Source organism: Melospiza georgiana, chromosome 8 (genome assembly GCF_028018845.1).
Source record: "Melospiza georgiana isolate bMelGeo1 chromosome 8, bMelGeo1.pri, whole genome shotgun sequence".
Lineage (NCBI taxonomy): Eukaryota > Metazoa > Chordata > Aves > Passeriformes > Passerellidae > Melospiza > Melospiza georgiana.
Genome location: NC_080437.1, coordinates 33,052,588 through 33,155,295, shown reverse-complemented (window position 1 = coordinate 33,155,295; position 102,708 = coordinate 33,052,588). Strand labels below are relative to the sequence as shown.

The window sequence follows — 102,708 nt, the reverse complement described above, 5'->3', positions numbered from 1 at the left end:
TCAAGATCATTGAGTCCAACCCAGCCCCAACCCCTCAACTCAACCCTGGCCCCCAGTGCCACATCCAGGCTCTGTTAAACACACCCAGGGATGGGGACTGCACCACCTCCCCGGGCAGCCATTCCAGAACTTTATCACCTTTCTGTGAGCAAAAGAGCCAGCAGCAAAATGGTGCTCTGCTACTGACCTGGTTTTTGCACCAAATGACTTTTCTTCCCACCAGCTGGGATGGCTGGTGGAGTGGGGGATTTTCTTGACTCTTGGCTCATTTAACCAGAGCTGGAACTTGATGGGAATGTGTGGAAATATGAGTTTCAGTTTGGATCCATGTTTTCTTTAAAAGTCAACTATGCAATGAGATGCTTGTCCTTTGGATAGGAGAAAGGATGCAAATTGCTCGCACTTTTAAAATAATTGTTATAAGCAGTCAGCTCCCACTAACTCCTTCAAATTCAATTGTTACCATAACTTCTATTCTAGCATCAGTGTTGCTTCTCCCCTACAAGGGGGCATGGCAAGGGCCAGAAAGCAGGTACCAACCACTCATCCCAAGCTGAAACAACCTCCCTGGCACACAGTTCCCTGCTCCCTGTCCACTCTCCCCATCTGTTCACTTTCCTTGCACCTCTGTGCAAAGCTTTGTTTGCACAAGTGACACCAAAGCAAATTGTGAGGCAGGAATGGTTTCATTGCATCAGGAAATCAAGATTTATGATTGAGCTATGTTTGCTTGGGATGGGGAAGATGAAATGATTTAATCTGGCACTGGACACAGCCTTGCTGCCCGGCCGTGGGAACACCATTCCCTTCCTGATAGGCCTCCTGCCATCCCTCATGATACTCAGGATCTATTGTTGGGAAGGACAAAAGTTGGACAAGAAAGTCTCACAGATATGTGTGCTTAGCAGAAAGATTTCTAAATGTGGAATCTGATGGAGGAATAGAGATGGAAGCAAGTTTTGATATAGAAGAAAAGAATTGTGGAGCCAGTCCTGCTGGATAACCAAGGAGGCAAAGGGTGTGTTAGTGAGAAGGGGTTTTTATGGCTTAGAGCAAAGGATAAACCCACCCCAAACAAGAAGATGTTTTTACCAAGCAGAAAGATTTCACAGGCAAACAAGTCAGCAAAGTTGCAAGTAGAAAAAAAGGTCTCAGAATTTTCCACTGCAAGAAAACTGAATAACAACTTCTAGCTTAAACTGTAATGTATTGACTTTTAGTGACTGGAGAATAGTAACATGAATATGGTAATTATAGCAGTTATGGTAGGCTATAGATAAAAGCTGAGGTATAGATTGGTTCTACTGTGTTAAGATGCTCAGCAAAGAAAAGTATCTAATGCATTGTAACCAAAACCAAAGGGTGTCCAGGCCTGCCTGCAGCTGGAGCTGACAGCTGTGGGCACAGCTCTGTCACCCATGACCCTGGACTGCTGTAACCTCTTGGATGGAATAAACTGCATTTTGGAGAGCCGCCTAGAGTCCCACATCCCTCAATTCAGCTCTTACAATCTGTGACATTCCAGAGCAGTAACCATGCTCCAGCCAGGAGTAGAGTTGAAAAATAGGGAGAAAAAAGCACAAATTCAGGCTGAATTCAGCAAAGAATTGCATTTGACCAAAATACTAAAGTGTCTAAAATTTCTGTTCTGGAGCTGTCATAAAAAGATGTTTCAAGTAAAGTCATAGAAAATTGAACCAATCTATTATTTAAAGCTTGAAGAGCCTCAGACACAGTTCCTTTGAGCCAGTGAAATATTGCAGCTGAAACATTTATTAGGCAACCAGCTCTGCTATTTTTGAGTTGCTCTTCCATGTTCGGAAGAGATGTTGAAGAAATTTGGATTATTTGGGAAAAGCACTAGGCAGATGAAAGGACACTTGTGCCTTGTCTCATGTTGTGCTGCTGTTGGTTGCACCTCATCTTCTTCCAACACTCCTCCCTCTCCCAGACCTCCAGTGGCTCTAACCCACCCCAATTAATAAGCACCAACTTCTTGGAATGCAACAAAATTTGTTTACCAAATATGAGATAAGGGAAATCTTTGACCTTACAGTGAAGGGACATGGTGCAGAACAGGAACCCTTTGATCCCTGTTTGCCTTCTGGTAGCAGATACCCCAATATTTTACACACCATATCAGAACACAACGTATTCCTCTGTATGAACATAAAGTCACCACTCCTTAAACCAACACACTCAGGTCTGCAGCTGTTAAAATCAATAAAGGGTCAACAGCAATGGAAAAATAAATGAAAACTATAATTTTTGAGAATTTCCTTGTCATTAGGATGTCTTAATACCCAAGATCTACATAAACAGCTACTGCAACAGAGACAATAATGAGACCTAGAGCAGGGACTAGGACTGAAGTTTCCACACTTCCAAACTACCTTTAAAATTGCAAAAAGCTGCTCCTTACCCTGCAATTCTCCATGCCTGGCACTACAGAGGTAGAAGCAGAGACCTCTCCCACCCTGGCCATCTGGCAATCAAGTGTTTAGGTTGCTTTTCTGGGATGAGAGTGATGGATTTGACCTGGGGCATTTCTTTGCTGAACAGAATAACTCTTAAGCCATTTTAAGATGGGAACCACCTCTGCTCAGAGAGAAAATATCTTCTGCTTTCCTCTCTGAAGTAGCCTCATCTGGCACTCGCTGGTATCCACCACCATTTCTGACCTTTTTGACAGTTGCTAAATGTCCCAGTCTCAATAATTAAATTTAAATACCTCCAAGGTTTGTGGCAACTGATGACAGCAAGAGATAAGGGAAGGGCAGTTCAGCTCCCATCCATCCCAGATCTCCCCTGGATCTTGCTTTATGTTTGTTGAACAAATTTGATCTTTTACCTAACAAACCGCAGAAACTGAAAAATGCACTGCTGCAATTTCCAGGAGGAGGGTGGGTCTGAAAGATTTTATTGTTTGCTGAACCAAGAAAGGAAAATAATTGGAGGAATGATCCATTAAACCACAATCCCATGAAATTTCACTGAAGAGTAAAAATGTTGCCATAAACTTAAGGATAACCAGAAGCACTTGACAACTATCACAGCTCAAAAATTCACATTTATTTGTAACTAAGAGCTCCAGACCCAAAGCTGGTGTTCATGCTCACAACCTGCCATGAGTTCCTTTACCCCCCAAATGCTAAAACATTTTGTTTTGTCATTAAATAAAGCTTAATGCTGCTATCAAACAAATATTGACAATCTTCCCACGTAGTCACCCCCTGCATAAAGAAACAGTGCTATGTGTTATTAACACATACTTTTGCCTATACATCTTGGCCAGCTTCCTAAACAATCTGTCCCACCTGGTTTGGAGTTTAGGACAATGGTTTCATTAATTCAGCTGGGCTGGTTGCTGCTGGTTACAAACCTTGCAGAGCTGCCTCCTATTCCCAATATGGCCTGAAATTGCTTCAAACACTTCTGCCACCTTGATAAAATAAATAAGACCACAGCCAGACTAAAAAATGTCAAAGCCAAGGGCATATGTATTAAAAAGGAGACTGTATCTGTAAAGTCATTTAAAAGACAAAAAGGAAAGGACAAAAATGCCCTTCATGAAGGGAACAGCTGTACCAGCACAGACATGAGACTGAGTTCTGCAGTTGTATTTGGAGGTAAAACTGACTTCCAACACCAAATGTCAGAAATTCAGACATTTAAGGCAGATTCCTGGGAGCCTCCCACTCAGAGATCCAAGCAAGCCCCTTGGATAGCTGCAGCCTGGCACTGATGCTCCAGTGGAGACAGCCCAGCTCTCCCTGCCCTTCCACAGAGCTTTGGGATCACATCAAGGCTCTTTTCTCCCTTAGGTTTCTGTGCCATTTCCCATTCCTTGTTCTTCAGAGACACTGCCCAGTGTCTGGAAGTCATTTTCTGTGGCCATTGTTGAAAATAAAACAATTCTATTTATTTGCTGAAGCAGATTCTCCTGGAAGCACAATTTCCCTGCTGTGGCTGAGGTTTGGCAAGGATCTGATCCAGAAACAGAAAATGCCCTAAAGCAGATCCCAAACAGATTGCAAGACTGCAAGAATTACAACCTCCACCTTATAAAATACATACAGGCAGCTCATCACAATAATGAAGTGCCAGGCAAAACTTGGAGGCAAAATCCTCTCAGAAAACCACATTTCTTATCCACAGCCAGCCCTGCCACCTTCCCCAGTGCACCAGCCATCTGGTCAGCATCCTGCTGAAATACTTCACTTTCAATGACACCTGAAACAACAGGGCACCTTTTCCACATTCCCATTCAGGATCTGCCACAGAATGGCTCAAACAACAGAAAAAGGAAAAATTCCTTTAATAATAAACACAAGGCTGTCTCACTCCTGCGAGCTCAGTGCTGACTGTCCATCTTGTTGGCTTTCTGAGCAGCACCCACTTCCATAGCAGACCCTAAATCCTCTTCTCTTGGACATGGGCTCACCTCAGAAATCTTCTATTCACCCTTCTGAGTCCCTGTGGCCCAGGAGAAATGCAGGCAAAGAGAACAGATTTAAGGAAATTAATTGTCATAGATCAGATTTTAATGTGGCCATCCCAAAATCCAGAAGCTTACCTCATCTGAAAGACTGCATTTTTGTTCCAAATATTAATAATTTTGTTAAGTGCAAATGTTTGGTAGGTTGCTGTAATTTTTCTCCTCTAATGAGTGCAAGTTTCAGGTTTAAGTAATAACAACATTATTAATGTAATGTAATTTGTGTATGTCATTTTGGATTCAAGGGGTTTGCACAGGCAATTATTATATTTGAATGTAATAAATAATGGTTGATTCTAAATAGCAGGATCTGCAATTACATAACAGGTGGTTAATAGCATGTTATAATCACTTGAAAGTTATATTAGATAGATGTAAAGATTTGCTTGTGGTAGGTAACACCTGGATAGATGACATCTGGATTTGGGTAGATGAAATAATCAACCCTTTCTATTTTAGAAACAAATCTCCTACCACTTCTGTTTAAACAAGTCTGAAGCACTTCAGTGATGAAGATGAGAAAGTAAATTATGTCTTAGTCAATCTTCAGGCTGCAATTTCAAACTCTCCCAGCCTGAAACCAGAGCTATAAAATGAATCTAATTCTATATAACATCACTCCATGCTAGTTACAGATAAATGAAGTGCTGAATCTCCTGAGTCTCCTCCATCTGCTGCAAGTGATGCTGTGGCCAGGCTGGGCACCTCAAAAAGTACCTGGACCAACTGAAAAGATGTGCCCAGTAATGAGGACAAGGATAGAAAATACAACCTGAAAGAGAATAAAACAATCCCTGAGGACAATTGTCCTCTCTGTCTTCAGGACAATTGTGCCAAGAGTGGAGCTGCAGCATCCAGGATTTGGGTAACAAAGCAAATGTGAACAAACATTAAAACCCTTTAGCCGAGGATAAATAAAAGCAAAATTATTAGATTGCAAAACAAACCCGAGATGTGTGTCATAGCTTCAGTCTATCATTATCTTTTCATTATTATTAGCTGTTCATGCAAATGTGACGTTTTCATGGCTGTAAACCCTTACACGAGTAAAATATTGATCTCCCACTAACCACACAGGTGAAATGAAACATTCTTTTGCCAACTCCTCTTCTAAAGGAAGGTTTCCTTTCAGGATCCTGACCTCCAAGTCAAATGCTGATTGAGATGTGAGGAAATGTAATTTATTCCTGTTAACTACAGCTGGGTTTTATTACAGGTTTGTTTTGCACCGGAGAGTGGCAGCTAGAGCTCCTTTTCTGTTATATTTCCCTGTTTCTGGTTGATTTGCAGGTTGGTGGGTTAATTTCTTTTTCTTACAAGTGCAAAGAACTTTCAAGCAGTCACAGCAGGCAGAAACATTCTGGTTTTCCAAATCAGACAGTCGACTCTCCTTCCTTGCCAGACACATGAACTTACCAGAGATGAGATGCAGACAAAATCTACTTTTCCTTGCCAAAACTACCCAGTTCCTTGGAAATTGGGATAAATTTTTATGAGAACAGCTTTCAGCACTTCTTTCTGACCAGACAGCAAGTTCAGGCTTCCATGGACATCTTCCTTTCCCCCTGCATCCCCCTCCTCCTGCAGGAGGTCACTCAAATCACAGGGACAGGTCCAGACTCAGCTCCCACAGAGGCTGGGATGAGTTTTTAGCTTCAATTCGCCCTCTTGTGGACTTACCTGCCCGCAGGTTCCTATGAACAGGTTCTCCTCAGAAGCTGTGGCTGCCCCTGGATCCCTGGCAGTGCCCAAGGCCAGGCTGGATGGGGCTTGGAGCACCTGGGATATGGAAGGTGTCCCTGCCCATGGGATTAGATGGTCTTTAAGGTCCCTTTTAACCCAAGTCATTCTCTAATTCTATGAAAAATACTTTTTTTTTTCCCCTGGAGGGCAGCAGCTGTGGGTCAGGCCTGAGGGCTGCTGATTCTCTCCCAGCTTTCAGGAGCTTTGGGAAAGGGGTTGTCCAGGCAGACACAGCAAATCCTACAGTCCCTGCATGGACACAGCCTGAATTACCATCAATAACACCCCACAAATGTATTTTCCTCTGTGGAGGGGTGGTCTGCACCACTAGCTCCATTTCAGAGGGGAAAGGCAGATTCCACTGCACTGCTGTTACCACAGTTCATCTGCCTCAAATATCCACATGGCAAACTTTCTGAAAATCACTGTGGTCTCTGCATAAACACTGAACAGAAAAGGAATGAGCAGAAAAAATATTTAATCTTTTTCTCCAGCATGCTATGCAGTATTTTCAAGCTCCTAAATTGAATTCTTTACCACATTAAGTAAATTTGACTCGTATGCTTTAGCTCTGACTCATTTTTCTTCTAATCAGTTGTTAATTATTACCCACTTCCTCAGAAAGTTTTTGGGGACAGATGCTGCAGTACCATGACTACTAAACAAAACCCTGAAAATTGGAGGAAAACTTCCCAGCAGATGTAGATAGCTTAAATTGATGTTTCTTTCTTTGCTTTCTCTGCCCTGTTAGTGAATTTACATATGCACTGGTTTTAGCAGCAGTTTTATGCAACAAATAATCCTTAACTGATCTAGTTATTGCATATTTACAGAGGAATGGCACAAAGAGGATGAACTGGCTTAAATCCTGGGGCCAGAGTGTCCAGCTCTGGCTTCCCTGCCAGCATCTTGCACAAGAGATGGGGTTTGGGGATTGAGGGGACCTAAAAGGACTCACACAGTGACCCACCATCACCCAGACCTGAATTCCCACTGCTCTCATCATTCCCTGCTCTGGGTTGGTCACTTCTGCCTTCATCACTTCTGTTTCTCCTGGGTGTTTGCAGCTGCAGCTTTAATCAGTTTAATAGATAATCAGTACAGTCAGTTCTGCAGAGCTTTTCTGACATACAGTAAGAACCTCTTCATAATCTAATCATGCCTTACTAACGTCCCTCTCACCTCTTTGGAAAAATGTGGTTTTAAAAACATCCTCAGCTACCTTAGCATGAATACAAAATAGTTCTAGGTAAGGAGGGGAAAAATAAAAGAAGTTCTCTGGCAATGAAATGACAGAATTTTACTTCTTGGCATCTAAGGCACAGAAACCAGACAATTGTTAGTCATGACCATTTTTTATAGCTCAAGACCTTTCCCTTATGGAATAAGTGAACTTGCATTTCAAAACCACCTCCAAGTGTAGCACACGTAGCCATCTACTCAGCATCACACACAGCAACTCCAGTTTCCATTTCAGAGGCTCCAAAATACTGAAAATCAAGCCAGAATGTTCAATTTCCCTGATATAGCATCCAACACTTCATAAAACTTCCAGGAAACCGATATTTAAACAAACTGTGCCAAAGCTATTCTGTACAAAGTATTTTCAAGTGCATTTTGGAAAGAACTGTCTGCTGAAGCAACAAAGAATAGGAAACATTCCAGATCTATAACCCTACAATACATCAAAAATAAATGATAATCAATTGTATCTAAAGAAAAACTGTGCTTCCACATCTCTGCTAATCAGTAATCATAGTTCAAATATTTAATAATCATTTGGAGAATACTTTATAAGAAACCATCTGGGTAGCTGCATGGTTGGATACAAGGAAAGCAAATTCCAAATATTTTCCATATGATATTCATGTGGTTACCAATATCCACTGCACAGAAATTAATTACAAATTAAGAGAAGGTAAAATAGAAAACCACTTTCAAAGTGAATGGCTGCAATGTGAGACCATCTCACATCCCACTGGATGGAGCTCAGGGCTAGAATTCTGGTCAAATATTTCACTAATCCCAGTGACCCAGGAAAACCATTTGCAGAATTTCATTTGCTTCTTTCCTAATGCCCACACAAAGAAAATTAATGAGTTTGCATATTAAGAGACCACAACAACAAGCAATAGCAACAAAGAGAATCAATCAGCTCTGCAAATTGTGCAAGCGCTTGTTTTGAAATAAAAAGGCAGATGAAAAATAACTTTGGTTTTACAAACAATTTCCTGGCTTTGGGGCTTTAGTTTAATTTTTGCTAGTTGGGTTAGGTGGAGTAGTAGAGAAGGCAGGTGATTTTTAAACTCCTTTTTGCTGAGAGCTGTGTGTCACAGGGCACAAACAGACTGCAAAACACACTGGCACTTCAACTGTGAGCTGAAACAAAAATCAACATCAGCAACATGAACAAAGATGCTACAGAACACTTCTGCAAGGTCATTCTTTGCATTTTTGGGGCTAGAAAGGATTGCAGACTGGCACTGCTTGGGCAGATTTTCGCATGTGTAATTTTCCACAGCCATGGCACAAGGTGGCAATGAGATGTTCCATCCTGTCAGGAGACAATACTGCACTGAAAGGCACACTGCAATTAATTAATGCCACACACTGTGCAAAATTACAGTGATCCAGGTGAGTAAGGGCAGGCACTGGCAGCTGGGGATGGGAAGGCTCCTTAAATTGGGATAAACTGAACCAGAACTGAAATACAGCTGGGAGGAGAAGGAGCCCTGTCAGGAATCCAGCTCTCGAGGATTTATTGCTGCATTTGGGTGGAATACAGCCCTTTCTTTAAAAACCATGAACTGCCAGCTACCCAGCTGGAGAGGTTTACTAAAACATTCTTTTTCTAAAAGAAGAGCCTGTTGAGGAATGACAGTCACCAAAACTTGTCTACAGCCCTTGGATTTATTCTCTGAAATGCATGTTACAACAGAGGAAAGAAAAGGCTGCTTAGCCTATTATTTACCCAATGAGTAATTACCTTGTAATTATGTGTAGCTGATTGTTCTCCTTCACAGCAAGACAAACCCACTCACCACCTCCAAGCTTCAAGGGCATCAATAAACATATGTATGAAGATTAATGCCTGTCAGAGGAATGCCCTATATCCCAGAGTCAAAACCAGGTCCACACACACACCAGCACTCCAGATTTGGATAAACCAGGCCTGTTTTAAAGAGCTTAATGCCAGGTCCAAATGGTTACAGACATCCTGATATCTGAACCAGAATGGTATGAAATCTGTGACCCACCATGTGGCAATTTCTACAGTGGGCAAACAGATTCCAGGCATTGGTGGGGTTGTAATTGAAACAGTAAGGAAAATGCATTAACATCTGGAAGACAAAGGCAATACAATATGACAAATTCAACCCAGCCTTGCTGAGGAGAACAGATTGCACAAAAGCACTAACACAAGGCACATTCTGAAAAATAAATTGTGATTAAATGATGATTAAAGGGAGACCACCAGGCAGATGTGCCATGCAAAGAAAACCACTCCATAAGGGGAAGCAAAATGAGTCACTCACAAGAGGTACTGTTGAATTCTTTTAATAACACTAGGAAAATATCATAGTATTAAAGTCCTGCACGGGGTCCTCGGGAGGTTATTTGGGTTGGGATTCCTTTTGTGTTTATAAACCAAACTTTATTTCCCAATTGTGTTTCCTTTTAGGCTGACTACTCCTTTACAATGGCATTTCCAGTTAAAACACAGCTAACCTATAAATACCTGAATGCCACAACACACACTGTGTGCGTGGGTTGTGTTTTGTTTAAGTCTTAGAGGAAATGACAGGAAATCTACTCAACACAGGGAAGCAAATGTTGTTCCGTTAAGCAGGGGGATGTAAAAGCCAGTAAAGAATACATTGCATACATAATACAGAAGGAAAAAAAAAATTATCATCAGGAGTATGTGAAATTACGCTGATTTTGCACCTTAAACCTAGTAGAAGTTACTCTGTTGGCCAATACTAATCCACTGAACAAGCAGAATGTTGGTCAGAAGTCTAACGTTTTCCTGTACCAGCACAGAGAGAGTACAAGCAGTCCATTGCTGTTAAAAGAAAACATGAAATCCAGCTCATGTTTCTGGTTAGGGGTCGATTTCCTCGGGAACTACTGTGAGCATCACATCTTCGTTGCCCCTGCGCACCACCATGTGCAAGGTACTGTCCTTTTTAATGATGTCACTGACATCACTGGCTGAGCTTATGGACTGCCCATTGATGCTTATAATCACATCGTTGTCCTTCAGGCCACCACTGAAAACACAAAGCAGCAATGTGTTAGAATTGCAGTTTTATTTTTAGGGGAAAAAAAAAAAATTCTGGATTATTATTATTATTATTTCCCACCCAACAGCAGACATGGCAGCCATGAGGAAAGCAATCAGAATTTATGAAGCAGTGAAGGTTACAATGAAGTGCAGAAACCTCAGGATCTGATGGATGTACTAGTTTGATGAATCCCATGTTTCACTGCCTTCAAAGGCATTCACTGTTGCAAATAGCAGTTAACCCTGAAATAAAGATCTTAGGTGTTCATACCTAAAAATAATTCTAAAAATTTCTAAAAATAATTCTAAAATATTGCAACAAAGCAGATTGATTTTAGAGGGGAGATTGCCCAAGCTTTTGTTCCTGAACACACAGAGAAGCAACCCGAGTGGCACTGTGTGCTACTGAGGGATTTCAGCCCCTGGCAGCCACTTCACCCACCCTTCATGGTTTAAACCTGAGCAGGGTAACACATGTAGCTAGCTATCTAGTTTGGTCAAAAAACTAAAAAATCAGATGTCACTTAAAATCAGATGTCTCCTTCCTCTGCTGCCCATAGCAGCCAAAATCCCTTTTTCTGACCTCCAAATCTGAACCTTCCTGACTCAAAGCAAGCCAGGGCAGAAGCAGGGCTGTGTCTCTCCCCAGGCTTGGCTGGAGCTGCTGCCAGCACCAAGAAATGGCTGGTGAGGGATGCCACAGACCACAACATCTTGCCCAGTCTTGCACAACGATCTGGCTGCAAGGGATGGAAAAATCAACCAAGACAGATCAGACATGATTCAACCCTTCAGAAGCATAATCCTTCACAAAACCACAGACCACTCATCGGCCTCTTCCACCCACAGAAGGCGCCTGACACGAGTGTCTCCTGCAAGCAGGGTGCCCTTGGCCAATGGTTACAACAAATCTGGTTGCCTACAGGAGGAATGGCTGAAAACATGTCCCTAAAGGAGGCCATTGCATGGTTTTTCATGCAGCCTCTCCATGTGACTCACAGCCAGGACGGGTCACTGCAGCTCTGCTCCTGTGGCCCACCAGGACATCTGTGACACCGTGATATTTTCTGAAAAATCCCTTCACCAGGATTTCTTCTCCTGGGAAGATGAGAAGCCTCAGCTTCTCCATGATTTGCTCCTCTGGAATGTGGTCTGGAGGTTGTTTATCCAAACACATGAATTGTTTTTAATTAATGACCAATCACCATCAGCTGTATCGGACTCTGCCAGTCACGAGCCTTCATTATCATTCTTGTTAAGCCTTCTGATGTAACCTTTCCCTTTCTTCAGTATAGTAATATAATATAATATAATATAATATAATATAATATAATATAATATAATAATAATTAACCCTTCTGAAAACATGGAGTCAAATTCTCATCCCTCATCTCGTCCTGGGGACCTCACAACACCACACATCTACTCAATACGTGCTGGACAGATCAGCATAAGAAAGAAAACCTCTGGGAATGGGGGGACAGAGCCAACATGGGCTGCATTTTAACTGCCAGGCCATTCTTTGGATGGAGCACCTTGATTTGGGTCTCCCTTCACATTAGGTTACATTGCCTCACATTTCTTCTTCCTCTCCAAAGTCCCTCTCCCACTCTCTGCTATTATCCCCACTCCCAAAATTACTTTTCTGCACCTTCAGGCTGAACCTGAACACCAAGGCAGCAACTCCAGCCCCACACTGGAGCAGCCAAATCATTCCTACACATTCCTTCACACTGCAGACACTAACAAGGATCATCTACAAACACAGCAGAAGTTCAGAGAGCACACTGGACAGCTAGCTCTGTTATCTTACACCCAAACTGTCCCAAAAAACACCACCCAGCCATCCTTGCAGTCCTCCCAAAAGGCAATGTATGCCTGCCCCAAGCAGCTTTCTGCCTCCATGCCTTTGGTGCCACATAAGGCTCTTTTGCTGCCACAAAGATTTACTCCTCTCTCAAATGATCCCAGGTTTCAGAAAATGAATAAGGTTTCCCATTTCCTGCCCTGGATTACTGAGCAGTTTCCTATCAGGCAAACCCTGAGAGAAAAGTGTCTCCAGCAGAAGTCAGCCAGAGCAGTGCCAGTGACCACAGCCCAGTTGCCAGGCAGGGGCACCAACCAGCAGGGCCAGCTTCTGAGCAAATCCTGACCAACAGGAACAGAAAAAGTCACTTCTCCAAACCCAAAAGCTCTTCCAGTAATGTGGCTGCTGACAAAGCTCTCGCATGGAAGAGTGCCTGCTGCCAAGGGAGGATTTCAGCCCCAAGGTGTGCCAGGGGAGATGGTGGGTTTGGCCTGCACTGAGGTGGACATTTCTTTCCAAGTGGGCCCAAAACCTCCTCATTTGCTGTCCTGCAGTGACCAGCAGGGCCATGGAGAGTGTGCAGGAACAAAAGTATCTATTCAGCACTGGCACTGGTACAGCAGATGCCTTGGAAGCAACTGCTGAGAAAAAGGAAAAAGGAGTTTTCACACCCCCTGAATGCCTTCCCTTGGGCCTGGAAGGCTGACAGGGCTTCCCTGCAATGCCCTGAGATACAGTTACAGGATTGCCCATCAGGGACCAGAATGAAACCACAAACCCATTTCCAGCAGACAAGCTAACAGCAATCAGATGGGCACAGCCCTGTTAATTGAGCATAATGAAGAAAGCCAGTGAAGCAGGGAACAGCCTCCATCGTTACCCGCTCGAGCCAGTGGTAGTGGTTTGGAGAAAAAAGCACTTCAACCTACGCTTCAGCTGGTGTTTCTGGAATGACTTCAATGACATAGGCCCCAGAGACAACATCAGGGAAGTCTTTATGGCGATCCTTCAGCTCTCTAGCTTTGCTGAAAAATGAAGAAATAGCAAAAAAAAATATTTTGTCAAGACAGGAAAAAACCCCCCCACGCATTTTGCTGAAGTCACTTAACACAAGTTGAGCTGTTTTACACACATTGGTCTGCCACTTCAGCATTCATTTTAACCCTTAGATGCATATTTCAGGAATTATTACATATTTTTTTTGCAAGCATGCAGCTTTTTAATGTCTATTTCTGGTAAAGGCAACCATTTCAATAGATACAGACAATCAGAGTTCAAACATTTCAAAGCTTTAGAAACTGCAGATTGTAGATTCACAAACTGGTTTGGGCTGGAAGGGACCGCAAATCCCATCCAGTCCTCACCCCTGCCATGGGCAGGGATAACTTATACTAACCCAGGCTGCTCCAAGCCCTGTCCAACCTGGCCTTGGGCACATCCAGGGATGCAGGGGCAGCCACAGCTGCTCTGGGCACTCTGTGCCAGGGCCTCCCACCCTCACAGGGAAGATTATTTTCCTAATATCCCATCTAAACCCACTCTCTGTCAGTTTGAAGCCATTCCCCCTCATCTTGTCACTCCAGGCCTTTTGTAAATAGTCCCTCTCCATCTTCCTGTCAGGCTCCCTTCAGGTCACAAAGCTCTTCTACTCCAGGCTGAACAATCCCAATTCTCTCAGCCTTTCCTCATGGCAGAGCTGCTCCACCCCTCTGATCATCTGTGGGACCTCCTCTGGACTGGCTCCAGCAGGTCCAGGACCTTCCTGGGTGAGCGCCCAGAGCTGGATGCACAGCCCCAGCTGGGGTCTCCTCAGAGCACATTAGAGGGACAGAATCACCCCCTGCAACCCTGAACACCTAAAACAGCCCCAACCCCACGTGTTTCAATGCTTTGTTCTACCTGTGGATCCTGCACAAGGGAAAACCTCTGGTTATCTTTACAGGACACGGCACTACCTGCTCATGAGTGTCTTATAGCCAGAGCATGAATAAGCAAGTCCACACAGAAGCTTCATTTGACATTAAGTGAAGAGTTTAATGAAAATAACTTTATAGAAATGTAGGAGCGCACGTGGCTGACGTAGGCCATGAAAACGTACAACAACATGGATGCAACCCCAGGACAGAGCCACAGTCACCAGCTACTCTCTTCTGAAGCATTAAGGAGAAGAAAAAGCCAGGAGTTGTTTAAGAGCTAGCTCACAGGAGAGTCTAGAGGAGAGTCCCACCAGGTGGCAGCCGCAGAGGAGGAGGTGGCCAGGGCTGGCTGGGTTTGTCACCAGCACACATCCAAATCCACGTCCCCAGCTGGATCCAAATGCATGCAGAGACCACGCTGGGAAAGGTGAGGAGCCACCCTGGGTACTTACCTGGGGGTTAGGGACATCATTCGTATGCCAATGTATTTCTTTTTGGTTACAGCTTTTCCTGCAAAAAGGAAAAGGGGTCGTGATCAGTTGCCCTGACCCAAAGAGCCTCTGGCTTTCAAAGCTTTATCTTCCACTTTTTCAGACTGTCACTATATGAAACAACATGAGCTCACACACTGCTGCTCTCAAGGTGAAAAAAGGGAATTTTTTTTCTGACTCCAACATTTATAGATTTCCAAGAGCGACTGTGGATTGGAGGGTGACAGTGCCACCTCTCCCATGGCACTGGACAATCCAACAGTCCATCAAATTTCTCTTCTTCCATAAAAGAATGGAAAACAATAAGTTATTTACAGAAAGTGTGTGAGAAAGTTTGTTACAAGAATGTAAACATCAGAAGGCTTAGAGAATCTTAAAAAAATCAAAGTGACAGTTCAGAGTTTTGATATTTATATTTTTTTTCTATTTTTTATACGCTTGGCTTGCTTGATGGTAGCATATGTTTTATAGTTATGGATAACTTGAGAAATACTGTTTATGGTTAAATTTACTTTTTGGTTTTGTGTTTACTTATAGCTGGCATTTTTATTTTGATGGTCTGAGGTATTATGAGTTTATTGAGTTAGGAATAATTTTTTGTGTGTATGTTTTTAATTTAGGTCTATTTTTGACACTTTTGCAGTTTGGTTAAATTGCTTATTGTTTTGGTGCTTTTTATTAGCTTTACTTTTGGGGATATGAGCACTTATATGGCAGACTTTTACAAGTAGTTTTTTTTTATTTTGTTAGCGATATTTTTTTACTCTTCAGCAGCCTAAATTGTTTGTTTTTTTACACTGCTAGTTAGCTTTTCTTTACTTTTTTAGCCATCCTTACAGAGTGTTGGCTACTATTTATGAATTACTGTAGAAATAGAGTTTTGGCTACTTTTTTTTTTTAAATCTTAATGCCAGCCAGGCTGCTGGCTTTCTGGTTTATCACTGTTTTCACAGAATGGTTTGGGTTGGAAGGGACCTTTAAGGTCATTTATTTCCAACCCCCTGCCATGGGCAGTGATGCCACCCTCTAGAGCAGGTTATTTTCTGGTTTTCCTGTTCCCAAGTATCGTACCTTTAGCTTGTCTGTCATGGGATTCAGTTAGGAACTTCTTTATTTTATCAGATGGGATAGCAAATGAGATTCCTGCTGTAACTTTTAATGTGTTAATGCCAATGACTTCACCATCCTGGAGGGAAAAAAAAAAAAAAAAAAGCTATTATTGGCAAATATGGAACATCTCAAAGAGAAATGAGAGAAATGGATTGTCTCATCCGAGCAGTCACAAAGACAAATTCCCATTTTGTAGCTGGTCTTCAATTTTCTTTAAGTTTCAAGTGTAATTTTTTGAGTCTATTGATAAAACACTACTTAGGAATTTTGGAAAATCAGTGTGATTATTCATCTTGCTGCAGAAGAGATAAAACTAGGCAATTCTTATGCTTGCAGCAGATGAGCAACACATTCTGCAGCTATTCTGTGTATATTTCAGCAAGCATCATATAATGCCTGGCACCGACTGCTCCTGAGACACTTACATAATAACTTAAAGAAAAATACACTTTGCCAAAATCAAACTGTATTTTCCTGGCAATAAAACTCCAAGAGCTTTGGATGAAACATCTCTGATGTCATCTCTTTTGAAACCTCAGCAGTTTCATTCTCTGGTTCATCCCAGACAAAAACTCTCTAACTACAGGTGGTTTTAAGTGAATGTGTGCTGTGAATTGGGTGGGAAAAAACATTGCCAAATCTCCTCCAAGGCAGAAACTCTGAGTAGTTCTGAGTTTCAGTCTGTGCCATGCCTCCTGAGGACTCAACCCCATGCACCCTCAGGAGACATGAGAGCTCTCACTCAGTTTTGCAACTGCTTCAGTTCATTCTACAGTATTGGCAAATAAACCCTAGTATCCTGAAAATATATGGATTTTTTGGGGAATCCAAAATGAAAGGGTAGACACATTTTGGAAATATTTAGCTGAGTTTCTGTGTGAAAAGAAAATAATTGCCAGCTGCAGGGTAAACAGCAAGGGCAAACACCTCACTGTAAAATGTGTTTTTTTCCTTTTTGCAGGGCTTGAGCAAAAACAACATTACACTTGTTTGAAACTATGCAAACCATAAACATCCTAAATATTGAAATCCAAATGTAGCTTTTTGCCAACATAAACACAGACAACTGATTAGTAAGAACCATGTGAATTTTGTGTAGTCAGCCAGATATCGAAAGCTGCAAATCCCACATCTGGTGGGGGGAGTTTGCTTTTTTTTTTGTTGTTGGTTTGGGTGGGGTATATTGTTTGGTTTTATTTTTTAAATTAAACAGAAATAAGCTTGACACTAAGCAAACTTAGAGAAACTCTTACCAGATTTACTAGGGGTCCTCCAGAATTCCCATACTGAAAATAAACATAAGTTAAGAACACATTTTAGTATTTAGCTCCTAATTTGTTGCAAGCAAAATACAAAATAAATTTTTGCAATATTTCTGTAGTACTGCTTCCATTGTCTATTAAATTCATGCAATAGAAGAGTTTTAAATAAACCATAAACCACAGTTTAACATCACTCTTTTAGCTGAGCTTTGCAAATACTTTTGTTTTCCTTCTCCTGCCAGAGTAAGTTAAGAAATCCAAGGTTTTCCTTTTGTTGTTTTAGTGCCACACTAGAAACTGAGAGGATTTTAGGACAGCTCTGGGAGCTGTTAGTGAAGATTTCTTACAAGGCCAAGATCTGAAGTACAAAAACTATTGTTTTGCCTTAATGCAGAAACAAACTTGAACCCTTAAACGAAGCTTGGCTTCTTCTTCAGAAAACAAGATGGATTTCCAAAAGATAGTTATTTGCCAGAGAACATTGCCTCCTCCCTTGCAATCTGCAAGGATTTTGAAGTGAAGGCAGATACTGTGCCTGGTGTGGCTCCTTGGGGGGATTTCTCCGTAACACCAAGCGCTGCTGTGGTGCAGATGTCCAGGTTTACAGGGAGAGAAGAAACGCTCCCTGCTCCTCAGAAGGGCATCCCAGGAGGGATTTCTGCTGGGGAAAGGCCAGGGCTGAGGGCAGCAGCCTGGAGGGGACGTACATTGATGATGGCATCTGTCTGGATGTAGTCCATGTCGGAGTTGCGCAGCCCCAGCTCCTTGCCGCCGCGCTGCGTGGTGCTGACGATGCCCGTGGTCACCGTGTTCTGCAGGGAAAAGGGGCTGCCAATGGCCACCACAAACTCCCCTGGCCTCAGGTCTGCAGACTGGCCCAGCAGAAGGACTGGCAATTTACCCTGAAAAATAAAAAAGAAGGAAAAAAAAGAAAATTCGAATGTTAAGGCATTGCTCCGCTGGCAGAACAAACGTTACGGAAGGGTGAATGCATTCACAGGGTAGAGGAAAAGAGGGAGAGAGGCTTTCATCCCTCAGGGATTTTGTTCTGTTTTCTTTGAGTATTTTGTGTGTGGGTTGGTACAGAAACATCCAGTGTGGGCTCTTTACACTGCAGAACTTTTTCCACAACAGGTACCCATTAAATGAAGAACAATTCAAAGACCAAAGGAATATTTATGCTCTGCTGTACAAAGCAAACATGTGATGATACTAGAAAGGAGCCACATCCAACACTTCTTGAAATAATTAGCAAACAGCTGCTGAAATAGAAATGATATTGTTTGAGAGTGAACACTAAAGAATCATGAAAGCAACAGCCCAAGAGTCTTAAACATGCATGTGTACAGTTAAAAGCATTTTATGTTCTGACAAGACACCAGCTAATGATTCATCTAAATTTCTTTTAATAAAGTATCTCTTCTAAATAATTATATTCCCTCCTACATACAGTGATGTCCTCCTCTGAAGATGTTAGGATTGAAGGACCTGATGTGATTTTTCTGTTATGACAGTGGAGGATACCATTATACTTTCCTTTCAAGATCTTATCACTAAACACAATAAATATTACATAGTTGAAGACATTCCCACTAAAACGTTATTAAAATCCAGCAAACACTGCATTGTACAGCAATTAAAAATAAAAAAGGGGAGGGGAGGTTGGATCCACACACTTGTTAATGAATCAAGGGTGTTCTGAAACAGATCATAGTTCAAATAAATACTTTTTTATTCATCACTTGCCTGTACAATACACATTGAGTGCCATTTCTCCCTTTCTTCACACTTTTAAAAGCCTATCTCTACACTTACAGTGAGGTGACATGTTTTTAAATATTTTTATCTGTTGTCTAAATTATCCTGGTCCTCTCCAGGTAATTTAACCATATATTTAACCCATGGTCTTTAACCATGTCACTAGACTATTTCTATTAGCAGCAATGAACACGTATAAGTGCTGGTTTAGACTTAAGGATTTGAAGGATTAGGTTACTGAACCCAAAAATCAAAACAGAATTCTGGAGGCATTTATCTTTTGCTTGGCAAAGCTAACTTGAACCTAGCTTTCCTCTAAGCTTGACCTACTTCAAGTTTTGGCAAAAAGGGAAAATATTGAATGTTTAATTTGGAAACTCATTGCTGGCTCAGGTTTTGTTACCAGCAGTTTGAAAGCCTGACTCAATAATTCATTCATAGGGACAAAAATTCAGTGTTATAAACTAACCCAAATTCCCATCACTTTGTGTTTTTCACCTACAGTTTATTTCAAATATCCTAAGAGACAGACAATGCCTCCAAATTAGAAAACAAAAAATAATGGCATCGGTTATCACTATATGCTGCTGCAAATACAGGAGTCATGGTTTTAATGTTTAACAAGACTGGTCTTGTGTATCCTTTATCCAGCTTTGTTACAATCCCACCAGGAAAGTTTTACCCAGATGAGCAGATTGTTTCAATAAAATTCATTGCCAGCTCCCAGACAGGGTAAGATGCTTTATGCAAATTTATCTTTCGGTCTCCAGACAGCAAGAAAATAATTAAACCAACAGAGTGAGCTGGGAGAGCAACAGAATAGGCAGCAGAGAAAGCAGAAAGCATTTCCATGTCTGTTTGCATTCAGAGGAAAGTTATCACAACCAGCAATGCCCTACTAATAAATAATAATAATGATAAAACACAGCCCTTATCAGTGCCACAGCCACAGATAAACCCAGCTGTGGCTTAGCTCTGGGAAGGATCCAGCAGCTCTGCCCTGTTTCCCCATCACTACTGCAGAGGCAGCAGCATCCCAGGGCAGCCCCTGATCCCAGGCACAGCTCCAGGATGATTCCAGGGCAGGGGAATCAGGCAGTTGTGCTCAGCTCACACAAACAGCCCCATCTGGGTCATGTTTGGACACAGGGAGCACCCTGGCCCTTCCTCCTCCCACCAGATGCTATTGAGCTTACGCAGCATGTGTTTGCAAGATGTCATTGGTCAAAGCCAGCATCTTCTTTTGGCACTGCTCTTCCTTCTTAAAAAAAACCAACAAGCCTCCCCCCCCCCCAAAAAAAAACCAAAAACACCCAAAAAACCAAACAAAAAAAAACCACACAAAAGACAAAAAGTGGCTTTTGTTTGTGTCTCAGTGCACTGAACACAGATACTTCGCAGAAAAAGGGGACATTTATCAGCAAATGAAACAGAGACAAGCAAAAGAAAACAGAATAGTTTTTCTGTTTCATTACCAGGAAAAAAAAAATTAAAGGCTGGTCGTGTACAAAGTTAAAATATTTATACAAAGTTCCTGAGTTGTAACAACAGTCACAAAGCCAAAATTGCATCTGGCAGCAGAGAGAAAGTACAGGAACGGCCTGTGACTAATACAATTGTGATTGTGCTGAGTTTTCAGGGCTGTGCCTATACTAGCCAGGCTTCAGTTCAAGCTCTGATGCTGTATGGATTGGCTGCAGGTCACCCCTGTGATTCAACATGCCTTCTGGAAAGTCTGGCTAACCTTTCCCTTGCTAGAAACAAAAATCCGTTGCAAAAACTCCTGGTCCTGCAGACATTATGAAACACAGCTCTGGAAAACGTGTCCTGTATTCCCTGTGATTTCCTGGTGTAGGGCAGGACTGGCACACCAAAGGCACTGCATGTAAATGTATTGATGCCCCTACAAAACAATGCCATGAAGAATTGGTTATGGTAAATATATGTGCTGTCATGGCTTTAAATTTGAGGAATTCTCTCTAAAATAGCTTAAAACATTGCCACACTCATGATTAAATTTTGAGTTATAAAAAAACAAAAACAAACTCAAGTATTTATTTACATTCTTCACGTGGTTTTGAAATGAAACCAGTATAAAACCTATGAAAATCCCATGATGGGGTGGGACAAACATCCTTTAGCAGCCCAGGAGGAGCCCTGGCAGTGCCAGGCAGGCAGTGCTGTACCAGGATCGTGTCAGAACATCCCCTCTGTGCCCTCACACCCTGCCCCTGGCAGGCTCATCCCAGGGAAGTTCAGGAATCCTGGTGAAATGAGTGTGAGTTCAGGGCTCTTAATAACTATACTTAATAAATGTGCATTCTTCAATCTTTACATAATGTCTGATGGCCCTCAGGATGACATAAGCACCGCTCCAACTCGTGATTCTCCTGCTTTGACTGCAGATTTGCCAGTGCAGTTAATTAAAAGTGCCAGGCAAAGGACCATGCCTTGCAGCACAGGCAGCAGGGAGCCAGGAACACCCAAACCCTGCTCTCCCAGTGACTCACTGCATGGCTTTGGGCAACATATAATACCTTTTCTACCCCTGTCTTTTCTAACTCTTGCTTTGATGAAGCCTTGGGGCTCTGCTGGATCCCTGTTTACTCAATAAAACAAATCTGCAGGCAGGCATTCTGCAAGCACACAGAAATAGGACCAAACATGCAAACCCCTAAGTGGCACATGACTCACTGTTTACACCCAGGCAGAGAAGGAGCCATTAATTAGGGTTAATATTTTAAGACATTCGCATCCCAAAGGGCCTCAGACGTTTTTATATATGGATTTGACTCCAACCCTGGATAAACACAACTCCCACGACATGGAGAGCTGCACACCACCACAAGAAATGGCTCCAGCCAACAATAGGACACAGCTATTGTGGCATGAGAGGAGAGGTAGAGATCAGCATCATCAGCCAGAGGGACTCGGAGAAACATGGAATCGTTTAGGTTGGAAAATGTCACAGACATCTTTTATGGAAAATCCTTAGGATTTCTCCTCCTGAGAAGCTGAGAGGCCTCAGGAACAAAATGTAGACATTGGTTATCTGCTTCTGTGGAATGCAACAGGTACATCTGTGATTGGTCTCATGTGGTTGTTTCTAATTAATGGCCAATCACAATCAGCTGTTATCATTCATATCAATCACAAACCTTTGTTATCATTCTTTCTTTGTCTATTCTTAGCCAGCCTTCTGATGAAATCCTTTCTTCTATTCTTTTAGTATAGTTTTAATATAATATATATCATAAAATAATAAATCAAGCCTTCTGAAACATGGGAGTCAGATCCTCATCTCTTCCCTCATCCTAAGACCCGTGTGAACACCGTCACAGGAAAGGCCTCTGAGATTATGGAGCCCAACCCCTAACCCAGCACTGCCAAGGCCACCACTAACCCAGTGTCCCCAGGTGCTGCATCCACATGGCTTTTAGATCCCTCCAGGAATGGGGATTCCAACACTACCCTTCTATGAGGAAATGTATCCCAAAATCCACCCTGGGCCTGCCCTGGCCCAGCCTGAGGCCGTTCCCTCGGCTGTCCCTGTTCCCTGGCAGGAGCTGTGCAGAGCCACAAGGGCCCCTTGATCCCCCTTTTCTCCAGACTGAGCCCCTGCCCAGCTCCTCAGGGATTCTCCAGCCCCTTCCCAGCTCCCTCAGCCCCTCCTGGGGCTCCAGAACTCTGTTCCCTTCCCTGGACACCCTCCGGCCCCTCCATGTCCTCCTTGCAGTGAAGGGCCCAAAACCACCCCAAGATTCAAGGTACAGCCCCAGCAGGGCCAGCACAGACGTTCCCCTGGTGTCCTTTAACAGCACAACTTGAGTCAGATAAAATAAGTGAAATCTGGACAAAACAGCTCCAAAACTAAGAGAGGAGGAGGCAGAAAACCACCACCAGGCACTGCCACGGAGAAATGGAAACCAGGAGACAGCCAGCCATAAGCAGGAGGTGTTTTGGTTTGAGCTTTTTCATCCATGAAATAAGTGAATGTGTCTCCATGCTGGCACAGAAAGCAAGTAAATCCCTCCTCTGTTCTGTAATCCCCTTCATTTGTGGATGGAAAGTCAAGAATTTGCAGGAAGCACTTTGCAGTTCAATAAAGGGATGAAGAGGAGACAAAAGCTCTGAGTTCAATTTGTGTTAACCAGCGACAGATCTCCTTCATGCTTCTTATTTTTAGGTGGGAAAGGCACAGATGAACACTAATTCAGCAGTGAGTGTAACTCTGGCAAAACATGTAACTGTCCTGGGAATTGCATTTCTGTTCTGACTAATTCAGCTTTCAGAATACGTTATGGCAAAACAAAACCACCAGTCATGAGCACATAAAAATATAGAATATCATCTACAATCTAGAAACTGCTTGACAGAGAGTCAAAGAAAACAAAAAACCCAGGCTGAACACATTACAAGCCTTCAAAAGTATTTCATCTATAGTTAGAAAAGCAAAACTGAGTCTCCTTATCTAAATATGGAGCATGGGAAGCTTGTAGGAAAAAAAAGAAGAAAAGGATGAAGTCTTGTTTTGATATGTCACCAGCTTTTCAATTGCCTGGCAAGAGATTGCTGTTCTCCCTTAAAAATAAAATACAAATGAAATTACAATTAAATAAAATAAAAATAGCAATTAAAAATATGCTGGTGCTGGCAGACCCACCCTGGAGATGTGAATATTTTGCTGCATGGGAAGTTGGACCAGCACATTGTCCCCACAGTGAGGGCTACTAGAAGCTGAAGATGGCAGGAAACCACTGCTGCCTAAACTGATGAATAAACTGGAGTTAAGATCCAAGCTTTTTACAAGATGTTTCATTCTTATGGGTCCTGAACACTTCTGGAAGCAATATGTGGGCTTCCTCAGCCTCTCAAGAGGAAGCGGCATATTACCCAGCCACAGATTTCAAAGTGAAATAGCATTTCAGAAAAGCCACTTACATCTGGCGTCCAAGTAGTTTGTTTCTTCAAAATGTGGGCTGTTAAAATATTGATGCACAAACAGGGAAGTTTGCTTTCCTGCCTCCTCCAGTTTGTACACACAGGGGAAAATCAAATCCCCTCTGACCACAAAGATACAGACATTCATTGCCTCAGGAAACCACCAGGGCAACGAGGGCAGGAGGTCTTGTTGATTTAAAAGTGTCAAACAGAGTGTTTATTAGTAAGATGCAGGAGAAACCTTAAGCTGAAGGTTTCAGCTGAAGGGCTGAAATGTCACCACAAATTAGAGATGGGTCACAGCCCCACAGCTGCTGCACCATGCAAATGCCAAATCCTGTCTGGGGTGAAGAACCAGGAGCTGGCCACACTGAGAAGTAAAAATCTTCAGGGCCTGCCTTGTGTTCCCTGTGTGATTTCAGGGTCAGTATCTCATGGCTGGGTTTTGAGCATGTAGAAAGAAGAAACATCTCAAAATAAAGCCATTCACCCTGCTCCCCCCTTCATTTTTGTGGACAGAGCTCTATTTCTAGGGCTGAAAAGGGTCTCCAGAAAAAGCCACCTCCACCTTCCACTACTTTGGGCTTCCAGTTTCCATTTGGGTTGGGTTCTTTTATAATTCTGCCTCCCATTAACCCTGATACTGACCATTAAACCACCCTGAAATTTCCTCCCATCCTGCTGGTGTTTATTTGCCAGCAGCTGTATCACACATTCTGATTTAACAAGGTAGTTATTTGCCTCGAGATGGATCCCACAATGCAGCTCTGCCAGCAAAAAAAGCATCTGCTCCCTTTGGGGTGTTGTGCAACAGTTCTGATGGGTTTCACACTTGCTGCAGTATCACACGTGCCACGCAAAACACATTATTTATTTCACCAGTCCCTGCCTATGCTGCCAAAATCCAGCTTTTTCTAAGGAAATCTTATGAATTTAGCATGTTCATATCCAAATTGTCTGCAACTGCACTGCTCCTTTCTAGTGATGTGCTCTCCTCGTTGCATTTGGAAGGATATTTAGATTGGATTCATGGCTACCACATTGATTCCAATCTTACTTCCTGCTTTCAACACTCCAGCAAACTGCTCTGTGTCACCACAGACACGAGAAACACTGGTGCTCTCTTTTATAGACTGTAAAAACAAGCACATTTTAGGACTGGAACAACTGCTCCAAGGTTTCTGTTCCTCATTGACTGCAAGATGTTTTTCCACGGAGAAGAATTTAATCAGGGAAACGGTTCATCCTCAGTGCTGCCCAGATTTTACCACCCTTTTCATTTCCTACTGCACTCAGCCAAGCCAAATTAGTTCTGGTAATGTCTCTGACCAGATGTTCACACCTTAGAGGGAAACAGCATCCAGGCTGCTGCAAAATCTGAGCAGCTGTAGGAATACCAGCTGAGAGCCTGATCCCAGCTCTGTTCCTAATCACAGAGCATTCTTCACCCTTCAGATCCTGCCTTAACATGCCACACATAAAAAAGAAGAAAAAACCCTTCTGGATCTTTGATGTCACCTTCAAATATTTTATTCCAATTTAAGAACTTCGCCTCTTACTTCAGAAAAATTCTTAAGGATGGTTTCCATGCCATTTCCAGATTTTTAAGGGGTCATTTGTACCACCCTACTGACTTCTTTAGCCAGCAAATACATTTCAAATTCAACAAATTATTACCCTTGGGATTTTAAAAAGTCTTTCATGCATCTGAATGACTGCAAGGCATTCCAGCACAAAAATGAAAGCTCAAACACTGAACTTGAAAGGGTGTTTAAAAATGCCCCATAAAAGTTCAATCTGAGAATAGATTTCTCAGCTGACCACGTTTCCATTTTAACTTTTATTTTTTTTGTGAACACATAAAACATTGGTTTTAATTCTCAAATGCAAAGCAACACCTGTCCTGTGAACAGAGGTGCCTCAGTCCTCACCTTGGACTGGGATTGCCCAGTGCCATGTTACCAGAGCTGGCTGGAAATCTGGGTCTCCCATCCCTTTAAATTTCCTCCCCAATAATTTTGATAATTCTCAAAATCATCCTGAGCTGCAATGGGGGAGGCCAGGAGGAGAGCACCACCCACGGTACTGCCTTGTACAGCTGATAAGGTGCTTCCAAGGGCAGCTCAGACCAACTCCAGCCCTGTTGAGCTGAACCTTCCACACACTCACAAACCTGTGAGCTTTCCACCACAAGCCCATCTGGATGAATTATCTTTTCCCCAAGCTGCTTCTAGGTTCTCCCTTCTCACAAGCAGCTTCCCAGGACAACTAGGAGCCATTTCCTCAAGGCATCAACATTCAAGCACATGCCTGCTCTTTTCCTGAGTCCTCAAACTGCCCATCACACCAGTTCAGTGTCTCCTCTCTGTCCCCTCTCTCCTCTGGAGTTCAGGTTCCTGCTGCTCCAAGTCCTCTCCTTCTCACCACGTCTGCTCTCCCCTCCACCTTGTACTTCCAATTTTCAAGCATTTTTCTGGTTGCCCTTCGCTCCCTGCCCCATCCTGCTCACCCCAATGCTGCCAGTGCTCGTGCTGGGGGATCTTTCCCTTTGTTTCTTACTGCTTTTTCTTATTTTAAGATAAAAAATGAGAAAACAAGCGACGTCATGAAAACAGAGAAAAAAAGCAACACGGCAGAAATATTATTGGTTCTGTTTGGTTTTTCTGCCTGGTTGCTGTTCAGAAGCTTTTAAAAAAGAAGGAGATTTGAAGTTGTAAAGGTGGCAAGGGAGCAGCAGGAGCACTCCATCCCTGGGGTCATCCAAGAGCTCTGCGTTAGGCGCTGGCTTAGTCATGAACTCTGGCACAAACACTTCTGACCTCGCTGGGGAATAGCCCTGAACTAAAACAACGCTGCAAGATCTACACATTTCTGAGTCATGTGTTTCCAATGAAGCATTCCTGCCCCTTAAACTTGGAGGTCATCAACTGACAGAGCAAACGAGGGGAGCCAACGTGAGCAGCACCCCAAAGAGCCACGTCCAGCTGCTGGCAGCTCCATTACACAGCATTTCCACACAATATCCTTCTTGCTACGTGTGCAGAACCTCCTGACAGCTTTTCTGCTGTGGCAGGAGGCACAGCAATGCTGACAGAGGAGCATTTGATATGGAGGGGGATCATAGATGGGAAGCTGCTCAGAAAACCTCTTGCAGTGTAAGAACATCTTTCCAAGCTGGCTTTAATTTCCATGCTCAAGATGCTCCCCAAGGTATTTTCCACTTTAGAATCTGCATCAGCAAGGGAAAAATGTGTCCTCTAAAAGCCATTTGTGACTTCAATATAGGCACTCAAGACAGAGTAGCACAAGCAAAACACCTCCATTTCTCCTCTGAGACAGAGCTATATAAGATAAAAGGTGTGTGCAAACTAGCCAGCAAACTGGGGTGTTGTTTTTTTATTGCGAGGATGCATAAAAAGTGCTATGTAATACTTTCACTACACTGAGAGGTGACAAAATTACCACTGCCACCCACAAACTTGGCTTTTAAAAAGGTGTATCCACCTAGTTCATACATTCTCAACAACCCAGCCCAGTAAACAACTTGTTTTTCCTTCCGACCTGAAAATCAGCAACACTTTTTGGAAAGGAGGGCGTTAAATTAGAGGAACAAAATGTGTCTTGCTTCAACGACTCACCTGAGAATCTATTTTAATTAGTGCAATGTCTGATTTTTCATCAACATCTTTAATTTTGGCTTCGTAAGTCTCCCCGTTCTTGAGCTCCACCTTCACCCTGTTCTTGTTGGTGACCACGTGGGCGTTGGTGACAATCAGCCCATCCTCAGACACAATGAACCCCGAGCCACTGGCTACAGGAACCTCCCTCTTGGAAAATGGAAGTCTAAAAGACAAGGGAAATAAAACATTTATTGCTGCAAAAAAAGATGAAAGGTCACAAATAATTCCAAATAACACACAGCCAAAAGGAGTTTGGTGAGTTCCTAATGTTTTAAGATATCTGCTGTTGCTCTCATTAAGAAGATAAAGCACATCCATTACTTTAGCTAATTATTTTTCCATGACTCTTAAATTATCTTTAATTCTTAAGCATGACAAATATTTATTATCGCAAAACCTCTTTGCTATTTCATGCCATCCATCAACATTTCTGTCCCACTGGCAGCTGTTTTCAAGAATTAAATAAAAAAGAAAAAAAAAGAAATAAAACCAAGACTGGGCATCTTGTTTACTTGCGAAATAATTCAATGTGAACCACAGCAGGGGCGATCTTCTCCACCACATCTGCAATAAAGTTGTATTTGTGCCTCAGGCTGTTGGGATGTTCTTGGCCTGAAATAGAAACACAGGACGTGTCATGAGTTCCTCAAGTGACTGCAGGAGGGCCATTGCAAAACACCTGAATTAAAAAAAGCTCTGAGTGGGTATCTTTCCCTTCCTTAAAAGCTGTCTGCAGCATGACCCTCGGCCCTAGATTCCCTCCCTGCTTCTCTGCACAGAGGTGGAGAGCTTTGTCCTTCGGGGAAATGAGCCATGAACCTCCTGGTGTGGGGTGCACCCCACTGGGCCATGGGCCTCATCCCTCTGTGGGGCACAGGAGGAGCACAGGGCTCATTCCCTGTCTGTGAAAGGGATTTTTGTACTCAAGACGCCTCCCTTGCTGCCCTCTTTTTCTGGATGGTCTACTTAGCCTGGATGGTCTTCCCAGATTAAACAAGCCAGCTCTGTTCCTCTGCCAAAATACGCCTTCCTGGAGGGTTCTGCAGTCTCAGGCTGCTGCTTTTGTAAAATGCCGAGGACACAGAGGTCCTGACCCCGGTGTGAGCCCTCAGCAGCTGCTGAGAAAGTTTAACTTGGGTACAGGATTGGGCTTCCTTTCCCACCCGTGTCCCCACACGGCCTGACCCAGCAGCCCCTGCCTGGCACCTACGTGCGGAAGAACCTTCCACACACTCACAAAACCCCACTCGGGGCATCCTACCCACCCTGAGCTCCACCAGCTCCACGGATCCCACTCTGAGCTCCATCAGCTCCATGGATCCCACCCTGAGTGAGCTCCACCAGCTCCATGGATCCCACTCTGAGTGAGCTCCATCAGCTCCATGGATCCCACCCTGAGTGAGCTCCATGGATCCCACCCTGAGCTCCACCAGCTCCACGGATCCCACTCTGAGCTCCATCAGCTCCACGGATCCCACCCTGAGTGAGCTCCACCAGCTCCATGGATCCCACCCTGAGCTCCACCAGCTCCACGGATCCCACCCTGAGTGAGCTCCACCAGCTCCACGGATCCCACTCTGAGCTCCATCAGCTCCATGGATCCCACCCTGAGTGAGCTCCACCAGCTCCACGGATCCCACTCTGAGCTCCATCAGCTCCATGGATCCCACCCTTAGTGAGCTCCATGGATCACACCCTGAGCTCCACCAGCTCCATGGATCCCACCCTGAGTGAGCTCCACCAGCTCCATGGATCCCACCCTGAGCTCCATCAGCTACACGGATCCCACCCTGAGCTCCACCAGCTCCATGGATCTCACCCTGAGTGAGCTCCATGGATCCCACTCTGAGCTCCATCAGCTCCATGGATCCCACCCTGAGTGAGCTCCATGGATCCCACCCTGAGCTCCATCAGCTCCATGGATCCCACCCTGAGCTCCATCAGCTCCATGGATCCCACCCTGCTCTGGAGCCACCCCCAGGGCTGTGAAATAGATAGGACAACACAATGGTTCCACAAAGCTCTGCATTCCTGGGCAGTGCTGCAACAAAAGCTCGTGGTCACTGGGCATTCAGCAGGGGCCAGTGGGGTTTTCAAATGCCTCTGGATACCCAGCTCACATTGCGGCAAACAGAAAACCTGTCTGCACCAAGAGAAGTTTAAAAATCTCTGGGGAAAACTCACAGTTCTGACACAGCTCCTCCTTCTCAAGCGGTTCAGGGGCAAAACATTGCTTTTTAAACTTGGGAGCAGCTATGCAAATTGGGAACACCCCAAAGAGTTATTTTGTGTTCCTTCAGAGGCGAGAAACACCCTTTGTTTTCATTTCAGCTTTATCTGGTGCATCCATCTCCTGTTATACATGCACAAGCCAAGCCTGTTACAGGCTTTCAGAGGAGTATTAATGGGCTGTGCTGCTCCCATCCATCTTTGCCATTTGGCTCCTAAATCCATGCAGAGATTAAAGCAATAAGCAGCTTGTGGATGCTGTAAGTGCCTTTGACTGTGTAAGAGGACAATTTATTTGCAGAATCATAGAAGGACTATCCCATAAACCTATCCCAATACCAAAAAACCCCGAATGCCCTTTGCTGTTGGAAACACCAGAGAGGAAAGCCATGCAAATTTTCAAGAACACACTGGAGGCAATAATGATTTGGGAACAAAGTGCCCCTGCTTTTAACACTAACCAGACACTGGTTTGGTTCAGGGGTGAGCATGTTCCAGGTGAGTTCCCAATGCCTACAGCACACACTGTCCCTCAGGAGAGGGGTGCATGCTCCTCTCAAACACCATCTGTCACTCAGGGACAGGTTTTTTCCTTATTTATACCCTGTGAAACATCTCAAGGGCTTTTAAATGCAGCCAGTCACAAGCAGCAGCCACATAACCCACTGTGCTCTTTCAGAAATGTTTATCTGCCTTATGAAGCAGCAACATCGATCAGGAAACTTTTGTCCTCACCTCACTGTTTTCCTCAAGAGAATTCAGTGCTGTCTGATTTACACATGAGCTGCTGCCCTTGGGCTTTTGTCCCAGAGGACATTTCTCTGACTGAGAAATATCAATTTACCAAACGATTTATATTCCCCACTTGAAATATTCAATATCAAACAAGTCATGCCCTTGCTGTAAAGCTGACGATTATCACAGGGGCAGTTCTGGGAAGCTGCTACAATAAGAAATGCAGCCTGGAATTATCTACTTGCATTAAATAGGTGCTTGGACAGATTATCAGGTGAGATTAAACGTGGTGCTGGGCTAAAACTCCACAGGGCACTGCTGCAGCCATGGATCTGCTTTTTGATCACTGCTTACAAAATGATTTCATCTCAGCTGCAATGCTGTAGACATCCAAAGGTCACATCCTGCCCTTGGGAAAGAAAAAGCTCCACGGATGAGGGAGCTACACAGGCAAAACAAAGCTTTTTTTTTTCCATGCCTTCAATCTTTTTTACTTTTAGCCATTGAAGAAGAAAAAGGATGCCCAGGCTGTACATGGTGAGACTGCTAATACCTCATCTCAGAGCTGCCTTCCCTTGGAACTGGGGCCTACAAAAGCCAGGATTTCAGAGGCAACAGTATTTTGTCCATGATCCACCCCCTCATGCAAAACTAAACTGCAGAGTGAAAAAAAAAAAAAGTTCAGAATTTGCTACTTTTGAAAAAGTTAGATAATAAATACTAATTCATGGCATACTGACCCAAAAAGCTCCCAGCAGCTGGCCACGCCTGCCTGTTGCTTATGCATTAGGAATTCCTGCATTGTGTAACACGGTTTTGCAACTGCTCTTGAACCACTGCCCATTTAAATGGAAAACATACCTTTTTAAAGCAAAAAAACAACAGTCAGAGCTCTGATCTTGATGGATTCATGGATGAATGTTAACAAAAAAATTCCTGTAAACTGGTCTTTACCATCAACATAAAATCTGAATGCTGCAGTAAAAGTATTGATACATTGAAAATTCTTTTATCACTGAGATAAAGAATAATGGAGGGCAAAAAAAAAGCTGATTTCTCTTTGGGATTACTGAGCTGCACATGGGGAGCTGAGAGCTGCGCTGATCTTTCCTACAAGAAACCACCTTTGTGTGTGCAATTTACCTAACATTTGAACCTAGGCAAAAAGGACCACGTGGAAGCTTAAATGGCCATAAAAACACCAACACTACAAATTTAATATGGGCAGATGCTCCTTTCTCAACCACCACAGGGCAGTTTCCAGCAGTGAAACTGAGAACATCACCAGGTATACTTCCCTCTTCTCTCTTACACATCTATTTTCCAGCTGCACCAAGAGCTCAGGGCCTTTTGGTAACAAATATGTTTTTGGTTTTGGTTTGGGGGGATTTTTTTTGTGGGGGTGGTGTTGTTTTGGTTTGCTTCTAAATCATTGAGAACTGGGCTTGAATAAAGCTCAAGTTCCTAAATACCTTCAGGCTCTGATGTTCAAATCTTCCCAGACTGCTCCTCTGTCTATTTATATGCTGTGATTATTGCGTTTTGTAATGTTTTTATTGAACTATTGCACAATGCCCTAAAATGCCCACAAGCACGGCTAAGAAACCTTTATTAATTACATTATAAAGATGATTGTTGTGAATTCAGTTAATGACAAAAAAAAAAAAAAAACCAAGCCAAAATATAAATAGGTTATAGCATGAAAAATTCCCAAGGCAACTAAATTCTTCAAGGACTTCAAAGGTGTGCTGGCTGCCAGCCCTGAAATGAGAAGGCAAATCTCTGCCAACTGGCATTAACAGGGCTAATAATCAGTAAACAGACTGCTAGGAGAGCAAGACAGAGTACCAAGCCATGAAAAAAAGCACACCCAGCTGTAAACAACTGAAGTAATTTGGTTTCATGAAGAGGAGCCAAAAAGCAAATTAAGATCTGGGTTCTGGTTAGGTCATTACTCAAAGTGGCATCGATGCAATGATGCTCACAGCTCACACATGCTGCTTTTGGTGGTTATTTTGAGCTGAACTGAGGAGAGGCTTTGGAGATGGAAATCTCACCACAGTAACCTCTCCCCTTCTGCTGGGAGAGCTGTCTGCTGCTCTGGAAGGGCTGATCTTGGCATAGAGAAGAGAGCAGGTCTTCAAACAAAGCTTTGGGCACATCTCAGTCAGGCATGGGGCTTTTCCCCACTCAGTTCTCATTCATTTTCCCTTTTTAAAAAAGGGGGTTCAGCTCTCCCCACTGACTGAGGTGAGGAACAAATTAATTACCCCATTTAACAGGATTTTTTGTCTTAGACATGGTGAAAGGGAAAAAAAAAGGCACATCCCAGAAATTCTGTCCCACCCTCGCCGAAGGGCTGCAGTTCCTGGGATAACTAAAGATATCAAACTGCCCAGGCTGCTGAAAATAGGTGAGCTGATTTCCTCCTGCACTCACCACTTGTTCAGACACACACACAGGGGTTTGAAAGCATGGCTTGGGATTCTCTGCAGAACGAAACCAAAAGAGCTGCAAGAGCTGCAGCACTCACGAAAGCTCCGGGCTGCCAGAACCGGTGACTACTGACACAAACCACAAACCAAGTTTTGCTTGGAGAACTTCCACCCTTCCCAAATAAAACTCCGGCCACTGGTGTTTGTACAAACTTCCATTCATGCCACAAAAACCTCCAAACCTCCGACAATGGAGACAAAAAACTCCAGCAAAGGTGCTCAGCTCGCCGAAAACAGGGGGATCAGCAAGCCCTGCTGGAGAGAGACAAGGGAAAAAATGTGGGAACCTGCTGCCACACTTTCTTTTTTTTTAAATTACAGAAAGCTGCAAGCCTAAATATTCCACTTCCTATTCAAGGATAAGTTGTGTAATTCCCCCAAAAAAGGGTATTACGCAATGACAACACTAAGAAAATAAGGAACAACACTCGACGTGTCACAGGCAATTTGCTCAAGAGCAGCTCTTAGGTCATTGGAGAGAATTTTGAGGTCTAAACCACAGCACCTTGTTAACACAGATGCTATTGCATCAGTTATTTTTCCCCTGTATAATCCATGCAGAAACTCAAGACACCTCACAGATTTCTGGGAGGAAAGTCTGCATTACCGTGATGTCCCTAAAAGCAAAAATACTTTCATAGCCTTAAATAATGGTAGAATAAAGTGCTTGAAACCTCTCCAAACAGTAAACTGCCCAAATCTGGTCTTCATTTAAAATATTTCCTGCAGCAAGAACCACTGCAAGATTAAAGTGAGGGCTTTAAGTGAAATTGCTATTTGGCAGGAATGCACACGTGCAAAGGGAAACTAAAGTCCATTTTCATCACCATAATATTTAGATGATCAATTCCTTCTTGGCAGTGTTCAGCAAGGACTTTGTATTTTCCTTGCTAATCCAAAAGCAGAAACTCATTCATTTTAATCACTGATTTTAAACAAACCCAAAAGAACTGCCAAGCTAAACAAAACAGGGAATCTACACAAAGTTCATAGAACAGAGCAGCTCCCAAATTAATGGTAACACAGGACAGATTTCAGAGCAATGTGGGGTCACTCATAGAACAAAAGAAGGCTTGAGTAACAAAATAAAGGTGAAAATTTTCATTTTTTAATTGATATTCTACTCATTCACTACTGGCCATAAATTAATGCTTGCCCTGAGAAGAGCTTGGAAGGGAAACGTATTGAAGGAATAGCAAAGTTGTAGGAATAATTTGTAGGAATAAGTAAAAGCAGATGTTGGCAACACAAGAATGTTACCAATATCTGATGTCCCATCCCTGAACGTGTCCAAGAACAGGTTGAACAGGGCTTGGAGCATCCTGGGATAGTGGGAGGTGTCCCTGCCTATGGGGGGAATGGAATGAGATCAACTTTAAGGTCCCTTCCAAGCCAGACCACTCTGTGATAGTAAGAATTATCAAGTCACATGGAGAGAATGACAAAAAGAGTTCTTGTGTATTCATAAAGTAACAACAAAAAATATTTGAAGGTAACGAAATTGCAAAGCAGAGCCTTCAGAGAAGTTTGGTCCAACCTCTTTAGTCCAGCTTATTTCTTCATGGGAATCTGACCTCTTTGGCATCCAGTACCAATCCTGCTGTTCAGGATGATCTGGCCACTGAAAATGGTCAATGGGCAAATTTCTTATGTAATATGCCCACAGCTTTCCTCTAGGAAGTTCCTACATAATTTCAGATTTACACTTTCATTTTTAGCCAAACAGGGACTTTTCCTACCACCTATCTACAAGGCAGAGTAAGTGGGAAGTTAATCAGACACAGAACATCTTTGTTACAGCTCAGCTGCTGAATTACCATGGATCACAGGACTGGAAGGCTCTGCAGAGAAGGAATGCCCTGGATGGGTGCATCCTGCTCCAAGCTGTGTTACTCAGTCTCCATGCAACTTGTAAAAAGCAATTTATGCTTTAGTGCCTTAGATTTAGCTCTAAAATGGGCATAACCCTATTTTATCTGATTGGAACAATCTCAGCCCTTAGCAACCCTTGCAGAACCTCACAGGGAGAAAATATGTATATAAAAACTCTCAGGAATGCCAGAAATTCCTTTATAAACCAAGTGCACTGGCTTGAGTGCAAAACAGACTCAGAATTATAGCAGCAAGGAACAAAAACCACCAGACTTTTGAGCTGATGAGGCTCAAAGGCAACTGGGTGTCAGTCAGGAATCCAGGGAGGAGAGACAGCTCCATCTAAAACAACAGGAAACTGCAATTCCTTCTGTAAACAGCAGCGGTGAGGTGGGAGGAAACCCAGCCTGGGCATAAACAGGGAAGGGAAGGGAAAACAAAAAAGGAAAGGAAAAGGAAAAAGGGGAAATGAAAAATAAAAGGGGGAAAGGGAAAAAAAGGTGGGGAAAAGAAAAAGAAAAAGGGAAGGGGAGGAAAGGAAAGGGGAGGAAAGGAAAGGAAAGGGAAGGGAAGGGAAGGGAAGGGAAGGGAAGGGAAGGGAAGGGAAGGGAAGGGAAGGCAAGGCAAGGCAAGGCAAGGCAAGGCAAGGCAAGGCAAGGCAAGGCAAGGCAAGGCAAGGCAAGGCAAGGCAAGGCAAGGCAAGGCAAGGCAAGGCAAGGCAAGGCAAGGCAAGGCAAGGCAAGGCAAGGCAAGGCAAGGCAAGGCAAGGCAAGGCAAGGCAAGGCAAGGCAAGGCAAGGCAAGGCAAGGCAAGGCAAGGCAAGGCAAGGCAAGGCAAGGCAAGGCAAGGCAAGGCAAGGCAAGGCAAGGCAAGGCAAGGCAAGGCAAGGCAAGGCAAGGCAAGGCAAGGCAAGGCAAGGCAAGGCAAGGCAAGGCAAGGCAAGGCAAGGCAAGGCAAGGCAAGGCAAGGCAAGGCAAGGCAAGGCAAGGCAAGGCAAGGCAAGGCAAGGCAAGGCAAGGCAAGGCAAGGCAAGGCAAGGCAAGGCAAGGCAAGGCAAGGCAAGGCAAGGCAAGGCAAGGCAAGGCAAGGCAAGGCAAGGCAAGGCAAGGCAAGGCAAGGCAAGGCAAGGCAAGGCAAGGCAAGGCAAGGCAAGGCAAGGCAAGGCAAGGCAAGGCAAGGCAAGGCAAGGCAAGGCAAGGCAAGGCAAGGCAAGGCAAGGCAAGGCAAGGCAAGGCAAGGCAAGGCAAGGCAAGGCAAGGCAAGGCAAGGCAAGGCAAGGCAAGGCAAGGCAAGGCAAGGCAAGGCAAGGCAAGGCAAGGCAAGGCAAGGCAAGGCAAGGCAAGGCAAGGCAAGGCAAGGCAAGGCAAGGCAAGGCAAGGCAAGGCAAGGCAAGGCAAGGCAAGGCAAGGCAAGGCAAGGCAAGGCAAGGCAAGGCAAGGCAAGGCAAGGCAAGGCAAGGCAAGGCAAGGCAAGGCAAGGCAAGGCAAGGCAAGGCAAGGCAAGGCAAGGCAAGGCAAGGCAAGGCAAGGCAAGGCAAGGCAAGGCAAGGCAAGGCAAGGAAAGGAAAGGAAAGGAAAGGAAAGGAAAGGAAAGGAAAGGAAAGGAAAGGAAAGGAAAGGAAAGGAAAGGAAAGGAAAGGAAAGGAAAGGAAAGGAAAGGAAAGGAAAGGAAAGGAAAGGAAAGGAAGCCCTAGTTGCAGGAGCTGCCGTTCCTGCAGCAGCATTGCCATATTCACACAATGCTGAGCGGGGCTCAACCAGGATGACCGATTAATTAATTAATTAATGCCAATTAATTGGGAGCCAGAAGCCCTCTGACAATGGCACAGAGCTCTGGTGGCCATGCCAGCAGTACCCTGCACAGGCAGCAGGAGCAGCATGAGCAGGGAGATGCTCAGACACACGGGATGAAGGTGAAGAACAATTCAGGGCAAGGGCAAAGAGTGCTGAGCTGGAAAATGTCATTAAAAAAATGTAATTCCAGCAGCCCTGTCTGAGCTGGAGGCACTAAGAAATGTAAGTCAGGTAGTTATGGAAAGGAGTCTGCCTCATTTCCTGCAGACAGAGGAACAGAGTATTTCAGCCAACAGGTTAAAGCAGACAATTCTCTTCTCTGCAGAAGGCTGAAAATACAACAGATGAGTCAGGAATAATTTCTCCTCTCCTTTTTTTTCAGCCCTGCTCAGTTTGTGTCCCTTCCAAGTTGGGTCATCACCCTGTTTTACCTCCCAGCTCCAACTGGCTACAGGCAGAGAACCAGCAAAATAACCTCAAAACTCCCATTAAGCACCAACAACGTGGTAATTCCTATATCCCACATGTAACCAGCAGCTGCCTGATCGTGAGAGCTCCTCCTGAAATTATAAACCCATTAAGATCTCATTTTAAGTATGTGAGAAACTTTCACACTGCATCTTCAGAAGAAATCCCTGCTTAAGAGATTCTTAGCTTCAACTTCCAGGAACCCTGGTATGAAGACACCAGGGAATAAAAACAAGTTCTTGTTTTCATGCTTCTTGAACTTCTCTCTGGCCTAAAAACAACCCTCTTAAGGGGAAAGCCTATAAAAAGCTTCCTAAGATGCTGCTTTTCTGCAGCTGGAGGAGGCATTGATTTCACCACTTTGCTGTGGCAGGACTTAGGAGAGACATGGAGTTGATACAAATGAGGGTCAAATCTATAGGAAAAAAATAGATAGAAACCCCTCAGAACAGTAATAAAAACAGACAGCACTCCTACTCTGGGATGTTGTAATTGTACAGTACTTGATCACAGCATAATTGCATTGCAAAAGCCTCAATACCCTGAAAAATCTGTCAGCCTTTGGCAGTGTTTTGTACATCTGTGTCAAGAATCACTCCAAGACCACCCGGATTTGCTGTAATGTGGGCATGAGAAATCAGTGAGTGGCTGGGAAGCGAAGCTGGAGTGATGAGGATGTTCCTTCTGCATCCCTACCTGGGATGGGGAGCTGCAGTGAGGGGGTGGCACTGCCACGGTGGGGCTGCCACTGTCACACAGCCCTGCTGCTCCTGCTGCTCCCCACGGAAGCTTTAAGGGACAGCAGGGCTCCATTGCACTCTCAAATACGCATTTCTCAAAGATATTTACAGTCCTAATTATTATATTCCCTGCTCCTCTATCAACATCAGCTATTAAATATTGATATTCTTATCCCCACACCTAAAGGTTCAAAGGACAGCAGGGCTCAATTTCACTCTCAAATATTCCTTTTTTAAGGATATTTAGAGTCCTGATTATTATATTCACTGCTCCCCTATCAACAGCAGCTATTTAAATATTGCTATTCTTATCCCCACACCTGTCCTGCTTTATTTTATGGACCATGTGAGTATCTTCCATATTTATCATATCTCTATATAATTATATTTATATATTTTTATATTATTTATATATTCATATATTTACATACAAATATAATATTTATATATTATTTATAAATAATGAATAAAATATTGGTAAAATTATAGTTCATAAATAAAAATTTCATATTTTCATATTTACAAGTGCCTTCTGCTTGCCCACTTTCAGTGTCTGAATACAAAAGGAAACAAGGGTTAGCCAAGTTTACCTTCACAGATTGAGGTCTACACAGAGATAGAGAAAGGGCAGACACTCCAAACAGCGCCTGTGCTGTCCTGGAAAAAGGAGTGAATCATCCCTGCCCCACCACAAATGTTGAAGCATGAGATTCCTGGGGGTTGTGTTTATTTTGGGGGGTTGTGTTTATTTGGTGGAGGGCAGAGACTTGTTTGGGTTCCTCTTCCTTCCTGGCGCTTGGTGCACCCACTCCTTCCCTCCTCCAGGAGAACCTTCTGCAGAGCAGATCGACAGATCATCGATGCTGTTGGCAGGGCAAAGCCAAAGCTGCGGCCCGAGAGTTTGAGAAATAGAGCAATGGAAAAGAAAAGTAATGGAAAATGGAGCAGCAACGCTGGCAAGGTGCAGAAAACTGAACAGGGACTCGTGAAAGCTCAGTTTGCTCTCAGCTCTGCTGCTGGCTGACCTTGAGCAAAGCTCTTTACCTTTCCCTGCCCCAGATTCACTGTCTGTGAAATGGGGCAATGACAGTGGCCTCTGGAAAAATATTGAGAGCTCTCCTAAAGCTACCCTCTGCTACAGAAAATATTTCAAATTTTAGACCAGTAACTTCTGTGCATGGCTGCCAGATTTACTAAGCATTATTTTATCCATCAGTTGTCTGGCAACAAAAATCCCAGTGCTACCAGAAGCATCTCAAACACCATAGCTCAGCCTCACTGGGGTTTCCAACAGCAATTCTGCAAAAGGGGATGTAGGAATCATTCACTGCACATCCCTCTCCATGTCTCACCAAAAAAAGGCTTTGCAACAGCGAGGAGATGGAAAGACTGAGAAACCTTGATGGGGAAAAAGTGACAGAGACAATAATGAGGTTTGGTTGACCAACACCACACAGAGTTTTAGTGGCACTGCCCTCATTGACAGGGCCAGTACCAGCCTGCAGGAAAGGCAGAGGAAAATGCATCTGCTCACACATGGAACATGTATTTGCTTTGTTTTCCCAATTTTTTCCTCCAGAAACAGAAACTTGTAACAAATTGCACAGGCCAGCTGACCTCCAGCCTTGTGCTTCCCCTATCAGTGCACCAGGGCATCTGATATTCTGATATTAACCCAGAAATTCAAGAGCTGCTCTGCCTGTCTGCATAATTCACCTCCAGTTGCTAAAATGTGGTAGCAATGACCTTCTCAGTTCATTAAACTTTAAAATAACTACTCACCTGTGTCCTGTCTCACAAGCTTAAGCTATTAAACTCCCCTGTTACCTACAGATATAAGGTCAACATCCATTAGTAAAAGATCAATTATTTAAAATATTATTTTATCAATTATATCCCTTTGATATAAGGGAGTGGAGGCTTATTTTTTAGTTATATTCTTCTCTTTGAAGCAGGTTAAATAATTTGGGAATTACAATGACATGCACACAGAAGGCGGAATAAAGTTTTTTATTCTACCTCCTGAACACAGGCTCCAAAATAATGTCAGGTATTCACTTGGGCCCAGTTACAAGGGCAGTGGGACCCAGTGCCAAGTCCAGCCAGGGATCCTGAGGCCCCAGCAGCTCCTGGGAGTGAGGAATGGCTGCATTTACAGCACAAGTTCCACAGAGCCCCAGCTTCTATTTCTGACGTTGCTTCCTTTCACTCCAAGCACACGTAAACTCACATTTGAAAAATATTTTCCAGCTTCTCCTATTTCTTGGACGGCAGAGCTGCTCAGGATCTGCTGCCTCCCTCACATCCTAACACCACTCCTGCTGCTTACTCATGGCCTCAAGCATTCCTGCCCAGTCCACAGGTACCTTTAAATATCAAAGCCCAGAAGATGAAAGGATTGAATCTTTCCTTGTTCCCAATCTGTGTTTACTGACTTGACTGTTTGAAGTCTGGAGACTGCCAAATTACTGCCTGCTCCCCAGGAAGGAAATCTGGATGTGGAGAGCAGAAAAGGTGAGCTGCTTCTTACAAACCACTTCTTACAGTTGCCTCCTCTCCCAGCTGAATACTTGGCTTTGGAAAAGCTTTTTAATCCCACACTTGGGAATTGGTGCTCTTCTGGAAAGATGTTGCTATTTATTTCCATTGCCTTCAGCTGCCTCTTCATTCCCTCCCTCCCTGCCTTCTCCTGCTGCTGCAAAATAGACTGAGGAGAAGTTGGAAAAGAATGATGTTCAGACCACCCAAACAGCAGCCGAGGGAGGAGATGACATTTAGCAGCACTGGAATGGCCATTTGTGCGCTCAGACCCCAAAATCCTGCTCCTCCTGGGTCATTCTTAATAGACTTGGCACGTGCCAAGTAACCTGCCAAAGTCTCCCAACACTTCTTCAGCACACAAATAACAATAATAAAACCACCACCGTGTGCCTGTTATTATCTTCAGGGAAGCAGCTGAGAGCCTTGTTCATAACAACAGTATCAGCTTCCCTCTTGATAAATATCTGGCAGGGCTCCCAACTGTCGCAGACACATTTTCTGAAAAATCCTTTCCTTAAGATTTTTTCTCCTGAGAAGCTGAGAGGCCTCAGGAACAAAATGCAAACAATGGTTATCTGCTGCTGTGGAATGCAACAGGTGCATCTGGGATTGGTCTCATGTGGTTGTTTCTCATTAATGGCCAATCACAGTCAGCTGGCTCAGACTCTCTGTCTGAGCCACAAGCCTTTGTTATCATTCTTTCTTTTTCTGTTCTTAACCAACCTTCTGATGAAATCCTTTCTTCTATTCTTTTAGTGTAGTTCTAATATAATATATATCACAAAATAATAAATCAGCCTTCTGAAACGTGGAGTCAGATCCTCATCACTTCCCTCAACCTCAGACCCCTGTGAACACTGTCACACCCAACATTCACAGGTTTCCCAGCTGAGTTTCTCTCCCTGCCCTGGTCCATCCCTTCCTGCCAGACCTGCAGCACTGTCAGGCACAGGGATGCAGGCAGGTCCCTCTCCTGCCCATCCCCTGCACCCTCAGCTCACTCTTCGACTGCTCTAGAAGGACTCAGTTAATGACAAATGAGTTATTGACCACAGAGGTCCCTTTCTCCTGCCAGATAATGACACTGAGACACTTGGATGCCTGGTGCATTTCAAAACACAAAGTCAGGCACTTTTGCAAGAAACTGAGTGACTTTTTTTTTGCTTCCCCCTTGCTGTCTGTAGAATGTGAAATCAGGTGATGGAGCAGCAAAGCCTGTATCTCAGTGGTACACAGCTTTCTAGACTGAGCTACCCCTCACCTCTGCCTCCTCCCAGTCAGTCCAGCTGTGATGTCCTGCTTAATCCAAGCCATGAGAGCTGACAGCAAACCCCAGATGTGACATCATGGTGAGAGCACGCCTGGGACAGATGTCAGAGCCACCTGTGACAGATGCCAGCGAGCTGAGGGCTGCTGAGCTCACTGAGATACCACATTAGACATGGTAAACCAAATAAAAACATGAAAACATATAAACCAGCTCAAAACCAGGCAGAAAGTAGTTAGAAATGGAGAGCAACCAAAGAATGCTCTTCATCCCCAGGTTAATGAGGAAAGGACAAATCCAGGTCAGTTTATGTTTTACAGTGTGCAGAGGAGGGCACACTGTCCCGAAACGCCTGCCAGCACTTGTGGGAAAAACGAGGAAGGGAATAAAGCCTGGTTGAAGTTGTGTGCTGGGCCCTCTTCCCTTGGTCAGCAGGAGGGATTTAAGGCCACCAAAAACATATTTGCAGAAGAAAAAGAAAACATCCTCCCAGCACGCTGAACCTCACCACTGAACATGGAGGTCTCGTGGCAGTGACCTCGCTCCTGGGCGTGGGATGCTCTGACACAGCCACAGATCCTGCCCAGGGCACACTCACCTCTCTCTGTGCCTCTGGGTTTGGTACCAGCACACAGAGGGCTGCAGCAGCACGGGCTCTGCAGGCCTGAGCACCCTCTGATGGAAAGGGAATTTTGTATTTTGTATTTGGTACCAGCACACGCAGAGCTGCAGCAGCACGGGCTCTGCAGGTCCTTTCTGATGGAAAGGGAAGATTTCTGCAGGGGCAGCTGCAGCTCAGGGCTGGGGCACAGCACAGCTGGACACTGCTGGAGTCTTTTAAGGCTCATTTTGCAAAGGGAATCATCCCCCTTTTCACACAGACCCACAGCAACCTGCTCCTGCCTCTGCTGCTTCCCTTTAAACACTGCTGGTATTTGAAGAGATTCCCTGGGAATCACTGATCAGTACTAGGAGTGAACTGAAGATGAAAACTGAAAATGACAGAAAGTTTTACTTTACTTTACACAGCATTGTGTATATACAATATACACAATGTATACACACTTGACCAGCTACTGAAATAGTGTGAAGTTCAAAAACATCAACAAAAAGCGCTTTCCAAACACTTTCTCTGTTCCCATTCCTTTGTTTCCCAAGGCTGTTGCATTGTATTGACTGAATTATTTACATGGGTGTTTTACTATGAAAAAAATGGCTGGAGATAACTCAATCTTTAGGTAGAAAAAGCACTCCTGATGATGAACTCAAAATAAAATTAAAAATTAACTGCATTAAGGAGCCAAATATTATGCAATGCTTTTTCAAAACATCGATTCAAGCACTTTACAGCCTACCCTCCATCCCTTTTTAGTTCAGGTTCTCTACATATGAAAAAAAAGCTTTGCTGGTAGCAATGTTTGCTCTTATCCAGAGATAAACATGTGGTGCTGGTTGGCTTCTCCAGCACTTTCTTTTTGTTCCAGAGGTGCAACAGGGCAAAATGATTGTGTGGAATTACTCCTGATGGATCCACAACGGCAGCAGAGCTTTCCCAGGCCGGGACTCTGCGCAGCCCATGCATTTTCTGTCCCCCCCACCAGAGGCACGCATTGCTCCCAGCTCAAACACAGCCCCGATTCTGCAAACGTCCGGCAGAAAAGGCTGAGAAAACAACACTGGTTTCACTGGAATCGAGAATAAAAATCACAAGGCATTGTCTTACACTGGGCATCAGGAAACTGCGGGGTGAAAAGTTTGATTGTCTCCAGTGGCAGCAAATGCCAGCAACGTGCCACGGAGCACAACGCAGCTCTGACACCGAGGGGTACAAAAAATTGATTGTGTTGACACCAGAGCTGTGAGCTTGATCTGTAGGCTGAACACACAGCCACTACACATCAGAATGTTTTTCTGCTGGAGAGATGATGGCCAAGCGTAGAAAAATATGTGTTTAAAAAAAAAAAAAGTCCAGAAATTATACAATTTATACCAAAATAATTAATCCTCACTAAAACAATACTGACTTACTAAAAAGTGACTACTACTCTAGAAATAAAGGCTTAATTCATGCTAATAATTTTTGTTACCCCCTAATGGTGCTGAACGGCTCGGAAGGGATGGAGAGCCTCGGTTTACGGGGTTTAATCCAGCCCGCATTAGGGGCCGCATTTTGTGACGATCATCCCCTGCTTATCCCAGCTCGGCTTTGCCCTCTCGGTGTCACATCCTGCACCCACCGCTCCGAACGCTTCTCCGGGCTGCTCAGCCACGTTTCGTAACCCAGCAATGCCTCTTCACACCCTTTTCAAATAATTTACATCCGTCCCGTACTGAGTACCCACATTACATTGGGTCTGACCACGCTGACAACTAAAGAATGCCGAAGGAGAAACGCCACGCGTTGTTACTTATCGGCGCCCACCTCCATCCTCAAAAAAACCCCAAGAAAAACAAACACAAAACTCTAGGCTGAGCTTAACACGCTGTTAACAGGCTTCTCCCCTTCCAGCTCTGATTTTATTAATCAGAGCGCATTTGCTAAGCCGGGCCAAGGCAGGCAGCAGCCTGCTCTGCCCACCCCTTTGCTCCATCACATCCGAGCGGCTCCTGCATTCCTGGCTTTATTCCCCGGGGCATTTCCCTGTCACAAAGCGCCGGGACGGGAGCGCGCTGGAGTTATTCCTCCAAACTTTGCTGGGCTCCGCAGCCGCACACGCTGCTCAGGCTTTGCACCAGTTCCCCCCAGTTTCGAACCGCGCATCACCCCTGGGCTGGGTGGGAGATAAGGGTAAATCGGCTACAGGGATTTTCACCCCCCTGCACTTGGCAGCTGCGTTCAAACCGGTTCCTGGCTGAGCCGGAGCGGCCGGGCTGAGCCGCGGCCAAGCCCCGCGTCCGGCTCCTCCCGGGGAACCGCATCCCGAGCGGGCACGGGGATGCAGGGGCCGAACCTCCGCGCATCCCCCGCGCCCCGGGCATCCCCCCGCGCATCCTCACCCTGCCCGCAGGCTCCGCGCTGGATGGCGATGATGGGCGGCTGCCGGAGGAGCTCTGCGCGGCGGCTGGCGGCCCGCAGCTGGCAGTGGCTGGCGTAGGTGACCGCATCGCTGCCGCACACGGGCTCGCTGCTGGTGCACTGGCAGCGCCCCGCGGCCGCCCGCTTGCGCACGGTGGCCGAGGCGGGCACGGCTCCGGGCGGCAGCACGCACTGCAGCCCCTCTCCGCAGGGCGGCCCCGCGCCCCCGCACGCCTCGCCCTCCTCGGCCCCGCACACCCGGCAGCAGCCGCAGGCGTCGGGCACGGGCCCGCCGGGACACGCCGCGGGCAGCGCCGGGCAGCGGGAGCGATCGCAGCGCTCGGGGCAGGCGGGCGGCGGCGCGGCCAGCAGCGACGGCAGCGCCGAGGGCAGCAGGGCCGCCAGCAGCAGCGTCCAGCCCCGCAGCAGCGGCATCGCGGCGGCTCCGGGGCGGCGAGAGAGAGCGGGGACAGCGCGGTGAGAGCGCCGGGGGCCGGGCGGCCGCTTTAAGGGAGACGCGGCGGGGCGGGACCGGAGCGCGGGCACGGCCCCCACCCCGGGATGGGGCTGGGACGCCCCCACACCGCCCCCCCGGGACAGCGACATCGCCCGGGACAAGAGACATCCCCCTCGGGACAGAGACAGCCCCCTCGGGACAGAGACAGCCCCCCCGGGACAAGAGACAGCCCCCTCGGGACAGAGACATCGCCCTCGGGACAGAGATATCCCCCTCGGGACAGAGACAGCCCCCTCGGGACAGAGACAGCCCCCCCGGGACAGAGACAGCCCCCTCGGGACAGAGACAGCCCCCTCGGGACAGAGACAGCCCCCTCGGGACAGAGACAGCCCCCTCGGGACAGAGACAGCCCCCTCGGGACAGCGACATCGCCCGGGACAAGAGACAGTCCCCTCGGGACAGAGACAGCCCCCTCGGGACAGCGGTACCTCTCGCGGGACAGAGCTATCCCCCGGCACAGAGACATCCTCCCGGCACGGAGACAGCCCTCCGGGATAGCGACACCTCCCCCGGGACCGAGATATCCCTCCGGGACAGACAGAGCCCCCCGGGACAGGGACACTCCGAGGGGAAAAACCACCCATAGTGGGAAAGCTCCATGGTCTGTCATCCTCTGTCCATGGAAGGTTGTGTCTCTTTGTAACTCCACCTTAGATAGTGGTTGTTCTAGAGTGAAAAGGCGTCAGACAGCGACATCCCCCCGGGACAGCGACATCCCCCCGGGACAATGACTCCCTCCCCGGGACAAATTCCCCCCGGGACAGCCGGAGGTCCGGCGCTGCGGGGACACTCGGCGCTGAAAGCCCCGAAATCGCGGCCGGCAATGATTAAGATCGGGGGAAAGGCCGATAAGGCGCTCGTGCGAACCAGGGCAGGGGGATGTGAACGCTTCCCCACCTCGGGAATTACGGGGAAACAATCCAAAGTGAGAGCCGATAAAGCTTCCGGCTGATAAGGGGATGGGGTGGAAGGAGTGAAGGATACATCCATTCTATGGAAATGTACGCAAATATCAGGTAGTTGATATCAATATTAACTCCCCGCCGGGAATGGCCGGCATTCCCGTGAGATTCCCGGCTCGGGAGGCGCTGCCCGGTACCCCAGGGATGGGAGGAAGGAATGGGAGGAAGGGATGGGAGGAAGGGATGGGAGCAAGGATGCTCCCGAGCCTCCTACTCGGCTTCTCCCGACACGCTCAGAGCCGCAGGGCGAGGTGGATACCAGCAATTAGCAGAAGATTAATCAACCGGAATAATAATAGGGAAAGAAAAAAAAAAAAAAAAAAAAAAAGAAAGAAAAAAGGAGTTTTCCACCATCTCAGGCAGGCTGATCCCATTTATCCGGCAGCTGGGCACCGGCCAGAACCTATGGACAGCGGCCTCTCTGCCATCTGCTCTTCGGGCACTTACAAGGAGGTTTAATTACAACCAAGCGCCCTCCGAGGGGCAGGGCATCCCTGCCAAAGCTGAGAGGGAGCGGTTTAACAGAGCTGGAAACTCAGCAAAGCCAATTTTTTTTAAATTACAAGCCGATTAAACTTTTGAACTGACTCCCAATCTATAATTATTTCAGTGTACCTTTATCAGGCGCCGATAACCTAATCAAGCAGCTAATGAACTTTACAACCCATTAGGCGAGAGGAAATGCTGTTAACTGTTCGATGAGCTGCGACCAAGGAGTTGAACTTGTCAGCAACTACATCGACACAAAATAATTCAAAATATTTTCCCCTAAGAAAAGTTTAACAACGAGCCATTTGAGCTTCCCAAGCACCAGAATTCCAATTGTCCCAGGGAACACCATAAAAACTTATCAAACTGAGTGCAAAACTTACTAAACTGTTGGTTAGTACCTGAAGCTTGGAAACAAAGTATATTCCAGTGTTCCCAGTTAAAGTTCCATTGTGAACTCCTTAAATCTGTAGTCTTCCAGTAACTTCTGTATTCTGCAAGAAAACAGATTTCAGGAGAATCCTCTGATTTCAAAAGTGACCCAAGAAGTAAAATCGAACAATTCACAGAATTGTCTTAATATTAAAATAATTTGTGTTAACAAGTCCAAGAGAAAGCTCAAAACTATTTACAAGTTAAAAAATTTTTAAATGTATGTACATATGTATACATTTGTATACCCCCTTATATATATATATGGGGGATATATACATGTATGTATAATGTATAGATATCACGGCAAAATGTTTCCAAGTAATTAATTATCCATTGCTTATCGACGGCTTTGTGGGCTTTTTGTTTGGTTTGGGTTTTGCCCCTTTTAAAGACAAGTCTTTACCAAAAGCTGATGAGCTTTAGCAAGAAAGAAAGAAACAAGCAACAACCCCCACCAAACAAAAAAACCCAAACCCAAACCATTTAAATAAAAACAAATACAAACAAACAACAACAACGAAACAGCAAAAAAATTCAAACCAAAGAAAAAAAAAACAACCCCAAAAACCAAAAAAACCCCAATGGGTTCAGGAAAGATCTCATCAAGTCCTATTTGGAAGCAGGAACAAAATATTCAAAGATAAGTGAATTATTGTGGGGTTTCATCCTCCCCAGCCCAGACGGGCTCTCTGCTCTCCTCTCACATTGCTGTGGTCAGATAATTTACTGCCCAAAGCCACTGCAGCCTTATCTCCAGAGGCAGGAAAAAATTACCCACAGTGGGAAAGCTCCAGGTTCTGCCATCCGCTGTCCATGGATGGTTGTGTCTCTTTTTATCCTCACCTTTGATAGGGGGTTGTTCTAAAGAGGAAAAAATGTATTTTTAACACATCAGCCAGCGCGCTATCAGCTTCAAACTCTTCTTGGAAAGAATGTAAATCTTCTACTGAGTATTAAAAATATAATAATTCACGATATTAATTTTATAGTTGTAGGTGCACAAAATCTGATTATAAACGTCTTGCTTTCCAGAATAACCGAGCTAAGTCTTTGGGGAGGTTAATAAATTAGCTCACTGAAAAATAATTTGTTAATTGCCTATCTGATCTGTGCAGAAGTGCCTTAGACCTGAGAGGCGCTGCACCAACAGCAATTATTATTTCTCCTCCACCAGACGCAGAACAGCAGACATTAAACACCAGAAAGGCCAGAAACGTGGTCTGAAAAACATACCCGGAGTCTCAGAGGTAAAATATCTCCTACTTTTCACAGGGAAGTGGGTGTTAGGAGGCTCCACCTAGAGATCACACAGCAGAAATTCCCCTGGAGGGATGGAAGCGCGGGCACTGCTGCCGGGGCTCCAGGGATGCTGTGCCAGCCTGCCCTGCGAGCCTGGGAGCGCCTGGGCACACACGGAAAGGGGGAGCAAGAAAAGGATGAAAAAGGGCACATTTGGGCAGAGAAAAATGGATAAATTTGAGTCGAGAAGGGTTCTGGCCAGAAAAGAGGATGAAGGAGCTTTGGGAAGGCTGGAATGCTGATAGCTGAGTAAACCCCAACTTTGCAGAAAGCTTTTCCAGCTTTATTCTGTTCGATTCGTTATTATCATTATTTTGCTGCATGCCTTAATGGCTTCCTTTCAGATATTCGAGGGAAAAAGTGTAACAACCCTACTCCCACCTCCCAAAAACCCAGGATTTCTCCACTTTAACATAACAAGAGAAATCTTATAAAAACTGAAAGGAAAAAACCGAACCTTTATAAAAACTACATTCATTGCTACATAAAATGTAAAAAACCGAACCTTTATAAAAACTACATTCATTGCTACATAAAATGTAAAAAACCGAACCTTTATAAAAACTACATTCATTGCTACATAAAAAGAAAAAAAAATGCCACTGCTTTGAAAGAGAATGGCTTCAACCCAGGGAATTTAAAACTCCACGTTCTTCCCCTGATATAATCTAACCCTGGCGCTCGACAGGCATTACTGCTGGCACAATTTACAAACGAAACGAGCCATCGGGGTGTCTTTTGTACAGCCTGACACGGAGCCAAGCGACCTGCCCCAAGGAACAATTGCTGAGCGTGTCTCGGTGGCCAGGTGGCATTTCCTCCCTGCAGGAGCGCACGTAGGACACTGCAGGCTGTGAAACAACCCGAAACTTGGTCATTTATAGCAAAATAAACCACTGCCCCACGAACTGCCACCGCTCTGAAGGGGCACAGGGCAATCTGGGTCACTGGGGCCAGGCTAGGTTTCAGAGAACCTTTCTGATCCATCCCTGCAAAGACAGAAAAATCCATGCCACATTTTCTTCCCCTGGGATTTTTTTTATCAGTATCCCTTGAGAGCAGAGGTGACTCAAGTGTCCCGAATGCAGAGTGGTTTAAATTCTTGCAGGATGCGTTCACTGTGCATCCCGATAGGCAAAATTCCCCTCGTTTGAAATGCAAATCTCTAATTACAGTGTCAAAAGTGACACTTTGAAGGGCAGCGTTCAACAGCTGCTGGGTCATTAGTAGTGCCTTCACAAATGAGCACCAGCTTCTTTTCCTCAGAGGTGGCACCGAAAATCCCAAGTGGAAAATCCAGGCAGACACAGCTCCCAGGGCAGGATTCAGGTTTCAGTTCTCCAGAGAGCTGCATTCAGTATTTCACTATTTCACTTCACCTCAGAAGGGCTTTAGCAGCTCACTGGCTTGAAGCATCAAATAATTTTAGGCTGTTCTGCAAAGTTCAGAAGATTATTAAGACATTAAATGAAACTGTTAAAAGGTAAAGCTATACATGGCTTCACTGCTTTAACTTCAAGTTTTAGACTTAAATAATTCCCTATCCAATATTTCCCCTTCTTTAATTTCTTACCTCTCTCACCATTATTTAAAATGGAATTGTTAAAAAGACAGTAATATGTATTCCACACCTTCAGAGTGTCCAAATTAGGTACACTCTGTAATTTCTCCATCCACTATAATACTTACTATTAAACCTAAAAAAAAAAATTAGCAAAAATAAAAATAACAAAAAAATCCCCCCAAAAACCAAAACAAAACAAAACAATAAAAAACAAAACCAAAAAACCCAACCTGGAACAGCCCAGTGACTTAAAAACTGGAGTCTCCAGATCAATATTTCAGTATGAAATACACTTAAAAAGCAGATTAGTACTAGACTTGACTGATTTTTAAAGCTGGAGTGTGACCCCTAGGTGGTGCTGACATCCTGATATTCCTCAAGGTTAAGGAATATTCCACTTTATTAAACTGTATCGTAACACATCACCCCTCAGCAGCTGCCCCCAGAAATGTGCACTGCAGTCAGCAGTTCCATTTTCTGTAAGTATTTTATTTGAACACAGTGAGTTTAAAATCTGTGGCCATAAAAATAATTTGATTTACTCTTCAGTGCAGGGGCAGAGTGCACAGCCAGGTGGGGGCAGTGGAATCTGGGTAACTGGGGCCAGTCTGGATTTCAGGGAAGCATCTCTGAGAAAGAACCCTTCTGATCCATCCGTGTAAAGACAGAAAAATTCATGTTACAATGGTTTTTTAATCAATATCCCCTGCATAACATGTAAAACTTCCACAGAAGAAACTGAGATTAGCACAAGAAAATCAGCTCAGTCTGTTCAATTTCATTCTTAGGCTACACAACCTGATTAGATTTGAAAGATTAGAGATGCTATGGCTGGATAAAGGAGAATCTGATCTCTTACATGCTGAAAAAGAATGTATTGCTCTGATCAAATACTTGTCATGGTGCAAAGAAACTCAACCAGATGTTATTTTAAGTTACCCAAACTGATTTATTGACAATTTAAATGTGACATATTTACAGCACTGTTTCTAAAATAATTTAACAATTTTCATAGATTTATAAAAGTACTGATAAATAGGAGACCCTGACAGTGACCAACCACAAATATTTCCCTATGCTACTGAACTACAACAGTAGTTCATTTCTTTTTTCATTTTTCTCTTTTCCCCCTCTTTTTGTAAGTCCCATAATGGAGCTGCCTTACCTCCACCCAATGTGTAAAATTGCCAATACCAAAATACAATAAAATGACCATGCAGTGTGAAAGCTGTACCAGAGCAAGTGATTTCAGATGTTAGACTACAGTAAAAATATTACAATGCAAAGTGTCTTCCACACAGAATGTACTTGTGAAAAAATAAGCTTTTAAAGAGCTAATGGTTTCTTTTAATAGAAATTAAAACCTACAATACTAGTACAGACATTTACAGTAATTTCCAATTCTGTTCTAGTTTTCACATATATCTAAAGTCAAACAAAACCAGTAATTTACAGACACCACTGCCTTGAGACAGTGGTTAGTTAGCTTATGGATTAAAAAAAAAAATAAACCAAAACCAAAAGAAGGTGCTGATATAATTTAAGGTTTTGAATTTCATTATATTCCATTCTTATGTGACACCAATTATTCTGTCCTGGGATCAACAAATTGCTGTGGTAAAGCCATCCATATCTCTCAAGGAGGAAGTCAGTTTGGAAGTTGGAGAGAAGATGGACTTGCCTGATATGTATCTTAGGTTCCAGCAGACAAAGAAAGTCTCACAGAGCTGGACAACTGGGATCACAGTAAGCAGCAGCATGAGATATTTGTGGGGTTGGGATTAAAGCAAATGGGTTTTTTTTCCCAAGAATGATGAAAAGTACACACCACCTAATCCAATACTTGAAATGTAAAGGTTCTCCTCGCTGGCATCACTGATGCCCCATAACACAATGCACACAAACAACAAATACTCACTTTTTTTAAGAACACATATTGCACAGCAGTGGGTGCAACACCAGAACACTGGTACCCCTGGCTTAAATCTTGTTTTAAAGAGCTGTTTCAAGCTATGCTATCCAGAGCAACTCCAAGCCAACGCTCAAACCCAGTAAGAATGGTCTGTGTACATCACTACCCCAAAGTGTTTCAACAATGTGAGAGAAAACACAGGCACTTCAGATTCTTAGTGCACCAAAAGTTATAGGCCACGATTGCAGGACTAGGAACAGTTCAGTACCAATAACAACACAACTAAAGGAGCTCTTCCACTGATCAATACAGAAACAAGAACTGCTCACAAAGCACTGGGAAGGAAATCATTCTCAAAACAGTAACCAAACAATACATTTAAACATTTAAGAAAGCATAATTGCTGCAAAGCCTAATGTAACACAACATAAACCCTACTTAGTTAAAAAGATCTAAAGTGTCCAAATTCCAAAGTCCAAATTCTCTTCTCCCCCCCTCCAAAACACCAATACATGCAGTCCGTGGAAATCCAAATGTGCAAAAAGTTATAACCCACCTTCAGGAGTGCATCAAAAATAGGCTGACTATTCAAAATATTATTTTAGTGGAAATTTTACAGCACCATAACTAGAATTCCAAGGGAGTTCAGAATTCTTGTTCTGATAACAAATCAGTTGACACTGTTGGTCTTAAAGAACAGAAGAAACATTTTGTGCATTTCCTGGTATCTGGAAGTCACGGAGAGAAAAAATTCTCAGATTTACCTAAAATCTTACTGTAGTTTAAGATGAAATTAAATAATCACATTTGTTGGCATCAAGTTCTCCAAAACAGAGCATTAGTTGCAAATTTAGTAAACCTGCCAGATTAGGAATTAGCAGTTGCTGGTACCTTGCTTACTTGCACAAGTACTTTTTTTTTGTTTGTTTAATGCATTTTGGGTTGGTTTTTTTTCCTAAACTGTGCAGTTTGGCCCCTCCCTAGTAAGTGATTTACTATCAGGCTTTGAGATAATGCCTAAGGTCCATCTCTGACCCTCAGCTGAAAGGCAACACACACACACATTATATATACCCATGTGTGCACAGAACACACACACACATATATATAACAGCAGTGCTCCGGTTTCTATTTTTTTTTTTTTTTTTTTTTTTTTTTGTTCTCATTTCCTGGAATTTTCTTTGGTTCAAAGTCCGAGCAAGGAAATTAAAGGACCGAACAAATGGATCATTCTCCAAACACTTCCATCCCTACACATCACTAACTGGAAGGCTTGCATCATCCAGATCCACAAGGCCAGGATCCTGTTCCTGAGTGCCATTTTTGCTCCGGGGTTCCCAGGGACCCCGGTCAGTCACTTTGGAAGTTGATTCTCTTGGAGCGACAGCCTGGATCTTGTAGCTCCTTGGCCTGGCCTTGGTAAAAGACTCGTGAAATCCTCGTTTCTCCAAGGCAGGGGGTTTGGGGTGAGGGGCTGGGGCCACAGGGCTGCAGTGAGGGGCTGTGGAATGTGAGCTGGCTGCACGGACAGCATGGCCGGGCTCGGCAGAAGACTCGGGATGCTCCTGGAAAAAGAAGGGGATGTGTCAGGTGAAGCGGCTGATGGCACGTTGGAAAGATGCACGTTCAGATTTCACACTCATGAAAACAAAATAAATACAAATATGGAGACAGAAAATACACAAAGCGAAGCATCAGCCACGGCAGCAGGAGGCAGGTGCTTTGTGAGGCTCTGCTTTACTGAGTGTGAGCTCACAGCAACATCAGCTGCTGCATTCAATGAGATGAAATTCTTAAATCAAGCACAGCAGCTCTGTAGACTTTAGTCCAGCAATTTAGGCTCCTCATTTTACTAAGATGTTAAATAACCGCTTGAAAATGCATACTTTAAAGGCCATTGAAAGGCCATCTTACCAAAAGAAAAATGGATTCAGATCTATTCATATAAATCAAACACTCATATCCTGGATCCTGAAGTAGTGCACATTTTACTGTTCCCTGTTCTTGGAGCACCAAATCTTCCCAATTTCTCCCAAGAACCAAACAAAAACTTTAAGCTATCATGAGTATATAAAAATTTCCAAAGTTAATGACCTAGAAAAGAAACTGATACTTAAGCTACTCCTTCCATGCAAGTTATTGTTTTGTGTTTATTATCATTATTCTGCTGACCTTTACATAGCTATTAAAATATCTTCCACCATTTACTTACTGACATAAACAAGTCCCCAGACTACCCAGGAATGATTTAGTTGTCTGAAGAGCAGGCATGGAATGCCATTTGGATGTCCTGGGATAGCCTGACCTCCTGAACAGGAACAAGAAGTTCCTTGGGCTCTGCACTGCATCCATCAGTTCTGTCAGGATTTCTCAAATCCCTGAGCAGTGCTGGGTTTGAAATGCTCTGATGCAAATACTGTGTAATGTTGCAGTGAACTGTGTGTGCATTAGGAGCTGCAGCTGCTGCCAGTTCTGCCATCACCAGTGTTAGTCCAGGAACTAAAGGAATCTGCCAGCCCATGTGCACACACAAATCAAGGCATTTCTCAAGCACATTTGTTAGCAAAAAAAAATAAACCCCAAACCCATCACAGATGTGTGTCCAAGATGCAATTATAAATTCTAAATTACTTATTTTTTTCCACTGTAGTTTTTCAAGTTTCTTTTAGAATGTTATGACATTCTCATGACATATGAATTAATAAATTTAATGAAAATGGATTTTGCCAAGTACTACCATATTTCTTTTTATAAATGTTATTGGATGAACCTGTGCAACTTTTTTTGGACTTGAGTTTGGTGTTCAATTTCACTAAAGTATTTCACATCATTTACATTGCCTTACTTCATACCTGCCTTGATATTCCACTTAAGGAAAAAAAGTTTGCTTTAAGAGAACTTATGAGTCACTGGTTTACCTATTGTTCTTCTTATTATTAATAATTTTACTTCGCCAAATAGGACAAAAGGGATATTAGGACAAGACCCCTGAATTTTTCCTAAGCTGCCCTGAGAGATATCCAGATTTTACTACCACACTGGCTGTAATTTCACAGTTAAGAGACTGTGCTGCTGCACTACTCCTAAGGTGCCCTGCTTTGAACAGGGTACTGATTATACATTATTATATAATGCTTCTATGTTTGAACTAATCATTTCATGCAGAGATCTCATAAGCCATGCAGATCAGGCTACTTTAGAGCCTTCCAAATCCTAGAGTTACAACGTGCATGTTCTGTGTGCACTCATCTGTATTAGTTTGTGGGCAGCTTCCATTTAATCTCACTTTGGCGCAGTTTCAAAACAAATGTAAAGTAAAATGGAAATATGAACTCTCATGCAAATTAGCTTTAGTGCTTTCCTATTAAAGTGACATCACTTATAGTTAACTATTTACTGTGCTTTGATGTATAAGCAGCGGTTTTGGTGTTTTTCATTTCCAATCATTTTAAAAGCAAGAAAAAACAGTGCAAACCTGCGAGTGAACGATATTATTGATGAGTTAGTTTTCAGTAATGGTAATGACAACAGGTAGCATTATTTTTTAGTTTGTTTTATAGTGCAAATTAGTGTCTAGTCCTAGCCCTCTGTTAAGAAGGCAAGTTTCCATGAGAGCCCACATACGTGCTGCATTCACCAGTTCTTGATGTATACCTCTGTATACAAGGATTCGACAGCCTTCTGGCCTGCCGCATCTGGAACACAGTGCAAAGCTAAGATTAGAGTCACCTGGACTTGGGAGAGAGGACAACACAGGGAACAAGAAGTGATGCAGACAGTCGTAGCTACATTGCTCAGTTAGCCCCACACAAAAAGAAAACCACAGGAAAAAAAGCACACGGAAAGAAAAGTTACCTGCGTGACTTCATTGCCCCCACAAAGAGAAAATTTGTATCAGGAAGTTTTAAATAAAAGCATGAAGCAGCTACCAAAAATTGGTTGGGAGCTTAGGCTGAAGGGAGCTTAGCTTACCAGAAATATGGTAGCAATGCAAATTTGTAGTCAAAAGACAGGTTTGAATTACTAGATTTCAGATTATGGGGGTAATGATGTATCCAGTTTATTACAAAACATCCCAGAGACAGAAAATGAAAAACACAGCATGCAATACCTGAGCTGTGAAGTATTCCTGGTGCTACATCTGGGCATACTTGGAGACACTGTGACACCAGAGTAACTCCCACTACTTTCCACAAGTTAATGACCTTTGTGCTAAACAACTAATAAAGTTGAAATGCTAGTTGATATGAAATGCTGGCATCCATGTGGCTTCAGAAATATTAACACTTGCCACAGTGCCCCAGTTCAGAACTACAAGATGCTGTTCTCACTGCATTTCCAACAGCAAGAACTAATTTGTGTGAGCACAGATCTCTTAGCTTAAATTTATATACAATAAACTATCAGCAATAGAGAATGACAATTTAGCAGTGAGAGTTGTTACAAAGAAATTAGGATATTGTCATTGGATTGCGAAACACAGCAATTAGCAGAAACACCTCACAGGAATTAGAAAGTTTTAATTTAACTCCCAAAGTAGTAATAGTGACAGATCATACTGGACTTCTCCAGGTTAGCACTACATTATCTACATGTTCAAGACAAACAATGCACAGAAAGTCACAGGTAGGACTAAAAAAAGCGCTCCATTAAAACCACAAAGTATTTGATGTTTGAAAGTTCATGCAAAGAGGCCACGTTACTACAGGACAGGAGAGAGGGAAGGCAGAAGGAAGAGGCAGGAGTGAGTGGCACAAGTGAGCAGGAGCTCGTGGCAGCCCCTCTGAGGTGCAGGGTGACGTACGGAAGCCGCCGATCTGCCCGGTCCCCGCTGCGCCACGATGGCCCCCGAAATGGCCTTGATCCAGCTGTGCATGTCCTCGGGGCTGTCTGCCTGCAGCCAACAGCAACACCAGGGTCAACAGCAGCCCCAGCATGCCCACTGCCCCACCACCTGCAGCACAAGCTAACCCTGCTGCTCAGTGTGCCACTGAAACACAGGGGGACCTCATTTCTTACAGGCAGACTGTCACAGACATCTTATATGGAAAATCCTTTCCTTAGGATTTTTCCTCCTGAGAAGCTGGGAGGCCTCAGGAACAAAATGTAAATATTGATTATCTGCTGCTGTGGAATGCAACAGGTGGGTCTTTGGCTGGCCCACGTTGATTGTTTCTAATTAAAGGCCAATCACAGTCATCTGGCTTGGAGTCTCTGTCCGAGCCACAAGTCTTTGTTATCATTCTTTCTTTTTCTATTCTTAGCTATCCTTCTGATGAAATCTTTTCTTCTATTCTTTTAGTACATTTTTGATATAATATGTATCATAAAATAATAAATCAGGCTTTTGAAACATGGAGTCAGATCCTCATCTGTTCCCTCGTCCTCGGACCCCTGCGAACGTGATCATAGCAGACTTTATTTCTTAACCCAGACATTTCTTAACTCTGAACTTATAAAATGCATACCACTATATAAAGCAGTAAAAATATCCTGAAGATCACACTCCCCCTGAAAATCATGCCATGGTCAAAGTGAAGAAGTGCTGCTATTTCACTTTTAAAGTGTATTTAACTCTGGCAGTCTCTTGGGTTTGCCCAAAGTTTAAAAAAAGAAATTACCTGCACATAAAAGGTTCGAGAAGTTGTTACAATTTCAAAGAGATTGTCTCTCATCATTATATCACTGCAAATGAAATACAAAAATAGTTCAAAAGCAAGTACAACTTTCCCACTGTATTTTAACAAGACTGTAGAACTGGCAGAGAATCAGAGCATTTGCTGTCTGACTTTTGCATTTCTTTATCACTCTATTTTTTTTACTAATTTTAGCCCCCAGACTTTAGTTTACCAGTGGCACATGTGCTACTATATGTATTTTTAATTGGAACATTTAAAATCATATAACATTAAGTCAAATATATTTATCATACATTTTTAATCAGAACATTCTAAATCATATGTTAAAAAATATCATTCTAGTCAAATTTATGTAAGTAGTCTGCTAAAGAAGAAACAGAAAAATCAGTATCTCTCAAGTGCTACAAAGGCAATTATTCTTTAGTATATTGCCATTTGGTAGGAGGGAAACAGCAGGGTGAAGAGTGCTTTCAGCCAGATTCATCCACCCAACATGAGTTAATGTCCTCTAAAGTTTTAGAGATTATGGAAGCAGAGTACAGACTCCTGAAATTGCTGCCTCAGACCACACAGCACCCACACATCTCTAACTCTTGGTTCCATGACAGTACCTTGTTCTGCCCTTGTGCCAAGTTTGCAAATTTGAAACACATTAATACAGAACCCTCAAAAAACCCATTTAATGCACAAAACAATGTGCTGTCCCATAAAGAAAGAACACCCCACATGCACACATCAAGTGAAGTTATTGAACAGTTCTCCAAGGAGCAGCCTGGCCATGACCAAGCAGGGAATTCCATCCCTTGTAATGATATCAGTGCTTCCCTCCTCACCTCTGTTTGCATTCCTGAACTTTATGGACCTCCTTAAGTGGTATAACCCTGAGAGGTTCCTTTTCCTGAAAAAAGAAATGTGTTTTAGTACAGTGTATCTAAGAACTAGAACAGAGAGCCAGAGGCCAGGACAGCAGCAGTCTTACAAAGACTTTCAAGGCAGTCACTATGAAAAAAATGGTGTCAACCAAAATTTCATTTGCTTTTGTAAGTATTAAACCAACCACAGCACTTGCAATGAAGAGGAGGACAAATCAAGAAGCAAAACCTCCCAAAACATTAATTCCATTCTATAAGGAAAACAACCCTGCTGTCCTCTCCCCCTAAGCAGATCAGATAACTGACCCTGGCCTCAAGCAGCTCATTTCATTAAAATTTTGATTGCATTAATCTGCTATGAAATGCTACCACAGAAGAGGCTATGTTAATTGGACTAAGTAAGATTAACTGTACCCTATACTTAATCCAATTAAAAGTACTATAAGGAAACCAGTCCTTAACACCTGTAAAAGAACAAGTACTCTCAAAGCATTCAGAAATTCTGTTACCATAAAAAAATAAGTGTTAAAGTTTCACACAACAGGAAAAAAGAACTTTCAAAGAGAAACACTTTCACTTCTCCCATGACAACATAATATCACACACACTATTATTTTCTAGCGGCTGTTGCAGTAAACTACAAACAAACAACAACTTATTTTACCTCCTACTGTGATTTCTTTAAACCAATTTACAATGGATTGCTTCACTTGCCTACCACTTCCACATAAAACAAAAGCTTTCAGCCCTGGAATGACTTCCCCTACAATTCCTGTAATAGACACTTAGGAGATTTATGCTGAGCAAGCAGCAAACGTCACCCAAATGTAACCATGCCCCAAGAGCAGTTCCCATTAGATCATTTTGTTCTTTAGCAGATCACATGTAGGAAGTTTTAAGCCCAATGTTTTCAGTTATTGTGCTCCTTGTATCTCTTCTCTGCTGTTCTTAAATTCAATCATCCATTAAAATGCATTTTCAAATACATCAACTGTGAAGACCATCTCTTGGACAGAAAAGCCCAGATCAGAAATGATAATTTTCTGAGTCTCATATTGCCTGTATTCCACTCTGCTCCTGTGGACTGGCACAGGCTCAAGGAACACAATTAAACACTGAAAGTGAGAGTATTTCTACCATCCTTCTATTCCACTCTCCCACAGCACAATTCTTCACTGGGTTAGAGCTTGTTTGTGAGCAATCTGAGCTCACATTTGTTTTTTAAATAAAAATAGAGGGTTTCTTACAGGCAGTGAGTCAGAATTGTTCTGCTGACAGCTTAACAAAGATAATGATGCAAGATCAAACCCCTGCTACTGCTGCAGACGCCCTCATTAGAAATGAAATCAAATTTAACTTCAGCAACAGCTGAATTTGGGTTCTTGACATTTTACTTCTTATGTTTGGCCTGTAAACTCAATTCTCCTTAATTTACAATACTCTACAACTCAGGTTGCATTCCTTAGGTACAGATTTTCTTACATTTAGACTGTTTTCCCTAAAAAGGAATCCCACACTTTACTGTCTTCAGAACCAGCCATTTAATCTTTAAATGAAGCCTGAAGGCACTTAACATCTGGTCAAAATCAGCCAAAAACTTAGTGACAGGGGAAGAAAGGTCATGAAGCTAAAAGAAACTCTGCAAATGTTGCTGTTGAACAGAAAATCAAGAGGTTTTTGTCGATCTTGGCTGCCCTGCTGAAACAAATGTGGGGGAAGATCCCATTATCTGGATGATAAAGCATAATTCTAACTTTATTTAAAGAACTGCAAGATTAGTTTTGTCTTTCTTACAGTGATCAGCTATTTCAACAACACAATTTTATAAGAGTGTAAAATGACAAAACTAATACAAGAATCAGGGTGACTGCAGAGTAGATTTTATTATTGTTCTTCAGTGCCCTACAGGAAGGTTCCCAAACAGATTGAACAGTTGCCCCATTAATTTCTTTTGGTTCTTCCCAGTCATTAAAAGGTTTTACAGTACAGACTCAAGAGCTGCAGGAGCAGCAGAGCACATTTCTCAAACACAAGCAACTCTCACTGGAAAATAACACAGAATTGGAAACTTACCAGTTCAGACTTGAAATATCCTATTGTGTTTTCATCTAATTGAAAGTATCTTCTCTTCCAGTTCTTCATCTGTTAAGGGAAAACAATAAATATTTATTTATTTTACATATGAAATAAAATAGACTTACAGGTTATGTATTATGAATATATTAAATTATATTTACCATTCTAGTTGTTATTTATAGTACATGATATTTTGTAATTCCTATTTATTCATAACTATTAATTTTGAATAATGTTTTCATTATAGTTTATTATAATAACAACTTCTGCATCTTTAGTGTCCCCAAGATAATTATGGATGACTTTGCCCAATTAGTAATTTTTTTTGAAAAAATTTAGAAAATAGTAGCTTTAAGAATTTTAAGATTTATTCAAACTGTAGAAACTCAGCAGCAGAACTATTCTATAGGAAAAATTGGAAGACAATACCTCACAGGTTTCCAGTTTATTTTTAACTAAAAAAGGGATGTCACAAAAGGAAGCTTCATAATCCAAGATAAAAAGAGTCTGAGAACTCAAAGATGTGTATCTTGCTTAATCTGAACTATCTGTTCCTTCTTCTAGCAAGACATCACATGAACAGCTCCACTTGTGTTAATCAGTCTGATAAGATGCACAATTCTTCCTCTGAACTGAAAAATCAGCTTTTTTTGACTGATTTAAAAAGCAGGCACTGAACTTCTGTCCCAATTTAGATGTTTTTAGTAAGCAAAATAAGGATCTCTACAGAATGTAGAACAGAATTCCCAGCTGCATGCACCAACCATTATATGGAAGTCTGGGCACACACTTTGTCTCTCTAAAATATCCTCAACAACATAACACTAAAGAAAGTCATGAAAAGAAGAAACACAGATAAAAATTAAGTGCTACTAGAGGATAAATTTTATCTTTAATTAACCCTTATTACTCTCAGTAGTAATAAAATCAGTGTCAATTTTATTTTGTTTTAATAATACTTACCACTGCTCCTTGTTTGACACAGTAACCAGCTTTGATAATGGCATTATCTGGGGGATGCTTAGCAGCAAAATAAGGAAGGTGACTTTGTGACCTCTTCAAATAATTCCTGTCAGCCCCTTCACTGCCCTCACTGACTTCTTCTTTCTACAAAAAACACAGGAAAGTTCAGAACACTCTCAAGTTTTTTTATTTTTCTAAAGGTGAAGGAATAGCTATAGTAGTTACAATAGGAAATAACTTTATCATCCCAGGCTCACAAATCTCATTTCCAATCTGAAAGAACAAAATATTTTAACTGATTTCCAGAGATAACTGAGATTCCCCAAGGGCTGAGTCCTTGTAAGCTGCTCTTAGAAACTAAACCAAGAATGTGCTCAGTACTTTGAAATGATATTGACAAACACCCAGTAAAAAAAATGGTACAGATTTAAACTCATGCATGAATTTAGTGCAAACTTGTGAATGGGCAAAACACTACAGGTGGTTACAGCAAACAAAAAGTTATTTCTAGGACTACAAGACATCAGAATTCACCAAATTTTTAAGGCATTTTGGGAGCATATATATAATATACGTGATATTCATCTAATCTGTAACTATTTTCATCTCAGAAAACTTTCAGCAACAGATTCAGTTCTATCTTTAGCACTGCACAGATTCTACTTCCATAAGCTTGTTCAGCCTCTCAACCTTTTTTCCCCACTTTTCCTTACAACTTTTTTCCCCTTTTTTCTGTTAAAGGGGCAGAACTTCATCACTGTTAACACCAACTATTAATTTTATGCAGACAAAAATATTATTATTATACTAACAGGTATGTGTGAGCAAAAAAAAAAAAAAACAGTACTCAAGCAAATCTTTAAAATCTTTATATAAAGGGAATAAAATCCTGAGAACCTCCACTCAGTATGAATAAAGGTGTATATAAAAGTACAGCTTTTGTGTAAAATAATAACCCACTTGTTTGGAGGGTATTACCTGGGTGGGTGTAATGATGGGAACACCACCAACAATTTCTGTCCTGTAAGAGACTTGTTTCTTTCCACCTGGGCTTTCAGCTTGACGATTTGCATTTTCCATTTGGCAGAGAGGATCAGACTGCTTTGGTACCTGCAGTTGGAATGTGAGAATTGACATGAGTTTCATGAAAAAAAAAAAAAAAAAAAAGCCCTGAGCATTACTCAAGAATTTTGAGGCATTTTCAGCAGGATTTAACAAATGGTCACTAACTGTAAAAGGCTAAAAATGTCTTACACAAAAATTTGTTGTAATGACTGTGCTTTAGTGCTCCAGAGGAAAGTGGTGCCAACAAAGACATTTCAGGGGATGAAATCAGTTGCAAGCTTTGCCATAAAGTGCATCACTTAATCTTCACGAAGCACTGAGAACTGGTTCTTTATTTTTCAGCTGCTTTCAGTTTTAGTGAGAAAGTGGAGACGCCCCAGTGCCTGCAGAGGCAGCACAGCAAGGCCATAAACACTGGGACTTTGGTCACACAGGGTGTCTGACCAGTGTGACATTTGTCCTCACATGTACTTGGCATGGAGATTGTGTTACTGCCCCCATTAACCATAGATATATTGCTAAATTCTGGCCAAAGTGACCCTGCCTACCTAACTATCAGTAACTATTAGATAATTCTCTCAAATGTGGAACTAAGCCATCAAAACTCCACAGGAATCTGATTTCCCTGTAAGTGTTTCTTAGTAAACTTGTTTAACCTAAGAAATGCATGGACTACAAGGCCTTTTTCATTTCTAATGAAAAAGAAATCTTCTCCTTCAATTCTTTCCCTTCTCCTTCAATCTCTCCTTCACCTCTAATGTTAATATAGCACATCTGAAGTGACTTCAACAAGAGGAGATCAAGTCTCACACCCAAATACCCCACCCAGCAACCTACTGGGTATTTACAGAGGACATCCAAACTCCTTCAGAAAGGACACACAAATTGTCCATCCAAGACTGTGACACATTCAAAACTTGGAACTGAACTGATCTAGACAAAAAAGCAAAGCCACTTTTATAGTCTGTGATTCAAGTTCCTGTGCCCAGGAGTGCTCATTTTACAAAATGCAGCCTGCAGGGAAGTACAGACAGTGCTGAGAGCAGATGTCAGCCCAGGACAGTGTCCTGCTGGCCACCCCTCTGCCAGGGACTCCATCCCCAGCCAAGCCCAGCACTGAAGGATAGCTCACTCATGAGCCTTTGAAAAGCAGGGTTTGTAGCCACAGCTTTGTGGGGAAGTGCTTCAGCTGTCACAAACTCCTACTGAAAATGCTGCAGCCCAAGCCCACAGCCACCTCCTCACACAAAGGCACTTTCAAACAGCACTCAAAACTGGGTACACAGTGTGCTAGGCTGCAGAGGTTCACAGCCATTCTGATATTATCAGCACTCAAGAGGACTAAAACATGCAATGAATCTTGGAGGATTGCAATCTGCGGCAAGTAATGCTCGTATTAAAATAATTGAGTGATCTTAATTATTTGATTCAATAATTGGATGTACTTAATACTGTACTCGGGCTGTTCAAAGGCTTGTTCCTTCAAAGACAAAATACTGATGATTTCACCAGCCATTTCAAATGCAAGATAAACAGATGATAAACAGCATTCACTCTAAATTGATGCAATCATTTATTTATTTATTCATTTAATTTCTTCAACTGGGAACAGCTCAGGCCTGGTTGTGGTGCATCCTCTTTATGAAAAGCCCAGGTGAGAAGGCTTTGTGTTTCTGGTTTTTTTTTTTTAATTTATTATTAGTAGTATCATTTTTATAACTCCAAAGAATGGACTGCATTAAAACAGTGCAAAGAACTCATGTAAACATCCCTAGATAACCCAAAAATGAGAAAGTCACTGACAACCGACACAAAAGTGTGCACCCATGCTCAGAACCCCTTCTTTGTCAGTGTGCTCTCAGAAGCATTCACTATCATCACTTCCCCAAAACTGGAGAATATAAAACCATAACTTCTGCCTCCTGAAAAGACTGAGATAACACGTGGGGGTTTCTATCACGAGATAAAAACTTGTTCTGGTACAACCCAGAGAAGTAATTTAACATTTACCAGAAGAACCAGCAAGGTTTCTTTGCATGGATGTTACTCAAATCAGGAGAGAGCCTTTGGAGCTTGAGCAAATATTTTAGTGATACTTTAAGAAATAACAACTTTTGACAGCAGGTAAAAGTATGTGTGTCTTTTTATTGCTTGCTAGTATCTTCTGGATATTTCAAATAATATTAATGCACAGTTAATTTTAAATTATTAGAAAAAATACTAAGTTATAATTAAAAAGATTATCTTTTGTCCAATTTCCAAAAAGAAAGTTTAGGGGGAGTTTTGTACAGTTTCTCTAAGTACTCCAAGTCAGGCCAAGACTTGTTTGTGGTGACAGAAACTGGAGGCAAAGGTTACATTTGAGCACCTTGAGACAATCATCATTTGAAAGCACTGCTAAAGATCAACTCAACCACTTACTGTGATTTTGGTAGCTTTGTTCAGAACATTTACCCATTCAACTAGGTCCTGCTGATCATTGGCTTGTAGAAAGTATTTTCTCATCCCTGCATTCATAACTGTTAAAAACCATCAGAAAAAGTTAACAACACTGAAACTGAAGAGCAAACTTAATATCATTATGAAAAGATTTGATTTCAGATGAAATTCCATTTAAAGCATTTAAGTGCTCTGCGGTGTTTCATTTTAGAAAGTCATTTTAAGGCACACAAATCCACTTGATTGCTTTATTCTAAAAAATAGTAATTTAAACTCTCCACTTAAATGACATGATACAAACTTTGAAAATTGATTTTTCTGTCTTGAATTTTATCAAAATATTCCACAGTTCCATTTCCTCTTTCTCAATTTCCCCATGCAACAAGTCTTATACCTGGGGACTTCTACAATTCCTCCTTTTAATCCTCTGCCCAGAATCTGTTATCCTTTGTGACATTATGAACATGACTATGGTCACTGATTTACTTCTTTTAAAAAAATGTTAATTGCTGGGAAAATCAGTATTAATTACTGAGCATATGATGCACAAGACCAAACAACTTTAAGACAGCTACAACACAAATATTATTTTACTTTAGTGACTTGGCAGAGAAACATATTTTAATGAGTTTATATCTCTACCTCACAACCCCTGGCATCCTTCATCAAAAAAGGACAAACACATTTCAGTGTAACAGAAAAAAAAAAAATCATGGCTAATTCTTGAAATAGGTTTTACGGTGATTAAAACCATCTGAATATAAAGGCAGTAAATTTGTATTTTTCCTCTACAAAGTATGAAAACTCTTTAATAAATTAGAGATATTTAAGCCAGCATCTTGGATCTTTAAGGTGTTTTAGAGCTGGCCCACTGACAGGAGAAACTTTCCAAGTGCTGAGGACAAAGCCCTCCACAGATGTGCAGAGGAATCTGCAATCTGTAGATGGCACTGAACTGACACACCAGGTACTTGCCTAAAACCAGGAGGAGCTTTAGCATTATCTAAAGCTTTAGTAAATTTTAAACAAATTTAAATGTAGAAGGCACCCCAAGAATTATTTTTTTGTGCAGCACCAGAAGCTGAAATTTGACTTAAGAGCATTGGCTGAGAGTATTTTTAGATCAATGAAATCAAGTCTTTCATCAGGAAACCGAGTTCAGTAGTTAAATTTCTTGTCTTCCCAGCTGACAGGCAGGCCACGTTTCTCAAAACAACTGTCATTACTTATTAATGCCTCAAAAATTTCAGACATCTGAAAAAGCAGCTCTCACCTACTCCTCATTAAGCTGCAATATGAAAAAACACAAAAACACCTTACGAGGAAGCCAACATTTCCATCATACTAAAGAAGAAAGTGAATACAAGCTATTTTTTAACCACTCCCAGCTGTAGCTGGTAGCAGAACTGCAGAACATTCTCCTTGTTCCAAATGTCTGAAGAAGACACTTGATGCACACAGCACAAGCCAAACTCACCAAAACAGAACTCTGCCTTTGGCCTCAGCTTAGTTGCATCGCTAACCTAGAAGGGAAATTCAGATTATAAATGTCACAAAATACACATCAGACATCACAAGTTTCATTCTCTTTCAAGGGGGTAAATTCAAAGATTAGAAGCACGGCAAGGTGGTTAGGCATAATGATAAAGAGAACTAAAACCAAACAAAAATGAAAGACAAACAAGGAAGGTGGGAAGATATTGACAACAAACAATTGAAAGGAAGAACAAGAAATGAGCAGAAAGACAAGAAAAGGTCAAGTATTTTTCTCCATTTATTTGTTAATGCACTATCTGCTACAAATTTAACCACAGAAACATTCTTAGTTCACAGTTCCCTTTCAGACATATTTAGAACCAACTGTATACACAGTATAAAGGACTAAGTATTTTTTAGAAATTTTTCTGTCCTGTCTATTAAAAGTCACTATTACTTGCAAGGTATCACACCCAAAGTCATCTTCCCATTCATAAATGACCTGTCTTTTCTCCAAGACTAATGGGAATTCAAATACTCATAAAGACCTGAAATTTCAATTTTATGAGCACAAAGAGCTGCTGTTTGAAATCACTAAAAAAACTTAGACAACACAATTTATCTGTTCTTATTTTAACCTGAACCTATTGAAGTGTTTTAACACTTCTCTAATTCAGGAGTATCACAGAAGCAAAAGGAGTAAGTGCCATTTAAATTTGTCTGAAGTTGAGGCCCTTGGTAGTTACCATCAAGTATTTAATGTGTCTCACATATTAATTATCTTACCTTTGAAATATAGGTAAGTTTAATGGCCCCAACAGGTGGAGATCCAGAGGGAAGATTCTGAAACAAATCACATATGTTACATAGTGAAACCAGTTTATTCTCATGCCACAATCAGTGTTTATGCATAAAAAGCAACTAATTCCACAAACAAAAAGAAAATCCTACATATTTTTATAGACAATGCACAATGTATGCTTGAAACAGGATCTAAACTACTTGTTTATTATACACACATCTGTTAACTAAAAACAGAAAGACTGCTAGAAACAATACAAATAGTAATTGTTTCAGAAGTTTATGTATTTTACTAGAGGAAAAAGGATTCTTGTGGCTCTGCATCCAGGAAATCCGGAAAGAATTTCTGTTTTCCTTAGCAGATGTTGGAGTCTCTTGTACTTTGACCAGGGCAGGAGGAAGGGACAAGAAGTGACATACATCTATTATGTCAGATACTTCAAAGGCCATCTCACATATTTTCCAATCACTTCAGGGATTTAGGAAGGCCTTCACATATTTACCAGAACTCTGCAGTTCTTCAAAATTACAGCAGTGGGAGAAAATCAAGAAGTTTCAATTCTTCTCTTGCAAGAAATCCTTTCATTTGTGCATGTAAAATAAAAGGCCCAACCTAGGCCTGGGTGTGCACTGCAAATATCATTAAGTCTTAAAACTTCTGAGGAACTGCAATTTCTACAGCACTTCAAGATTTTGTCCACATGCCCTGGATTGCTTCCTTTCACTCAGATCAAATGTTTGAAGTCTGTGTTACTTGCAGAAATTCTTTTTCTCCTCAGTGAAACTGCTAAATGCCTCAGTCACAAGTCACATCCATGGAGCTGCACCTCATTTACATTTTGTTTTTGCTGGTTCCTTTGAACAGCAGACTGATGCTTTTTAACTCTGCTGCTCCTGGCAGAAGGGTACATGGATATTCCTCTGGCAGGAGCTGTCAGCTGACCTGGATCCTGTGCTCTCACTGTCTCTGTGCCCAAACCTTCAGCAATTATCTGCTCTTCCCTCTGCTAGGAAGCACAGGGATGCAGGCACATTGAAAAAGCAGCTTTTATCTAAAGGCTGCTCTCCATGCCAACAGATACAAGCTGTCCTCATGCATACACCATCCATGCTGGACTGCTATTGCAGGGTCCATTAAAAAATCACTTTTCAATGACTGATTCTGCTGAGGGAAAGCAATATGTAATGCAAGGAAAACCCACACATAAGGTTAAAGGTGAATTAAACACTAGGGTGTGTGATTTGGCTCATCTGGTTATTTTAACCTGATTTACAATTATTTCATTTACTCAATGATTTTTTTTTCCCCTAGCTTCCAGGTCCATAATACCAAACCCCACTTTTCTTTTGCGAATTCATTAGAAAACCCAAAATTGAGCCAAACCAGGAAACCCCTGGCAGGGGCAGCTCACCTGTGGGTTATCCATGTACCACACCAGGTTGTCCTCCTGCGTGTCCAGGATGAAGTACCGCCGCAGGAATTTCCCACTATTCTCATTTTCCTCAATGTCTAAGAAACCACAGATGCGATTCTGGCGATCCACATAAGGCATTTCTGACCCTGGACATCACACTGCACAACAAAAAAAAAAAAAGCACAGGAGGTAAGCAAAGTTCCTTGCTGCTAATTTTAAGACAGCTCAGTGACATTTTGAGCGGTTTCAATCAGTAGCTTCAAGAAGTTTCTACGGAAGGGTAAGTGAAGCGTAGCTGCTCCCCACACCACCACCACTGCATTTTCAGACAGGACTTTCAGACTTTGCTGCGTGTATTTAGCAGACCCAAGAGCCTAAGTGTAAAGTTACAAGTGGGAAGCAGCAGATGAGCATCAAGACTTTGACAAAATCACTGAAAAATCCTTCACAGCGTGCACAAAATTGAGACAGCAGTGGGGTTACACTTCCTCCTTTGACGTTGCTTCTCACGGCCAAGAAAGAATCTTCAGGAGCTCCACTGCCCACTGCAATTTTTCATATCTAGCTTATGCAAATGCAATAAAACAGCTTTTAGAAACATTGTTCTCGTTTTTCTTCTCTCCTACACAAAGCACTTCACGTCTAGCTGTGTCTAAGAAGACATCTTTTCATTCTTATACATTAAATAGGAAAAATGAAGCTGTATGTGCACCAACAGAGATGGGAACACTCTCTGCTCATGGTACTGAGGTCTGAGTGCACCAGGCTTTTATTTTGGCTTTTGGGGTCTTCTTTTTTTTTTAAATTTGTGCTGCATTAAAAAATTAAATAACATCTGCTTTGTGCCCACCTATTACCCTCTTACCATTCACCTTTTATGGATCTGCCTTTTGCATCACGGGTTTTGCTTCCTTTTATTTATGGGACAGTCATTTTACTTTAAGAGCCAGCCTTGTAAGAGCAAAGATAAATTTGCATACTCATCTAAAAATGATAAAAATCAGGTTGATGCCAATCTTTCCCAGGGCAGGGAAAAAATGATTCAGTCTTCACATTTTGTTACAAAATTCAGAAATAGTACAGATCCAAAAATACTAATGTAAGACACAGAAGGTTGAAGCACATCACATGTTTCATAATTTTCCAGCTTTAATTGTAATATGGAAGCTTCATTTTAGTATTTCTTTAAACTCCTTACCTTTAATATTTGAGGTAACTTGATTTAAATACACTTACATACACATACAATGAGACAGACACCTGATAATTATTTGTAGTTAGCTACTGATACCCACACCAAAACATGAGACAGTTTTTCAAGTGTTGTTTTGGGGAAAGAATCAGTGTTTATTTTAGGGACTCAGATATTTACATTTTTGGGGTGGGGGGTTATCAATATACAAACATGTACATTTATAATTGTATTTACAGCTGTTATTTTATGACTAATTAGAACACAAGCAAATTTTTGACTCAATCACCTTGAGAAACATTTTTTAAAAAGTCTATCAGCAGCAACAATGGTTTAAATATGCAAAGGTTTGTTCAATAAAGTAAGAAAATTTACGAAGGTAATCTACATTTTCTTGGTGTGCTCCTCGCAATTTAGATATCACAGATCTAAGTCAAGCTCTGTAACCAAGTTATAAATATAAGGACCACAAAAATAAACACTTGAGCACTCAGGACAATATCATTATTTTCACAAACATTCATCAGTAATTCAATTGAGGCTCTTGGGATCACTTCACACTGAAGCAACATCTCCTATAAACACAGGGCAAGCTCAAGGGTAGCTGTTCTCTAAATTACACATCTAATCTGGCAGAACTTGGCATCACACCTTGTTTGCATTTAAATGAATATAAAAATTGCCATTTATCAGTATTGCCTAATTTGTACCAGGTGGTTCTTCAACAAGATCATCCAGCATTTCCAGGACACTTTTAGGCTTCATATCAACAGTTTATGAAGCCCAGAAAAGGCCTATGCCTGAAAAAAAGCAAATATTGGTGGCTGGTTTCCTGTCTGAGCAGACTTAAAGCTGTGTTCTCTGCAGATGTGAAGAAAATGAAACAAGGAAAACTTGTTTTTCAAACAAGATCGGATTGATTAAAAATCCTTGAATAAAACCAACTGAATTTTCAAAGCACTTTCCCCCCATAAGAGAATCTATGTTTCAGAAAACCTTTCAAGGAAAATGAAAGGAGGATGCTCATAATGCTCCATTATGAACACACAATCAGCTAAAGCTGAACTACTCCAATACTTGAAATTTTTTTTCCAGGGCAAAAAACAAAACCCAGAAGCTTTTTCTTATTTGTCAGTAAACTAATTCTCACAGAAGAAGAAAAAATATCCAAACATAAATTAATAAAGATTCTCTAATTCAAAGTACTACCAGCTAATTTTTAGCCTACAATATGATACTATTTGCACCTACTCTATGCTCTAATGAAAATACAGCATAAAGTAACACTAATGTTAAAATGTAAATTGTATAACTGCTGTTTTCTTCAAATTAGTTTAAAATTCCTCATGGGATTACAGCCCTCTACAAGACTGATGGTCTTAAAGAAGAGACAAAAAAGCCCCCACCTTTAACTTTATAATAAATTGAAATATAACACAGTGTCATATAACTGGTTTCCATTTTTAAAAGCTTGCTTCCACCCATTACACCTTGGCAAGATTCCCCTGTAAATTAATAGCAATTCTATTCAACCTTCATTAATGAATCACAATTTGCAATGCACATTAAAAAAAAAAATCAATTTGTGCCTTTCTTCCAGTTACTAAAGGGACTGAACACATGACAAAGCCACCACCATGATCCCCCTCCTGACAACTCTGGACAGAGCCAAAAGGCATTGATGGAATTGCCATGATTCATACAAGGAATTGCAGAACTTTAATTCAGCATAGGAAATCTGGCTGGAAGACCACCAGCCTAAGAATTCATCAGAACTTCAACTTAAAAATGTCTTCACAACACATATCATGCCTTGCAGAGATGAGATTTTCCATTAAATTATTTGAAGCACTTAGGAAACAAAAACCTCCAAGTCTGTACATTTGACAGCATTATTACATGCACCCTTAGTTATTTTCAGCAGCACAGTGCATTCAATCTTCTAGAATCAAGCATTATAAAAAGATTATGAGTTCTTAGGAAGGCTGAAGGCACCAAAGCTGTTACACACCACATACAACTCCACTTTATTTTGCCTTCCCTCCCTGCAGTGGAGATGTGGGTCAATGACACTGTGCTGCTTCAGGAAAAACATCCCAGTGGCCCATTTCCTCCTGGTTCTTGCCACAATCCTCCAAAAACAAAGATGTTCTTGAAAACCCAATTTGTGGTGTATAGTAACACTCTGTAAGAACTCCCAGCTCCTTGAAATTCTTTCCTGGAGGGCTGTGTTACAATGCAAAGAGGAGGTGTCACTTATTTTTGAAGCCTTACATCCCTCTTTCCAGCAGCAGGGTACTAATTTGGGAGGTCCATACCTCACCAGCCCAGCTTCTCTCAGATTTCCCCTCTCCCTGCTCTTTTCCTCAGAGGTACAACACACACTGACATTCCCCAACATTTATATCCCACACTGAGGGCTGCCTGGCCTCCTGGGCACCACTATAAATAAAAATCCCAGATCACCTTCCCCAGCCTCACTGGAAATGCATGACTGCACAAGCAGGACCTGCAGAGGCACACGAGCATCTCCTCTGCACCATTTATAACACGCAGCTCCAACTCTCCCACATTAATTCCTATTTTTAGCTTCCCACCAGCACCTGTTCTTGAGTTCACCTCCATTCCAGATTGCTTGCAGCCTTCCTATCTTCAAGTGCAAAGTCTAGACAAGACTGAAGTGAGGTGCCAGATAACATTTCTGTGGCCCAGTCTCTCCTTTGACTTGATTTCCACAGGTAGGTACAAACCATGGACCACTGGTTGACTAAAGCAAGTGGAATTTTGTCTTCATAAAAAAAACAGGCTTTGCATTATGACAGGACAGCTTGATTAAAAAATAAAAGAAATGCACTTTATACCTCTTTATTTTACATGCCTTTTCCCCAAGCTTTGGGTAATATTTTATTACTTTTATTTCATTATTTTGGGTAATATTTTATTACTTTCATTTCTTTAATTTAGATGAACAGTTCTACTGCCTGCTCTTTTAACGTTTGGAACTTTGGATTTAACCCACCCCAGGAGATGACTTTGGGGTTCTTTTTCTATCAGCTAGCAAGATTAAGAAACATCCATTACCTACTTACTCATCCCTATGAAATGAAGAACAACATTCATACACCTCCTCTTGATAAATATAAAATGATGCCATGAGTCATGCCCACCCCTCCTCCCCAGCTCCCTTTTTAAGCTCTGCTGTTTACAGCAGCTCCAGCAGCACAAAGGGAAGGTAAAGCAGCATCCCCAGCCATCTCCAGTCTTTCCTGCAGTTCCAGGGGCAGCTTCATTAGTGAGGGCTCCTGGCTTTTGCCTAGGCAATTACTCTCAGCTTCCTGCTGTAAATCAGCTGCTCTCCAGCTGGTCATCTCTTTCACTGACCATTTAGTGCCTCCCCAGGGGAAGGGATGAGTTCAGACTGTGCTGCTTATCCCCTGAAGAACACTGCAGTGAAAGCTTTCCTTCTTGTGTACATCCAGGGCAAGGGAGGGGAGCAGGGAGGGGGAAATTCCAACCCTGAGACAAGCAGCTCAGAGCAGCCTCTGCAAACAAGTCACATAAATCTTCCAGAAACAGTAGTTCAAACCTCTTTTTATTTCCTTGAAAACCTTCCAGCACAGGCTGCCCACCAGAGAGATAACTTCTGCTATGAGACAATACTGGAAATCTCTGCTCACCTTTCATACCGCTTCCAAAGTACCAAAAACATAACAAAAAACCCCACAAACAACTAAATCCAGGAGCTGGAGAACTTGACTTGGCTGCAATTCTTTTGACAACAAAAATAATTCAGGATTGATGGATTTAAAATTACAAGCCCAGCTTTTCAATTTCCCAAATATCCCCCGTTGCCTCATTTTTGTCCCTGAGGGCATAGCAGACATTGTATGCTTCTGTTAACAGGATTTGCCAGCAGCCTTTGACACTGTGATCAACTTTTTAACTACATCTAAAAATGAGAACTGGAAATCTCCACAATACACTGCCCCCTAAATTCAGATTCCCGTTCTAAAGTAGCCAAAAAGAAGGAAAAACTAGCTGCAAAAGGCCAGTATTCAACTGGAAAAAAAATTCCTAAGCAGGAATCAATTTTTTTTGTCAAATAAAAAGATATTTAGTACAAGTGGCATTGACCTCTCCTATCCCTGCCCAAACTATGAGGAATGTCAAAAGATACATCCCTCCCCCAGCACTTAATCCAACTTCCAAGCAGACCACAAAATAGAAAAATCATGGCTGCAGTGATGAATCATCCAACAAAACCAGCAGCCTTATCTTGAACTTCAGTCTTATCCAGTGGTGATTCTGTGTTCAAAATGCTGAGCTGCTGTTTTCCAGGAACACTTGTTAAATCGGGGCAAGCCAACCACTCCCATCTCTTCCAGTGCACCTCAGCAAGTCAAAGGATTCATTTTCTTCAATGCTATCCTCTAAGGTTACTTTCATCTCAGGAAAAATAAATCAGTATGTTCTAGGGAAATCTGGAGTTCTGTGGAAAACGTTCTGGAGTTATCTGAATCCATCATCCCCTGGCCTATTTCAAATGCTGACCTACAAGTTCATGATGGAACAGGCTGGTACTTCCTCAAAATTTTCCGCAGAAATTTCTCTAAGTGATGTTTCCTGTTCTGAACTATTTTCCTCCATTTTAAGGAATTTGCAATAGCAGCCAAAGGCTTTGGGATATGATGGAATGAGGAAATGCACTGTACAGGATGCAAAACTCCTCTCTGTCACTGATATTTTAAGTCAAAACAACAACAAAACCAACCTCACTTATTAATGGTTTTTGCCCACCTAAAACAATTATTTTAATTGTCCCTCTAAATGCACTGAGCTAACACAAATAAAGGGAAGCATCCTCTGCAAAAAGGCCATTATAAAAAACACTCTTGAAATTAACCCATTAATAACTTATGAGTGATGACCAGCTTACAAGGCAATGAAGTAAAATAACAAAGCTGAGAGACAGTGACAGAATATGCTCAGTAACACAAAGTCTTTACAACAGTCAGATGTAATTTTCATCACTTTATATTAATCCTCTGGATAATACAGTTACTCAAAAAGAGATATAACCAGAGATAAATACAATAAAAGAAAACAAAATATAGTTATTCTAATTCACTTTGACTTTTATCTCAGACAAGACTCAAAACAAGTTTTTAAATGCTAAATTAAATTCAGTTGCATACTAGTTAAAATCCTTAAAAATGCATGTTCAGAGTTGATTCATATTTACAATTTATTTTTATCAGCCTTTTCAAAATTTTAAATAAATGCCACCTATAAAACTCCAAATATGAAAATTAGTTCCTTGTTCTCAAAGATGCTTACATGCTTAGTCTATGGAAAGTGTCCATTCATGACAACCAAAACAAATTAAAAATTAAGCAGGAAATAACCACATTACTTATTAGGATTACTTATTATTACTAGTTAGTCATTAGAAAAACCCTGTGTAATTTCAATAATAAACTAATAACTGTTTCATTCAGGCCAACCACTCCAAGCACTTGAATTCCACACACACCCTGCTATTTCAAATTCCCATCTGAATCGAACTGCAAATCCTGGTGAAGCTTATTTGACTTTAGGAAGTTCAATACAAAAAGAAGGTGAGGCTGGTTGAATAATGAATTTTGCCATTTGTGAGCCAGTCTTGCTGATTTTCACTCAGAATTCTGGGTATAAACTCAGCAGTACAAATAAACACAGATCTTCCTGGGAAGTATGTAAGAAATGGAAAGGCCAGCTGCTTAGGAAATCAGCAATATCTTCAGTTTTCACAGAATACTCTTACGTTGCTAAAGAAAGGGCTGAAAAAACCTCATTTTTCAGTTCATTTCAATATCAAATAATGATAAGAACATTATCAGGTAAATATTTGATTTGACCTCTTTTACAGATATAAAAGGGTTTAATGAAATCAAAGCACACAAAGTGAGTAACTGCTTATCAATTTTGATTTTGTAGATCTAATTTAGCAAATTCAATGCAGAATAAAGAAAAATGCAATGGATTAACCTACATTAAAACCCTGGTAAAGAAAAAAACATTACTGTTTAATTTTTACCTGACTTATTTTAATATTTACAGTACAGACTCTGTTCATTTCATTGTATAATCCACCATGTGGGTCAAAATTCCCTCTACTGCGAAGATTTGCTATTTCCTCCAGAATCCAGCTCACTTGTCAGTTATATCAGAACTACACAAGGATTTCCAGAGATTAGGACTAATCTCAGAGCTCTCCACTAAGTGCAAGTGCAGTGAAAGCTCTTTAGGAAGAACAGGGCTTTGCCTGTCTCACGTAACAGACAGACAAATGTGCACTTACAGATGCACAGCTCCTGTTCACCAAGGTGGGAGGGGAAAATCAAGCTCATCAAATGGCAAAGTTTTTGGGACATTACCCTCCCCCTCTCTTTTTTATACACCTTAAATTAAGAAAATCAAACCCCACTCTGGCACATTGAATAGAAGTCTCACCCAACACGAAGATAAACCCCACAAAGTGAAAGTTGCTCTGTCTGTAGCACAGTGTAGCTCACTTGAATCACATCACTCAATGTGATTTCTCTTAAAATTCATTTCCAGCAGCTTTCTCCTCCTTGGAGAGGAGCACAGGGAATTGTCCTCATGGCAGGTACAGCCCTGGCTGTGGCCTTCTGCCTCACCTTGCTCCTCATTTGTGGCATGACACAAACACAGGTACTGCCCAGCTGCTGCTCTGCACTGACAAAGGTGTTCTCAAAACCTCAGTTATGGTGTGCAGGGAGAATAACAGCCCTCCACCCACAGAATAATCCCAAAAGTACCAGGTATTGTTGTCTGACCCACACACAGCAAGGCAGAAACACCCCAGAAGAATCCCAAGTCCATCCTGGAAATCCTGGATGTACCATGAGCATACATCAGGAGGTTTTCAGCCTCCCACAAAAAGGCAGCAAATGGACCTCCTGAAGGAATCATGCTCCTCCACCCAAAAATCAGGGCACCAGCACAAAGCAGGAAGATAAATTACATAATAGATAAACTACAGCATCTACAGTGAACTTGATTTAAGGAAGAAACACAAGAAAAACATCAAGATAACCAAACCCCAAAGTCCTGAACCAGCAGACACATTTTTAACATCCTTTAAGTGACCCAAACTTCCAGCACTGCTGCACACACAGCCATGGTCTACCAGACACAGGAATAATTGCCAGCTGAATTATTAGCCCAGCCCAAGTTCCCATTTGGCATTTTCAGCCTTCCTAAAGAGTTAACCAACATATTGAACAACATCTTTTGAAGTGCAGTTTTAAGAGGACTGCTCACTCTTCCAACAAACCTGGCAGGTAACTGTTTCAGTGCTTAACACAAGAACACTTAATTAAGTCACTAGTCTGAAACAAGTTCCAACACATTTTCTTGGACATGGGATGTAAATGTGGTGGGTACCAAAGCACCCAGGGAGAGTATACACATCAAAACAATTACATATTAAATGCATTAATTTATCACCTATCTGCCAGTATACAGAGACTGTTCCTGGGAGTGTTGACTCTCAACAACAAAAACATGTTTGCAAAGCTTGGTAATTGCTGTCTAGTCTACATTTCCAATTTATAGCAATGACAGTGCCCTATTTTCACCAGAAAGATTTTAAATTCAAAATACTTTAACTCTGTAACATGAATAAAGACACAGCTCACTAGAGGTGGCAGCAAATTCTTTTTCCCTTTGGGGGAGTGGAGAGGCAGAAAAGCTCAAACCTCTTTCACATGAAAAATCAGTAAATCAGGCCAAATTTAAGAGATTCTGCTTACAATGCCAGCAGAAAAAATGAGCTAAATTGATATCCAAAACATCTGGATGCAATGGCTAGTTAGAATTAAAAGCATCTTCAAGAAGAAAACAGCCAACAAAGGAACAGAGAGAGCGTTGCTACTGTCCCCTGTGAGGCAGAACCATAACATAAAAGATTTACATGTTTGTGTGGGTATTTTAAGCATTGTTTTAAAATTCTGTTAAACAAACAAGGCCATGCAGCGCTCCTTAAAGTTTTAAAGGCTTGCTTTCTCTAAGTGACACCAGAGATTTCCAGTCAAAACCTTTTTGTCCCCGCTGTATTTTTCTGGTTTTGCTCCTCCTGCCTGGAGCTTTCCCCTGGTTTTTTATCTTGGGCTGTGTCCTCAGGCTCTGCCTCCCCTGGCCACATCCAGCCTGACGTGCCCTGAGCACTCCTGGGATGCAGAGCTGCTGCTCAGCACTCACATGAGAACGGAGGGACACAGCAGCAGCCTGTCCCAGGCCACACAGGAAGCTTTTTGGCAAAACAGTGAGCTGAACCTGTTTCCCAAGTCCCAGAGCAGCAACCTCACTATTGAACCACCTTTCTTCTACATAAAATACCTGAAACTATTCAGATTTTAAGGCAAAGGCATATGTTCAAACCTGAAAACTGTTTAAACTGTTGAATGCCACAAATGTCTACCAGACGTGCAACTCCCTGCTTGTGCAGATAACATCTGCTAAGAGTAAGTGGCTCATACAGTTCTGCACCAGAAAGCTTAATAAGTTCCTTCTCCAAGATTAAAGAAACACCTACACATTCTAGATGCTTCTGCAAGTCCCTGGAGGGAGAAAATGCTGCTTAGTGCTGAGACAATGAACCAGCTTCCTTCCTCAACAGCAACAAAACCCTGCTGCTTTACCTAGCACTGAGAGGAAAGTGGTATTTATAGAACTGAGCCCTATACCAACACGTACCTAAATACACTCTTAGGGTACAGCATGCATCAAGAGGACCTTAGACCTATATATTTTCAAAGTCCTAATTTGAAAGATTTCAGGAGAAGGAAAAAAAATTGAAGCAGCTCAGCCACATCCCCCATTCCAATTCATTTCAGTGATTCTCTGCATTGAAGTGTAACTTCAAAACCTGAACCATTCTTGTCACTCACAGCTCTTCAGCAGGTGACTCTTTAAAGCTGTTACATTATTTTCATATGTCAAGTAAGCTCACTAGGATTATGATATTTAGGTTTCTTATGTAATTTTATAAATCACTGACAGCAATGCTTCTAGCCATGTCCCATTGCCTTTAGTTTCAAAACCAAAAGAATACATGCACTGACTGTTGTGTTTCTTTATATATAATTTCCTGATGAATTCTTAAGCACTTGTTCCATGCTGTAAAAATGTTTTATGCTAAAGCCAGTTACCTAAATTCCCATTTTGGCACTGAAGTAACTTACTATTCTGTATTTTCATGCAATTATACAACTGCACAAAGGTTCACTTGGCTGCAAACCCCAGTAAGTATTTTCTGAGACTGTTCCTATTCTTCATAATTATCAGTGAAAAAGAAAATCCAGCCAAAACCTATCTTGCAAGACAGATAAACGCTCTCATATCACAAGCTATTGTTTGTCTAAACACTGATGCAGAGCTGGATACATGCAAAAGCACAGCAGAGCATGCAAGGAGAATTCTCATTAGAACATGTGCTCACTCCCCAACACTGCTGGTTTGCTGCACTTTGGAAAAACTGCATTTACCATGATAACTGTCAGCTTAAATAACCAGGAACAGTCAGTAATAAAGACATCGATGGAATTCTAAATCTACTAAAACAGATTAAGAATTCTGCAGGCCTGGCAGCTTGGGCTACATCCAACCCTGCACTGGAGACTGTGTTACAAGCAGAGACCTGTTCTCATTTCAGTAATGTCCTCAAGTTCTTTCTAATCTGTTACAGTCAATAAAAACTGACTTCTGCACTTCCTCTCTTCTACACCAACTCTCTGACATGCTGTCAGCCTTTATTTGAGCTGAGATAGCTCTGCTGCCTTCTGGAACAAGCCCCAGCTACCTGCAAAAAATGTCTTTTCCTGCACCCAGGTCTCTTCCTCCTGCACATGCCTTCTGTATTCCCCATGTGTGTGTCTGTCTGTCTTCTGTCACTCAGCTACTACTCCTGAGGAAAAATAAATACAGGAGGAGAGGAGGAGGAGGAGGGAAAGCATGAAGATGTTGCCTGCCTATTTTCTTTATAATTTTCATACTATTTTCTTTATATATAATGATTCTTCTTTGCCTATTCTCTACTTTGTATGAAAACATCTGCTCCCCTGAAACATCTCAGCACTGTAATACACCTGCCAGTGACCCACTGAGCATCTTCTTGCTTTAATTTCACCCTTGAAATGCAGAGCTATGCAATGGAACATGAGGCCAAATGTAGCTTTAAAGCAGAGAAATAGCTCAAGGAAATAGATGCCTTTAGAATTTATGAATTTGGAATTAAATCTTCTACACTCACAAAATCAAACCACAACGTGATAAACGCAGATAGAACTCAATGAGTCACACAAAGGTTTGTATTTTATGCAAAGCTGACTCCAGCAGTGCAGCACCCAGTGATACCCAGGACACATCAAACCCCCAGGTATTATTTCTTGAATTATCAATTTCTGCATCAGTGCTTATCTATCCCTGAATTAAAAGACTCTCCTCCAAATATCAGCCAGGCCCAGCATCTCTCCCCACCACAAAGAGATTTCAGCCCACTTTGAACACTTCCTCGTGTGACAAAGGGGAAAATTGCATTTCTACACTTCTGTGCTTCACAAACCTGACAGCTCCATGCATTGTTACTGCTCTGACTCTCTCAACTAAAAATAACAAGTAGGAGGAAACAAGATTGAATGGACCTAAAATGCAAGTTCACTGTTCCATAAGGTAGAGTAACTCATGAGAGAGCAAGTAATCACACACATTTTCAGCTCCTGCATCAAAATGAATACAGCCCAAATATAAAAAATAAAAACAAAATAACAAAACAAAAGCAAAAAAATCCTGTTGCTTTGGTTTTAACAGTGAGAAGCCACTCCTCACACATCACAGGCCCCAAAACTGTAGGAGCAAATATGGCTCTGTCCTGCAGGGTCATGTATGGGATTGGACAAGGAGAAAAGAAAATTTATCTTTATAGACATTACAGCCTCTGTCAGGAAAGCAAGGAATTTGTCAGAAGGCATCAAAGAAGTTGATGCTGTTCAGCTTGCTCTATGCCTAGTAGTCTCTTTAAAAGTACTCTGCTCGGAGAAGGTGAAGCACGGAGAGATGGAGCTCTTAAGAATCTAAAAAGAATTTTTAAAAGATTCTACCTCTCAGCTTTACTCAGGTAACAGCACTCAGCTGATGCCTAATTCAGGTGCCCAGTGTAACAAGTAGCTGTTCTGCTCCATTATAAACACACCACACTGCTTAGTGAAAATCAGACATTTTTCTTCCAGAAGGCCCCAAAGCAGCAGCCTGCCAGAGAGAAAACTGCTGTCCTCTCCGTGCCACTTTGCAAACATTTGATGCAACAACATAATGCCTTTTACGAAGGTCAGGCATTAGTTCCTCCCAAGGGAGCTGCACAACACGTATAGAATTTAGGTGTGCACAACACACTTACAGAATTCCAGTCTGCACAATACATACAGAATTTAAGCCCGTGTTAAATTCAGCAGCATGTCAAATGCCTATCTGGAATTTTACAGGTGATAAAAACCGCGCATACACCAACAGTGGTTACAGTTTAACATTCATTTATAGTCAAGTTATCCATTTAGAGACACTTTGGCTCAGCAAGTAACCAGCCCCGGTTACAGCTGACCCAGACCACGGCTCGGAGCGTGCCTGGAACCTCCCCGCACATCCCTCTCCAAAGGCACGGCCAAAACCCAACCGGGCACTGCCCGCTGGCTGCCCCAGCCCCCCGAGCTCTGCTGGGCAAACCGGGGCTGCCCCAGCCCCTCTGGGCACACCGGGCACTGCCCCAACCCCCCGAGCTCTGCCAGGGCTCCGGAGCCCTCCCGCACCCGGCTGCGGGCTGTGCCCGGTACCATCGCTGCTGCCCGGCGTGCCCGCGGAGCCGAGCGGCGGAGCCGAGCAGAACCGTGACGAGCAATGAGATCACCGCTCCTCTCACCTCCGGGGCCGTGCCAGCGCCCTGCCCGCGCCACCGGGGCAGCCCGCAGCGCGGCGGAGCCCCCGCGCCGCCGAGCGCCTTCCAGGGAAAGCGGAAAGGAAAAAAGGAGGGAGAGTCGGCAGGACAGTGCCCTGCGCGGTCACACACCGGGCAGGCGCGGAAGGAAGGGCATCACCCGGGGCGGGACGAGCACCACCCCGGGCCCAGGCACTTACTGGAGTGGTGGCAGTGCGGGAGCCCCGTGAGGAGAGCCGGGCGCTCCCCGAGCCCGCTCCCGGCCCCGCGCCCGCGCCCCGCACCGGGAACGGGCTGATCCCGCCGCCTCCGTCCGCGCCGCCGGCACCGCACTGCGCATGCGCCGCCGTGCTACCACCCGTGCCGCCCGCGGCCTGCTGGGACATGTAGTGCGGCGTGGGCAGGGGCGGGGCGGGGCTGGGCGCGGGGCATGATGGGAATTGTAGTTCAATTACTGAGGGTTTAATCGCGTGTTTAATGGGGAGGCCGTAGCAGGGAGGGAAATGTTGTATATTGTGGAGAAATTCTTCCCTCTGAGGGTGAGCAGGCTCTGGCCCAGAGAAGCTGTGGCTGATCCATCCTGGAAGCGTCCAAGGGCAGGTTGAACAAGGCCCTTGGACAAGGCTTGGAGCAGCCTGGGATAGTGGAAGGTGTCCCTGGCCATGGATGGGCTTTGAGCCTCTTCCTACCCAAACTGATTTGTGATCTATGATTCTATGAACTGCCATTCACCAGCCACAGGATATCTAGCAGGCCAAGTGCCAGATTCTGCACCTGGGATAGATCAGCCCTGGATGTGTGGACAGATTGTGGAATGACACTGGAGAGCAAGGCCCTGGGAAAGGACTGGGGGGTCCTGGCTGGTGGCAAATTGAATATGAGGCAGCAGCATCCCTAGAACATGTCCTTGAGTGAGGCTTCCCTTACTCAAGGACATCCTGGAGCTAACAAGCTTTAAGGATGTAGTAAATCAAGATGTTGATATATGTCTGTGTATACTTTGCTAACGTGGCAAAAAACTCAAGGTCTGTGTACCCCACAGCTGAACTATCTTCACCTCAGGTGCTGCCTCCCAGCCTTTTGCCATCATTCTTAGCAGCAAATAACAATTTCCCCAAATGATGCTTAACCAGTTTTACCAGGAAGTTACTTATTTTCTAAGCAGATAATAAATTTATACTGAAAAACTTTGTGTTTTCTGAAATAGCAACACAGATTATTTTTTTTCCTTGCTTAAAGCAGTGATATCTCTAATTATGGAAATCATTTGAACTCTGCCGCTGCCTGTAAATGCATCTTTGTTTCAAGCTGGCATGTAACAACCCCACTTCACAGCGAGACAAAAGCTGTAATCAGAGCACAACAATAAAAGCTGAAGTCAGCCGCAAACAATGCTGCACCATCCCCATGGCAACTTTTCCCTATCAAACCCCGAGGAGGTCACACACTCTGCAGCTGCCCCAGCCAGAAGCTGTTCAGTTTGGACTTCATTCACGATTATTCCTACATTTTTTGGGTCGTTTTTTACTTAACAGTGTTTTACTGGAGTTAATACAAGACAATTAGCAGTGGGCAGGACCACTTTTCTCCCCCGCTGAAGATCCAAAATGACATTTCTCATCCTGACAGAGCTGTGGCAGCTATTAAATGACTGCAGGATGTGTCCTGCCATCACACTGCACGTGGAAGAGCCTTTTATAAAATTGTACACAATTTCTGGACTCAAAAATCCATGCAGTCAAAAGCCATTCCACACCACGTGGAAACTACAGCAGCCTGCAGTCTGATATGCCTTAACTTGCAAATATTTTCTCCAGCCTCCCACACAAGGTTTGAATAACCATGGATTCTGACATGAGCACCCAGGAAAGGCTAAAAAGATGGTTGCATTTAAAAGAAGGAATGTATTTTATTGGAGTTTGGTACCAAACCTCATATTGTACTGTACCACAGATCCTATCATGGAACACTGCTGTAACTTTGCTTTTAGGATGGCCTAATTCTCCCAATTAATTGAGGAGACAATCAGGTATATAAAGAACTATTTTTACTTAAGCTGAGACACAAACACTTTAAAATAGCCACATTCTGTCAGCTGTGCTGTTCACACAATTATTTTCCTGAAATTCACATGTGGAAAAGCCAAAGATGAAGCGTTGTGAATCTTTGATGTCCAAGACATAAATACAGTTATCCCTAATGCCCCAACTTAAAGCAAAACGTGCTTTCAGTAGAAACTTCTCTTAGTTCTGGTGTTATGAACTGTAGAGGTGCAGAGGCCACTTAAAGCTCAGCTGAGCTCCCTGGCTTTGAAACAACTCAATATTTTTGCATTCCTCTCTGTGGAATGTGCAAATGCAACAGTTGAAAGTGATTGTGATGACAAACAGGTAAACTTTGGGTGTGAGGTGACTGGGTGGCCCAGGGACTCTCCTGTTCTGCACTACAAAGCCAGCATACACAGATTACAAAGGACAGAATCTATATTTTACCCCCTGCCTAAAAATATTCAAGCACAAGGTCTGCACTGGCTTCTTCTCCATGCAATGCCACTTGACTGCAGTGTAGAAGTTGGTTCAGAGCCCAGGATATTCCAGCAGAACTATGAGACAGACACTTATTTCCTCTCCAGTTGTCTCTATTCATAGTTTTCAAACGCTGGCAGGTATCTCCACAAAAGTCTTCATGGCTGGCAAAAAAATGTTGGCAGAACCCTGCTGTGCCAGTCCTTTACTCAGAACCTGCTTGTGATTCTCCTCACTGAAACAGGTTTGGACATCAATTCCTGCTGAGGTTTCTGTTACTCAGAATACAGATTATAATAAATAACATTTGGTGAGTGACCTGCAGCAATATGCACCATTAAGAGCAAGTGTTTATTTCACAAGGTGTAGAAACTCCCAGAGGAACAGCAGTACCTGGGGAGCAGCATGTATCTATCCATATAAATGCAAACACGCAAATAGAAATATGCAGATCACATACATATCTTGTAAATATAAATACACAACCTCCAGGTCTTGGCAAAGAAGCAGAAATATCCAAAAATTCCAAGATACAACTTTCTAATTGTACTTTCATGATGGATAATTTTACCCAGCAGAGGAAGTTCAGCAACTTTATAGATATGCAGAAATAAAGAGCTATGAACAAAACCTCACTTCATTGCTCTAAAGAAATAAATTCGGCCTGGGACAAAAAGGTTTTGTGAAAACTAACAGTTATGTTGCCGTGGAAAACAGGAAAAAAGCCCGGCCAGTGAATTACTGAGTGCGGAGCAAAATGCTGTCACTATATTCTGTTTTTATGGGTTCAATATTGCAAATTCCATCCACATGCAGTATGCCTCCTGTGCACTATTTTAAGAGGGGTGTTGCTGACCTCAATGGGGCTGCTTTTCATAGAGGCTGTGGCCAGGCGAGGTCATTACTCTGCTGACACCTTCAGTGTTAGCATCCAAGGAAAGCTTTTCAGTCATTAAACTCCATCCCAGAGGATGAATGTCTGAGTTTACTGCAGTGGCATGGGGCTAATTAGGTGGTATTTATTACCTAATTAAATTATTTGCCATAATGGAGAGAGAGAGGCCAAAAATTCTCCAAGGCTGCAGCCGGAGTGACCTGGGGAAGAACAACCCTTGCTGTGTTTTAGGGTTTCCAGTTCTGAGCAAGGCAGTCTCTGAGAAATGAGCTTGTGCTGTCCACCTCAGGAGTAAACCCTTGTTTATGGCCAATTTCTGAATCTGGAGAGGGTGACACTGATTCCTGAGCTAGCCTAACAGGTGATGAAGGAAAACCATCCTCTCCAGGCCTGCGGGTAACCAGCTGAAGCCCTGCAAAAGGTTTCCCTGCAGTCAGAGCCTTTCAGCAGAGCTCTGCGTGTCGTGGGCACCTCGAGGGCAGCGCAGACAAAACCTCCCTGTGCCTCCCACGGGAGGAAAGGAGCAGCAGCTTCAAAATCCCTGCACGTAGGAGCAGATAGTCTCATTCAAAAGCTGCTTTAAAGCATATTTGCAATATGCATTTTAAGGCTAAAACTTCATCTTTTCTGATGAAATGATGTTGGCAGAGCTTGGGAATTTAATCTCACGTGGAGGTTGAATTCGTTCAGCTGCCAGTTGCTGGGTCTTGTTATTAATTTGATGTTGAAGTAGAAAAGCATCCTGATGTAGCTGCTGTGGATAAGCACTGGTACACAGTGATGAAGTAATTTCCCAGCCTTTTAAATACTCTGTTTCCCTGAAAGCCATATTTAAACACTTGGAGTTCGTTAGGAGTTTAATATTCTTATATTGCAGTTGTTTTCCTCATCCCTATGTGCATAGCATTACACTAAAATACATATGGTGATTCCTCATTTTCCACCAAAGAGTGAATTTTTATTTTGCTTCCATCTCTTTAGATATAAAATTTATTAACAAAAAAAGACCCAACAAAACCCTTCTTTCCTCTTTTGTCTATTTTAACCTAAAACCATTCCACATTAAAAAAAAAAAAAAAATAAAGTGAATTGTCTTTAAAATACTGTGTCCCTGCAATAAAAAGATTGAAATGCTTTCATTTCGTTTCAAAGCTTAAAAGATGAGAGCCTAATCTTCTTCAGCAAAGGGCGTATTCTGCTCTGCAATGTATGCAAAGCGCCCGGGGGGCTTTCAGCTCACCCTGCTGCTGCAGTCACGTCAGGACAGTGCCTTGCTGCTGTCATGGGGCAGGGTGGGAGGCAGAGGCTCCCTATTTTCTGTGTTTTATTTGTTTAATATTTCACTATGCACCGTGCTACAGAGGTAATTTACATTTATATTAGCCGCTACAGTGCAGAGTAAAGCTGGGGGTTGAAGCTGCTCTCATTTGTGCTTTTACCAGGAGCTATAACATTGTACTTTGCTGCAAGTCCCAGTCCTCAAAGGGCTGGGGATGGTACTGGCTGTGCCTTTTAAATTATTATAAGCCATGATTTGAGTTGTATTTCACAGGAGCTACTAGAGCAGGAACAAGCTGAAGCAGGGGAAGGGAAGCAGTTGCAGGGCAGCAGTGACCTGGCCTGAGCTGGCTTTGGGGGACGGGAGCTCCCTGCAGCCTCTGCTGTCCTCAGAAGGGATGGAGACCAAAGTCCTGCCCTAAATCAATTCAACAGACATGTTTTTACCCTTTGGATTTTCTCCCTCTCTGTCTGGTGGGGAGTGAGCTGTGTGGGGCTTGGTTGGTGGCAGGGGTTAAACCACGACAGAGTGAAAGGAAGAAAAAATTTTATTGAGTTGTAGCAAGATCCCAAATATCCCAAAGATCCCAGCCCTTGGCACACCCTTCTGGCTTAGCTGTGGCTGGCATTGCCCAGGCTGGGGAATCCCTTGGTGGTGGCACTCTGGGTTTCTCCCCTTGGTCACAGCAGTGTCCCAGGTGGTGACAGTGCCACTGCTGGTGCCACCAGCCCTCAACCCCTCCCTGGTACCCCCCTGTGGATGTTCCCCATGGGGATGCCCACACAGGTGCCCTGTTTTTCAGGGTTTTTCACAGGGGGAACAGCTCTGCAGGTGGAGATCCAAGTAGAAATGTGGAGTTTTACATCAGAGGAGGAATCGGTGCAAGGTAAAACTGCCACAGGCCTGTAACATACAGGACAGCACCAGCACAACCTCAGCTGATAATTTCAGATGGGGTTAGCATTTTTCCCAGCCCACTCTTGCCCTGGCAGGTGCTGTGCCAGTTCAAATATCACCTGGAACTCTGAGCTGGCACAGAGGCAGTGTTCAAGCCCAAAACTGGCACAAGCCACAGAGAAAACACCTTGGCTTATCCACTGGCATGTGATCGTGTCACCCACACAGCCATTAAAAAATGTTCAAGAGCTGGAGTGTATGGAGGCTCTGGTTAACAGCTAGCATTGTAACTTCTAAGTTCATAAAATAAAGTAAGCTATTAATAAAGATTTATTAAAAAGATATGTCTATCTCTATAAAATACAACATATTGCATTATCCAACTTGAAGGAGATAGCCAAAACAAAACCCCAAACCCCAAACCCAACTCTGTGCCTACATTTAAAAAGTAAAATATAAATACTTGTTATAATTTCAGCATAGTAGAAGGAATGCAAAAACCTTTGAATGTTTAGATTTAGGAAATCTGTGAAACAATGAGGCTCTGGAGACATTCCCAGATGGCTTTTTAGCCTGTTGGTTTCTCCTTCCCAGGTGCTTGAGTGCTGTTCTACATGTCCTTCAGAGAAATTATTTTGTGATTTCTTAGATTGGTTTCTGATCAGAAAAACTGAGCTCCCTTCAGCCCTAAGAATTCCTGTTTCTTGTGTGAAATGCCTATCACCCTTTTTGGGCAATCTCCATTTATCCTTTCTCATGGTTTCTGAAGAGCTCCCAGGAACTCCCAGCATGATTTTCTTTTTATACCTCCCTTTGTGCCATCCCAAAACCTCTGCTGCCTTCAGAAATGTTCCTTTTTATTTACGTTGGAGGAAAGATTAAAACTGACCATTGGAATTAAAACAGCTCAAAATTTGATCCCACACTTGACCAAATTTTGGTGTTTGTATCTTCCAACTGCTCTGATTTGTAGTGGGGGAAGCCAGAGCCTTTGCACATGGTGCCCATTACCCAGTGGGTTACTGCTTGTAAATCCATTGAGAATATTTTGTCATCAAAAGCTACCCAAATTGGGTCTTATCAATTTACAAACTTTTGTCTTTATTACATTCTGTCTTGTATTTATACATTTTTAGTCAGTGTAAGAATAAGGCTCTCTTAGTATGTTCTTATGGTAAGAGATGCAGTCATGACATGATCTATAAAATCCCCTGCTGCCAACAGTTCCTATCCATAATCTACCCTGGATTTATCACTGATGGGGACAAACCTGGAGCCAGAACCAGGAAATTCCCAGGAAAACACAGAACCAGCTCCAGACCTGCTGAGGTGGGGAGCAGGATTTTACATGGAGAAAGCAGCCCCTGTACCTGGGGCACAGCCAGGGCCTGCCCAGGGCATCCAGGCAATCCTGGCCTCTCCTTTTGGTCCCCAAGGATGCTTTAGGACACAACAAGTTTCCTCTGGAGCCCTTTTCCCAAGCCCTGTTGCCACCAAGGAGCACACTCAGGGCTGCCCATGGCTGAAATTGAACCGCTGCTGAGAATTATTTCACTGACAATGCGCTGCAGATATTGCTCCAGCTTGTCTGGATTTTCAGCTTTTCCTTGCTCTCCACAGAGTTTCCACTGCTGCTAAAACCAGCTCCACAGGTTGTGGCAGTAGCTTGGAGGGGTTGTGTAAACAGCAGCGCTGCCAGGTCAGCTGCACCTCTGCTCCCTGGTGACAGCGCTGGCTCTGCTCCCTGGCATCCCACCTGGCATCCCCAGGGACACAGATGTTGGCAGCTGCTCTCCTGCCAAATGCTGCCCTTGCCATCCAGCTACTGCGCTCATCCAGACATAAAATTTATCTCTGTTAGCCTGGTGGCTTTATATTTCAAAGGTAGAGGTATATGTTGTATACATGTGTTTCCATGCTAAGGGGGTTGGATTTTTGTTTCTCCTGATACCTGGAATGACAGCATTTCTGGAAGGTGCATTAGGGTCTTCTGTGGCATTTCAGAATTTTTTATTATTATTCTGTAGATAGCTCAGCTATGAAATGCATAATTTTTCTTTTTTAGTGCAATTCTGGTATTAATGATGAAAAGATTACTGCTTCTGTCAATCCTGCTTTGTCTTGGAGAAAAAAATCCTACAGAACTGACTTTTCCTTTAGATCATTCTGTAGGTTCATCACACCTTGGAAACCTTTACAAGTGTCTATAGTGGCATGAGGCATGTGCCTGACTGGGAATGACTTCACTTCTAGGAAAAATACCTCTGCAGATGTTAAATAATGTCTTATGGACCACTAACACAAGGATTAATTAAGTTTAGAAAGGACGGACATAGAGCTGATGCAATGTGAAAAAAATGAAATAAATATTTGATGGCAATTAAGAGGCATCGTTTCCTTTTTACAGGGATTAATTGAGCTACAGTTTTGTTAAAAGCATCCTTCAGTTTTGTTAAAAGCAATACAAACTCAACAGAAGTATCCCATGGTCCTGTTTTAGTTAATTATTAACCAGCAAGAGTAATCAAAATCATCAAATAAATTTGTCTCTCTCCATTAAAAGCATATCAGGGTGGTTTGCAGTGGCAAACCACAGCCAGATCTGACACTTCTAAGGAAAAAAAGAGTGGCCAAATAAAAGGACAAAAAAAACCCAGATATTTTTTTGTGGCTGGGAGAGAACAGAAGAGAACCTTTGCTGGGGAAAGCCCCAAGCTGTGCTGGGCAGAAATCTGCCCTTTGGGGAAGAGCCCTGCAGGGTTCCCTCATGTAACTGCAAGTTTATCTCTGGGTGCATACATTGTTTTACAGCTTTAGGGATATATTTTGTTTTATTTGTAGGATACAGATTTTGGGATTAAAAAAATGCCCAAATCTTAACTGCAAATGGTTCCCTTGTTTGGAGTTAAACTATTTTTTTTTTTCCTTTTGCACCTTTTTCCGTTGAGAAGTCAGGAACTGTATTTTCTGGAATTTCAGCATTGCTTCTCCTGGGTGAGGAGCAGGAGGTGGCTCCTGGATCTGCAGGAATGGTGGAACCCACAGTGAGGGGAACCCCCTGAAGCTGTGCCTGTCTGCTGGGCAAGCATCCTTCTCTCATGGGGTTATGGAGCCATCCAAGCAGTTCCTGACTCCTGTGTCCTTAATTTGAGTTCTTTAAATGAAGAGGCTCCTGTGAATGCTATAAAACTGCAGTTTGAGAAATCAAAGATCAGTGGGCCATGAGAGAAAGCCAATTCAGTCCACAAAATATGAGCGCCATGATAAGGAAGAACAAAGGACAAAAGGAAAAAAGGCAGAAATCATGGCTAGCAATTCTATGAGTAACCCACTCACTCCTCTGCAATGATTAAACATTAAACTCCCACAAGCTAAGCAAACAAAAAAAAAATCCTCTAAATTCCCCCAAGGCTTTTGTCTTTGTAGCAAGGTTTGAACTTGAGGGTAAGAGCAGCTGCATCCTGAGTTGAGTTGAGCTGTCTCTGCCCTGGAGGTGCTCTCTGGGCGAGGTGTCTGCACAGGGGTGTCTGCACAGGGGTGTCTTTTTTGGGGTGTCTGTTTTGGGGTGCTCCTGGCCAGGCTGGCCTCAGGTTGGGATGAGGAGCACTCTGTGCATAAAGCTCCTACACCATTCCTACAGATGCAGCAGTGTCAGACTGTCTGTCCCCCTGCTCCACCTTACCTGCATGAGTTCAACTCCAAGGAGGCAGAACTGCACCTCTTCACTTTCCCTACAGAGGAATAATCTGGTTTTGCCTCTCTTTAGCTGTTATAACCCCACAGCTTGTCCTCCTTTAGCTTCATTCATTGACCAGGCAGATCCCAGGCACATGCAGACAGCCCCAAATTTGCCATTTGCTACTTATCACCTCTCTGCAACTTCAATTGTCCCAACTCACCTGAAAAAGCAGAAGGAGATTTTAAAATCACCCCATCTTACAAAGCAGGGAACTCAATTTACTTTTGCAGAGCCGCCTTGCCAAAACAAAGACCGCAAAAGCTGCGCTCTCCTAGGTGGACTCAACCACTCAACCACTCAACTTTATCAAAGACAGGAACAGAGCAGCAGCTTCCCACACGGCTCCCTGGAGCCCAGCTTCCCTGGGGAATGCAGCACAAGCCTGCACAGGCACGCCAGGGCGAGCAGCACACAAACAAATCTTCCTTTGCAGGGTCCCACAGCGCTCTCGCTGAACACAAAACTCAGCTTTCCACCTCCACTCTGCTCCAGGTTTGCCTTGCTGGAGATAAACAGGGTCAGCAGAATCTGCTGGGGTTGGGATTCAGGGAGTTTTTTAGCCTGTGGACAGCACAGGATGGTAGGGGGTGAATTTGAGGTGGTGTTATCCCAGGGGGCAGCTGGAGAAAGGGGATTGAAGTCTCCAGTTGCTGACAATGGGACTTTCCCACTGGAGCATCTCCCCCACTGTCTGGGCAGCAGTGAATGCCAGGAGGGTCTGTGAAGGAGCTATGATATGATTCCAAGAGCTGCAATATGATTTTGGGTATGTAAAGCAGGCAAGCAGAGGTGCCCTGGCTGCACACTTGCTCACAAACACACCAGCTTTGTGAAAACACCAGGATCCATCCAGACACACCAAAGGTCAGATGTGCAAAAAGGATTCCTGTTTGCTAAATTTGAAAACAGCCCTCTCCTGCAGCTCAACTCTGTACACCATCTCTTGGAAGGGAGTGAGGCATCTGAATCAAAATTGGAAGTATGCTATCCTGGATGATTATTTATTCAAAGCTCTGGCCAAAACAATGAGACACTCACAGTCTACGCCTGGCTGAAATAAATGGAGCTTTATCCTGGTGGGGCTGTTCCTCAGCAGAACCAAAGGTAGGGCTGGGAAATTGCATCTGGTTTTGTTATCATGTCTAATAAGTTAATTCAGCCATGTGAGAGGCTGAAGGACTTAAAATACATGTTAGGGGATTTTTTAATATTTGCAATAGGCTATGTTTGTAGCTGGGGAATATGATACAGTGAATGAGAGGTGACATATTAAACTCAGCTGCCTCAACAAATGCACATGTAAATAACACTGGTGGATTAAGGACTTTGTTTTGAGGAGTACAAATGTAGAGCTCTAAGGGAGTTAAAGAGTTTAACAGAGGAAAACTAAATGAAAATGGTAAAATTGGAGAGGAAAGAAGGAGAAAGGAGAAGGAAAAACAAAACAAACAAAAAAAGAAAGGAAATGATGGAGTAGACATAAAAACAGAGGAGATCACAAGGAAGAAAACAAAAACAGAGACTGGCCTGTCCCCTTTCAGATGGTGATTGTGAAATGAAAAAGCTTCACTGAACCCAAAGCGGTCACTTGGGTTCATCTCCCCTGGAGAAGGCTGCAAAGGCAGCGCGGCGCACCCAGAGATATGAAAACGGTGAGGGCTGCTGCTGCTGCTGCTGCTGCTGCTGCTGGGTAATCTGTTTTCTTTCATCTGATGAAGGTCATGACTTTGATATTTTCCACCAGACTGGCCCGATTTGGGTGTCGGGCTGTTTGTTTGTTTACAGATGGAGAAATGTTTCCGACATCTGTCTGCATTCTCCCAGCAGCTACCTCATGTTCCTTGCAACTTCCCAGCCTTGCCCATGGCCTGTTCTTGGAAGGTTAGTTTAGTTTGTGTTGGTTAAAACACTCTTTAGCTGAACTCACTTAACACAACACCACACTGAGGACTGTCTTAGCCTTTATGTAATGTTTTGCTAATTTTAACAAACAGGCTGAGTGGTTGGAGCCGCTGGGGTTGCTGAAGAGCCATGAAGAGATTACTCAGTCAGATATTTCTGGAAACGTCTGGATTTCTAGAAATACAGATGAAATCATACCGAGATCAGAGCACAGCTGTGCAGAGAAGAGGCAACTCATTTATCACCCCCATTGTCAAGCTCAAATTAGTCCAACACTGGTTGGAGAAGTGGTGTGGTCACTTGGTTTTACAGCAGCTTGAGCAGAGAGCTGTGAAATGGGCACAAGCTGAAATCCCTGGAGCTGGGGGTTAACGAGTCCCCTGAGCCCTTGGAGCAGCTCCTGTCTCACCCCTGTGTGCATCACACAGCAGGGTCAACCTGCATCTCATTTCCCGGGACATCCCTTGGGCTTACCTGGTGCAGGAAACCAAAACAAGTTTGGGAAATACACAGAAACCACAAAGTCAATGCCTCGAGTGGAAACCTTGTGAGAAGCCAAGCTGTTCTCGGCGCAGCCAAGTAATCAGGCTCACAGAGTTGTGTCTGGCCCTTATTCCCACCCCCTGTGGGGCTCCCAGCTCCTTCCCACGTCCTCCTGGCCATCCCCTGGGGCGAGCCAGGGCTGGGGGTCAGCTGCCCAGTGGGCAGGACGGCAGCCAAGGACCACGTGTCCTCTCCTCCAGTGTCCCCACACACGTCCCTCCTTCCCTGCCCCCGCTGATTTTTATCGTATGGGCAGCCACATCCTTGGGTTTCTTAGGCTCTTTCAGATTTTATTTTAATTATCCAGCAGGCTCTGAATTCTGACAAAATGTACTTTAGCCTTAACTCTGCTTTAAATTTGACTTCCGTGTAAGAAGATGTGAAAATCAATGTTTGTGAACTTGGAGTTTATTACCTCTGCAGTTTATCTACTAATGGCTGTCCCTAAATGTTTTACACTTCCTACAGTATATCACTGTTACAATTGTGCAACTAATTGAACAGGGCTTTCATTGAATTATCCCTAGGAACAGTTTACAGTTAAACACTCAACCAACCATTACCTAAAGCTTTTACAGAAATGATTACCATAAATTTCTTTCAAAATGGTGATTTAGTGCAAGCACACTGCCATTTTTTTTAGCAAAAAAATAAACTTTATGTTGTAGAAATACGCACATGGTCGTTGGCAGACTGGCTCCTGACCTCAGAATTACTATGAAACATGTATTTTAAATACTGAGAAACTAGAGAGTAAATGTATTTACAGGAATGAAAGGCTGACCAGAATGATAAATGAATCAGGCTTAATCAGAAACAAACAGTGACCTATTCATAGCTCTTTCAAAAAGGCAAGAATTTTGCAGATGTTGTTGGGTCAAGTTATATAAAAAGACAGTTTATAACGAGCAGAATGTGTGTGCTGAAGTCAAGGGAAGTCTTCACAGACACATGTTTTTCCCATAGCTACGTGACTTTATTCCCCAGCGGCGTGGTTTCATTTTGATACATGCTCCTTTTCATCTCTGACCAGGCCTCCATCCCCGTGGTGGAGGGATTGCTGGAGAGTGCAGTGAGGGCTTGGAGAAACATGAGAAACTGGAGTTTTAGGCTTAATTCCCTTGAGACATCCCAATCCATGTTGGTGGGAGCCGTGCTGAGTGAAACCTGTGCCGTGGGCAGCACGGGGGTGGTGCTGCAGTGCCCAGGCCTTGGGCAAGGTCAAACATTGCTGGGACACATCCATCAGTGCCCCTGGGGTGCTCACAAGCGTGTGGGAAACACTTTCTTGGACAGCAGCTCGGGCTCCCATGGGCAAGGCTTGTCCTGGCTGCGAGTGAGGGTTTGAGAGCCTTGTGTTTGGAGTCCAGCAGGACTGAGGAGCTCATCAAGAGCTGGAGACTGTTTTTCTCCCATCTCAAGTGGTAGGAGAGTCAAGCAAAGGACTGCAATTCAGCCAGCAGAGGAGCTGGGGAAGAGCCAAGATGAGCTTTTAAAGGGCTCATGAGTTGACACTGATTTGCCTTTGAAAACCCTGAGCATCTGCACTGAAACCCAGAAGACCAGAACCCATTCACTGGCCTGGAGCCCAACACACGCTCCATTAAACCATATTTCATTTCTTCTAAATAAATAATCAGCCTCCTTTGTGGCACCATAATATATCTGAGGTAGTGTCTCTGCTGCTATTGAAGTAGAAGAAGAGGGGAAGGAGATTGATAGCCAACGTTTCATGTGATGAAAGGCAGAATTAATCATAACCCAAGTACAGGATGGCTCTGCTGCATCAGTTCTGGCCTGAGCCTGCCTCTCTGTGTATCACCTTGTTGCACAATGTTTCATAAAACACAGAAATGTTGAAATGGAGTCATTCTGGAAAGAACTGTTTATACCCAAATTGTGGATCTGGTGGCATTAAACAAGATCCCTTGCCTTGAATCAGGCTGTGTTTTGTCCACTCTGTGGCTGCAGGAAAAGTCAGACCTGCTGGGTCCAGAGGCTGCCAAGAGTCGGGCACTGAAATTTAAAGTGCAGAAGTGGGGTAGGACAAATGAACATAGGCTGGAGGGTCAGAAAGGGCACAGAGTAGTCTGCAAACCCAGAAGGATTTAAAAAAACATTTGCACAACTGATCTAAAATAAGCTCATTCATGGTTCATGTAAAATTAGAACCCTCTTGGAAAATATTATTCAATTGAACAGAAATTAGAAAACATGTGTGGATCTGCAGGAAATTTGAGAGGTGAACACCCCCAAACTTTCTCTTCCTATAATCTAGAGCCAGGTTTTGCCATCTAAGCCCATGCCTTAATACAGTGGAAATTGCCAATTTTCAACAAGAACCTGTGGGTAATGGAAACAAACTGCTGATTGAATTTACCCTTCCAATGAGCATGACAGGAGGAGAGGCTGCAGTTGCTTATTTTCATTCTGTGACAAACATGATTAATGGGCTAAATGCATAAGTCCTGGTCCAGTTTCACCACCTCCACCAGGTGCTAAAATCACTTAATCAAGAGAGGAAACAGCAGGACTGACGCAAGGAAGAAGAAGAGCATGTGTGACATGGCTTGGAAGGAGTGCTAGCCATGTTTCACCACCTACACCCAGACCTGAACCAGGATCCAAATTGGAGGAGTCAATCTGATTTTCAGTTATTTAAGATTCTCGGATGACTTCTGGCTGAGCATTTGGCTTGGAGAAACATCTGCAATTCTATGGCTGGGAACCTTTAGCAAAAAGACATTTTCTTTTTAAATGAGGAAGGGGTAGCTCTAAGCACTTTGTTTTCCTGCTGCGAAGCAGACAGTTTTTATCTCTACCTGCAATCTAAGCTTTGCAGACGGGGTGAAAAGAGACTCCCGTGTAACTATTCAAAAGTCCCAGACGCACAGAGAACCACAGACATCATCTCTTAAATAACTTTGTGCAAAAGCTGTGCAGGCGATTCGCAGGTCTTCACAGGAACTCGGTGTTTTGCTGGGGAGCATAATCTTTTCTAATACTGTTAATTTTAATAAGCCCTTTCTTGTCTGGTGGTTAAACCACAGGTCGACAAGTCACAACACAGGCGTGTCGTTCCTGCTCTTCCTTGGCCTCGTGTCTCACCTCCAGCGAGACACAATTGCATTGTTACATTTTTCTGAACCTTGAGCCCTAAAATGGTGAGATATTTGCCCTATCCGTGTTGCTTTGCTGAAATAACATTTGCAGAGCACTTTGGGTTGTCAGAGGACAGACTTTATTTATTAGTGTAATTTCTGATTTGGGCTACGCCCACGCAACCTGCTCGTTCATGTGGAACGGCGTCATTTCTCTGACTTCCTTTCTGTGCAAAGGCTCGGTGTTATCTGCGTTAGGAAGTGTGATTAAGGAAAGAACTATGCTTCTTTTTAAAGGCTTATTTTTGTAGATAGATCAACTTAACATGTGCTTTTCCCTTCACAGAAGTGATTTTAGTTTTTGTTCTCTGAGCCGAAAACCCTGCGACGGTGAGCTACGATCCTGAGATAACAATGAGAATTTTCTATGATGGCTTGAGTCCACGTGCCGCCAACATTTTCCTTGAGGTGCTAAGCCTCTCCTTTCAACACCAACGTCAGTAAAATTCAAGGGAACTCCAGTAGTTCAGCACTGAACCTTGGCTGGAACAATTCTTGTGGAGGCTGTACATGCTCGGGCATCACTTATAGGAAGGAATGGCACTGTTGTATGAATATTTTATTTACAGAACCTGTGCTAATGAACTCTCTAGCTAGCTGTGACCCTGGAAACACTCTGCAACTTCTAGAAAGTGCAAACTGAGTTAATGCTCATGTGTGGACGTGAGGATCAAGGGGTAAAGGCTGAAGAAATCCAGCAAAACCCCATGTCAGCAGCCTGTTGAATCAGCTCTTTAAACAAGCTGCTGGATGTTGATGTAGGGTTTTGAAGTCTTACGTGCTGACAGGCCCTTGTATTTGCCTACTGATGGCAAAGGCATTATATTTCTCATCAGCTGCACAGCAGTAATTGGAGACAGCATTTTTGTCACAGGCTCGATAAGTGTTGCAACAAGCCTGGTGTGTTGCCTCTGTGTCTGTCACCACATTTCAAAATTCACGGACAATGCCTGATTTATTTTTTTTTTTTTGTTCCTGATATGTCGTATCAGAGTCCAAGCTGTTTTATGAGCAGTAAGCATTTACTTACCAGAAATACCACATCAGCATCCAGACATAGCAGGAATAACTGTGGTTGAGCTCATCCTTTCCCAAATGCCCGTTGCAGGAGGACTGTGTCACTCCGGATTTTGGGTGAGCTGGTCAGCACCCATCTGTGTTCCTGATTCTCTGAAGAGATAACTAATCAAATTCAGGCAAAACCCTGTGATGTGTGTGGGAAAACCAATGGCCAGATATTGCTTGGGTCAACTGGTAATTGCAATGCAGCTTGGGAGTCTGTAGCCCCTGGTTATGTGCAGACTTTTTCAAGTATAAACAGAGATAAAGTTCTCTGAGATTTTCAGGAGGAGTGAAAATACTGAGTCTCATGTCAAGGTTTGCACAACACATTTGATTTCCCTCCCATTTTTGCTGTTAGTTCTGGAGTTTTGACCCAGAATAATGGAGTTCTGTGAAATTGCTTGATGCAGGTTAAAGCAGGACGTGTTTCTGTGAAAGTAAAGAGATCCCATGTAGGGGTGGCCATCCCTGCAGCAGCAGTGGAACACTGGCTGGAGAGGAGCAGGCAAACACTTTCTCTGACATCCCAAATGAGAGATGCCCACTCCAAAGCTGCATCTGGTGGTTCCAGTGCTCACACCCCACCCAGACTTGGCCCTGCAAATGCAAATGATTAAATGTTTGGGTGAGAAGGAAGATCAATTCTTCTGCAAATTCTCCTCCACACTGCCTTGCTGTTTAGTTCTGAGGGCACTTTCCAAGCTTCTCCTGGGGCAGCCCAGCCCTGGAAGCGCAGCTTTTGTCTGAGTGAGAGCTGAGGCTGAGCCTGGTGAAGCACCAGCAGCTCTGGAAACCCCCAAGCAGCAGCAGCAGCTAGGCAGCACAACCTGTGTGCTGCAAAAAAACCCCTATTCACCACCATCCCAAATATTATTAATCAGCCCACAGTTTGCTCAGACAGGAAATTGTTACCGACCACTTTAATTTTACTAAACAAATGAAACCACCCCATTACTCATTCAAATCTAATAAACCGCAGCACACAGAGGAGGAAGTGAGCACTTCAAAATGGCTTGGAGAAAAGTTCTCACTTTGTTTTGCCATTTAATTAAAGCCAGGCTCTTTACAGGAAAGGGCATAATTAAATGGCAGCATGTGTACCATGATAATCTCCTCCATCGGCATCTCAACGTGCAGCTGGCTACTGGAGGCAGACAGACTCTTTGTGCTGCTCTCTACCCTCCCAGAGCCTCACCTGCTCCTCAGGAAGAAAATACACTGGGTACCAGCACAGCTCTCCTCTTCACACCATGCTGGATGATGCAGGGCTTCCTTAGGAAGGTGCCAATGAAAGAAATTTCCTTGTTGCTTAATGCCTGCAGATGTTCAGAGAGCAGCTTCCTGAAGATGGGCCCTGCAAATCACCTGGCAGCCATCAATTTATCAATGCCTTGGCATTTCCTGATCATCAGGTCTTTAAAACATAAACAAAATAGTCCAGCTTTAATATTTGCAGTCCCAGCACTAGTTCAATATGTGATGTGATTTGTGTGCATATGTAAATATTGTCTTTGCAGGCAGAAGGCAGACAAAGCATGAATGTACTTGTACCACAGAGAGGGATTGCTGTAATTGTTTGCCTTTCTTCTCGACATCAAATTACTGCTTTAAATGAAGGGAATTTCACAAACAGGCAGAAATGCCATTTTTGCTATGGGAATTCTACTTACTCCAGCTGCATGATGAAGTTTCACCTGAGAGAAGAGCTCATAAGTGGGAATTATCCTTTGTGGTGTTTTGGCTCCCAAAAGATGATTAAAGACAAAAAACACAGATAATCTCAATAAAGGGCAAATATCACAAAGAAACCTAACACCCAACGTGTTTTTGTAGCACTGCAAAGGCCATGAAGGCGTTTTCAAGCACACACGAGTTTGTTCCTGTCTGTACAACACCCCCTCTTTGGGACTGTTGGCGTTTGGCACCTCCACACTCAGGGGATGGACAGAGTTTGCTGGAAGGTCCTTGCCAATTTCTTTGGTGTTTCACCTGCTTTGCCCTAGACAATCCTTAATCCAATGCAAACAGGGCTAAAGTCAACAGGAAGATGTATTAAAGAAGCCTGCGTACTTAATAAATCCCCTATTAGTCACCATCAGAACGAACTGGTGTGTGATAAATCCTTTTTGTTACCGTGCTCTAGTCCTGTGCATGCACCATGTTATCCACATGAAACCAGCCCCTCTTCCCTTCCCCATCACAGATGTGCTGCAAAATCTGCAGCACTCAATCTGCTCTCCTTCCCATTCTTCAAAATGTTCTCCCTACCACTCTCATTAGTCTTACTTAATTTGTTTTGCTCTTTGGAAGGAATTACAGATTTGCCATCCTAGAGAACAGCTGACATTTTTACAGGAAAAGAAGTACGTGATTCATAATTTTCCAGAAATCTGCACATTACAGATGAAGCACACTAGGACCTTCTGAGAAGCAGGAAAAATCCTGAGACTTGTACTTGTATTGTTCCTGTTTGTCTGCTTTATGTACCTGTGCAAACAGCACAACAAATCCCACAGGCAGCAAGGAAAAATTGTTGTGCCCTCTTGTGCATCATCATTCAGCTGAGAGTGGCTGCACCTTGAGGAGAAAATGATTTTAAACAGTGCCATTTTGCAATGGCATTTTCCAGTGGTGCAGAGGACTGTGGAAGATCCAAGGAGGTGGAATTTTGGGAGCTGTAGGATAGGCCTTTTTCTAAGCCAGAACATGCACAAGAAATTCATAATGCAATTCTGATTCAGTGTTCGATTTCAGTCATCCCTTTCTGCTTGTTGGTTTGGTTTTGTGGGATTTTTTTTCTGTTTCCTTTTTAAAAGCAGCATCCTCAGCTTCTCTTATCAGGAGCCATGGGGGGAAATGCTGTGATGAAACCAGGCTGTCCCAACAAGGGTCCTGAGGAAAGCTGGCAAGAAATGCTATGGAAAGGTGCCATGGTCAAGGGGACATTCAACTCCATCTTCTTGTCATTTTGAGAGGTGAACTTGAACATGTTGTACAGAGCAGAAATTACCCTCTGAGGTACTGGAAAAATATTAATAATTCAATCCAGTGAGCGTTTTATGTCAGTGAACACAGTCTCAGGAGGAAGAGCTAGATGTTTTTAATAATGTACTCCTCAGAAATCTTCAGAAACTCAAGAAATTATTTATGAAGTGCATGTGAGGACAACAGTGGTCTATCTACTAGGCTAAAAATGTCTTTACTTCTGTCCTCTACTTTTTAGCATCAGTCACAGGTACCTTATATCCCACAAGATGTACCACAAAAACTGTTTTATATGTGCAACAGGGAAGCAGAAGCTTTGCAGGGCAGAGGTTGTTTCTCACACCCCTCTGGCCTTAATCAGAGCAGGACTTCAAGGCACTTTTTAGGATGCAATACCCTGCCTGGAGTGCTGCATCCAGCTCTGGGCCCTCACCCAGGAAGGTCCTGGACCTGCTGGAGCCAGCCCAGAGGAGGCCACGGAGGTGATCAGAGGGTGGAGCAGCTCTGCTGGGAGGAAAGGATGAGGGAATTTGGATTGTTCAGCCTGGAGAAGAGGTTCCAGGGAGATCTTAGAGCCTCTAGTGCCTAGAGGGACTCCAGGACAGCTGGAGAGGGACTTGGGACAAGGGTGTGGAATGACAGGACAATGGGAATGACTTGCCAGTGCCAGAGGGCAGGGTTAGATGGGATTTTGGGAAGGAATTGTTCCCTGTGAGGGTGTGAGGCCCTGGCACCGGGTGCCCAGAGCAGCTGTGGCTGCCCCTGGATCCCTGGCAGTGCCCAAGGCCAGGCTGGACAGGGCTTGGAGCAGCCTGGGACAGTGGAAGGTGTCCCTGCCATGGCAGGGGTGGCACTTTAACTAAAGTCCCTTCCAACCCAAACCATTCTGTGGTTCCGTGATTACAAAAAGCAGCAACCTGAGATAAGGAACAATCTCCCACATTTTCTGTCTCTGTTCTGGAAGTGACCCCTCCAGCCCCTGCAGGCTGAGGCACTGGGAGGATCCATCCTTCAGGAAGAGGATGGGCACTGGGAGGATCCATCCTTCCAGCTGCAGGAGCTCCTCAGGATCCACCAGTCCCACCCGATGCCACCCTCAGCCCTGTCCCTACCCACAGCACTGCTGGGGCTGCGCCATTTCCTGCTCTGGAGCTGCACATTCCCGTCGCTTCCTCGGGAAGAACAATCCCGGGTGAGTGAACAGCAGCCCTGGGAGGGAGGCCGCTCTCAGGGCCCTGTCCCTTGGCTCAGCACTGCTCTGCAAGTCCCCGGCTCGCGGTGCCACCGGGGCGGCTCCTCGCTGGTTTTTCCCTACAGATCCCACTCCAGAGAGGTGGGACACGACCAGCCCTCCTCTCCAGGGGTAAATTCCCTCCATGCAGGCTTTTGTGACATCCCTGGGCTGCAGGAGGCTTTGGAATGACAAATTCCCACCGGCACATGTAGCCACTTGCCAGTAAAAAACCCCTCTCATACAAGAGCTGCGGTTCCTCTTTTTCCCCCAGCACCTTCCCAGAAGTTATATGAAATGATGGTATAGCTTTGTTAAACAAAAACAAAAACAAAAAAAAAAAAACCAAAAAAAAAAAAAAAAACCAAAAAAAAACAAACCCAAAACACCAAGCCCTAACTTTCAGAGCATTTTTAGAATCCTTTCCAGTGTACCTCATCCTTCATATTTGCTCCAGCCACTGTTTAAACAGTTTGTGTTTGCCCAGGCAAGGAGATTTATATCCCGGATCAGTAAATAAACCTGTCCCTGTGTGCTTTCCTACAGATACTCCTACCTTTGATGATTGCAAAACACAGCAGGCAGGAGAGGATGACATGTGCACAAAGAAAACTGGTGTCTTTAAGGAAAAAGAGCAGGAATTACAGCTCTGATTTGGTGTGTGGAGGCAGACACAGAGGCAGTCGTGGATTTAGCCCAGGATTTAGGTTTAGAAGTGTCTCTCTGAGCAAAAA

General features: G+C 43.1%; 2 protein-coding genes across 6 annotated transcripts; both read right to left on the bottom strand.

Annotated features, from left to right (window-relative positions):
• Positions 1-9,783: 9,783 nt before the first annotated feature.
• HTRA1 (HtrA serine peptidase 1) lies at positions 9,784-45,085 on the bottom strand. Its single transcript, XM_058028656.1, has 9 exons — positions 44,632-45,085; positions 28,007-28,106; positions 27,453-27,657; positions 17,823-18,017; positions 17,107-17,139; positions 15,815-15,929; positions 14,705-14,762; positions 13,266-13,361; positions 9,784-10,515 (listed from the first exon to the last, which is right to left on the bottom strand). Exons 1-9 carry the CDS (start codon positions 45,083-45,085, stop codon positions 10,347-10,349), a joined length of 1,425 nt encoding a protein of 474 aa, XP_057884639.1. The 3' UTR covers positions 9,784-10,346.
• A 5,507-nt stretch (positions 45,086-50,592) lies between these two features.
• Positions 50,593-82,071, bottom strand: PLEKHA1 (pleckstrin homology domain containing A1). Of its 5 annotated transcripts, none has more exons than XM_058028662.1 (13): positions 81,956-82,071; positions 68,572-68,732; positions 67,145-67,201; positions 66,360-66,405; positions 64,865-64,962; positions 62,357-62,488; positions 61,379-61,522; positions 60,413-60,481; positions 58,301-58,365; positions 57,450-57,513; positions 56,633-56,722; positions 55,483-55,557; positions 50,593-53,393 (listed from the first exon to the last, which is right to left on the bottom strand). In XM_058028662.1, exons 2-13 carry the CDS (start codon positions 68,710-68,712, stop codon positions 53,079-53,081), a joined length of 1,296 nt encoding a protein of 431 aa, XP_057884645.1. In that variant the 5' UTR covers positions 68,713-68,732; positions 81,956-82,071; the 3' UTR covers positions 50,593-53,078. The 5 variants fall into 5 exon arrangements, with proteins under 5 accessions (XP_057884645.1, XP_057884640.1, XP_057884641.1 ...); XM_058028659.1 differs by having other exon boundaries at positions 53,096-53,393; positions 55,453-55,523; XM_058028660.1 differs by having other exon boundaries at positions 53,096-53,393; positions 55,483-55,523.
• Positions 82,072-102,708: the final 20,637 nt, after the last annotated feature.

What these genes read in the sequence shown, in the direction of transcription:
- HTRA1 (XM_058028656.1), bottom strand. Translation starts at nt 45,085, where the DNA reads ATGCCGCTGCTGCGGGGCTGGACGCTGCTGCTGGCGGCCCTGCTGCCC. An exon ending in TAATTAAAATAGATTCTCAG is followed by an intron (nt 18,018 to 27,452) that starts GTGAGTCGTTGA and finishes TTTATTTTTCAG; the next exon opens with GGTAAATTGCCAGTCCTTCT. An exon ending in GAGGACCCCTAGTAAATCTG is followed by an intron (nt 15,930 to 17,106) that starts GTAAGAGTTTCT and finishes TTTTCCCTCCAG; the next exon opens with GATGGTGAAGTCATTGGCAT.
- PLEKHA1 (XM_058028662.1), bottom strand. Translation starts at nt 68,712, where the DNA reads ATGCCTTATGTGGATCGCCAGAATCGCATCTGTGGTTTCTTAGACATT. An exon ending in GGTACATGGATAACCCACAG is followed by an intron (nt 67,202 to 68,571) that starts GTGAGCTGCCCC and finishes GATTTGTTTCAG; the next exon opens with AATCTTCCCTCTGGATCTCC. An exon ending in CGGGCAGATCGGCGGCTTCC is followed by an intron (nt 55,558 to 56,632) that starts GTACGTCACCCT and finishes TCCCAAGTCCAG; the next exon opens with GTGACTCTAATCTTAGCTTT.